Below are 127,075 nucleotides of genomic sequence, written 5' to 3'. Positions count from 1 at the left end.
ATAAAAGTATATATACCACACTGAGTATTGTTCTATGTAAAGCTGGTGGTGCTGTTCACATCAGAAATTGCAGCACTGAAGAAAAGAGTTCATGCAGATTTTTACAACATGCATCAGCTACAGTGAGTATTCTTGCATGCTTTTGGCCAATGCAAGCTCTCATGGCACACTGCACTGTAAGCTCCGGGTCAGTGTGCACTTCTGTTTTGTTCCAGCATTTCAAGCCATGCGAATTGACATGTTTTCTTCCCCATGGCGTTTGTTTGTTGATGGTACCAGCTGTCAAAAACCAAGCAAGTGGCAGTGCTAGAGGTGCCACAAAAGTGTGAAGGAAGTGTCAGGCTGGATGTCAAAATGAACACCTTGGAGAACTGGATGATAGAACAGACGGTAAAAATCAGCTAAACATCAGAGAAAATGGAGGAAGAGGTCAAAACTGTGAACAGAAACTAGAAGAAAGTGTAGCAGAAAAAGACTTGTCACAAACTTCGAGAGATTTGGAGAAAATGATGTCAAAACACATCTTCCTCAAGCCCATGCTGAGTATCTCTGATTTGGTTAATTTCTTGGTAAGTGTTCCAAGTACAGACAACAAAGCAGAAAAGCACTGATTACAGGGAAGAATTAAGGAATGCACAGAATTTCTGGGAGGGATAGGGAAACAGGTGGGTGGCTAACAGCCAGGAACAATGTACTTAAGAGTTCTGAGTTTCCGCAGCAGGTGCTTGCCCACACCTGTGACATTAGGAACCGGGCAGTGGAGCCTCCCTCAGAGCTGCCCCAATCAGATCTCCCAGCAAGCTCTACCCCATACGGCCCATGCCCACCTTCCCAGCTGCAGCTTCTGAGTTTCACACAGGTGCTCTGCTTGGCAGACCTGCAAGGAAGTCTGAAAAAGCAGTTTGTGGTTTTCCGTCTGTGCAGCTCAGGAAGGTACACCTGATGGGAGTTAGCTGGGCTTTGGCTAGCCAACCCGCAGGGTCTGGAACTGCTTCTGTTTGCGGGACGCATCCCCCTATTCCAGACAAGCTCTGGATTCCCCTAAGTGCCTACTACATGACAAAGGCAGGCTTTGTGAATGAATGAATACGTCAAACCCTCTCATGGTGCTGCTGCCTACCAGCCAGTGGGTCTGTTTCTGTGCTGCCAACTTTGTTGAGCAATATTTGTCTTACAGCTATTTTGAGTATCTTATTGCACCGCCTTTGTTCTTTTATTCCACCCCTCCTTCTCCTCTCTCTCTAAGTGAAAGAAGTGAAGTAATGATATTTGTGATAAGAAGTGTAGGTCTCATACATTTTATGAAACTGAAACAATTAAAATTACCAGTAGTATCCAAAGCAGCCTATCTATATCCTCAATGAGACCTCAGTGGGAAAAAAGATCTACTGCTTCTTCACCTGTAAATAACATGTGAAACTGCTAAGACTGTGTTATTGAAGAATGTGGCTAGGGGGCAAAGTGCCATTTGGAATTTTATAGTCGTCATTATCTTTCTGCGATTGGAACCTCCCTTATAACGTGAAAGGCTATTTTCAACTTTTGCACGTTTTTACTTGGATGCCTCTTCCAGTCTCTGTTAACGTTTGGAATTGGGTTTCACTCTACAGAGAAAGAGAAGCAGGAGGACAGGTGCAGAGGGGAGGAGAGGGAGGACTGTGGTAGCAGATCGGGCCGATTCCCCTGCACTCACCACTTTGTCTGTCACTGCCAGCCCGCTCCCCCCTTTTCAGATACCAACATCAGGCCAGGGGTGACAGCCCAGGAAGGTGGCATCGGCAGCCCTCAGCCCTCTGTCCTTGTCATTTACTCCTACCAGTCCTCAGCCCTCTTATCTGTCTGGGAGTGAGACGAAGGGCAGCTGGAAGCGGGAGGAAAGGTCCTCTCCTCTCCATCACAGTGACAACAGGTTTGGAGGAGCTTCCGGGTGAGGCTTAGGGGGTGTCCCTCCTGTGCAGAGCGGCATGGGCTACAAAAGAGTGGATGTTTGTCCTGTGTGTGGGTCCTTCCTGGGGGCTAAAATGAAATCTCCTTTCATTTTCTGATATCATGCCATCTCCGACTTACAAACCTACTTTCCTGTGCCATTTCTATCTAAGACAACAGTCACTTCTAACAGAGCCAGAGTCCTACATTACTGAGGAAACCACCACCATATCCCATGCATGAAAGGGCTGGCCTGTTGTGAATAACAAACTAGTGGCCTTAGAGCTACATTTAAAGACAGAAAGGGGTGGGGGGGGGAGAGAGAAAGAGAGAGAGAGAGAGAGGCCGGGCACGGTAGCTCACACCTGTAATCTCAACACTTTGGGAGGCTGAAGGGGGCAGATCACTTGAGGTCAGGAGTTCAAAACCAGCCTGGCCAACATGGCAAACCCCATCTCTACTAAAAATACCAAAAAAAAAAAAAAAAAAAAAAATTTGCCCAGGCATGGTGGCGCATGCCTGTAATCCCAGCTACTTGGGAGGCTGAGGCACGAGAATCGCTTGAACCCGGGAGGAGGAGGTTGCAGTGAGGCTGAGATCGCACCACTGCACTCCAGCCTGAGCAACAGAGTAAGACTCTGTCTCAAACAAACAAACAAGCAAAAAAAAAGAGAGAGAGAGAGAGAAATGGCTTGGAAGTTCTCCAAATAACAAAAGGTATTTTAATGGGGTGGGAGTGGGGGCTATGGAGTAATTATTGGAGCTAGGGGGCCACACTGTGGCTAAGTATCAAAAAATGAAGTCCAGAATTTTTTCCCCCAAACGCATCTGCAATTAATCTGGGCAGAAAGGAATACCAGGCCAAAATCTGTCAAATTTCTCCTCAGAATGGCCAGTTGGCCTAGAATCATTAAGCCAAAGTGTATGCCTGACCAGCGTCACCTAGAAACCTGTCAGAAATGTACATTTTTCTGGAGGTAACGCCCAGCCATCTGAGTTTTAACAAGCCCTGCAGATGATTCTGATATCAGGTAAAGTCTGAGAACCACGGGTTTACACCAGTTGGTAAAAGAGCATCTCTCTGGGCAGGGCTAGCATATAGCTGGTACTAACTGTAATTGATTATAATTATCATAAAATTCATTCATTCATTTAGCAACCATTGTATTCCATTCATACAAGAAATATTTAATTTTTTTTTTTTTTTTTTTGAGACAGAGTTTCACTCTTGTTGCCCAGGCTGGAGTGCAATGGTGCGATCTTGGCTCACTGCAACCTCTGCCTCCCGGGTTCAAGCAATTCTCCTGCCTCAGCCTCCTGAGTAACTGGGATTACAGGCACCAGCCACCAGGCCCAGCTAATTTTTGTATTTTTAATAGAGACAGGGTTTCACCACGTTGGCCAGGCTGGTCTCGAACTCCTGACCTCAGGTGATCCACCTGCCTCAGCCTCCCAAAATGCTGGGATTACAGGCATGAGCCACCAGACCCGGCCAAGAAATATTTCTTGTGTGTTTAAAGAGCAGAAAGAAGGCTTATGTGACGGGTAGAGTGGCTGAGGGGAGCATGCAGGAATAAGTCCTGAGAGGTAGGAAGGGCCAGAGGGCATGATGAGGACTTGTGTATCACAAGAGCCACTGGAAGATAGCGAGCAGGAAGAGATGTGATGAGACTGTCTTCCTATAAACAGTTGCTCCAGCTACTGGATACAGAACAGACAGTGATGGAAGCAGGAGATCAGCTAAGAGGCTAATAAAAAGAGAGTAGTGACTTGGATCGGGGTGTAGCAGTGGAAGTATTGAGATGGCTGGATTCTGGATAGATTTTGAAGGTAGAGCTAACAGGATTTACAGACGGATAGGATGTGAGATGAGGCCCAGAGGAACCTAGGATGACTCCAAGGTTTTGTGCCTGAGCAAAACTCTGTTTAGTGAGAAATAATTAACTGCCCACTAAGGATGCACTTAAGATGTATCTCATAGTTCAACTTCAGTAGTTTTTGTAACATAGTTAAAATGTGTCAATAGGAAAGGCCAATAAAATTAAGATTATGGGTCAATTTTGCTTCCACCCAATTTACCTGTTTCTATGTTTTAAATATGTCACCTTCTTTTATAAAAATGTGCTTGTATTTCAGCAAGTAGCTTTGAATTTCATAAACAATCCTTTTTTTTTTTTTTTTTTTTTGAGATGGAGTCTCACTCTGTCACCCAGGCTAGAGTGCAGTGGCATAATCTCGGCTCACTGCAATCTCTGCCTTCCAGATTCAAGCAATTCTCCTGCCTCAGCCTCCCAAGTAGCTGAGTTTACAGGCATGCACCACCATGCCTGGCTATTTTTTGTATTTTTAGTAGAGACGGGGTTTGCCATTGTTGGCCAGACTGCTCTCAAACGCCTAACCTCAGGTGATCCACTCACACTCCTCACCTCAGCCTCCCAAAGTGCTAGGATTACAGGCGTGAGCCACTGTGCCTGGCCTCAACAATACTTTTATATCCTGGTATACTACAGTGAAGGTAGGGGTTGTACTTAAGGTAATCAAGGGCTATTGTCTTTTAAATTGATATGTAATAGTTGTACATGTATGGGGGGTACATAGTCTTCATTATAGAAGTAGAAATAGATCTTCTTTATCAATTTGCTACTTTTATTCTTCCTGTGGTACAAATTAGCAGCAATTATGTGTGCCTGCAAAGACATATTTTCATGTATAATAGAGCCATACACCCCGCTTAATTCAGCAGCCAAGATCCCTGACAACCTCAACCATTTGGAACTCAGGTATGAATTCCCAAACTATACTCAGGAGCTTAAGGGATGTGTCTAAAATTAAGGTTAATGAGTTAACAAGCTTAATTATTTTGTTTCCTCTGGCAAACTTCCAGTCTTCCTGGGTTTAATCCAATAGAAGAAATGGTTATTGAGTGCCTACTTGCACAGGGCACCCTGTTAGGCTGTGAGGGGGTACAGGGAGAGCTGAGAACAGATCATAATTCCATGGGAAGGGAGGAAGCAGACATGCTGACCACAGCAAGATGGAAGGAAACAGAATGATCGCCAGCTAGAAAAGAATAAAAGCCTCTGAGCTCTCGAATTAGCACTAATAACACCAGAAAATTAAATAGCCCCCAAGGCTGGAGTACAGCCACGACAGTGCCTGAGGTTTCATAACAATGACTGAGTCGTAAAATTAAAAGAACAGAAAAAGTTAAGATGTTACTAACTCAATTTCCTATGGCACAGAATGATATCAGACATTTTAGAAAAAAGTCTAATCAAAACAATTAGCATTTAATTTCAAGGGGTCATTTTAAATTGCCTGAATAATTAATTACATCCAGACTATCTTTTTTTTTCTTTTTGAGACAAAGTCTCACTCTTGTCCCCCAGTCTGGAATGCAATGGCATGATCTCAGCTCACTGCAACCTCTGCCTCCCGGGTTCAAGTGATTCTCCTGCCTCAGCCTCCCAAGTAGCTGGGATTACAGGTGTGTACCACCACGCCCAGCAAATTTTTTGTATTTTAAGTAGAAATGAGGTTTTACCATGTTGGCCAGGCTGGTCTCGAACTCCTGACGTCAGGTGATCCGCCTGCCTCAGCCTGCCAAAGTGCTGGGATTACAGGCGTGAGCCACTGCGCCCAGCCCAGATAATCTCATCTTATAGGAATTAATAGGATAGGCCAGGTGCAGTGGTTCATGCCTGTAATCCCAGCACTTTGGGAGGCCAAGGCAGGCAGATCACAAGGTCAGGAGATCGAGACCATCTTGGCCAACATGGTGAAACCCCATTTCTACTTAAAATACAAAAAATTAGTTGGGTGTGGTGGCGCATGCCTGTAATCCCAGCTACTTGGGAGGCGAGCTGAGATCGCACCACTGCACTCCAGCCTGGTGACACAGCAAGACTCCGTCTCAAAAAAAAAAAAAAAAAGGAATTAATAGGGTTACTATAAAGGAAGAATTTGAAAATGGAATCTTGATGGGCCAAATAGACTGCTAGTCTTTGGATATTTTTACATTAATGGGCTACCTTAGAGATGAGGGTTTGGGAATAGAAGGAATAATCGCTAACTTTAATTTTATTTTCTTTGATTTGCTCCCTAGAATTTTTTTCTTCATTTTTTTAAAAACCTTTATTAAATTTAAAAATATAAAAGTAAGCAAATAGCATAAAGAACGTTTCATGCAGTATTCATCACCCACTAATGAATCCCACTTCATCTAAACCCATCCACATCCTCCTGCATTATTCTGAAGCAAATCCTAGATATCATATAATTTTATCCGTAAATATTTCACTGTGTATCTCTTAACAGTCAAGGGGTCTTTCTTTAAAATCCTCAAAATTCCATTATCCTAACCAAAAACATCAATGGTGATTATTTAATATAATCAAATATCTACTCCAAGTTCAAATTCCCAATTGCTTTATAAAATAATTTTTTTTTAAGAGACAAGGTCTGGCTATGTTGCCCAGGTTGGTCTCCATCTCTTGGGTTCAAGGGATACTCCTGTCTCAGCCTCCCAAGTAGCCTCCCAAGTAGCTCCCAAGTACAGATGCACACCACCACACTCAGCTAAAGGAACAACTTTTAAAGAGTTTATTTGAATTAGGATCTGCAACTGATTGATATGTCTCTTAGTATGTATGTTCCCCCAACCCCATTCAAAATGTTTTCATTGAAATTAATTTTTTGAGTCCAGCAGGACATTTGGCCTGGAGAGTTTCCCACAATCTGGTTTTGGTTGATTACAACTCTGTGGTGGCATCATCGAATGTGTTCCTCTGTCCTCTCCTTTGAGTTCCTACAAATTGGTTGTTGGAAAGAGAGGCTCATTTAGATTCAGGTTCCATGTTTTTGCAAGACTACTTCACGGGCAGTGATGTGCTCCAGCAGAAGGCTCCTCATGTCCGTTTGTCTCTTTTTGTTTTCTTTTTATGATGACAACAATTCATGCTTGATAGCTAGAGCCTTTACTACATTAAGGATAGTCAAACGATGAGAGACTAATTCCACAGTTCCTTATATAGCAAGTTTCCTATACTTAAAGAGAAAACACCCTTCATCTTCTATTTTGTTCCCCAGTGGTACAGTTCATACAGAAGAACACGATAAATGCTTGAATTTTTTATTTACGAGTATTCAAAATAATGAGTTGCTTTCCTAGCATCCTCCAACAGAAACAACACATTTCTTTTTAGCAATATTATTAACTCATAGCTTTAAATATATTTGATGTGTTTTAATCCCTTGCAGTTTTTATCCATGTTGATGTTGAAATCACCCCATCTTTGGCCAATCAAGTCAGCTCCCGAATCCTTTTAGCGTGACCTCAATTTTCATTGAAAGCTTCAGAGTGCTTTGGTATAACAAGTTCTTCCAGGTTCATCTCAGATGTTTCCTGCCCAAGACCTGGACCCAGTGATTTCTCCAAATAGTCCTGGTTCCTTTTAGTGGGAAATGGTCTTGTGAGACATAGTCTAGAGGCTAGGGGTGCTCATCACTGTAGGACTGGTCACTGTTTCTAGGTCTTTTCCATAGAGAAAGCCAGGAAATACATTCTGAATTCATACTGATGGTTCCTATTCAAAATCGGGACAATTTCAGTTTTGTTACAGGTGTAAAGAAAAAAGTTAATAATAATAATAAAATCAGGATAACAGCATTTTTACTTAACCCCTTCTGTCTTACATTTACATGCCCTTTCTCCCACACTGAGAATTCTGGTATTCATTGACTCTGAGAATGACAGAATTATAAAGTCACACATTGTACTGCTTTATCATACCACAATAAATACTCAACAATCACAGAGTAACAATTCTGCTGGCAAAAATATGATTGCTGTAAACAGCTTGATATATCATTATTTAATGTTTTAAAATATGTATGTGTGTTTCTTTCTTTTAAAAATATAGTTGCATATTCTATATACTTTTTTCTACCTTGTTTTTTGGGTTTTTTTTTTGAGACAAGATCTCACTCTGTTGCCCAGGCTGGAGTACAATGGCGTGATCACGGCTCACTGCAGCTTCAACCTCCTAAGCTCAAGGGATCCTCCCACCTTAGCCTCCCAAGTAGCTGGGACCACAGGTGCCTGCCACCATGCCTGGCTAATTTTTTGATTTTTTTAGAGATGGGGGTCTCACTTTGTTTCCAGGCTGGTCTCAAACTCCTGGGCTCAAGCAATCTTCGCCTCAGCCTCCTGAAGTGCTGGGATTACAGGGGTGAACAACTGCAACTGGCCCTACCTTGCTTTTTTCACTTCACACTGTATCTTGAAGATCACTCCTTGGTAGTATTTAGAGATATTTTTCATGCTTGATTTACCATGTGCCATGTACTGTGCTAAGTGGTTGTATTAGGCCATTCTTGCATTCCTATAAATACCCAAGAGACTGGGTAATTTATAAAGAAAAGAGGTTTAGGCTGGGTGCAGTGGCTCACACCCGTAATCCCAGCACTTTGGGAGTTCGAGGCAGGCGGATCACGAGGTCAGGAGATCGAGACCATCCTGGCCAACATGGCGAAACCCCATCTCTACAAAAATTAGCTGGGCATGGTGCTGTGTGTCTGTAATCCCAGTTACTTGGGAGGCTGAGGCAGGAGAATCGCTTGAACCAGGGCAGTGAGCCAAGATCATGACACAGCACTCCAGCCTGGCAACAGAGCAAGACTCCATCTCAAAAAAAAAAAAAAAAAAAAGAGGTTAAATTGGCTTACAGTGCTGCAGCCTGTATGGGAAGCAGGGCCCCAGTATCTGCTCTGGAGAGGCCTCAGGAAGGTTTTACTCATAGCGGAAGGTGAAGCTGGAACAGGCACTTCACATGACGAAAGCAGGAGCAAGGTGGGTGGAGTGGGGAGAGGTGCCACACACTTTTAAATGACCAGATCTTGCAAGGACTCACTATCATGAAGACAGCACCAAGCCATGAGGGATCCGCCCCCATGATCCAAACACCTCTCACCAGGCCCCACCTCCACCACTGGGGATTACATTTCAACATGAGATTTGAGTGAAGACAAATAACCAAGCTATATCAGTAGTTTATACAGATTATCCCATTTAATCCTCAGAATGATGCAGTGAGGTTGGCACTGTTATAATTGCCATTTTATAAATGAAATTTGAGTTTCACTTCAAACTCAACATGCAACTCAATTTCATTTGAAACATGAGAAATTGTAAGTTAAGTAATTTGTCCAAGGTCATCAAGCTGAGAAGCAGTGAATAGTGAATAATCTTTTTTTTTTTTTTTTTTTTTTTTTTTTTTGCGATGGAGTCTCACTCTGTTGCCCAGGCTAGAGTGCAGTGCTGCAATCTCGGCTCACTGCAACCTCTGCCTCCCAGGTTCAAGTGATTCTCCTACCTCAGCCTCCAGAGTAGCTGGGATTATAGGCACTCACCACCACACCCAGCTAATTTTTTGTATTTTTAGTAGAGACAGGGTTTCACCATGTTGGCCGGGCTGATCTCAAACTCCTGACTTTAAGTGATCTGCCCGCCTCAGCCACCCAAAGTGCTGGGATTACAGGCATGAGCCACCGTGCCCAGCCCAGTGAATAATCTTTTAAGATAGAGGGAGAAAACTGATAAATTTTATATATTCATTATTCATATATATCTATATCTCTAGTTAGCATAGAGGCAGAGAAATAATTTATACCAGTAAATGAGTAGACATCAGTATATCAGAATACTCACAGCCCTGTCTGGTTCATAAACAAGGGTTTGCGGAGAAGTTTCCAACAGAGGGCTTATCAAGTAGGCAAAAAACTTAAATACACACAAAGTAACTTGAAAATCTTTTTGTTTTTTTTTTGAGACAGAGTCTCTCTCTGTCACCCAGGCTGGAGTGCAGTGGTGCAATCTCTGCTCACTCTAACCTCCTGGGTTCAAGCAATTCTCCTGCTTCAGCCTCCCGAGTAGCTGGGATTACACGCACGTGCCACCACGCCCGGCTAATTTTTCTATTTTTAGTAGAGGTGGGGTTTCACCATGTTGGCCAGGCTGGTCTCGAACTCCTAACCTCAAATGATCCACCCGCCTCAGCCTCTCAAAATGCTGGGATTACAGGCAAGAGCCACAGTACCCGGCCTTGAAAACCATTTTTAAAAGCTGTTTAATATGTGGGGGGAGAAAACTGTGTAGATTAACAATATAAATGATAACTTGGAATAAATGAGAAATCAAAGCAGACATATCACAAAACTCATTTTGGGGTTGTAAATTCTTTGGGCACAGAACCATAATCCATCTTTGTCCATTTGTTGCTGTTCTTTCCTTTATGTGTATGGTGTTTTATAGCAGAATCTCTTTCTGCCTGCCATCTACTGCGGCTGGTCCCTACCCTGGGGTGCGTGGAACAGGTTCTAGAGAAAGGGAAATGACTGGGGGGCTGGGATGGCACCCCAGAAGGCATCTGCCCCAGGCCTTATAATTCTTTGGATTCTAGTTATTCACATGCTTCTTTTCTCCATTCTTGTAGGCTGCTAGCAAGTTTAGGCAGGCCCTAGCACACCCATCCCTGTGTGCTCTCCCAACCTCAGCCTAGCTAATGAACCAGATAAGCGTCTGACTCAAAGGAAGCCAATTAAACTCCTGTTGGAATTTGCCATTTAGACCCAGAGATGCTGGGTGGCCTCTGGCCGCTGACCTCCTGATTGCCATCCCTCCCCCATCACCACAACTCAATAATCAAACCAGCAACTGAGGAGTTACTCTACACTCTTCTTTACCTCCCAACCACCCCGTTCCAGCTGCTAGTTATCATGCTGATTCTACCTGTAAAATACAGCTCGATTTGTTTGGTTTTCTCCATCTCCACAACTGGCACCCTCTCTACGTCTCTGCCATCTGTCACCTAGACAACACAGCATCTTCCAAATGAGTGCCCCTATTTCCAGGGTGATCTTAAAACAGAAATCAGATTTTCACCCCTGCTGAATATCCTTCAGGGTCTCCTCTCTGCACCCAGCTGGAATCCAAACACTGGTCCAGGAAGCCCCGCCTGCCTCTCCTGCCTCATCCAGATGGCTCTACCCTTTGCCCACCTCGCTTCACCCACAGTGGCCTCATCTATGTGCCTCCACATTTGGTATCTATTCATTCTCTAGCCAGTGCACTTCAGAATGCCTGGAATTCAGCCAGGCACGGTGGCCCATTCCTGTAATTCCAGCACTTTGTGAGGCCAAGGTGGGTGGATCACTTGAGGTCAGGAGTTCGAGACCAGCCTGGCCAACATGGTGAACCCCCTTCTCTACCAAAAATAAAAAAATTAGCTGGGCATAGTGGTGCGTGCCTGTAATCCCAGCCACTCTGGAGGCCGAGGTAGGAGAATTGCTTGAACCTGGAGGCGGAGGTTGCAGTGAGCCAAGATTGTGCCACTGCACTCCAGCCTGGGTGACACAGCAAGATTCTGTCTCAAACAAACAAACAAACAAACAAATAAAAAGAATGCCTGGAATTCCTGTCCTTTCCCATCACTTGTCTCTTTCTCATCTTTCCAGCCTCAGCTTAAATGTCACCTCCTCAGGGGAGCCTTACCTGGTCAAATGATCTTTAATAGGTCATCCATGTTTTTCTTCCCTCAGCACCTCATTTGTTTCCTTCCTAGTACTTAACGTAATAGATCATTATTCTTTGTGTATTTAATTGTCTCCCCACGGTGGGTGCAGTGGCTCATGCCTGTATTTCCAGTACTTTGGGAGGCTGAGGCAGGAGGATCACTTGTGTCCAGGAGTTTGAGACCAGCCTGGGCAACATAGTGAGACCCCGTCTCTATAAAAAAATTAAAAATTAGCCAAGTGTGGTGGTGCAGACCTGCAGTCCCAGCTACTCGGGAGGCTAAGGTGGGAGGATCACTTGAGCCTGGGAGGTCGAGGCTAAAGTGAGCTGAGATGGTGCCACTGAACTCCAGCTTGGGTGTCAGAGTGAGACCCTAAAAAAGAAAAAGTTAAATTAAATAATTGTTTCCCCAACTATACTATAATCTCCATCTTGGGAACTACACCGTCTTATTGGCCATCATGTTGTATCCTCTTGGGGGAATAAGGACAAGCTTCAAAGAAAGAGACGGCACTTGGGAAGAAGGTGCTGAATTTTCTCCTTCTTCCATTTAGCACTGCTGCATCTTGAGTCTGTTCTGGGGAAACCACCCTTTGCCTATTTCAGTCATGGGGTTTGGCTTGAAATGACCCACCCTTGGCACCAAGAAAGTCTCTTATTAGTTTAGGCAGATTACAACTGAGGCCAAAAATAATCAAGATGTTTGCTGGGGCCAGGCACAGTGGCTCACGCCTGTAATCCCAGCATTTCGGGAGGCTGAGATGGGCAGATCACTTGAGGTCAGGAGTTCAAAACCAGCCTGGCCAACATGGTGAAAACCTGTCTCTACTAATAATAGAAAAAATCAGCTGGGCGTGGTGGTGTGCACCTGTAATCCCAGCTACTCAGGAGACTGAGGCAGGAAAATGGCTTGAACCCGGAGGGGGAGGTTGCAGAGAGCTGAGATCACACCACTGCACTCCAGCCTGGACGACAGAGCGAGGCTCCGTCTCAAAAAAATAAAATAAAATAAAAAAGAATTTAAAAGATGTTTGCTGGGCAAGAAGCGTACTCTCTCTCTTTCCTGTTAAAATAGCCAAAAGAGAACTTCTTTCTCCCGCCTTTCTCCCGCTGAGCAGTGTAGTGTGAAGATGTGTGATTAGGGACTGCTATATCAGTCAAGGTCCCAGCAGGAAGCAGATGGCACACTCAAACTGGACAATTTGAGGAGCAATTAGTAAGTGGACTGTTGGCGGTGCACACCTCTAATCCCAGCAACTTAGGAGGCTGAGGCGGGAGGATCTCTTGAACCCAGGAGTTCGAGGCCACAGTGAACTATGATCTCCAGCCTGGGTGACAGAGTGAGACCCTATCTCTATTAAAAAAAAAAAAAAAACATGGACAGTTTGCAAAAGTGTGAGCATGTGTAGGGAAAACTTAAGGAATAATGAAAAGTATCTTGGGGCCATTACCACTCTAGGCCTACAGAGGGTGGTTGCTGGAATGCAGAGATAGACATATGGAGACTGTCACCTCATAGATGAGGGATGAAGGCAGCCTGTGCTGTGCACCATGGAAGACAGAGATTTAATTAATAGCCCAGCCATCCGTGGAGCCCATGCTGGTGCTCCTCACTGGCCAAACCCAAGTGGAAGACAGAAGGCAAGGAAGCCCACAAATCTAAGCCAGGTCATCCTCCAAGGGCACTGAGCAGGGAGGAGAAGGATAGAGACGTGAAGAGGCAGAAGGAAGATACGGAGCACACCTACCTGCTAGGGGAGGACTGAAAGAGCCACTGGGGGTTCTGAACGCAAGCCGACACGGCAAAAGGCAAAAGACAAAAATGGAGTAAAACCAAGTCACCTGTGGTGCTGTCCAAGCTGCTGAACAGACGTCACCTGAAGCTAACTAGATACCTCGGTATTTCTCAGTATAGGAGCCAATATTATTGTCCGGGTGTTACTTGAAACATAAAGAGCCCTCACAGATGTAACGAGTTCTTCGAGTATTACTGAGGTTTCAATAAGCAGAAACGGAGAAATCACTTTCCAGAAACGGAACAGAACAAGCAAAGGCCAAGGTGAAAATGAGGGGCATGTTTGGTGATCCATGAGCAGGCAGTTGACTGGAGCCTATGGGCCAAGTAGAAAAGTATTAGGAGAAGATTCCAGAAAGGTAAGTGGGGTCTCATAGACTGCAAGTCCTAGAACTGGAAGTCAAGGAGTTGGGAGCTCATGCAACTGGCAATGGAGAACCACCTAAAGGTGAACTGTTGTGCTTGTAATTATTTTCTTCATGGTTTCTTTGGGGTCCTGGGAGTGTGTGGTGGCTGGTATGTGTAACTGTGATTAACTTTACATCGTGAAAAGTCAGTCACCAAAAGGCAAGAGAAGAGGCTACATGGGACTCGCCTGCAGAACTGGACAGAGGGCTCTGTGACTGCCACCCAATCTGCTCCAGGATCCTGCCGAGTCTCCTCCCACCCACGGTAAACCATTTCCACTTACTACGGACTCCACCTTGTGGTCATGCTTGAGAACTGCACCACTGCCTCCGCAGTCCTTACCCACAAGGGCAACAGGATCACCACCCTCTCTTTCCTTGTCCCTCTCATACTTTTAGGTCTTTTAAAAAAAATGAAAGCAGCAGTGTACAGAAAGAAGTATAAAGGAAAAATTATTTCAAAGTTAAAATTTAAAAAATAAAAGCATACCAAGATAAAGTCCATTTCATGAGATTTCATGCATCTTAAACAAATGGATCTCAAACCAAATATATATTCTTTAACCCTCTTGTACATCCTCTTCTATTAGTATTAGCTGTTTTCACTAATTTCTTCAAAGCCCCAATGGGCCAGGTGGTTAAAGACATTTTCACACTTATGGCCGGGCACTGTGGGAGGCCAAGAGGGGAGGATCGCTTGACAAGGCCAGGAGTTCAAGACCAGCATGGCCAACATGGTGAAACCCCGTCTCTACTAAAAATTCAGAAATCATCTGGGCGTGGTAGTGCGTTCCTGTAGTGCCAGCTACTTGAGAGGCTGAGGCAGGGGAATTGCTTGAATCTGGGAGGTGGAGGCTGCAGTGAGCCGAGATCATGCTACTGCACTCCAGCCTGGGCGACAGAGCGAGACTCTGTCTCAAAAAAAAAAAAAAAAATTCACATTTAATCCTTACAGTTGTTTGGTAGGCATAAACGCTACTATCCTCATTTCACAAATAAGGAAATCTAGGCATATGGGCTCAAAGAGTTTTAACAACCTGCCCAAGGCCACGCAGCTAATTAGTTGGGACAGCTGGAATTTGAACTTGGTCAGTTAGATCCAAAACACAGGCATTTCCCACGAAGCCACATTGCCTCTTAGCTGACAGGATTTTCATCTACTCGATTTTCAACTGGAAATTAGTAAGGGGATCTTGATTGTTGCCTCCCCTTCACTTCTTCACCCATATGCAGAGATGGGTTATCGATAGCACCTCCTGAATAATACGGGATTTTGTCCCTCTCTCTCTCCCCATGGCCATAATCTCAGCCTGGCCCTTCCTCGCATTTCATATGAAATATTGCAATTGCTTCCTACAAGGTTTCCAGTGTTTTCCCCATCCCACCCCACTGAAGAGAGGGTTCTAGTTTTAAAATCCAAATCTGAAAAGACTCAATCAGTTTAGGCCATACATGTGGCATTTAAGCCACATGTATCAAGATGCTTAAAAATGTCTATACTCTTTCAATCAGTAATTCTACTTCTGTGAATCTATCTTTTAAAAAAAATTCCTGTATATAAAAAAGTTATATATACAAAGATGGTCAGGCAGTATTATTGATGTAGTATAGCTATTCCTTACAAAATTTTTAAATTTCCATTATAAGGCTGGGAATGGTAGCTCTCATCTGTAATCCCAGGGCTGTGGGAGGCCAAGGAGGGAGGACTGCTTGAGGCCAGAAGTCTAAGATCCGCCTGGGCAACATAGTAAGACCCCATCTCTACAAAAAAAAAAAATTAAATTAAATTAAATTATAATAGCCAGGCATGGTGGCATACACCTGTAGTCCTAAGCTAAGGCAGAAGGATTGCTTGAGCCCAGGAGTTTGAAGCTGCAGTGAGTTATCATCATGCCACTGCACTCCAGCCTGGGATGGAGCAAGACCCCCTCTCTAAACAAAACAAATAATAAGGCCGGGCGTAGTGGCTCACGCTTGTAATCCCAGCACTTTGGGAGGCCGAGGCGGGTGGATCACAAGGTCAGGAATTTGAGACCAGCCTGACCAACATGGTGAAACCCCGTCTCTACTGAAAATACAAAAATTAGCCAGGTGTGGTGGCGCACACCTGTAATTTCAGCTACTCAGGAGGCTGATGCAGGAGAATTGCTTGAACCCAGGCGGCAGAGGCTGCAGTGAGCAGAGATCGCACCACTGCACTCCAGCCTGGGCAAGAGACTGAGACTCTGCCTCAAAAAAAAAAAAAAAAAGGAAAAAAGAAAAACAAATAATAATAATAATAAATTTAAACCAACTTAATTTCTACTCCAAACCCAACAGGATTTTCTACTTTAGGCCATCCTTCAAGGTCCTAGGAAGACCCTGCAGTTATAGATCATTACTGGTCACTGTCAAGGCCACCAGGGCCCAATTTATCTGGTTCCCTCAGTTCTAACAGCCCACTAGCTTTCACGCCACCCTTGGGACATATGGATATTTGGTGACGCTGGGAGCCCTGTAACTGTTCCTCTCTGAGATCTGGCCACTCCCCTGGGGTGTTGTCAGAGGGCAGGGCACAGGTCCCAGCTATTGCAGGACCCTGGACCCCTCCCCTGGCTTGGAGCAATCTTTTACCCTGGGGGAAATCCACCACTGCCTGCTACGGTTTCCATCAGAGCCGCTTCCTGTTTCCTCTCCCTCCAGTACACTGTACACTCAGACACTTCAAGGGACTTAGGCTTTTGAAAACAAAGCCAGGAAAAGAAGTGTTTTGCAGGCAATTTCTGCCTTCAGCCTGCCAGCTCCTGAGGAAAGTAAAACGAAGCCTGCCTGAGGAGGAAGGGCGAGGAAATACAAGAGGAAATTCCACATTTGTAGCTCAAAAAGTTATCCTACCTCAAGATGCTTAACAATGAGACAATGTCATAAGATGTGAATGTTGGACATGAAGTCTGTGGGTTGCACATAGATGTTGATGCAGCCTGAACCATACAGTTGGCAAATCTAATTCACTTCACCTACTCATTCCAGATGCAGATTTCCAAAGTTCTGGTGAAAATGGTTGAAGGAATAGTGTTACAGCAACTGCCCTTGGCTTTTCCAGCTTTACACTTCCATGCCTACGGAAATCTCTTCCCTGTCTGTAGCTTTAAGCATTACATCTATATGATTGACCAACCCATCTTCATCTCCATCCCTGACTTCCTAACTTGAGCTCCATGTCTCCAACAAGACAAAAGGCAGGGCTGGGCGCGGTGCTCATGCCTGTAATCCCAGCACTTTGGGAGGCCGAGGCTGGCGGATCACGAGGTCAGGAGATCGAGACCATCCTGGCTAACACAGTGAAACCCAGCCTCTACTAAAAATACAAAAAATTAGCTGGGTGTAGTGGTGCTCACCTGTAGTCTCAACTACTCAGGAGGCTGAGGCAGGAGAATCACTTGAACTCTGTAGGTGGAGATTGCAGTGAACTGAGATTGTGCCACTGCTCTTCAGCCTCAGTGACAGAGCAAGACTCCGTCTCAAAAAATAAAAATTAAAAAAAGACAAAAGGCAGCACCACCTGGGAATCTCACTTTCACTTTCATGCCCCAAATCAACTCATTGTCTTTACCCCAAGTCAGTTTCCTCTGCAGATGTCTCATTCCATCAATGAGGCAGGAGGGTAAGGTCCCAGCCAAGTTCTTTCCTCTACACTGCTGTTAGAAATGCTTGTTCCCCAGTGCCACGAAGAAACAGCACTCAAACATAAATTTAATTTTCTCAGCAAGGCAATTTTTACTTCTATAGAAGGGTGTAACTCGCGAATGGAGTAATGGTGACAGCACATCTGGACAGGGAAGGGGAAGGAGTTCTTATTCCTGAGGCAGGTAGCCCCTACTGCTGTGTTGTTCCCCTGTTGGCTAGGGTTGGACCACATAGTCTAAGCTAATTCCAATCAGCTATTTTAAAGAGAGCAGGGGTATGAGCCAGAGTGGCAGGGTGAGTAGTGTGGCAGGAAGGATGGTTAGGAACAGGTAACTAAAGGTGACTTAAGTCACAGCAGGTGACCAGGGGTGACTCAGGTCAAACCAGGTGACCAGGATGAGTCAGGATGGAGCAGGTGACCAAGGGAACAGATGTGAACTACTGATTAGGACTGGCGGGAAAGTTGTTTACTGAAACTAGAAGCAAAGGGGTGAAGAGAACCAGGAAGTTAAACTTTAAAATGGAGAATCAAAGAATAAGAGAGCTGAACATACTGACATACAGATTCTTTGAAGAGAAACTTGGGGTTTACTATATTTAACAATCCCCCTTCTTGAATTTTTATAGTTCTTTCTCTTCAAACTTCCTTAACATGTCTTGGCTTAGTTGTTCTGCTTGATTCTCTAAAAGAAAAAGCTTCTCTGAATAAGGTGGAGGAGAATTAAGGGAGGTTTTAGTAAGTGCTGCCTGTATGAGTTTGTACACCAGCCCACGGATGCATGGTATGACACAACACCCAACAAGAATGAGTACACCTACTACGGCTGCAAGAGAAGTAAGAATTGAGGCTATGATTCCTTTCCATTTACCAAACCATTTTTCTAGCCACCTTGTAAAGGGATCATTTACCCCTGGGTTTTTGGCTAACTCACTGGACAGAGCGGTTAGACCTTGCAATGCCTTTGTTATACTTCCATCGGGGCGGTGGTGTTTGGGATGAACGTACAACCTTGAGTTTTAATCATGATGTAAACTCCTCCTTTTTCTGCTAATATCATGTCTAAGGCTCTTCTATTTTCCCAAGCCATCTGACTAGTAGCCCCTAATTGCTCACCTATTCCTTTAACAGCATCTCTAATGTAGTTAATAAACCGCTGTTGGTTGTAATAAATGTAATTTATCTAATCTATGTTCTTATTAATTGTCACCCATCAAAATATTGACTTAAATTCTGCAGCTATTTGATCTCGGGCTTTAAATTCATCTGGTACTCCTCGTGGAAGTCTAATAGCATTTATATAAACATGGGAGTCAAAGGACCCATGTGAGGCACTTCTTTTTTTTACGCTTTTCTCTCTCTCTTTTTTTTTTCATGTTGACGGAATGCTAGGGTAAAAGGGATGGCCAGCTGGACTAGGGCACAAGTGCTGCTCTAATTACTTGGCAGAGCAGAGTTCCCAGCAATAGTTCCATGCAATACCACCACACATCTGCTTGAAGATGAACAAGGGCAGACTGATTGGTAAGCTCTTGAAAAGGCTTGGTTTCACTGCACCCTGTTGTCTTCAAGGAATGCTAACTCCCCCCACCACAGAGAAAGGCACGAGGTGAAGTTAACATCAGGGGCTGGGGGCAGCATGGCCCTCGGGGGCTGACCCACAGGGCCTTAACCTCAGGGAACCGCAGTCAAAGAGTCTTGCATGACTCATCGCCCCAGGCTGTGGGGTTCTGGAAGAGAGCTACCATACAGCTCATGCCCAGTCCATGAGAGGACCACTCAACTGGAAAGGGGACAATCTGGGTCTCTGGCCTGCCTGTCGCACAAGCGTTAACAGTCGCTTTTGTTTAGCATGCAAACAGAATATTTAATCCATTCCAGCCAAGCCTTTGCGTCCTGATACTCTGTTTCAATTGCTATAGTTTGTTTTAAATCTTTAACCTCTACAACAACTACTTTGGTTTCATCATTGGGTAGATAACAAGAGGTGTGGTTAGCGGAGAAGTTAGGAGAGGGAGAAGGGGCTGCAGGAGGTGACAAGGCAATTAAGTGCATTTCAAAGGATCCTGAGACTTCTGCTCCTATGCCATAGAAGAACTCTGGGGAGCAGGGATGGTCATCTGTACTCAATTAAATTGGTCTAGCTGACAATGGGGAGGGGTAACTCCTTTAGTAAAATGAATATATGGTTTTAGGAAACTGCGAGTACTAGTTGGGGCAGCCGATCTTTGCTCTTCAATATTTTATAGAGCATTGGACCAACTTTGGCAGAGAAGCTCTGCTCTAGGAGGACAAGATTTCCAGTTTATACTGGAATCTTCATCAAACTCTTCTCAAACTAATTTATCCCAGTTAACAGATTTTTAGTCTGAAGAGAGCTAGGAAGGATAAAGATACTTTCCTGAAGTGGAGAGTTGCCTCTGACTTGGCAAGTCTCCACAGGGTATAACAAGGCAAGCATCAAATGTAATAGTTTGAGGCGAAATTGACTTGGTTACATTAATAACTAGATGGTCAGCAATACAGCGAGGAAAGAAGAAGGCGTAATCAAATGGATGAAAGAGAGTTAAATTTTTCTTAGCTTTAGTTTGGTAGAGTTTTTCCCTGGGACCATGGCCCATGACTGTGGAGGGGGTGGCACTTTCCTGACTCCAGTGTGATGAGTCCATCCTTTTTCTGCTGTCCAGACTGCAGTTTCAGTAGTTAGGATCACTAGGTAAGGTCCTTCCCAGGCCAGTTGGAGCTTTTACTTCTCTCCAACTTGAGAGCTGTTTCTTTGCAGCACTGGGGAACAAGCATTTCTAACACTGCCCCCTTACAAAAGCCTCAAAATGCCTGTACAAGTCCATGACTTAGAGGTCTTCGGGGCTCCTTTGTGGAAGTTTCTCTGTTTGTTATCACCCTGCAGGCAAATAAACAGATTGGACGGAGCCTGGTCCCAAGGGCCTCCAAGCTATTGGCCAATCCAGACCTTCTGAAGTAGCCTAGAGTGAAAATCCAGACCAACAAGAACACCCTCTATTAAACAGTGACCAGCCAAACCATCGGATCATCTCTCTTGGGGCTTTAAAGAGACACAGACAGAGGGGGTTGTTATTGGCAGGAGGGTAAAAACAGAGACAGGAAGAGTCAGTAGCTGAGCTACCCTAATGAGTCTCCAGGCATGTAAACTAGGTCATCAGGAACTCTGCTGATCTGATTCTCTCCTAAGCAGGGGAGCTTTCTGGGCAGTTGGGAGTACAGGAGTAGAACAAAGTATAGCAGATGTTTCTCTTCTTTTCACTTTCTCCTCCCTCTTTTTTCCTTCTTTTTCTTTTCTTATCCAGCCCCCAACCTTTTTTTTTTTTTTTTTTTTCATCTACTCAGTGTCTGAATACCTCCCTATTTGAGAGACAGGGCCACAATTCTCACTATGGAAGCTGAGAGGGTCAGGTACTTTCTGGCCTCACACCTTGGAAGCTGGACCTTGGGCACATGATCCTGCTAGTGAACCAGAGACTCAGAATCATTTGAGAAATAATTTACTGCTGCAGCATCGAATGTTAGCATGACAGCATGTAGTATGCAGTGGCCATGGTGCCAACAGCAGTGTGTTCACCTGTCAGCACGTAAAACTGCAAATCTACAGACAAGTTGAAAGATTACAATGGATACACCCTTTACTTAGTGAATTAGTTATCTATTGCCACAAAACAAATTATCTAAAACATAGCTTCATGGGAAAAAACATTTATCATGCCGGTTTCTATGGGTCAGGAGTGCAGGCACTGCTTACCTGACTCTTCTGGCTTGGGGTCTGTCACAAGGCTACAAATCAAAGTGTCAGGTGGGCTGCAGTCTCACATGAAGGCTTCACTGGGGAAGGACCTGCTTCCAAGCTCATTCTTATGGTTGTCAGCAGGATTCAGTTCCTCACAGGCTATTGGACTGAGGGTCTTAGTTCTTCACTGGCTGTTTTCTGGAGGCCACCCTCAGTTCCTCACATGTGAGCCTCTTCCCCATGGGGCAGCTCACAACATGGCAGCCCATTTCCATCTGAGCAATTGAAGGAGAGAGAATTCAATTACGGAAGGAACCTCCCACATGCTATTTGCTGGAAGCCAGTCTCTAAACCCAGCCCTTACTCAAGGGAAAGGGATTACACAAGGTGTGAATTCCAGGAGGGAAGGTCAGAATTCACTGAGTGCCAACTTAGAGACTGCCAACCACAGATTCATCAATTACTAACATTTTATCACATTTGCACACGCTCCCCCTTAGATAGATAGCTACAAATACGGATATACAGTTTTGTTTGTTAAACAACCAAAATTAAGTTAAAGATTGATATGGTTTGGCTGTGTCCCCACCCAAATCTCATCTTGAATTCCCACATGTTGTGGGAAGAACCTGTGGGAGGTAATTGAATCATGGGGGCAGGTTTTTCCCATGCTGTTCTTGTGGTAGTGAATACGTCTCACAAGATCTGATGGTTTTAAAGAGGGGAGTTTCCCTGCACAAGTGCTCTCCTCTTGTCTGCTGCCATGTGAGACATGCCTTTTACCTTCCACCATGATTGTGAGGCCTCCCCAGCCACGTGGAACTGTAAGTCCATTAAACTTCTTTCTTTTGTAAATTACCCAGTCTCAGGTATGTCTTTATCAGCAGCGTGAAAACAGACTAATACAAAGATAGTATAACATTTCACCTCTAATTACTTCAGCAAGTATCTCCTAAGAATAAAAATATTTTTCTACATAACCACAATGCCATCACCTCCCCTCAAATTTAACAATTGTGCTATAATATCATCTAATATCAGCCCAAATTTAACTCTCTCCAGTTATCCCCCAAATACCTTTTATAGCTCTTTTTTTTCCTGCTCCAGTATCCACTCAAGTTTCCTGTATTGTTTTTGGTTATTATCTATTTAGTCTCTTTTAATCTAGAACCATTCCTTCCAATACCATTTATTACTGGGTATTTTTTTCCATACTGTTGACATTTTTGAAGAGTTCCGGCCAATTGTTTTGTATAACTGTTGCCCACACAACAGGTGGGCTAGGTCACTTGGTAAGTGACAACCCAATGGCCACAACCAAGGAGGATTTAACAAGAGAATTTTATTACTTACAACTAGTAAAAAGAACACTGGGTATAGATAGCTCCCAAAGCAATGCCTCCCTGAGCTCCAGGCTGTGTCAGGTTTTATAAGCATAGGGTAATGAGGCATGATCTGACTGGATCTTGCAATGAGGTAATGCCAGGAGGCATGATCTCACTGGATCCTGCTAATGAGTGATGCCAGAGCTCAATCTGATTGCATCGTAGATCCAGCCATGCAGTGTCAACTTCCTAATTCAGTCCCTGCTCCTCTGAGAACTTAGGTTCCCCCTGTGGCTACACACTTGGTTCATCTGGGCCTGCTCAGGTTACATGACCTGAGGCTCCATTAACAACTGAAAAACAACTCATAACTTTTGTTACATAAAAGTTGAACCAAACTGGTCTGGTGCAGCTACATAATATCCCATATTCTGGAGATGATTACTTCCTAATGGTGATCATCTTATACCAGTATCTACTGTATTTCCTGTAAGCAGGAAGTTAGGTTAAATATTTTTGGAAAGAATTCTACTTAGGAGGCACATGTCTGGTAGTCCCATTATTGGTGATGTTTGACCACTTGGTTATGGTGGTAACTGCTTGATCTTTCCATTATAAATGCATAATTTCCCTTTTGTAATTAGTAAATAATCAGTGGGGCAATACTTGGGAGACTGTGTGAATACCTTGTTCCCAGAAACTTTTTTCCAATAGTTTTAGTATTCATTAGTAATCCTTATCTTGGTTAATTGGTTAATTATTACATTTGAGTTTCCAAAAGGGTAATTGTCCAATCTAACATTCCTCTTACAGTTATCACTCTGTAAAGATGAGCTTTTCTTTTTCTCTCTTTGTTTTCTTATGTTTTGTTTGAGATTGACTATGGACCATGATTTTCAAAAAATTATTATATTATAATCAATTATAATTATAGATTACAAATATTTATTTTACATTAACATTTAATACATTTATTATATATTTATATATTATGTTAAACATATTTATTATATAGTACTATATATTAATATACTTGTTAATATATTTAATATATAAACATATTTTAAATATAATCATATATTAAGCATATATACTTAACTATATACCTAATTATATTGAAGTTAATTATACATTTAAGTATATAATTATCTCAAATATACTTAAATACAATTATACTTAAAATGTAATTAAATAGTAATTAACATTATTTTTTATTTGCAGATTGTCCCAAATCTGGCCAATGAAAAAGTCCTTCAAGGCTGGGTGTGGTAGCTCATGCCTGTAATCCCAGCATTTTGGGAGGCTGAGGCAGATGGATCACTGGAGGTCAAGAGTTTGAGAACAGCCTGGCCAACACGGTGAAACCCTGTCTCTACTGGAAAAAAAAAAAAATACAAAAATTAGCCAGGTGTGGTGGCAAGCACCTGTAACTCAGCAGGCTGAGGCAGGAGAATCACTTGAACCTGGGAGGCAGAGGTTGCAGTCAGCTGAGATCATGCCACTGCACTCCAGCCTGGGAGAAAGAGCAAGACTCTGTTTCAAAAAAAAAAAAAAAAAAGAAAAGAAAAGAAAAAAAAAAAGAAAAAGTCCTTCAAGTTGACTTCTATATCTTTAAAAAAAAAAACAACAGCTTTATTGAGATCTAATTTCCCTACCATACAGTTCACTCATTTACAGTACACAGTTCTATGGTTTTAGTTTATTCACAGAGTTGTGCAAGCATCATCACAGTCAATTTTAGAACAATCAAATTTAGTTCATTACCCCTAAAACAAACTGTTACCCATAAGTGGTCACTTCCTATTCCCCTCAACTCTTGCAGCCCTAGGTAACTGCTAATCCACTGTCTCCATAGATTTGCCTATTCTGGATGTGTCATACGAACGGAATCATCTATGTGGTCTTCTGTGACTGGCTTCTTTCACTTGGCATGTTTTCATGGTTCACCCACATTGTATAAAAATGTCCGTCTACATTCTGTAGCATTGATTTTACTGCCATTTTAACATTCCATATTATGGATATACTGTATTTTACTTACCCATTCATCAGTTGATGGGTATTTGGGTTGTTTACACTTTTTGGCTCTTGTGAATAATGCTGCAATAACCAATCATGTACAAGTTTTTGTATGAACATACGTTTTAATTTATCTTGCATATATATATACATATGAGTGGAATTGCTGGGTCATATGGTAACTTTATGCTTAATCTTTTGAGAAACTTCCAGACTGCTTTCCAAAGGGGCTGTATTATTTGACATGCTTTTTTTTTTTTCCTTTCTTTTGAGACAAGGTCTTGCCCTGTTGCTCAGGCTGGAGTACAGTGGTATGATCACAGCTCACTGCAACCTTGACCTGCTGGGCCCTAGCGATCCTACCATGTTAGCCTCCCAAAGAGTTGGAATTACAGGTGTGAGCCACTGTGCCCAGCCTCCATTTGACATTCTTACCAGCCATGTATGAGAGCTCCAATTTCTCCACATCTTCATCAACACGTTACCTTTTTTATTATAGCCATCCTAGTGGCTGTAATTGTGGTTTTGATTTGCATTTCACTGAGGCTAATGATACTGAGTCAGTTTTTCTCAAGGTACCTTTGGTCCCAAAAATTCATGTTTTATTTTACATCCAGAAAACTATCTTCAGTTATAGCTTTGTTTCATTGTTACGTTTCTTTTCTTTGGAGACTTCAATGATGCATATGTTAACTTCTGTCTATCTTCTATATCTCTCACTTTTTTTCTAATATTTTTCCTTCTTTTCCAAATTTGTTTTGGGTTCTCTTGGCTGTTTTAAATTTATTTTCAATGTTCCTTCTTGACTTTTAAGGCTAACCTATTTTCCCGTGGACACAATGTAATTTAGTTTCCATATCTCAAGATAATTTTGGCTTTTTCTTCTACTTCTTTCTTGAATTTTGTCAGTTCTCATTTTATAGTTTTCTGCTTTGTATCCATTTCTATTTTGAGTTTTTTAATGTCTGATTTTTGGTATTCTTTATAGCTGCAGCTGCTTACTAAATGATATTTAATTCATATGAAGAGTACTATGTTAGTTTTCCTCTGCTTTTTGGCTGTTGGATGGAATTGTGGTTGGTGGGAAGAATTTTCATTAGTTAAAATGGTTTTTTATCTTTTTCTTGTAGTTACTTTATATGGATGTTGGTTGCTGTTCTGTTTAGTTCAAAATACCTTGGATCTGACTAGGTGTGGTGGCTCACACCTGTAATCCCAGCAATTTGGGAGACCAAGGCAGGTGGATCAACTGAGGTCAGGAGTTCAAGACCAGCCTTACCAACATGATGAAACCGTCTCTTCTAAAAATACAAAAATTAGCCAGGCATGGTGGTGGGTGACTGTAATCCCAGCTACCTGGGAGGCTGAAGCAGGAGAATCCCTTGAACCTGGGAGGTGGAGGTTGCAGTGGGCCAAGATCGCGCTACTGCACTCCAGCCCCAGCTGGGTGACAGAGCGAGACACTGTCTCAAAACAAAAACAAAAACAAAACAACCTGTCAGTATCACTGGGGAAAGAGTCTGTCAAACTTCAAGGCAATTTTCAGTGAGAATGACACTAAGTTTCAGATTTCAGGGCAATAGGAATGATGTCAGACTTCAATTACATTCCCCATGAAGAACCAGACAGCTAGAGTGTCGCTATGTATTTTTAAAAGATGACTGAGGATGGAGACAAGTGAGTTGGCAGACAGTGGCAACCTCCGGAAGACGGAATCTTCTCTGCTGGTTCCCAGGCGGCTGCTCCGAAAGTCCCAAAACACGCACCTGGCCTCTCCTGCATTCCCACTGGATGCGCCTTGCTCCTGCCCAGAATGAAATCTGGCTCCCGGCCACTAAGCAAGAAGCCACCAGCTGGGCCAAAATTTTTAATTAAAAAAAAAAAAAATTAGTTCAAGTGCCCACTGGGAGACAAAACTCTGAACCAATGACCAATAGTTTCTTCCACAGCAGAATATCATTGCTGGTAACAATGGGTACGGCATTTCTCAAATCATACCTAATGATTCTTCTCAAAATTTATACCTTGCTTTTCCTCAAACCAGCTGGTTTAGATATTTTAGTACAATGCTTTCACCAGAACCTACAACAATGGTTCCTATTAACTGGGAACTGAAATTGATGTGGTCTCCTCATGCCACAGGTCACATGTTGTTTGGTGACTGATCTTGACTCTCAGGAGGAAGTGGGGTTGCTGTTATGCCACGGAGGCAAGAGGAGCAGTAATAGAACACAGGAGGTCTCCTGAGGCACCTCATCACTCTCATGCCAGGGCACAAGTTGATGGCAATGTACTGTACCACCTACAGACAAACTACAGACAACCTACCTACAGGCAACCTCCTCAAGAACAAAAGCTTGCTTAACCCAACCAGGCAAAGAATCCTGGCCAGCTGAGGGGTTGCGTGAAGGAAAGAGGGACCTGGAATGGGTAGCGGAGAAGGAAAATTGTAAATGACAATAAAGCTTCATTACCAGTTACAAAAATGAGGATTGTAACCTCTAACAGTATTTCTCTTCTTGCTGTATTATATATAAATGGAGTTTTTAGCTATTGTCCTTTTCTTTCCCTTTCTCTTCACAATTGTATCTAAAGTCTATCAGTGATGCTTAACTTTACAATTTAGTTACACATTATAACGATGGGATGGGATGATGACGAAACTGAAAGGAAGAATGGAATATCACCTACAAAAGTTGGACTTGGGCCAAATACAGTAAATGAGGAGATTTTGAGATGCCCTGCTTTGGGGAAGGGATAAGCAAATTTTGTTATAGGAGAGATGCTCGCATTTTGTTGGATGGCGGCATTTTCATTTACCTTTGAAAGCACTTCTGTGAATGTTGGGCAGCCTAAGAGACGGACTATAGTGAAGCAACTTTTGGCAACCCAGCGTCTCATTCTTCTTATTTGAGGGGAGGCCCCCACACACCGAGTCTTGGTATGAGGCTAGGCCTCCCAGACTAGAAGCCATAGTAGAAACCAGAACTCTCTTTGCCTATTGGCAATTAGAACACAGGCACATAACCTAGACTAGGCCAAGTAAATGGTCCTTCCCAAAACTTGAATCTTGAGTGAGAAGAGTTGAAAAATAATTCACGTCACCACCAAAGGAGCTGGTACGCACCCTAATCAGAGTACCGAAGCAGGATGGCTTAGCTGGTTCCTAACATTTCCAGGCCTGGTTCTCCAGCATTGCTGGTGCAAGGAGTATAACTACAGACAGCTCTAGGCCTACTTTTCCCACGCTCAGAAACACCAAAGGGAAGAGCCTCTTTCTCCCAGCCTCATTCTCTAAAATCCCCGACAAGGGCTCAGATCATCTCAGGTTTGGTCATGTGCGCATCCCTGGGGAAATCTGAAAACAAGAGGAGGGAGACTATAGTTGGCCAGGCCTGGGTTCCACACCTCCCCTTCTCCACACCCATCCTGCCTTGGGAGACCAGAGAAGTGTGGTGCTAAAGAACCATCTGACCCAGGGGACTGCAGACAATTCCCCAAAGGAAAGTTTTCCCATCAGGCAAAAACAAAAGCTGCTCACAACACAAAATTACAGAACATCAGAACCAAAAGGAACCTTGGGACTCCTTCATCCTATCCCCTCTCTTTATAGATGAGGAAACCATACAGGATATGTACGCCTGTTTGGACTTTGTACAGTTCTCTGTCCAGCAGGGGTGACTTGGCTGTAGGATTAGGTGACTCCACTGGAGGTCTTCTGTGTATAGAAAAGATCAAGGGTCACAAACACAAATGCCTTCAAGCAGGCAGCAAATGAGTGAAGGCTCGCTGTTACTTAATGGACCAGTAAGTAGTGTTGGTGGGATTCAAATTCTTATTAAAAAACAAAAGCAAACAAACAAAGATAACCTATGCGATGCCCAAATAAAACCATCTGTGGGCTAGCTGCTGCTGTTGTCAAAAGTTTGTGGCCCCTGGGTTAGACAAAACCTCTGAGCTGTCCTGACAGGTCTGGGAAAACCAAACAAGTCTTTGTCTCCTAAACTACCTGGGACTCAAGAGCTCTGTAGGAAAAAATTTGTACCCTGCACCCAGCTGGGGTTGACATTTACAGACGCCTGTTTTATGAACTGGGGAGATATTCAGTGGAAGCCAGATTGCTGAAAGTGCTGCTGAGAGAAAATCATCAGAAGGGAGGGCCCCTTCCCCACACCAGCCTGGTGGTAGTTCCTCTATGCCTCCGGATTCTGCTAAGCAGTAAAAGCTAAAGGGCAGTGTCATTAAGCTCCTAGGGGATGGGATGCAGTGGCTCAGGCCTGTAATTCCAGCACTTTGGGAGGCCGAGGCAGGAGGATCGTCTGAGTCCAGAAGTTCAAGCCCAGCCTGGGCAACACAGCAAGACCCCACCTTTGCAAAATAGATAGATAGATAGAGATGCATGAAAGTTACTAGGTCTCATGCTGGCAGGGGAGAGAGTGAGCACCCTGGCCTCCCACAAGCTGCCTCCCACTTCCCTCCGACTCCATCACCGATTTCCCATCAGAGCAGGCTGCTCAGAGTCGCTAAGCAGCTCCCAGTTCATTTTCCACACCCTTCCCATTCTCTACGAGCCAGAGCTCCACCTCCCCCCCAGAAGCTGTCTTCAACCACCCGGCCTGGGGAGCTCCCCTCAGCACTGCCTCCCCGCCCCGCCTCGCAGCACCTGTTCGGGCCTCGGTCGCGCCGCCGGGTCTTGCAGACGCGAATGTAAACAGAAACACAGTGAAAGGCGTACGGACAGCCTCGTGGCGGCGGCGCGGCGGCGCGCCGGGAACATCAGTGCGTCCAGAGCAAAATCAACGAATGTACGCATGACTCCTGGAGCGACCTTCACGCGGGAAAGCGCGCCCCCCGGCACTCACCCCTAAGCGCCCCAAAATGACCCGCCCTTACACAACCCAGCTCGCAGGCGAAGCTGAGGTCGAAGCTCCGAAAGTGAGGGAGGACAGCCGCTGAAGAAGTCCCGGCTTCCCATAGGCCAAGACGAAGTAGGGGGCGGGCTCATCTTGCAGGAGCGTCCACATATTGGTGAAGCCCCGGACTTACGACTGAGATTGGCTGCGCGAAACTGCCGAAAGCCCTCCCGCGGAGGGAGAAGGGGCGGGAAGAAGGGCGTGGTCAGCGCGGCCGAAGGGCGTGGTTGGCGCTCAGTCCTGCCCTGCGCGTTTTGGGCTGCGGTTGGAGGGCCGCAGCTGCAGTCAGGGTCCGCCAGCTCGGGGCCACCGCATGGGGCTTCTGAGACCGCTCCGGACGTGCGAAGCGTTCGCGGTGCGGTAGGTAGGCAGCGTCCCGCGTGCGGGTGCTGGTGTCGGGGGTGCCCGCGGCCCTGGGGGCGGTGGCCGGGGCTAGATCTGCGCGCGCGGCCCGGCCCCCTCCACCCCCTGTCTTCGGTGCCTGCGGGGCCCTTGCGGTGCGGGCCGTCTGGCCTCGCATCCCCGCCGGCAAGGGCACAAAGGCTCCCTGGGGGCGGGGGCGCCTCGTGCCTTCGCCTCCATCTTGCAGGCGGAACGGCGTGTGCTGTGGCGGCCGAGGGGTCGGGGCCGAGGCGGGCGGCTGGGCTTGGGAATGCCCGGGCGCGGCGAGGGAGCGCGCGAGTCCGCGCATCTGGCGGCCGAGCAGCTGCGCCGCTGGTCGGCCTGGGCCCCGGGGGAGGTCACTTTCTCTCAGGCCTCTCCCGAGCGTGGGCTGTTTACCCAGCTCCCCAGTCGGGGCTAATGCAGCTCGGGCCTTTCCCCCTGGAAAGATGGAGACCGGTGATTTCTTATCGCCGTGGATGCAGCAGCGCCCAGATGCGGAGAGAAAAAATCAAGATGTCTCATTTTTTTGCCTCGGGGGGCTACCCTTTCTAACTGTCATCACTAGAACAGTTCTCAGCAGCCTGGGGACGAATGTCCAAAACCTGTTCCAGGTCCTTGATGATTAGTAGGTTGGGTTTAGTGTATGTAACAAAAATGAGCGGAAACCTGCCAGGGCAGATTGGACCTCACTGGGAGTTCATCAGGACCACGAAGGGAGGTGGCGTTTGTAAATCTAACAGTTCTCAGATCTAGGGTATGAAAAGTGTGTGTTAAAGTGTGTGACAAAGGGTGTTGGGTCAGTTTGCCTTGGGTTTAGTTGAAAGATCTAGAAGTCACCACTTTTTACTTTGTTCCCTCCATTCCCCTTTCCCACCCTCTGTTGAGTCAATTCTGGCCCACTTAGAAAACAGAACAACAACAAAAAACCCAAGGAATTCAGTTTAACCTCTTTTGCAAAGCTTTTTAAAGCATTTCCCCACCCTGCGACTGATAACTCTTCCCTTTTTTGGGCTACCTTCTGCAGCCTCTATTTTTACTCATCACACTGTATTGTGGTTTCCCCAGCCCCTAGCACAATGCTTGGAACATAAAAGGCACTCAATGATGGAAGGAAGCCAAAAGGAAACAAAATCAGCGTGGTAGTCCAAAGGTGACACAACAGAAACATTTATTTAACTTCTTGAGCGAGTTATTCTTACAGGTTAGGAAGGCAGCTAAGCTCAGGCTCTCTAAGTCAAACAGACTTTAGCTCTGCCATGTTACTAACTGATTAATTTTTTTTTTAATGGTGATGGGGGTCTTGCCATGTTGTCCAGGCTGGTCTTGAACTCCTGGGCTCAAGCAGTCCTCCTGCCTGTGCCTCCCAGAGTGCTGGGATTACAGGCGTGTCATTAAGTTATTTAACTTCTCTGTGCCTTGGTTTCCTCATCCTTAAAATGGGAATAATAATAGTATCTATGTGGTGGGTTATTAGGATTAAATAAGATATTGATGTAAAGTGCCTACTGTAGTTCCTGGCACAAAGAAAATGATCAGTAGCTGTTAGCTGTTAGCAGTTGTTAGGAGGAAAATAAATGGATACTTGAATACACTCACCAATATGAAATATCTGTATAGTACTTGACCCTTCAGGATCTCTCTGCTTTTTGGTCCTTATCCGATCCCTTTTTTTGAGACAGGGTCTCACTGCATCACCCAGGCTGGAGTACAGTGGCATGATCTCAACTCACTGTGGCCTCAACCTCCTGGGGTCGAGTCCCTCTCACCTCAGCCTCCCAAATAGCTGGGATCACAGGTGCACATCACCAGGCCCAGCTAATTTTCTATTTTGTTGTAGAGATGACGTCTCTTTATATTGCCCAGGCTGGTCTTGAACTCTTGGGCTCAAGCGATTACAGGCATGAGCCACAGTGCCTGGCACCTTATCCGATGGCTGATTTTTTTCTTTTTCTTTTTCTTTTTTTTTTTTTGAGAGGGAGTTTCACTCTTGTTGGCCAGGCTGGAGTGCAATGGCACAATCTCAGCTCACTGCAACCTCTTCCTCCCGGGTTCAAGCAATTCTCCTACCTCAGCTTCCTGAGTAGCTAGGATTACAGGCACCCACCACCGTGTTCCGCTAATTTTTGTATTTTTGGTAGAGACAGGGTTTCGCCATGTTGTCCAGCCTGGTCTTGAACTCCTGACCTCAGGTGATCCGCCTCAGCCTCCCAAAGTGCTGGGATTACAGGCGTGAGCCACTGCGCCCAGCCTGATGTCTGATTTTTAAACATCCCTTTAGCCTTTCCTGATTCTCTTGCCACAGTGAAAGTATTCCATAGAAGATTATCTGTTTGTGTCTGGAGTCTCACCACCAACTAAAGATTGATTTGGTGCCAAAGAGCAATTTGGCCAAGAGTTACAGTAGTACTTGATACATTATTAATGGGGTCTGTTATCTGAAATGGTCATGTAAAATCAGAGGAGCTAAATAGATGGGGGCCTCATGTGGCTGACAAAAAATGTTTACCTGGTTGATCCATCCAAAAAGAAGCAGAGCTTATGGAGGTGGACTGTCCTTATAACTTAAATCTGTTCTCATGAAGAAACTGTCTACTGTCTTTAGTGTTGTTCACCAACATCGTGAAAAGCCCAAGAAATGTTCCTGTTGGCTTTAGACCTGTCTGCCAGCTAGAAGTGTCAGATAGAACTCCTGGGGGACACTGCGTCACTTCCAGGTTTTCCTGCACCGCTTTCTGGTTACAGGAAACAGGTTAAGTTGCACATTTCCTTGTAGCTGTAAGCTCCCTTGGCATACTGGTTTCTCTTAAATTATTTCCAGTTTCCAAAACAAATACCTTTCCCCTCCTCACTTGTAACTGATAAAGGAGAAATTCAGGTCTGTGATTCTGTTTTTAATATAGCCATCATGAATCTCAAATTCTTTCTAGGGAATACTATTATTTCTGGGGACTCCCTTTCAGCTGTGATATTCTATAATTAGCCATTAAAAACCTGCCACAAGGTGTAAGCCTTTTCTAATGTCCTGTTGCAAAGGCCTTGAAGACAAGGGCCATAAATTTTCTTCTTGTGTGTGGCTGGCATATAGGCACCCAAGGAATGGTTGTAAAGCTATTTTAGTTGTTCCTTCTCAGGGTGCTGAAACAGCCTTACTTACCAACCCAGTGCTTCTGAAACATTGTGCTTACCAAGTCATCTGGAGATATTGCTAAAATGCAGGTTCTCATTCCAAGGTTCTGGGGCAGGACCTGAGAATCTGCATTCCCAACAAGCTCTGAGGTGATGCAGATGCTGCTGGTGCTGGATCACACTTTGATAGTGAAGTGCTAACCCTAGTATCTACGTTTGCTTTTTAGAAGTATTGGGTAAATGGGTTTTATTTTCTTATGGTATTGGAATAAAATCTTGGGTTTAGGAGCTTTTTTCTATTTTTTGTTTTAACAATTTCTCTATCTTGTTAAAAAAAAACTATTTGAGGAATTGTTCCAACATACTTTGATGTAACAAGATTTTTAATAAAAGCAACTGAGGCACATGGAGTGAAAAAAAAAATAGGAGAAAGTCAAGGAAGAGATTAGCACAAAAAGGCAAGTACCTCTCTGTCCTATGCATTTTACTCAGGTGAGATTGTGTATTTGGCCCTGAGCTTTGTAGCAGCCAAAGCAAAGAGGGAAATTTTTTTTTTTATCAGTTTTGCCAGTACTTAATAAAGTGAAAATGTCTGCTGAGTGGAGACAGCTGTTTCTGTTATTGAGGCCAGAGAATTCTCCCATGGGTTCTCCAAAGAGAATGGTATGGTACAGTGAGTGGCATTCTTACTAGTATCTCTTGAGAGCGGTAAGATTCTTCTCAGTCTTCATATGTGTAGCCTGATGACCTCACAAAAAAGTGTCAGGGCCGGGCACAGTGGCCCATGCCTGTAATCCCAGCACTTTGGGAGGCCAAGGAGGGAGGATTGCTTGAGTTCAGGAGTTTGAGACCAGCCCAGGCAACATAGCGAGGCCTTGTCTCTTAAAAAAAGTAAATAAATGAATAAAAATAAAAACTGTCAGTATAGTAAAAGCAGTGGTCTGTGGAAATGCACCCATGTGGTCCAGGTACAGCCTCTTCTGACAGTGATTTTTGTTATAAGGAAGGTGTTTTTCTGCTTTGCTCTTTGGTGGGAAAAAAGGTGCAGTTGATTGACATATTCAGCCCTTAGCATCCTTGTACGTTGAGCTTTGTTACACATGGACACTCTGCTGACTGCTGAGGAGGCCAGAGAGCTTGGAGTTGAGGGGAGGAGTAGCTGGGACTCAGTCAAGCTCCTTGTAGATGTGACTTACATCTCTTTAAAGGCTATCTAGGTTGGGCGCAGTGGCTCACGCCTGTAATCCCAGCACTTTGGGAGGCCGAGGCAGGAGGATCACATGAGGTCAGGAGTTCCAGACCAGCCTGGCCAACATGGTGAAACCCTGTCTCTACTAAAAATATAAAAATTAGCCAGGCGTGGTGGTGGGTGCCTGTAATCTCAACTACTCAGGAGACTGAGGCAGGAGAATTGCTTGAACCTGGGAGGTGGAGGTTGCAGTGAGATAGCGCCACTGCACTCCAACCTGGGCAACAGAGCAAGACTCCATCTCAAATTTAAAAAAAAAAAAAAAAAAAAAAAGGCTACCTAAAGACCTTGCCCTATAAATGAGAAGACTGGCCTTGCTGGGAGGCTGTCTGGTGGCCCTGGTCAGCCAGCCAACAGGTAAGTGAGTGAGAAGGCGAGGGAACAGACAGCCAAGCAGCCTAGACCACAGCCCTCCCTACCGCAGTGATCTACAGGGACCCACTGGCTCCTCCTAGGGCCCTGGGAGATTCCTTCTGTTCTTTTGACTCTAAGCAAAACTTCCAGAAGCAGCCGTGGGGAGAAAAGAAGGGGCTCCCGGTGCCCAAGGATCCTGGGGATGGCCTCGGCCCATGGCCAAGCCACAGCAGACACAGTCTACCCTCCGTAGCTTTGAGTCTTTTCATTTTCAGTTTACTTTGATTTTACCTGCAGAGAAGGGGGACAAAGTGCTCAGAGTGACCTACCCCACAGTGAAAGACAGGGCTGGTGTGGGGGACTGCGGGGCTCCAGGGGGACTTGCCGGCAGGGCGGGAGCAGGTGGAGCAGCAGTTGCTCTTTGCTGCTGGCCTCCCAGTCTCAGGCCTCCAGCCACAGTCTTCCTGGCACCCACCCCACCCTGAAGCAGGCCTCAGTCACCTCTTATGACTGGCCCCTTTGTTGGCTTCCCCTACGTGTCTTTACCTCCTTTCATGTGGCCTCCTACGCCTGCTTGGCCTCTGCCTTTAAGCTCCTTTATTCCATAAATCTACTTCCCCCAGAGTTCTTCCAGCAACCTCTGCTGGGTCCTGCCTTCTGTTTCCTTGTGGACAGTTTCATGTCATTGGAGAAAGAGCAGCATGGAAAGCCTCTTTGTCTGGTTCTCTGGGCAGGTTCTGCCACTGTGTGTTCATGGCAATTATCACTTATTTCTGTGGCCTCCTGTGAAAACAAGTTTGGAGGTTTTGGCCCTGAACTCGTAGGGCTTGCTCAGTCTAGCAACACCTGGCCTCTGTGGCTGGCACAGGTGACTGTGCGCTCAGGTAAGAGACAAGCCCTTGCCAGAACAGAGCTCCCTGGGCAAAGCTGGTAGAAATGAGATTGTTTCAAAGGGAGCTCACGACTTAAAGAGTCCTGGCCAGGCGTGGTGACTCCCGCCTGTAAGCCCAACACTTTGGGAGGCCGAGGCAGGCAGGTCACTTGAGGCCAGGAGTTCGAGAGCAGCCTGGCCAACATGGTGAAACCCCGTATCTACTAAAAATAGAAAAATTAGCGGGGGATGGTGGCATGCGCCTGTAGTCCCAGCTGCTTGGGAGGCTAAGCTAGGAGAATTGCTTGAACCCAGGAGGCAGAGGTTGCAATGAGCCAGGATCTCACTGCTGTACTCCAACCTGGACGACAGAGTGAGACTCCATCTCAAAAAAAAAAAAGAGTCGGGGCATGGTGGCTCATATCTGTAAACCCAGCACTTTGGGAGGCCTAGGCAGGTGGATTGCCTGAGCTCAGGAGTTCGAGACCAGCCCTGGCAACATATCGAAACCCTGTCCCTACTAAAAATACAAAAAATGAGCCACGCATGGTGGTGCATGCCTGTAATCCCAGCCATTCGGGAGGCTGAGGCACAAGAATCCCTTGAACCCGGGAGGCAGAGGTTGTAGTGAGCCGAGATCGTGCCACTGCACTCCAGCCTGGGCGACAGAGCGAGACTCTGTCTCAAAAAAAGAGTCCTGCGGGAGGTCCTTTTTTGTTGAAAGGAGGATTGCTCTCTAGTTGGTCATTCATCTGTTTGAGGGGTTTAGTCAAGAGCAAGAGCAGAGCCTCACCCCTCCCAAAGTTCCCAGTCCTCCTCTCTCCATCCTGCACAGAAGTGAGTGGGAGGAAGCCCAGCAGCTGTGACAGGAGTGTCCTAGGGTGATGCAGCATATACGAAGAAGGGTCAGATGTCCAGGCTTAGAGTTTGTGTCACCACATGCATGATTTGTGGGCGTATTTTTACTGTAGGGCAAGAGTAAGCCAAGCCTACATCACTCCTAATTATATCTGGTGGATCATACAGCCTCTTCAGGTTCTGGAAACTAACAGAATTTTAATAGCAAAGTCCAGATGGTCCCTGGAATATCCTGAACCTTATGTGGCTTGTTTCTTGGTTTGACAAAGGACAAGGCAGTTCTGGTGTGTACAGACCTTTCTCAGAGGGTAAGGTTGACTTCACTGTCTGTGCTCTGATGTCTCCTGTCATTCAGCCCAACCTCCTGGCATTTCCTTCATTTGGGAGGAGACGGGGGCCTGTGCCCCATCGTGGAGCTGCTAGCCTCCAGGAACACCGTAAAATGTGTGATCCAAGAACGGGAGGCCCCACATTAGGAAATTGTTTAAGGCTGATGACCTGGGAGACAGTGTGGGTCCAAGACAACAAGTGCTGTTCACCAGTCTGAGAAGGATAAGCTGTCTCTTATTAGAAGGTGCAACCCAAATCTGTCGCCCCCACCCTTACCCCAGAGGGTTAGAAGGAATGATATGTAAAATCTCGGATCTATGGAAATGAAGACCAGACCTTCATGCAGTGTTACGGATGGCCACCTGACAGATGCAGACAGGGTTGAGTCCTAGGAATCCAAAACTTGTGCGTTTATCATAGCGTGGGCCAGTGTTTTCTTCGGCATGATTGCTGTTTTAAAAGAGGTTTGTCTTCAGTCATTACTTCAGGAAGTTTTCCCCGATTATTTTTATCCCAACTGATTTCTCCCTTTCATTGCATTTTGGTAACATTTCATAGATAGTTTTGAATGCATTATAGATTGGTTTTTATTTTCTTTCACATGTGTCTGTCTAGGTTCTCATAATACACTTGTATAGTACAGGGAGAAAAGCATGATTTGTCAGGCAGATTAATAAGATTATGAAGGGACTGTTTATCCAGTCTAAGAAAGTAACTACCTTCATTCCGTCTTTACAGACGTACAATTTCCTTGAAAATCATTGAATTTCAGACCTTCTTACCTGGTTGCTGAAGGGACTTTGGCCACACTACTAACCTAGTTTAGGTTTGTGTGTATCCTTGTAAATTACTTAGGGATGTCAACTGAATAGTTTGTAATAGCTCAGCACTCCCCATCTCTCCAGGATAAATAGATACCTTCTTTTTTGAATAATGAGGTCCAGACAAGATGAATAAAAAATACATGATCAAAACAAAGGGATAATTTGTTTGCACTCCTCCCTTGCCCCATCATCATCTTATTCCAGCACCCTGTCTCAAGATCGCACCCTTTAGTGAGGGGTGTGGGGGATCTCTAGCCATTGAGAGAGTTTTTAGAAATGGAGCAAGAGGCCGGGCGCAGTGGCTCATGCCTGTAATCCCAGCACTTTGGGAGGCCGAGGCGGGCAGATCACGAGGTCAGGAGATCGAGACCATCCTGGCTAACATGGTGAAACCCCGTCTCTACTAAAAATACAAAAAATTAGCTGGGTGCGGTGGTGGGCGCCTGTAGTCCCAGCTACTCGGGAGGCTGAGGCAGGAGAATGGCGTGAACCCGGGAGGCGGAGCTTGCAGTGAGCCGAGATAGCGCCACTGCAGTCCAGCCTGGGCGAGAGAGTGAGACTCCATCTCAAAAAAAAAAAAAAAAGAAAAGAAATGGAGCAAGAAGTAGCAATTGGGAATTATGGGCTATACCCAGCCTTCACCCTGGTTTTTCTAGCTCACGGGCGCAGCATGTTCCCCAAGTTGTGAAAACACAACTTGCCTGTAAACGTCTTCATGTGCAGTTTCTTAATGAGCCACAAGGTGAGGATGTGGCTCCAGAAGATCTCTGTCTCAGCAAGACTCGTCACTCTTCTCTTTGTCCCTCCACCAGTCTTCTCTCTCTTCTGCTTTGTGGCTTAACTGTTTGATCACTTATTCCCCAGTTGGCTCATAAACAGCTTGGGCTCTGGAGTTGGGCAGTCCTGGACTTGTCTCACTCAGAGCCTTCGTTTCCCCATCTGTGACATGAGGATTAAAGACCCTGGCTCCCATGGTAACTTGCCCTCACATGTGCTGGTGGAGTGTAGAGTGATACCACTCAGCAGAGGGCCACTTGGCAGTGTGTGCCAAAAGCACCCTTCGCCTCAGCAGCTCTACTTCTGCAATTTATGCTGAGGATGTGCCAGCACAAATGTGTGTGCATAGTGACTCATCATAGCATTGTTTGGACTAGCAAAAAAGACTAGAAATAACCCAAATGTCCACTAATAAGGGACTGGTGAAATAAACTAGTGCGTCCTTACACCAGAATACAGTACTGGTCAGTAATGAAAAAAAAAGAGGAAGCTGTCTTTGTACAGTAAGTCCTCACTTGATGTCGTGAGTAGGTTCTTGGAAACCGTGACTCTGCCACTTGAAAGGACATATAACAAAACCAATTTTACCATAGTCTAATAGATATAAATAAGAATTAAGCTCCTATGGCATATTTCTGGTCATGAACGCATCACCAAACTTCTAAATAAAGACTAAAACACTTCTAAATTAAATATTGAAATAAATGGGAGCTGTGCATACATTTATGAAAGATGAATAAAAACAAGTAAGATGAGTCAGGCGTGGTGGCTCATGCCTGTAATCCCAGCGCTTTGGGAGGCCAACTAGGGCGGATCATTTGAGGTCAGGAGTTCCAGATCAGCCTGGCCAACATGGTGAAACCCCGTCTCTACTAAAAATACAAAAATTAGTCAGGCATGGTGGTGAGTGTCTGTAGTCCCAGCTACTCAGAAGGCTGAGGCAGGAGAATTGCTTGAAGCCAGGGGCCAGAGGTTGCAGTGAGCCAAGATCACGCCACTGCACTCCAGCCTAGGTGACAAACTGAGACTTTATCTTAAAAAACAAAACAAAACAAAAAAACCCCACAAGATTATGATTTACCTGCTTACTCAAATGGGTTCAAGGTCGCAGGTAGCTGGAGCCTGTCCCAGCAGCTGAGGGTGTAAGGAGGGAACCAATCATGGGCAGGACGTCATTCCATGGCAGGGCACGCTCACTCATATACCCACACTCAGACCAGGACCATGTAGTCAGCCCCATTCACCTAAGTATATATTTTCAGGATGTGAGAGGAAACCTGAGTATCCAGATGAACTGGATATCATCCAGGCAGACATGGGGAGAATGTGCACACTCCATACAGACAGTGACCTCAGTCAGGAATCAGGTTTTCTTATCAATGATATAATGAAAATACATTGGACCGGCTGGGCGGTGTGGCTCACGCCTGTAATCCTAGCACTTTGGGAGGCTGAGGCAGGTGGATCACGAGGTCAGAAGTTCAAGACCATCCTGGCCAATCTCTACTAAAAATAGAAAAATTAGCCAGGTGTGGTGGCGGGCGCCTGTAATCTCAGCTACTCAGGAGGCTGAGGCAGAGAATTGCTTGAACCCAGGAGGCAGAGGTTGCAGTGAGCCGAGATCGCATCACTGCACACCAGCCTGGAAGACAGAGTAAGACTCTGTCTCAAAAAAAAAAAAAAAAAAAGTGTGTGTATATATATATATATATATATATATATATATATATATATATATATATACATACACACACACACAAAAAAAAATTAGCTGGGCATGGTGGCACATGCCTGTAATCCCAGCTGCTTGGGAGGCTGAGGCAGGAGAATTGCTTGAACTGGGGAGGCGGAGGTTGCAGTGAATTGAGATCGCACCAGTGCACTCCAGCCTGGGCAACAGAGTGAGACTCTGTCTCAAAAAAAAAGACATCGTACCAAGTGATGTTACTGAAGGACCTGCTGTATTGCTTAGGAATGAGCCCCTAGATATTTTTTGTAGAGAAAAGAAAAGCAAGGTTCTGAATAGTATGACCTATACAGTTTGCTACTTTTATGTTAAAAAAAAAAAAAGGGAGGGAAGGATAAGCCTGGTACAGTGGCTCACGCCTGTAATCCCAGCACTTTGGGAGGTGGGTGGATTGCCTGAGGTCGGGAGTGCGAGACCAGCCTGGCTAACATGGTGAAACTCCGTCTCTATTAAAAATACAAAAAAATTAGCCAGGCATGGTGGCACACACCTGTAGTCCCAGCTACCCGGGAGGCTGAGGTAGGAGAATTGCTTGAACCCAGGAGGTGGAGATTGCAGTGAGCTGAGATCACACCACTGAACTCTAGCTTGGGTGACAGAGCAAGACTCGGTTTCCGGGGGGAAAAAAGGAGGGGGAAGGATGAAAATAGATATTTGCATCAGGAAACAAGGGTCATACACAAAACTAGTAAGGCTGGTTCCCTGTTTTTGTGGGAGTATCTAGTAGTAAATATTTTGTTTGATTTATATTTAAAAATGGGCTGCTTTTTCTCCCGTTTGGCTCCTTTGTCCTTCCTTGTAAGGTGACCTGTTACACTGATTCTGTCGACGCCTCCCCATGACACTAATGACAACAGCCAACACTTAGTGTCCATACCATGCCAGGCACTGTCATAGATGCTCTGCCTGACCTGGCTCATTTTAGCAAAGGAATGGGGGACAAGGGCGGAGAGAGACTTATATCTGTTGTGCATTTTACATTTGAGCTGTATATTACCTGTCAAAAATAATTTTCTGATTAGTTCCTGGCCCACCTGGTGGTTGTGGGAATTAGACGAGAGTCCATGCAAAGGGCATGCTCTTCTCCAGGGTCACTTCTGAATCAGGCTGGAGCCTGGCATGCCCCATCAGGCAGGGTAGGGAAGGGCCCTCTTGGATTCCAGTGCAAGGCGGCCTCAGTGTGTGCGGTGCCCATCTAGGTGGTACTTCCCAGTGTGTGAGCTGAGTAGGATGAGCCCGCAGCCATTCCCCCTTTGCAGGCTCTCCACCAGCATCTCCTCTTACCATCTCTTTGCCTCCTGACTGAGGAAACAAGGCCATTTCTGCCCACGTTTAAGCTTTGAGGTTGGCCCAGTGCACTCCAGGTGGCTGCCGACATCCTGGGCATTCACGGTTCCGTTACCTCCCCTTCCGTGTCCTCCCAGCATTAGTCGTCCTCCTGTTGGTTTTTTGGCCCCCTGCCCCATTCCACCAGGGCTCCCAGCACAACTCTTGCTGGCATGCTTAGGCTGAGGGTGATGTCCCTCTGTTGTTCCTGAACCTCTTTGTGTTGGAATGGTCCTGTTTGCAGATTCAGCTCCCAAATCATCATCCTTCCCTGAGTGCTCGGCCTGTGCTCTCTCGCCTGCCTGCCTGCCACCTGGCTCTCACTCTCATGTGCACATATGCTGTGTTACACTTACCCTACCACTGTTACCCACCAGCTTTCCACAGCTTCCCTCCATCACCAGGTGCAGCATAACCCAGGCCAGCCTGAGGAGAGTTGCTGATCTCTTTCTCTTTGGTCACTGGCCATCCTTGGAACAAGTAGCCCTCACCTGTTCCACAGCCTGGATGTGGTTTCTGTGCTTTGAGAGGGTCCCAGCCTGGGCAACATGGTGAAACCCCGTCTGTACAAAAAATGCAAAAATTAGCCAGGCGTGGTGGCATGTGCCTGTAGTCCCAGCTACTCAGGAGGCTGAGGTGGGAGGATCACCTGAGCCTAGGGAGGTTGAGGCTGCAGTGAGCTGAGATCACGCCACTGCACTCCAGCCTGAGTGACAGAGTAAGACCCTGTCGCAGAAAAAAGAAAAAAAAGAAAAGAGAGGGTCCTGCCTCTGCCAGGCAGAGCCAAGCATCTTGGGGGGCATTCTTCCAGTGCCCAGCTGAGGCCTGGGCATGCCCTGACTTGCTGTTCTCTAGGATAGAACAGTCAGAGCCAGGCCTGAGTTGCTTGCTGAGGAGACCGTTACGACAACAGAATCACTATGGGCCTGTGCACAGGAAGGGTCCCACCAGGCCTCTTAACCCAGTGGGGTTGGGCTAAAAGGGCAAGAAGGTGACTTAGGCAGGACCCCAGCCTTGATTGGACTTTGGACCTGTGTTGACCCTCCTGGGTTTCTGCTGGTGGGGATGGCACCATCCACCATGAAAGCAGAGGGGAAATGGTGTGCTTCTGCGTCCCCTTTGGAAAGGTCTGGGGCCAGGGAAAAGCCAGAACTCGGTGCTCCTCTGAGGAAGTAGTCACCATTTGTTTCCTTTTTTCTTTGGCCAAAAATATGTTTGCCTTAATTGTTAAAGAGCAAGACTTCCTGAACACAGATGTAGAAGATTTATATTTTTCTCTCCCCTCCCCTGTTTTGTAGGAAGCTGAAGTCTTCAGCAGAACCCTGACCTAGGCAGGGAGTCTCAATGGCCCTGGGTGAAGAAAAGGCAGAAGCGGAAGCATCTGAAGACACAAAGGCCCAGTCCTATGGGAGAGGGAGCTGCGGGGAGCGGGAGCTGGACACCCCAGGGCCCATGAGTGGGGAGCAGCCCCCACGCCTGGAAGCTGAGGGAGGGCTCATCTCCCCTATATGGGGGGCAGAAGGGATACCTGCCCCTACTTGCTGGATCGGGACTGACCCTGGCGGCCCCTCTAGAGCCCACCAGCCACAGGCCAGTGACGCCAGCAGAGAGCCCGTAGCTGAGAGGTCTGAGCCTGCACTCAGTGGCCTGCCTCCTGCCACCATGGGGTCTGGAGACCTTCTGCTCTCCAGGGAAAGCCAGGTAGGTACTAAAGCAAGACTGTAGATGGACCCATTGCTGTCCTTTGGGAGTTTGTTCCAGGATTTCATCACCATCTTGCATCCTTTCCTGGCTACTGTGCAGGGTGAGGAATTGGAGGGGCCTGAGTATGATGATTTCTGTTTTGCGGGTTCAACTGGAGAGCTGGGCCTCAGGACCGGCCGGGGGGGACTCTCCACAGTATCTTCTGTTCCTCAAGAGTGAATGGTGACTTTTTAAGGACCAGGGATTATAGGCCAAGAGGCTGCTGCCCAGAGGTCTAGGCCAGGGGAATTCTGGCAAGGAGAACCCTGTCGTGTTTCTGACTTGGTGATCTAAAGGCTTTAGGGGTACCCTGAAGAGACTTGGGAAAGGAGTGTCCTGGGCTTTGGGCTCCTGGGGGCTCTGAAACTAAATCCTCTTCGGACCCAAGGGACATGTCAGAACCTTGGAGCCCTGTAGTAGGCAGCACTGTCCCTGGTTAAGGAGAATTCCTTGGGCTTCTCTGATCCTTGGGCTTCTCTGACTGCCAGGCAGCTTCTCCTAGTGGGAGTCACATGGGGCAGGGAATCCTACCAGGTTCTGTGACTGCAGGCAAATCACCAGATCTTTCAGGCCCTCAGTATCATTGGGAGGTGACCGGAATGATCTGTTCTGCCCAGCTCTTGCATTCTTTTCTGTTCTGCTTGCCCTTTCCTGGGAATGGCTTTGATCTTCTCGGTGTCATTGTAGCCTTGGCTGCTGCAGGGTCCCCTTGTGGAGCTGCATCCTGTGAGGAGGCTCTGAGCGGGACTGGGAGAGAACCGAGGCTGGGCCCCACCTGCCTGGGAGCAAGGGGCATTGGGAGGCTCTGGCACCTGTGAGTCAGAGATTCGGTGAGGCAGGAAGCAAATAATAAACAGACACAGAAATGGCCTTTCACGAGGATGAGTCTGGTGCTTATTATTAGAATTCCTGTTGTTCGTTAAGCTCTTACCATGTGCTTTGCACTCATGGGCGTATTTAATCCTTACTTTCTGAGGAGCTGGTGCTATGAGGGGAGGAAAGTGAGGCTCGAAGTCATACATCTGGAAGGTGGCAAAGTTAGGGGCTGGCCTCAGGTTTGTCTGGTGCCAAAACCCATGTCCTTGAATACTGTGCTGTCCTGCTTCCCTCGGGAGTGAGTTCTTCATCAAGCAGATAAAAAATTCAGTGAAGAAGCTGAGATGAACCAGTCATTCTGCTAGTGTTCAGTTACCACTGGCGTGTGAACTGAGCAGGATGGGGTCTGGGGCTACCTCCTGGGTTTGGACGTGTCCTGTTAGCGACAGTGATTGAGGGTGTCTGCCAGGAGATGCTTCTCAGGGACTGTATTCCCGCTTCAGCATGACAGAGCTGTCCGAGTTCTGCTTGCTCACACCCTGTATACCTGTGGAGGAAGGAAGAACCTTGGAGAGGACTGGAGATGGGAGTCACCTTGCTTCCCAGACAGGCAGGGTCTCAATGCTGCTGCTGGCAGTGCACACTGCCTGGTTCTTGCCTCAGGCAGCAGACTTCATTTTAAGGTCTTTCCTAAATACTGTCTAGACCCACAAGGAAACTCCTGGGTTGTCATCTAAGAAAGAAAGTGGGTTTGATTTTCACCCGAGTGCTTTTTGTCCCTTTGATCATTGCAGGTGGAGAAGACCAAGCTTTCTGCCTCCGAGGAGCTCCCTCAGACTCCGAGCCTTCCCAGAACAACAACTATTTGCTCAGGACATGATGCTGATACCGAAGATGATCCATCCCTAGCGGATTTGCCCCAGGCGCCCAGCTCAGGTCTCTCTTGCCTGTCACAGTGGAAGTCCATGCCGAGCCCAGGTTCCGCAGCTCCTCAGCCTTCCAGCTGCAGCATCTCTGCTTCCTCCACAGGCAGCAGTCTCCAGGGTCACCAAGAGAGGACGGAGCCTCGTGGTGGTTCTCTGGCCAAGGTCTCCTCCTCCCTGGAGCTGGTCGTCCCCCAGGAACCCTCCTCTGTGGTGGGGCTAGGACCTCGGCCCCAGTGGTCACCACAGCCTGTGTTCTCTGGGGGTGATGCTTCTGGACTAGGCAGGAGACGCCTCTCCTTCCAGGCTGAGTACTGGGCCTGTGTGCTGCCAGATTCCCTGCCTCCATCACCCGACCGCCACTCCCCTCTCTGGAACCCAAATAAAGAGTATGAAGATCTGCTTGACTATACTTACCCACTGAGGCCCGGGCCTCAGCTCCCAAAGCACCTTGATAGCCGTGTGCCGGCTGACCCTGTCCTTCAGGACTCTGGGGTAGACTTGGATAGCTTCTCTGTCTCTCCAGCAAGCACCCTCAAATCACCTACTAATGTCTTCCCCAACTGCCCACCAGCAGAGGCCACTGCCCTGCCATTTTCTGGGCCCAGAGAGCCAAGCCTTAAGCAGTGGCCCTCTGGAGTACCCCAGAAACAGGGTGGCATGGGCTTGGCATCTTGGAGCCAACTTACATCTACCCCCAGAGCCCCAGGCAGTAGGGATGCTCGTTGGGAGTGCAGAGAGCCAGCCCTGAGGGGCGCGAAGGACTGGCTGCCTATAGGCAAGCCCCTTGATATGGGCTCTCCCCAGCTAAGGACACGGGACAGAGGGTGGCCCTCGCCCAGGCCAGAGAGGGAGAAGAGGACCAGCCAGAGCGCCCGGCGCCCTACCTGCACAGAGTCTAGGTGGAAATCAGAAGAGGAAGTGGAAAGTGACGACGAATATCTTGCCCTGCCCGCTCGGCTGACGCAGGTTTCTAGCCTGGTTTCGTATATAGGATCCATTTCTACCTTGGTTACCCTGCCCACTGGGGATATCAAAGGGCAGAGCCCCCTGGAAGTGTCAGACACGGATGGGCCAGCTTCCCTCCCTTCAAGCTCCAGCCAAAGCCAGCTTCCCCCTGGAGCTGCCCTCCGAGGATCTGGGGATCCCGAGGGCCAGAACCCCTGTTTCCTGCGCTCCTTCGTCCGTGCCCAGGATTCCGCAGGGGAAGGCAGTCTGGGGAGCAGCCAGGCCCTCGGGGTCTCCTCTGGACTGCTGAAAACACGCCCCTCCTTGCCAGCTAGGTTGGACCGGTGGCCATTCTCAGACCCAGATGCTGAAGGGCAGCTTCCCAGGAAAGGAGGAGAACAGGGAAAAGAATCACTGGTGCAATGTGTGAAGGTAACGACACTCAACATTAGGAGGCTTTGTGTACAGGTGTCTTGTCTCTTCCCCCAATCCACTAACATCATAATAAAACATGTTCATGTTGACCAGGCACTTTTTATGTGCCAGGCATTGTGCTATACCTTATCTTATTCAGTCCTCACAGCTTTTACCAGGTAAGCACTGTTCTCATTTTACTTTTTGGAGAAAAGAGCAGAGACAGGTTAGGTAACGTGCCCACTTATAATTAGCAAGGGCTTGAGCCAGGAATCAGACCCAGGTAGACTATTTGCAGAGGCTGAGCTCTTAGCCGCTACCCTTGGCTGCTTCCTAACTCAGAGGTATTCTGAACAAAAAAGGTTTTGTGCACAGATGCCTTTAGGAAACACCGGGCTAGACAAAGGTAAGTGGCTTTCTTGACTGCAGGACTTCTCAGAGCTTCATTTGCCAAAGTGGTTTAAGTGCAAAGTTAGGGGCATTGGATGTACTGTTTCCTAGACTTTGTGGCCACCGGACCGTCTTGTGGACCAAATGTCTTAATATCTGGGGGTATAAAGAACACTGCGTGGGGTGGGGTTATCGGTGTCAGGCATCTGAATTTGAAACATGGCACTGCTGTCTTTGGAATGTTGGCTCAGCCTCTTGAGTTTGCTCGTTTGTAAAATGTGGAGCCCTGCCTTCTTGGGATGTTGTGTGCATCCAATAATTCATGTTGAGGGCTTCGGTGCATTCCCAGACACATGTTGAAGGTTCAGGAATGTGCCTGTCCAGGAACATGGCCTAGCGCTCGCGGAGGGGTTTCACCTTCCCGGGAGGTGACGTGGTTATTTTGTCTTGTGAGGTAGGTAGGACACGTTATCATCAACCCTTCTTTACTGATAAAAGATTGAGATGCCATGAGGTAAAGTTGTTCTTGGCTATAGCTTCAGGTTAGTCATGATTTTAGTCATTTATTTTACATTCACTTTTCCAGAGAAGCATGGACGTATCTGGCTCCAAGATGCCGATTCTAGTTAGTAATGGTGCTGATCCAAGAATTGGTTTCCATGTCAGGCATGCCTCTTCTGGGCTGCTCCATTCCCACCTGCAAGGCTGGGTTTTCTCAGCCTGTCATTTTTGATGTCACACCAGGCTGTGGTTTTCATTGCTCTGGCAGAGGGAGGTCTAGAGTCGTGGAGTGGGGACAGGTGAGCAAGGAGGAGAGAGGAGACTAAAGGTGCACAGTCTGTCTCCAAGTCCTCCTGATATTTTTAGCCTTTTGATAACATAAATAATTTTTCGATCAGTAACACCATGTGTCCTTTTATTTGTCTCTGCAGACATTTTGCTGTCAGCTGGAAGAGCTGATCTGCTGGCTGTATAATGTTGCAGATGTTACTGACCACGGGACTGCAGCCAGGTCCAATCTTACAAGTCTCAAGTCTTCTCTGCAGCTTTACCGGGTAATATGCGATCCTGGCTCTGGCTTGTTCCCTCACAAGAGTGGTAGCTAAATTACTCGATTACAAAGTAAAATCTCAAATAACCAATGTCTGGTATGTTATAGTTCAGTTGACTGTTATACCTGAAATCTAATTAGAGCTTCACATTCTTAAAGCGGAACGCTTTGTAAAATGCATGAATTATTTCCCAGGCCAAATAGAGCTTGAAGATACAATATATTTATCTCAAATCAAAAATACTTTAGGTTTTGGGCTGGCAGGTGCAGTGGGACAAGTCTTATCCCAGTTACTGTGGAAGCTGAGGCAGGAAGATTGCTTGAGCCCAGGAGTTCGAGTACAGCCTGAGCAACATAGCAAGACCCCCCTCTCAAATAAAAGTTTTTTCTTAATTAAAAATAAAAACAAAAATACTTTAGGGTGATTTGCAGTATAATTTTCCAAATGTCTCAGGGATTATAAAGAGAGACTTGCACTATTATGACGCTTCTAATTATGTATGGCTATTGAAGTAAAATTAAAGACTCAGATTTTTTTATTTGCACTGGCCACATTCTGCGTGTTCAACCATCACATTTGTCTAGTGGCTACCACGTTGAACAGTGCAGATGTAGAACACTTCCATCACCACATAAAGTCCTATTGGACTGCACCTCTATTTAAAGATCTGAGCTGAAATTGTACTGACTCCAGAATCTACAATAGGGCATTTTGATGGTATTTAAATAGAAATCTAGGCCAGGCACCTTGGCTCACACTATTAATCCCAGCACTTTGGGATGCTGAGGGTGGAGGATTGCTTGAGCCCAGGAGTTCCAGACCAGCCTGGGCAATATAGCGAGACCTCGTCTCTACAAAAAAAAAAAAAAAAAAAAAACATACAAAATTAGCTGAGTGTGGTGGCATGCATTAGCAGGAGGATCACTGGAACCCAGCAGGCAGAGGCTACAGTGAGCCAAAATCACACCACTGCACTCCAGCCTGGGCCACAGACTGAGACCGTCTCAAAAAACAAACAAAAACTGACGTCAGTTTGTGTGCGTGTGCATGTATTTGGGTTTGGTTTTAGTTTTCTTGTTTCTTTTTCATTAAGATTTTGTTATTTTGAAAATACTAATGTGGATTTTTGTTAACTTGGTCCTAGATTTAGGATGACTGTGTCCCAGTTTGTGCCTGTTGTTCTGGCATAATAATAGGTCCCCTTTCAGTCTCAGAAGTGTCCTGAATTGGAGGATAAATTATATAGTTGTCATCCCTAAGTCTAACATTAACCTTGGCTGAACTCCTGCCTTCTAGCATATCTGGTTGGCTGCACCTTTCTAATCTCTTCATGAAGAAGCAGAGGGATATCCATGGTCTGAGCCTGAGGCTAGTCTGGAAGGAGTTTTCTAAAACAATTCTGTGAATTCCTACAACCTTATAACCTGACCATATCTTCAGCAGCAGAGGACACAATTTACATGTGCTTGGGCCAGGGCTGAGCTGACTGAGTGCCTTCCTGGGACCATACTCCAGCTAGAGGGAGGGAGGGGCTTTGTTTTCCACCTTGGAGCCAACTAAAGTGTAGGGAGGAGCCTTGCTTGACCTGGACAGGCTGGGCCAGCTGCTCCACCAACCTCGGTGGAGAGAGATTGCTTTGAGTTCCTCACTTTGAGGAACTCCACAATGAGTTCCTCTCCACACTGCAGGAAACAGCATTCCCACTAGGGTGGAGTGAACTTGAGGAAGGAGAGAAAGGCTGACTCCAAGGGTCCTGTATGCAGACTCCACGTGCATGCACACAGCTGTGCAGGGCCCAGGACCAGTACCACTACAGGGAGAGGAAGCTGCCCTGGTTGACCTAGCTTAGTGGCCTTTCCTGGCTTGTCAGAGCAGGTGCAAACAGAATAATTCCATCCCTCCGTCTTATCCCTCCTGCCAGCCTTCTGTACCTCAACTTCCAGGCTAGACAGAAACAACCAGCTTGCTTTGTAGGTAGAGCTGAGATTTGAGCTGGGAGTCACTCGTGCAGGTCAGTGAGGCATAGGCCTCTTGTGTCACCCATACAGCTGTCACAAAGTGGGACTGTACTGCTAGCCCCTTCCCAGCACAGAATTGTGCATGGCTCATGCGTATGTATGTGCTATCTTGACTCCTGCTTGGATTAAGACCTAGTATAAGCGAGCGTGTGTGTATGTTCACATATCTTAACTGTGACTCATTTTCTTATATACTTGTATTTTGTCTTAACACAGGGGGGTTGCAGCAGCACATAAACCACACTACAGTACCAGAGAATAAAATAATAAGTATAGGTATCAGGGTAAAGGAAAACTGAAGACAGGAAAATAGTAAATCCAAGGGTAAAACTATCACTTCAAAATGGTAAAACACCAAGTTCTGGCTGGGCACGGTGACTCATACCTGTAATCCCAGTATTTTGGGAGGCTGAGGCAGGTGGATCGCTTGAGTTCAGGGGTTTGAGACCAGCCTGGGCAAAATAGTGAGACCCTGTCTCTATTTCTGTTAAAAATTAAAAAATTTATAAAACTCAGTCACCAAGTTCTACACCCTGTACTAAAGGTGGTCATGGATTTGACTTTACCTTTTTTTTTTTTTTTGAGACGGAGTCTCTCTCTTACTGCCCAGGCTGGAGTGCAATGGCGTGATCTCGGCTCACTGCAACCTCTGCCTCCCAGGTTCAAGCCATTCTCCTGCCTCAGCCTCCCGAGTAGCTGGGATTACAGGCATGCGCCACCACACCCGGCTAATTTTTTTGTATTTTTAGTAGAGGCGGGGTTTCTCCATGTTGGTCAGGCTGGTCTCAAACTCCTTACCTCAGGTGATCCACCCGCCTTGGCCTCCCAGAGTGCTGGGATTACAGGTGTGAGCCACCATGCCTGGCTGACTTTACACTTCTTAACTGCTAAAGGAACATCAAGAACACCAGCTCGGTAGCCAAGAGGGGAAAACAAATGAGTTGCTTGGGAAACTCACAGCTTCCCAGATGTTGAGGTAGTTACCCTTGTGGTCTGCACAGAGCAAAGACATGGAGGGAGGAGCAGAGGTAGAGACAGTGGCTCTCTGCGGTCAGTTTAATGGCAGATCTCCTGTGGTCCATTAGAATGGAATAAATTCTGAGACTCCCATAGCCCTGAATTAAAAGAGAACCCCATGAGGTGAGGGCGCTAGAAGGAGACCCTAACTCCAAGCTGTTTGTGAGCCAGCCTCTGTCAGGGAAGATGCTTCTGATGTCAAACTAAACAGGAAAAACTACTGACTCTATTTACCTTGGGTTCAAAGAAGCTGAAGTTAAACCGTTGCACTGTTTACTTGGGGAATTCTGCAGACCTGATGGGGTGAATCTTCCACATTAGAGGGGAATAAGGCTACCCTGCATGCTGTGCTTTTCAAATAACGTTTACAAAACAATAGTAATGAAGCTTCTTCCTTTTCTTTTTCTGATACACCTTAAGCAATTTAAGAAAGATATAGATGAACATCAGTCTCTGACGGAGAGTGTCTTACAGAAGGGGGAGATTCTTCTTCAGTGCCTGTTGGAGAACACCCCAGGTGAGATGCTTAAGGTTTTGGATTTAGCCAGAGCTTAATCCCTGTCAGCAGCAGGCCCAGGGACTGCACTATCCCTGGTAAGGAGCCGGTACCACAAGAGCCCCTGCCCACACCCACTGCCCAAGATGCCCCATGCCCGTCTGCCAGCTGCACGCGTCGCTGCCCATAACTGCCCCTACACACCTGCTTAGAGGCAGTCATGGTTATAAAACCAAGCCCATTAGAAATTAGGCATTGAGCCTGCAAGAATGACTCTGTCTTTTGCTTCTGCTTTTGTATTTTTCTGGTGGTAGTCTGGGTAGGAATCCTAGTTTTAATCCACCAGCCTTAGTTTGTGGCTAGGGTATTTAGTGGGTATCCCTTTGGTTCCCCACCTTACCTAGCCCAGGTTGAATTCCTCTCTGAAATCTGCCTTGTTGTCCTGCTTTGGGGAAATATTTGTTTCAGAAAAGGATTGTATTGCTCAAAAGTATCTGAGGACAGTCAGTCTGTCCTCAGGGAACAGACTGAATAAAGAACTGATGAGAGGTGACAGGGTGGCAGTAGTGTGCAAACCAAGCTCAAGCCCCTTTTTGTTTTGTTTGGCTTTTGAGATGGAGTTTCGCTCTTGTTGCCAAGGCTGGAGTGCAGTGGTGCCATCTTGGCTTATCGCAACCTCTGCCTCCCGGGTTCAAGTGATTCTTCTGCCTCAGCCTCCTGAGTAGCTGGGATTACAGGCATGCGCCACCATGCCCGGCTAGTTTTTTTGTATTTTTAGTAGCGATGGGGTTTCTCCATGTTGGTCAGGACTGTCTTGAACTCCCGATCTCAGGTGATTTGCCTGCCTCAGCCTCCCAAAGTGCTGGGATTACAGGCGTGAGCCACCGCACCTGGCCACTTGAGCCCATTTTGTAGGATGGGTTCCCCATTTAGGAAAGTGAAAATCACAGACCTCAGGCATGTATCTAAACATGCTGGGTGCCAAGGATTTACAGTTATCATTGTCTTTACAGGACGAGGGCATGGGGGATGAGGATATGATAGGGAGGATGAGCTAAGAGAATGGCAGGATAAAGCCTTGAACTGATGGCAGTCCCTAATTTCCTGCAAGACTGTAAATCAAGTGCTGACAGAGCCTGCCTATATTATGCCTCATTTTACATTTTTGAGTGAGATGGGATTTATACTGGAATCCAACCGCAGAAGCAAAGCTGGGCAGGTCCCACAGGCTTGAGAGGCAGTGAGGAGGCACTTTCCTGACCAGCATGGTGAGCAGGTGCATACCGTGAAGGGTGTACAGCAGGATTTCTCAGCCTTGGCGCTTTTGCCATATTGGCCGCATGATTTTGTGGGGAGTTGTCCTATGTATTGCAAGATGTTTAGCAGCACCCCTGGCCCCAGTAAATCCCTGCTTCCCCCACAGTTGTGACAACCCAAAATATTTCTACACATTGCTAAGTGTACCCTGGGAAGAAAAATCTCTAGGGTTGAGAGGCATCAGTGGACAGGGACCACTGAACGGTTTTCAGCAGGTAAGTGATTCTCTAGTGTGAATTATGTGAGCTCTTTGCAATCCCCTGCCCTTTTAAGCCCTTTGTTTTGGCTCTTCTGGCATTTTCACTAGGGTTCTTAGATTTTTTATTGGGGCAGAAATTCCATGTGCCAGGCTCCTTTGCTACATGTAATTTACACCAGCATTTTACTGAAGCCGTTGGCACATCAGTGTTCTCCATTTAATCACAGCCCTGTGAGATGGATAGTTGTGGATTTGCCACAGGCCACAGGAGAAGTGGCAGCCTGGCAGAGCCCCTGGGCACTGGCTTTCTGCAGCTTCCCAGTGTCTGGAGGTGCAGAGGCCTGAGCAGCTTCTCTCTTCACAGAGGCCACGTGTAAAAGTAGGCCTCTAGTCCGGACACGGTGGTTCACGCCTGTAATCCCAGCACTTTGGGAGGCCAAGGCGGGCAGATCACCTGAGATCAGGAGTTCGAGACCAGCCTGACCAACATGGCGAAACCCTGTCTCTACTAAAAATACAAAATTAGCCGGGTGTGGTGGGGAGCACCTGTAATCCCAGCCACTCTGGAGGCTGAGGCAGGTGAATCGCTTGAACCCAGGAGGTGGAGGCTGCAGTGAGCCAAGATTGCGCCATTGCACTCCAGCCTGGGCAACAAGAGCGAAATTCCTTCTCAAAAAAAAAAAAAAAAAGTAGGCCTCTTAAAAGCTTCAGGTTTTTTGACCTTCATTTTAAAATCAATTTAATAATACTTTTATTTGCTTAGTCCCACTTTGCTCTATCAAGAGGTTTTTTACTGGCTTCGGGGTTTTCTTTGGTTTTCAGATATGTATCCAGGCTCTTTCAGATTGACACACAGCCCTTCCCCATCCATCTGCTTGAAATAATCAGGAATGTGGCTGTTTCCCCCTTGAGACGTCAGTGTCTCTCGCCAGCGGGTGCAAAACTTAACTTTTCTTCCGCCAGGAGCACGCTGTCAAAGTCCATAGAGCCAGCCTACCAACATGTTTATTCCAGTCCTTCCCAACTTCTTTTATTTGGCCCCAACCAAACATTCTAACAGTCTAAATAAAAGTTCAAAAGCATCCGTGCGCGGTGGTTCACGCCTGTAATCTCAACACTTTGGGAGGCCAAGGCGGGCAGATCACCCGAGGGCAGGAGTTCAAGACCAGCCTGGCCAACATGGCGAAACCCCATCTCTACTAAAAGTACAAAAATTAGCTGGGCATGGTGGCAGGCGCCTGTAATCCCAGCTACTCAGGAGGCTGAGGCAGGAGAGTCGCTTGAACCAGGAGGTGGAGGTTGCAGTGAGCCGAGATCACGCCACTGTACTCCAGCCTGGGCAACAAGAGTAAGACTCCGTCTCTAAATAAATAAATAAATAAAAGTTCAAAAACATAAAGGTCCCTGAACCAATAAAGGTTTCTGTGACATAGCACAAGAAGACTGGGCAAAGGTCTAATGAAACTGGAGGGGTTAGCCAGCTGTGGTGGCTCATGCCTGTAATCCCAGCACTTTGGGAGGCCAAGGCGGGTGGATCACCTGAGGTCAGGAGTTCGAGACCAGCCTGGCCAACATGACGAAACCCTATCTCTACTAAAAATACAAAAATTAGCCAGGCGTGGTGGTGGGTGCCGGTAATTCCAACTACTGGGGAGGATGAGGCAGGAGAATCGCTTGAAACTGGGAGGCAGAGGTTGTAGTGAGCCGAGATTTGCGCCACTGCACTCCAGCCTGGGTGACAGAGTGAGACTACATCTCAAAAAAAAAAAAAAAAAAAAAGAAACTGGAGGGTAGAACCCAGCCCAGCCATCCTTACAGCCAAGCTTTACCGTGCGCTCTGACTGCAATCCTCTGCCACACTCTGCCAGCTCTTTGTGGACAGCACTTTGCCCTGATGACACCACACTGATGTGGCTTCCATAGGAGATCTCAATACAGCCAGCCTGTGTTCCTTCTCCTTCCACCCATCCAGTCAGCATTGTCTGCAGATAGGCAGCTTCCCCTTTCCCTTCCTCTACTGACAGATGTTACAGCTGTGGCAGGAAACTAGGGAGAGTATAAGCACAGCTGATAAAGGCGCAGGAAACTAAGACAGCCTTTGTGCTTAACAAAAATAAATTTTTGGAAAGAGAAAAAAGCCTGCTGTGTGATGCACTCTGACCCTAGCCCATCCCTTCCTCATATGAACAATTCTGACACTGTGAGAGTGAATCTTGCCTTAGCCTGCTTTCAGGTTATTTTTTTGTTTTGTTTTGTTTTTGAGACAGAGTTGCACTCTTGTTGCCCAGGCTGGAGTGCAATGGCACAATCTTGGCTCACCGCAACCTCTGCCTCCCAGGTTCAAGCGATTCTGCCTCAGCCTCCCGAGTAGCTGGGATTATAGGCATGTGCCACCACACCCGGCTAATTTTTTTATATTTTTAGTAGAGACGGGGTTTCTCCATGTTGTTCAGGCTGGTCTCCAACTCCTGACCTCAGACAATCCACCCGCCTTGGCCTCCCAAAGTGTTGGGATTACAGGCGTGAGCCACTGCGCCTGGCCAGGTCATTTTCTTTTTCAGTCTGTTCACTGAGGCCCACAAAAAAAAGGGTCTCAAGCACTCCCAAATCTATTACCAGACCACCCATGTGAAATAACATTCTTCCCAGCCAATAGAAACTGATAGACCTGGTAGCAGGGGTAAGCATCTGAACCTTGGCATGCCGTTTTATTTAAGCCTTGTGCCCAACAGGATCTGGATGTGCCCTTATAGAGATACCTGTCTTACCTGTAAAGTCAGGTAATACCAGCCATCAGAAAATCATGTCTCTGTGCCCTTCTGTGAATTATGTAATTTTGAAGTGGAGTCGGTGAATTCTTTTCTCAGCTTTTATCAGAAGTTAACAACATAGGTTCTCCAGTGCAACAGAAGTCCCTGGAGAATCACTGTTAAAAAAGGGCAGACATTCAGAAACTACTGCCAGGTCCTACTTTGTGCAAAATACTATACCCTTGTATGTTCTTTTGAAAATGCTTACTGGACAACACTTGCATGGGTTTTATTTCTGGTTTAATTTCTTTGAACCTCATTGTTAGTTTTAGAGGATGTCCTTGGGAGGATTGCGAAGCAGTCTGGTGAGCTGGAGAGCCACGCAGATCGCCTGTATGACTCTATCTTGGCCTCTCTGGACATGCTGGCTGGCTGCACCCTTATCCCTGACAAAAAGCCCATGGCGGCAATGGAGCGCCCACGTGAAGGGGTTTAACCTGGTAAGTAGAGGAACTCAAAAAGAAAATTTGCCCACCAACCCTGCTGTAACAGTTGGCCACTACTTAGAAGCTTGTTGAGCCAAGAACTATTATTGAAACAAATGAGATACTGGAAGAAGACAGCCAATGGTACTAAAAAAGGAGTTGCTGGTCTTCTTATGATGATGAAGGCTCACTGTGGTGCTTTCCATTACTGTTCACCCCTGCTGCCTGCTGAGGATGAGGGTGCCTCTGTGCTGCCATTTATATGGCACTTCCTTCACCACCATCCCTGCCATCCCAAGACAAGAGCAGCACAACTTATCTGTACACCTACTTTATTTCTGCACAGGTACACTTTTCCAGTATGGGGCCATGACCTGGCCGCCCCTGTTCTGCAGGATCTTCTCCCCAGCTCATTTGGTACTCCATCTCCAAGCATCTCTGACAGCACCAAGTGCTTAGAGAAACCCAGAGTTACTGATAACTTTGCATCACCACCCCTGCCCTGCACAAAGGGTCTCCACATTATCTCCCACACCACTCCCTTCCAAAAAGGCCAGGGGGATGGAGGGGTTAAAGACACCTTGGAGACTTAACAGGTAGTACAACTTTCTTTTGCTCCCTTGAGAAAGTCAAACAGAATGACAGAAAAGGAGCTAGGAGAGCAAGGGTGGGTGTGTCCCCCACAGAGCTGCTACTGCCAATGCTTTTCATAATTCCGCAATTGGACTGTCCTTTCTCTGAAACGTCCTCTCCTACAACAAAATGTTTGTAGTGCTTAACTCGTAGATTTTCTAGGTGAGCACTATAGGTATGTTAAGAGCAGGGAGTCCCTGTATTTTTATCAGAGCAACTGTGAGACGTCATCTTGGTTCTAAAATGAATGCAGGGGACTGCTGTTGTCGTTTCTTCCTCTACAACATTATGCCTGTAACAAATGCTGCCTTTTCTCTTTCAGGCATCTTCTCAGGCAGAGATGCAACCCGTCGGCCAAACACTGGCTGGTGAAAAAAAAAAACCTTCAAGAAGTCCTTGCAAGAGCCATTCAGCACTGAAGTCAAAGGGGAAACCTTCAATATACTAGCTTTAAAATGCCTTTCTCCTCCCTGAATGGAGGGCTGAGTTACTATTTTTATTTACAATGAATCTTTCCAAACTAAGGTTTTCCTTTTGGTGCTTCTCCACAAAGAGCGTGTAGCTTTGCAATTTTTGATAAAATAAGACGTGTTGCCTTCCCCTCTATCCCATTAAAAAAGAGCAGATAAAGCTCAAACGATTCCACCTGGTAGGGTCATTTACCAAGGGCTGGTAGGAGATTCCGAATACTCAATATTCTCAGGCATGCAAGAGGACCTAAGAGACTGAAAAAAGTAAATTGTTGGCCAGAAACCTTGGGTCTTTTCATAAAAGGAAATTTGGACTTGTCAATCCCTCTTTGAAGATATAGGTAGAAAGAAGAGATTTTTAACCCTTTGTCTGCAAAAGAAAAAGGGTTAAATGAAGCACCTCTACAGATGACTTTGGGAGATCATGACACCTTTTGCCATCTTCAGGGCTTACGTCTTTCTTGGCTAACAAGTTTCTTAGAAGAAAATGTGTCAGGGACTTGGGGATCTACAGTCATGCTTTAGCATGGCTGTGGAGCTAATTATCAAGCTTAAAGGGTAACTGGGAGGACTCCTTCGTTCACTCCTAGTCTCCCTTGGAAGAGCAGTCCAGACTCAGGGAAGGGAACGGATAGGATGACACAGTAAGTACAGAAACTGAAGCTGTCAATAGTGAAGGAAAAAGGGAATTCTTTGTTGCTTTGGCATTGACACATAAGTACTTTGATTAAAAAAAAAAAAAATGTGGATCAGCCATTCAAAGCATCAATTCTATAGCTTTTTGCAGCAAGATGATCAGTTATTGCTAGTAACTAACTGCAGATTCTACAGAAAAGCACTTTTAAAGTTCTGTTGGGCCATGAATGAACCTGGAAGGAGGAAAGCACAGTAACAATGGAAACTAAAGTCCTATTATTAATGTGACTTTTCTGCTTCAGAATTTCTGAGACTTTATAGTCACTGGAAAATAGCCATTAAATTCTTTAAAGATTAGCTCTTCAACAGTAGCTACACATAAAATGCAGTATTTCAAGTGCCTGATGCTGCTGTGGTATGCTTTATCATAATGCTTAAGGGCATGATCAAAATTAAAATGGCTTATGAGTTTGCCATATTAATCTTAGTTCCATACACACTGAGACTTTAAAAGAGAAAAACCATTCTAGCAAATAATTGTCAATTATAAACCTGTATGTAAAACATTCTTGAAAACCTAGAGTTGGTTAAAAAGGTAGAGATGTCTGACGGCCTCTTCTTAAATTGATATATTTTACCTTCTCTTAGATGTATAAGTAGGAACATGTCCTTCCACTTGAGTATGTTACTGAATAGCCCTTAGGAAATTAAACCCATTTATTTACTAATATTTGACAGGCATAGAAGTGTATTAATTAGCATAAAAGTTGGAGATGAAAACCCTATAGAAACAAATTGGCCAGTATTATACTAATTGAATGCAGCATGTGGCATTCTATTCCCATTCAACTAATAATCAGCTTCAACTGACAGGAATTTGAACAGAATGTTACACAATACCCTGTTTCCCAAGAAAGTACTACCTTACCTAGAGATGATCTAAGATATTTTTGTTCATCCTCTGAATAAGGTGTGACTAAAGGGTGCTAACTCCCTGGACCTGGCTGTGAATGCTACTGAAGAGTATCAACACAACTGTTAATTATACCGCCGTGCTTTAAGACTCCCCTTAAAACTGAAGCTGAAGGCCGGGCACAGTGGCTCACGCCTGTAATCCCAGCACTTTGGGAGGCCGAGGTGGGTGGATCACGAGGTCAGGAGATTGAGACCATCCTGGCTAACACGGTGAAACCCCATCTCTACTAAAAATACAAAAAGAAAGAAATTAGCCGGGTGTGGTGGTGGGCGCCTGTAGTCCCAGCTACTTGGGAGGCTGAGGCATGAGAATGGCATGAACCCGGGAGGCGGAGCTTGCAGTGAGCTGAGATGGCACCACTGCACTCCAGCCTGGGCAACAGAGTGAGACTCTTGTCTCAAAAAAAAAAATCAAGCTGAAATTGTTTCAGCCTAGTAAGATGCTGCCAGCAGCATTTCTGTGAGCAAACATGGCCAAATTAGAGTCAAGTAGCTGAGCTTGCTAACTGCACTGTGATGCCACACTGGAATAACTTAGTAGTCCCTTAAAATTAATGGAAGTTAAATCCACAGGGAAGTGATGATACGCAAAGCTGGATCAGCAGTTTCAAGATCTGGGTTCTTGGAGATCCATGGGTAAGCTCAGCAAATGGAAGACGATGTCAACACAGGGCTATTTTGAAGCTTAGGTGGGAATGGAACACAAAGAAGGTTTGAGGTAAGATATGCTGGAAAGGCAAGATACAGGCTAAGGGAAATTCAATCCAAGGTCAAAGAATAGGAAATTACTGCTTGGACCACAATGACTATCATTCTGAAAGGATTTCACAGAGTGTGCAGCTGTTTAGATTTAAGAACACTCTTCACTATGTAAACTAATTTATGGCAGCACCTTATATTTAGAACAAGTGGTAATTCCCTTTACTAAGTGAACAGATTATTAAAGCCCATAGTAGCCTTGAACTGTTTGTACTTGAAAATGGGGGTATGAAGGGGAATATATTTTTTCCAGAAACACATTTATTGGCATATACATAGAAGCAGATCTTGAGGCATGCTGAAATTTGTTGTAAATCCCAATCTTTACTGCCATGGGGAAAGGAACACTGGAATTTTCCAAACTTAAGTCTGTAAATATGCTCATCTTAAGTTCATGTAATGTTTCCGCTAACTCACTAAGAATAAGCTGACAATTTAAACAACTTTTACTGTGTAAAAATGAAGTGCACGGCATGGCATCACAGTATCTTGACATTTGTTTTTTGTCATTTAGCTACTTTAGAAAAGAGTTTCTGAACTCTTTCCCCCTTTATACTGTATTAAGGCAAAAACAAAACTTTTGAAGCATTAAAGATCTTCACCAAAATAACTATTGGTAACTTCAGGAATTTGTCAGTTGCCTTATGTGAGGATGAATAGATCCACCAAGCACGCCTATAATACAAAGTAAACTATGATTTTTATTGTGAAATTTTCATAGATGGAAAATTGAATATTCTGTCCATTTCATTTTACAATTATCTTACCACTTATTTTTGTACCATGTATTTCAATTGCCTGTTTAGTGAAAAATAAAAATTTAAAAACCTATTCATTTTTGGCTTGTGTTTAGCTTAAATTTTATCATTATATTAAGAAGCCCACAACAAAATGTGTTGCCAGCAGCCATATCCCAAGCCCCTGCGTGAAGAATGTTTTGGCTGCTATTTCAACCTAAGGAAACAACGTTTGACCTCAGTCACCTTAAAATGCCAGTGTGGGCAGATTTTTTATTCCTCACAATTAAAAAACAAACAAAACCCCCTAGGATCTTGAAGGTTCTATTTCAGAAAATCTTCACATATGCAAAATGTCACCAAAATAAATACATTTCCCTCAATTATCATTACCACCCAGTATTCATGTTTTAATTTTTAGGGCTATAATTTCTAAAATTAGAGCAATCAAATTTCCTGCTTCCTATCTTAATGCTTAAACCCTCCTCCAACACCAAGTTAAGCAACTGTGGAGGAAAAAATAGTTGAATCTGACTGAAAGCATGGAAGAAAAACATTAGCACACATTAGTCTGATCATTTGCCAATTAGGAAAGGTGCTGCTTTCTACCTCTACCACAGATGCATTTATGAAATGTTGATCAATGAAGCTATTTCAAATAGTTTTAGAGAAGGATCAGAGATAATGGGCTAGATAGCATACATTCTAAGCTTGTTTTACATATAGTTTGAGCTCCCTGAACCACTGAAGTTGATTAAATCCCTACACAGCACAGAAGCCTCTCTAGGTCATGTTATTGGGCATATTATCTAGAAAGCAAATACTGGATGCTGCTCTAAGATAGGTCTAGAATACCCTAGTTTGCACAAATGGCTGTGTTGAATATAATGCAAGGCTCTATTTCCCTTTAACCATAAGAATTAAAACAATACTTATCACCGTACAGTTTGATATTACTTCCAATAAGTACAATATTTATTAAACATATCTTCAGTTGTTTTGTTACATAGTGTGCAACAAATTACAATATTCTGCAGCCACAAATTATATGCAGAGTATGAAGAAACTATTAATCAGATAGTGTAATCTTTCCATTTATAACTCTACAAGGAAGAACTAGCAAATCAGATCTTACATATAACATCTCACTAAACTTTATGCATGGAAAGTGACAGACACTGCTTGTGCTGTTTGATACAAAATGGCTGAACTTCATCTTCAGAAGACTAAACCTGACATCTAAACATGCCAATATAAACATCAAAACAAAATATATTCTAACCAACCACGGGAAACAGTCTGGTATCAGGAAAGCAACAAGGATTACACACATTATTTTATAAACCAGCACACAAAGGTTTAAAACAGTTCTGAAAATGAAGTTAGCTGTCTTGAGTCAAGGGAATAAAAAAAAAGTCAGTATTGACCATTTACAATCTCTGACCTTTGTGGAGACGGTAAGAATCTGTTGTAGTGCAGCTACATACAGTACAATTCAGGCAATTTTGTTTTTTCACTTGGGTTCAGATTGCAAATTCATTGCTGTGAGAAAAGGATGGAGGCAAATTTTAGCAGCAACCTCCACCTGACTGCTTGACCGGAGTGCTCTGAATTTTAACATTGGACTTCTCAGCACCACCCGCTGTTGCTCCGGGACCCATTCGCTTTTTAATCTCAGCTGCCATCGTCATGAAAGACTGTTCTACATTTGTTGCATTCTTAGCACTGGTTTCCAAAAACGGAATTCCAAGGGAATCAGCAAATTCCTAAGAGAATAATGAGGCACAATTAACACTGAAAAATCTTTTTCACTAATTCTTAGTGCATTTCTACCATCCATAATGGAGCATGAGGAACTAAGTTCATTGGATCCAAACAGATGCTACACGAATTGTCACTGTCACAGTATTCTAGTGCACATATTTTTAAAAGGCTGTGGCCTTACTGTTACTGCAGAACCCATACAAAATTCAACACCTTCAAATTCAGTATGAAAATTAAACTTTAAACATACCTTTGCTGTTGTGTAGTCTACTACTTTCTTTGTGGTCAGATCACATTTGTTCCCTACCAACAATTTGTTGACATTTTCACTGGCATAACGATCTATTTCCTGCAGCCACTGTTTAACATTATTGAAGGACTCCTAAAAAGACATTTGAAAGTTTGATAATATAGTTCTGGAATAAACAGAAACATCCTTCCTAACAGACAAATAACAAAGAGCTAGTGAGACAATTCTAGCTACAAAATAACCACTGCTAAGGGGTGAAGAGTTTTTTTTTTTTTTTTTTTTTTTTTTTTTTTTTTTTTTTTTGAGACAGGGTCTTGCTCTGTCACCTAGGCCGGAGTGCAGTGGCACAATCACAGCTCACTGCACCCTCGACCTCCCAAGCTCAAGCCATCCTCCTGCCTCCACCTCCGGGATAGCTGGGACTACAGGCACATGCCACCACACCTGTCTTTTTTTTTTTTTTTTTTTTTTTGGATTTTTTGTATAGATGGAGTTTCACTATGTTGCCCAGGCTGGTCTCAAACTCCTGAGCTCAATCAGCCCACCTTGGCCTCAAAAAGTGCTGAGTTTACAGGTGTTAGCCACTGCAGCTGGCCGTAAACAGATATATTAAAATGACTATAAATATCTAAACGATGACAAACTAGAATTTACAGGCTTAACGATGAAAATACCTTATTTGAAAGGGAAATACAGCTTAATATTAAACTGCAACACAGGCAAACCCAACTGCTTTGGAATATGCAATTTAAATGTACTACAAAACCTGGCTTTGAAATTTGATTAATTTTTTTTTTTTTTTTTTTCCTGAGACACAGTCTTGTTCTGTCATCCAGGCTGGAGTGCAATGGCACGATCTCGGCTCACTGCAACTTCTGCCTGCTGGGTTCAAGTGATTCTCCTGTCTCAGCCTCCCAAGTGGCTAGGATTACAGGCACGGGCCCCCACACCTGGATAATTTTTGTATTTTTAGTAGAGATGGGGTTTTGCCATGTTGGTGAGGCTAGTCTCTAACTCCTGACCTCAGGTGATCTGCCCACCTCGGCCTCCCAAAGTGCTGGGATTACAGGCGTGAGCCACTGCACCCAGCCTGATATTTGGTAAAATTTTGGTTTATGAATAAGATGACCTACTGTTACTACTAGAGATGTCAAAAGATGTTATTAAATATACTCATTTTCTTTTCCACAGTCATAGAGGACGAAAGTTTTCATTTAAAAATATTTCACGGTAATACTAGAGATTTTTTAAACTAGCATCATTTTTTTCTCCTGCAGATATCACCCACCCAGCACTTCTAATGGCACTGAATCTAAATGCTTACATGTAAGTTATCTCCTAATTAGCTATGATTTCTCATTAGAGGTGAGATTTAACATTTGCCAAAAGAAAAATAAATTCCAATTTTGAACATTTATCTTTTGTCCTTTTCTTTGATAGAAAGGACACTGAAATCTAAGTTTCTGATTAAAAAAAAGTAGTAACAAAAAAAGTTATGGCCCCTGGATCACATGCTTCACACTGTCCCACATTGTTCCCTCCATCGTCCTGCCCTCTCTCACAGCTAATCTTCAGATACTCATTCTCATACTAAGATCCTCCTACAGCTTATCCTATTCAAATCCTTTCTTTCTGAACCACATCCTCCATAGGCAGAGACCCCCGAATCCCACTTTTGGCAATTCTGATGGACAAGTTCTAATTACCAGGCCATATTCCTGTTAACACTTAACACCAAGAACACAGTATAAGCCAAGCAACTCACGATTCCCTACAAACTCTTGCCTATATGTTAGAGTCTTGGCTATTTGATCAAAGTTATTTAGTTGACAATAAATACATCCAGAATCCCTTGAAAGCAAACGTAAAACTAATTACTCATGTTATATTTATTACAGGAAAACAAATGTGTTTTAAGTGATTCACATTTATATTTGAGAGTGGACAAAGTTTTCTGCCATAAAATTAATACTGATGGCTTATATGTGAAGTAGTAAATGAATCTGACATTAATCAAATAATGGCTTCCTACTTGGTCACTGTAACACAATCTCCTCTTGGAACTTACCTGATCTGTCACATCATACACAACTATGATGCCATGGGCTCCTCTGTAATAACTGGAGGTGATTGTTCGAAATCTTTCCTGGCCTGCTGTGTCCCACTATTACAAAACAATCAAGAAATCCAAACAATTCCATTAAAATAAAGTTGGGGAAAAGTGTAGGAGGGAGGGGAAATAGTTTAGTTTTCATAACTGTGGAGATTATCAGGATGTGATATAGAAACATTAATCCTCCACTCCATACCACTAAATTGCACGGTAATAAGTACCTGAAAGTCCAGAAAAGTAGTAGTACCTACAATTGAGCTTACGATAATAATACTAAAATTACAAGCTGTTGAGAGCAGGAACTATGTCATACTTTTCACATTCCCTGCCGCCTTTAACGCCGTGTTTAGGAATGCCACTGGCCGAAAGCCCTTGAACACAGAACTCTTCCATGTAAGACAAACTCACTTGCTAGCACATTCTACCATGATTAAAAGCACTGGAGGGACTTAATTCAAATAACTACCAGTCAAGGCAGAACTTTAATCATCCCAAGCAGGTGTCTTTTTTTCCCCCCTCAAGCAGGGTCTCATTCTGTCATCCAGGCTGAGTGCAGTGGCATGATCATGGCTCGCTGCAGCCTCAACCTCCCCACCTCAAGCAATCCTTCCACCTGAGCCTCCTGAGTAGCTGGGACTACAGGCACATGCCACCACACCCAGCTAATTTTTTCTTTTTTGTAGAGACGGAGTCTCGCTTTATTGCCCAGGCTGGTCTCAAATTCCTGGACTCAAGCAATTATCCTGACTCATTCTCCCAAAGTGCTGGCATTACTGGCATGAGCCACCATGGCTGGCTAGGTGTTGTCTTCATCCTAGAGAAAACAATGTAAGGAAGATGACTCCAAATACTTTCATAAAATGTGTTTTAAGAACAATTTACTGCACTTCAACCATTTCGGCTCAAACTCCAAAAACAAATGCTAACATTATTGAATTATAGTTCTGGGTTTTAAAAAAACTGTTGGGACTGGGCACGGTGGCTCACACTTGTAATCCCAGCACTTTGTGGGGCCGAGACGGGCGGATTACGAGCTCAGGAGTTTGAGACCAGCCTGACCAACATGGTGAAACCCCGTCTCTACTAAAAATCCAAAAATTAGCCAGGTATGCTGGCGTGCACCTGGGGTCCCAGCTACTCGAGAGGCTGAGGCAGGAGAATCGCTTGAGCCCAGGAGGCAGACGTTGCAGTGAGCTGAGATCACGCCACTGTACTCTGGGCAAGAGAGCCAGATCTTGTCTCAAAAAAAGAAAAAAAAAAAAGAGGCTCAAAGTCTTTCAGTGTATCCTTGGAGGAAGCATGAACTCTAGAATCAAGCCACCCTGACTTCAAAACATCAAATCCAGGTTCCTGGTTATTTAATATTAGGGAGAGTCACCTAACAGTTTCTTCATCTGTAAATGCTAGATAGCATTCACCTTGTACAACAGCTAAAGGGGTTTAAATGAACTAATGTTTGTAAAATGTGCCTGACTATAGAAGCTGCTCAATGAAATAAGTTTCCTTTTCTTCCTTGCTCACCAACCTCTTTCACAAAGATAGAAGCAAAAATTGTTTTTTGACTGAAAGTCAACAAGAAGTTATAGCTGACTAAAGTAAGCAATGGCATCCAAAAAGTAAAATTTCCTTTTTTTCCAAAATGGAGGTATTGCTATGTTGCCCAGGCAGATCTTGAACTCCTGGGCTCAAGTGTTCCTCCTGCCTCAGCCTCCAAGTAACTGGGACTACAGGCACTGATATGGTTTGGCTCTGTGTCCCCACCCAAATCTCATCTCAAGTTGTAATCACTCAGGGAAGTGATTGGATTATGGAGAAGTGATTGGATTGTGACGATGGTTTCCCCCATTCAAGTGACAGTGAATGAATTCTCACAAGATCTGATGGTCTCACTCATAAGGGGCTCTTCCCCCTTCGCTTCCTTCACACTCTCTCGCCTCCTGCCATGTAAGACTTGTCTGCTTCCCTTTCTGCCACGGAAAGTTTCCTGAGGCCTCCTCAGCCATGCAGAACTATGAGTCAATTAAACCTTTTTTTAAATAAATCACCCAGTTTTGGTCAGTTCCTTGTGGCAGTGTGAGAACAGAATAATACATGCAACATGCCTGGCAGAAAGAGTAAAATTTCTGATGTTTCCTTGCTACTCTGAAAACTTTCCTGACACTAAATCCTAACAGTACTAACAATACTTTCCTTCATATGTAATTCTCGTTACCCCTCATAATCAGAGTAACTTTTCCCCATGTTTGTCTCTCCCATTGTCTGCCTCCTAATGGGCTATGTTTTATTCATCTCTGTAACCTCCAAGTGCCTGGTGTAATGCAGACATTTTCATAAAGCTTCATGAATGAACAATCAAAGAAAGAGGCCTTCCATGGTGTACAACTGGACTCAGTACCTGCCCTACCTTGTTGAATGTTTTATAATCTAACAAAACTCAGATAAAGACCCAGATGTCACACCTGAACAGGAAAAGCTGAAAGGAAAAGATAATTAAAATATAAATCAACAGAATCAAGATTTTGAAAAGACCTAGAAAATTTGAAGGATTACTGAAGCCAAGCAAGAGGAAATGATAGGATTAAAAGTAAAATCTTGTGTTTAGATTTTTTTTTTTTTCCAGATGGAGTCTCGCTCTGTCGCCAGGCTGGAGTGCAATGGGGCGATCTTGGCTCACTGCAATCTCCGCCTCCCGGGCTCAAGCGATTCCCCTGCCTCAGCCTCCCGAGTAGCTGGGATTACAGGCACAAACTACCACGCCCAGCTAATTTTTTTGTATTTTTAGTAAAGACGGGCTTCACCATGCTGGCCAGCCTGGTCACGAACTCCTGACCTTGTGATCTGCGTGCCTCTGCCTCCCAAAGTGCTGGGATTACAGGCGTGAGCCACCGTGCCCGGCCTGTGTTTAGATTTTTAAAACACCAGTCATAGAAGTGTAAAGCAAGACCCTCTTCTTTTTTTTTTTTTTTTTTTTTTTTGAAACAGGGTCTTGCTCTGTTGCCCAGGCTAGAGTGCAAATGGCACGATCTTGGCTCATTGCAACCTCCATCTCCAGGCTCAAGCAATCCTCCCACCTCAGCCTCCTCAGTACCTTGAACTACAGGGACACACTACCATGCCTGGCTGAATTTTGTGTTTTTGGTAGAGACAGGGTTTCGCCATGTTGCCCATACTGGTCTTGAACTTCTGAACTCAAGTGATCTGCCTGCCTGAGCCTCCCAAAGTACTGGGATTACAGGGGTGAGCAACTGCACCTGGCCAAGGCCCCTATTTTAATTAAAAACAAGCAAATCAGCCGGGCGCAGTGGCTCACGCCTGTAATCTCAGCACTTTGGGAGGCCAAGGCAGGCGGATCACCTGAGGTCGGGAGTTGGAGACCAGCCTGACCAACATGGAGAAATCCCATCTCTACTAAAAATACAAAATTAGCCGGGCATGGTGGCACATGCCTGTAATCCCTGCTACTAGGGAGGCTGAGGCAGAAGAATCCCTTGAACCTGGGAGGCGGAGGTTGCAGTGAGCCGAGATCACGCCATTGCACTCCAGCCTGGGCAACAAAAAGCGAAACTCCGTCTCAAAAAAAAAAAAAAAAAAGAAAAAGGAAAAAACAAGGAAATCAAAAACCTTAAGTCCCAAACTAGAAATAATATGGCTACTGAAACAACAAATGGTTGTCTTTGATTAATAGTAAGAAAGGGCCATGAGCCCTTGAAGTTCAAGAGAGAAATTCATTTAGGCTCCAAATCAAGACAGGATTTACCTCATGTGTTATATCTCATACTTAATTTAAGAAATCAAATTTAATAACAGGCATTTATAAAATATAAGAATAACCCAAATTGCACAAGGTTCTGAAAATATCATTACAGGAAAGAATGAGCAACTTCGGAGGTAGAAGAAAGGTTGTGATAAGATCAATCTAAAGGGCAGGCTTGCCAATAAAAGAGGAATTAATCTGATTCAGGCAGCTCTACAAGGCGGAGGAATAAGAAGAGACAGAAGTAAAAGGAAACAGGCTTCAGCTCAATATAAAGAATTAACATGTCTCTAAAAGATCATGCAGTGAGCTGAGATAGTGCCATTGCACTCTAGCGTGGGAGACAAAGTGAGATTTTTGTCTCAGAAAAAAGAAAAAAAAAGGAATCACTAGGAATAAATTAAAAAAATAACTGGCAACTAGAGGTTTTTGTGGTTTTTTTGTTTTTTTTCTGTATATTTTGCAAAGATTAGGTTTCGCCATGTTGCTCAGGCTGGTCTTAGACCTCCTGAGCTCAGGCAATCTGCCCACCTTGGCCTCCCAGAGTGCTAGGACTATAAGCGTGAACCACAACACCCGGAGAGCCACTGAGCCCAGCCTTATTTTGTTTTTGAGACAGGGTCTCTCACTCTGTCCCCAAAGCTGGGGTGCAATGGTGCAATCTTGCCTCACTGCAGCCTTGAAGTCCTGGGCTCAAACATTCCTCCCACCTCAGTCTCCTGGGGAGCTAGGACTACAGGCATGGACCACCACACCTGGTTAATTTTTTTTTTTTTTTTTTTTTTTTGTTGTTGTTGTTGTTGTTGATAGAGATGGAGTCTCTATGTTGACCAGGCTGGTCACAGGAGCTATGCTGACTCCTGGCCTCAAGTGACTCTCTGACCTCGGCCTCCCAAAGTGCTGGGATTACAGGCATGAGGCAACATGCCTGGCCGAAGTTATGTATAAAATGGAACTAGCTATTTCGAAAAAATGGTAAGCTTCTTAAAAATGTTCAAAAACCCAGGCGTGGTGGCTCACGCCTGTAATCCCAGCACTTTGGGAGGCCAAGACGGGTGGATCACTTGAGGTAAGGAGTTTGAGACCAGCCTGGCCAACATGGTGAAATCCCATCTCTACGAAAAATACAAAAATTATTGGAAGGCTGGGCGCAGTGGCTCATGCCTATAATCACAGCACTTTGGGAAGCCAAGGCGGGCGGATCACAAGGTCAGGAGTTCGAGAACAGCCTAACCAACATGGTGAAACTCTGTCTCTACTAAAAATACAAAAAATTAGCAGGGTGTGGTGGCGCACACCTGTAATCCCAGCTACTCAGGAGGCTGAGGCAAGAGAATCGCTTGAACCTGGGAGGCGGAGGTTGCAGCGAGCCGAGATTGCACCACTGCACTCCAGCCTGGGCAACAAAGCAAGGCTCCATCTCAAAAAAAAAAATTGTCCGGGCATGGTGGTACACACATGTAGTCCCAGCTATTAGGGAGGCTGAGGCAGGAGAATCACTTGAACCCAGGAGGCAGAGGTTGCAGTGAGCTGAAATCGTGCCACTGCACTTCAGCCTGGGAGACAGAGCAATACTGTATCTCAAAAAATAAAAAAACAAACAAAATGTTCAAAATGAGGCCTTCAGGCATGGAAAAGAAATTCCTATTAAAGATGAAAGACAGACAAAGAGTGTCGTATAAGATCTCTTCCAGCCACAGGAAAGTAATAAAATATGAATGTTTCACACACAAATACACACCCAAATCTTACGAACACCAATGATCACACATAATACAATTATTTGATACCAATACTTTAAAGTACAGTTTTGGCTAGATCTTTATGTACTCTTTATTGGTGCCAAATAAAAGGTTGGCACTGTACTTATATCGTGGGAAAAATATGGAGGGTAATTTGTTCACTGATGGAAAGTATTTCAAGCTATTTCTGAAAACTAAATCCTTGCAAGTCGTAATTTGACACATCAAGTGTGTTTACTTATATCAATATCCACATCCACCTATCTTTTGTAACGTACCTTCTTTTCCTTATTAGAATCATGTAAGGAAAGGGAGCAACTTAACCTGTCAAACACTCATTTATCTGGGCATGTCATACCGTAAGTAGTATCTATATGCTGCCCAAAAGTTTACAAAGGGCTTTCACATGTATCGTCACATACACAAAGCTATTAGAGTTGGTTCTCACAACTACCTTATAAATTAGTAAATCAGGTGTCATCACACACATTTTAGAAAGGAAACTGGGTCTCAGGGTTACTTTGGCCTTTTCCCCATAGACACAAACCCATGATTCTCTAATAAGTAAATACTAGAACCAAGACAACAGATCTAAGTCTTCTGACTCCTAATGCAGGACTCCTTCCAATTCCATGTGTCATCAGTTCCATGAAAAGGGGCAGTCACTGGTTTCCTGTGTTTATAGCCTACTTCTTGCTAATAGCCTACTCTGAAAAATACTGAGAGATTTATTTTTTAAACGACCACAGATATGCCCACACTGACAGGACTCAGACCCATACTGAAGAGGCACAACTGAACTATTATAATTGCCTATATTTAATTGGGGGCTGGGGGTGTAAAGATGGATAAGGGGGATAGGATGGCACAGAGACACAAAATATTGAAGACAGAGCTTCAGTCACTTGGTTCTACCAGTAGGCAAGTCATTAAATCAACATTCATTTTTTTGAGCAGTGAAAGGAACATGTTACAAAAACTAAGTTCCTTTTTCCAACAAAATTCTGTGTTTCTACAGATTTGGTGCACACTATCTAATAAAAATACTTAAAACAGAATTATGTAAGTACTTCTCTTCAACTGAGCCACATATGAAGAATCTCTTCCTAGGGTTCCTTTAATGTTCCATGCACTTAGCACAGTAAAAGACAAACAAAAATGGTCTATAACATTTGCACTGTAGGACACGGTAAACTTGAACTTAGATTTCCACTGATAAAAGAAAAAGATGACGACCAAGTTTGACTTAAAACATGAGTTTCTTTGCTTCATAAACAGAAAATTCAATGAGGCTTAAGTAATCTTGAAAACATTATTTTTAATCTAAATAATTCTTATTCTACCATTCTATCTTAAGTACATGATTCTTAAGACATTTTACATTCAATTTTGTTAGCATATTAAATATATACAAAATAACGTTACAAATTTACCAAAATAAATTCCAAAAAAATTACTCCAAGTCACTTACTATTTGAAGCTTGATTGTTTTCCCGTCTAACTCTATAGTTCTTATTTTGAAATCCACACCAATTGTGCTGATGTAGCTTTCTGTATATGTATCATCCTGAAGGGAGAAATAATTAACAATTAAATGTATTGTTTAGTGGAGCAGATGCAAGTCTAAGTGAAAAAAAAAGAAACTGTTGTTCAAGAATAAATAAAAAAAATGTTTACTTTTATCTACAGTCCAAATTTATGAATGAAATGTATAAAGTATAACATGCTGACAACAGCCACTCCATCCTCTTTCAGTACTTACTTCATATTCTGATTACAAAGCACTACTTAACTGTAGTTTCTTCTTTCCTTAAGATCTCTACAATAGCCATTCTTTATTTTTTCCAAACATCATCTCTTGCCAAATTCTTTACATACATCATATAGAAAAATATTTTATATTTTCAATGATTATGAATAATTTTTCTAATCACTAATCAGCAAAACTCTTGCGACCCACCCACCCAATTTATTCACCACAAAACAACAATCATTTCACTCCGCTTTTTCTTAGAAGTCAATCTTGCTTCCTAATTATGATTTTTTTTTTTTAAGATATAATGCACATAACATAAAAGTCACCCCTTTGAAATGGACAATTCAGTGGTCCTTATACATTCACAAGGTTGCGAACTACAACCACGAATTCCAGGACATTTTCTTCACTCCAGAAAGAACCCGTCTTCACTCCCTGGCAACCACTAATCTACTTTCTCTTTAGATTTGCCAATTTTGGACATTTCATATAAATGGAATCATAAAATATGTGGCCCTCTGTGTCTGCCTTCCTTCATTTAGCAGAATGTTTTCAAGGTTCATCCATGTTGTACCATGTAACAGTACTTCATTACTTCATTCTTTTTTTTTTTTTTTTTTTTTTTGAGGCAGGTTGTTGCCCTGTTGCCCATGCTGGAGTGTAGTGTCATGATCTCGGCTCACTGCAACCTCTGTCTCCCGGGGTTCAGGCAATCCTCATGACTCAGCCACTTGAGTAGTTGGGACTACAGGCGTGCATCACCACACCTGCCTAATTTTTGTATGTTTAGTAGAGACGGGGTTTCGTGATGATGGTCAGGCTGGTCTCAAACTCCTGGCCTCTAGTGATCCCCCTGCCTAAGCCTCTCAAAGTGCTGGGATTACAGGTGTGAGCCACCATGCCTGGCCCATTTTATTGGCTGAATAATATTACATGTACAAATATACAACATTTTACCCATTCATAAATTGATTTGGGTTGTTTCCACTTTTTGACTATTATGAATAATGCTGCTATGAACATTTGTGCACAAGTTTTCCTATGAATATGTTTCCTGTCCATTTTTTAACCCAATGTTAAACTTTTAAAATTATAACTGCTTCTCGCAAGTACCTGCCATGAAATTTTATTCACAATGGAATAAAAATATTTCTTGTGAAAAGATATATGAATGAACAGACCAGGCTATCATCATATGAACCACAAAACACCACCTAAGAAGTACTCTATCAACAAAGTTAGACCTTAATCGAATCAGGTCGAATGAGAACGGCACTGCCAAACAGAATTTTCTGTGACAATGGAAAGGTTCTATAAGCTGTGCTAGCCAATATGGTAGCCATTAGCCCTATGCAGCTTGTGAAACAAGAAACTAAGTTTTTGATTTTTTCAATTATTTTTCCCCCTTAAAGGGACAGGGTCTTCATGTCTCCCAAGCTAGAGCACAATCGCAGCTCACTGAAGCCTTGAACTCCTGCACTCAAGCAATCCTCCCACCTTGGCCTCCCAAAGTGCTGGGATTACAGGTGTGAGCCACCAAACTTTTTCAATTTTAATTAATTTAAATTTAAATAGCTACATAGAGCTAGTAGCTACTCTAAGGATAGTGCAGTTCTAGGTCTTCTAATTACAGAAAGAGGGATAAACAAATAAGCACAAGGGCATCACAAGGAAGCAAAATGACAAATCTAGAATATTGGACAATCTACAGGACAAGTGCTCCAGTTTCTGCAAAAAGTCAATGACATAAAAAATATATAAATAAAAAAGGTAAGGTATAAAACTCTAGATTAAAAGACTAAGCAAGAAAACCACCAAATGGAAAATGTATTTTGTAGGTTGATAATGGCAATGTCATTTTATAAGAAAATGTTTTTAGAAATATGGGCCAGGCATGGTGGCTCAAGCCTGTAACACCAGCACTTTGGGAGGCCAAGGTGAGTGGATCACAAGGTCAGGAGTTCGAGATCAGCCTGGCCAAGATGGTGAAACCCCATCTCTATTAAAAATACAAAAAATTAGCTGGGCGTGGTGGCAGGCACCTGTAATCCCAGCTACTCGGGAGGCTGAGGAAGGAGAATCACTTGAACCCGGGAGGTGGAGGAGCCAAGATTGTGCCACTGCACTCCAGCCCGGGCGACAAGGCATGACTCTCTCTCAAAAAAAAAAAAAAAAAAAAAATTATGTTGTAATTGAGTGCCTAATAAGTATCAGGTACTATAGAAGTATGTAGAGGCCAGGCGCAGTGGCTCACATATATAATCCCAGCACCTTGGGAGGCCAAGGTGGGAGGATCACTTTAGATCAGGAGTTCAAGACCAGCCTGGCCAACATGGTGAAACCCTGTCTCTACTAAAAATACAAAAAATTAGTGAGTGTGATGGCACACGCCTGTAAACCTAGCTAGTCAGGAGACCAAGATGGAGAATCGCTTGAACCCAAGAGGTAGAGGCTGCAGTGAGCCGAGATTGCACCACTGCACTCCAGCCTGGGTGACAGAGCGAGACTCCATCTCAAATCAAAAAAAAAAAAAAAAAAAAAAAATGCAGAGAACAAAATGAATGCAATAAATATTCATGTAGCACATCTATCCCCCAGGTACTTGGATAGAAATACTGAATTCTTGGCCGGGTACAGTGGCTCACACCTGTAATCCCAGCACTTTGGGGGGCAGAGGTGCACAGATCACTTGAGCTCAGGAGTTAGAGACCAGCCTGACCAACATGGTGAAACACCATCTCTACTAAAAATACAAAAATCAGCCAGGCACAGTGGTACATGCCTGTAATCCCAGCTACTCAGGAGGCTGAGGCATGAGAATCACTTGAACCCGGGAGGTGGGAGTTACAGTGAGCTGAGATCATGCCACTGTACTCCAGCCTGGATGACAGAGCTAAACTCCATCTCAAAAAAAAAAGAAAAAGAAAAAGAAAGAAATGCTGAATTCTTGTAAATCTCTAAATGATCTTTACTCCCATGCCTGAGCCGTTACTATTCCTTCTGCCCAAAAGCCTCAGTTATCTCTCTCTGCATAACCCTACTTATTCCCCAGCCCCAAGGTCATGTGGCATTTATTCATCTTTCAGTTTTGAGCTCAGGCAATACTGAGTGTCCAAACAATTTCTTCAACTCCTCAGCCAATAGATTCTTCCCTCTGTGCCCCCAGAGCTTATTGTACATTTCTTTATTATAGTCCTCACCACAATTGTCTCTATTAATATTTTGAGGGTATGGGGATCAGCATTTTAAAAATACTTTCCAGGTATGATTGGAAAACCTTTGACTTCAAGCAATGGACATCCCAGAGAGGGTTTTCCTTGAGGCACAAACACCTGAGGCTACAGCTAGATTCTTCCCACCTACCGAGAGTTGCTTAAGAATTATGCTTAATTTTAATATTTGCCAATTTAATAAAAATTAAATGATACCTAAGTTTAACTTAAAGGCCTTTAATTACAAATAAAGTTGAGCTTTTTTTTTTCATATTTATTGGCAATTTGTATTACTTCTTTTTTTTTTTGAGACGGAGTTTCGCTCTTGTTGCCCAGGCTGGAGTGCAATGGTGCGATCTCGGCTCACCACAACCTCCGCCTCCTAGGTTCAAGCGATTCTCCTGCCTCAGCCTCCCGATTAGCTGGGATTACAGGCATGCGCCACCACATCCGGCTAATTTTGTATTTTTAGTAGAGACAGGGTTTCTCCATGTTGGTCAGGCTGGTCTCGAACCCCTGACCTCAGATGATCCGCCAGCCTCAGCCTCTAAATGCTGGGATTACAGGCGTGAGCCACCACACCCAGCCGGCAATTTGTATTACTTCTTTTTTCAATTGACTGCTCATGTATTTGCCACTATTTCCATTAGGAGAAATATTCTTTCCTTGTTGATGTGCAAATGTGCTTTATATATTGAGAATACCAATCCTTATATATATATATTTGCTAGTGCCATTAGTTTTCTAACATTTTTGTGCCTGTGATAAATTAATTTTAATACAGTCAAATTCAGCAGTGATTTCTCGCTTTTTTCTTATTTTAAAAAATACCTTCACACACCAAGATTAAAGAGCCACCTATGTTTTATTCTAGTACTTCATGATTTTATTTTTAACTGTTATATAAAAAGAATTATAAATTATTTAATATTTTTTAAATAACCTTCATTAATATCGGCACTCATCAGAAAAGTCATAAGTATTTAGGATACTGTCAAGTGGTAAATTTTAAGTTTTTTCAAATTCTAATTTTCCATTGTAAACTTAAATTTTATTTCAGCCAACAAATGCTTGCAGCTACTTCCCTTGAAATGACTATCACAGTTCATCTGAGAAAATCTGTCAAATAGCCAATTCTGTTCTAATCTAATTTGTCTGTTAGCTTTCTTTCAAGTTAAAAAAAAAAAAAAAAAAAAAAATCCGGGAGCGGTGGTTCACGCCTGTAATCCCAGCACTTTGGGAGGCTGAGACAGGTGGATCACGAAGTCAGGAGTTCAAGACCAGCCTGGCCAACATGGTGAAACCCCGTCTCTACTAAAAATACAAAAACTAGCTGGGCTTGGTGGCAGGTACCTATAATCCCAGCTACTTGGGAGGCTAAGGCAGAAGAATTGCTTGAACCTGAGAGGCGGAGGTTGCAGTGAGCCGAGATTGCGCCACTGCACTCCAGCCTGGGCAACAAAGCAATATTCCATCTCAAAAAAAAAAAAAAGAGATGGTGTTCCACAGAAAAAAATAAAGCAGTTAGCTCAGCTTACAACTCAAAAAACTACAAATGCTTTTCTTTTCTCCAAAATAACCAACACACTAGCCAGTATGCAGTAAGAAGTGCTTTCTCCAGCACTTTGGGAGGCTGAGGCACGTGCATCGCTTGAGCTCAGGAGTTTGAGACCAGCCTGTGCAACAAAGTGAGACCCTGTCGCTACAAAAAAATACAAAAATTAGCCAGGCAAGATGGTGCATCCACTTGGGAGGTCCCAGCCACTTGGGAGACTGAGGTGGGAGAAGGGCGGGAGGCTGAGTGAGGTGGGAGAATGGCTTGAGCCTGGGAGCCAGAGACCACACCACTGCACTCTGGCCTTGGCAACAGAGCCAGACTCTGTCTCAAAAAAAAAAAAAAAAAACATTGTTTTATGTGAACTTCCCATTTCTTCACAAATATTTTTAAAGGAATACTCATGGATCAACATTTTTCAAAAATTAATCATTTTAACTGTTTTGTCAAGGACATTCTTCAATAAAAATGGCAGGGCTTGTTTTTGTTCCTGTGAGTGCACAGAGGTAAAGAATGCCATCACAATGAGTACAATTTGGAGCTTAGCACTGCCTTGATGTGTACCAAGTCAGCAGCAATTCTACCCACATTGCTTTTGTACCAGAGCCAATGTCATCACTGAAAAACGCAAACATCTTTTATATTAGTATTATTACAGAGTAAATATTTCCTTACAAATACTAACGTCTTAGTATTATTAGGATATTTTGACCTCATGGGCTACCTGAGAGGGTCTTGGTAATCCCCAGGAGTCTTTGGTCCATGCTCTGAGAAACAATGATCTAGACAGTAAGAAGGGAAACATGCTAATGTTTTATTTTTTTTCTTTTTTTTTTTGAGACAGTCTTGCTCTGTCGCCCAGGCTGGAGTGCAGTGGCGCCATCTCAGCTCACTGCAACCTCTGCCTCCTGGGTTCAAGTGATTCTCCTGCCTCAGCCTCCTGAGTAGCTGGGACTATAGGCGTGTGGCACCACATCCAGCTAATTTTTTGTATTTTTAGTATAGACGGGGTTTCACCGTGTTAGCCAGGATGGTCTCGATCTCTTGAACTTGTGATTCACCCATCTCAGCCTCCCAAAGTGCTGGGATTACAGGCATGAGCCACCGCACCTGGCCAGGAAACATGCTAAATTTAAAGGTAGTTGATAAAGACTATGAAGGACAGTGTGGATTCTGTTAAGTCAAAAGTCCTTTATCTGTCAGCTTCAGCATTTAGAACTATACCATTGGCCAACGAAGTTTGTCCAAGACCCTACTTTTTCTTTTATTAACTTTTTTTTTTTTTTTTTCAGAGACAGAGTCGTGCTATGTTGCCCAGGTTGGTCTCAAACTCCTAGACTCAAGTGATCCTTCCACCCTCAGCATCCTGAGTAGCTGAGACTGCAGGCATGATCCACTGCATCACCTGGCTCTGCTTTTTCTTTTTATTCTACTGAAGTTTAACTTTAAGATTTATTTTCATCAAGTCACTTTCAACACAGGCCACCAACTACCCCTTCAACTTGCTGCCTATACTGGAACTGTTGTTTGACTCTGACCAAAAGTATTAGACATTCTGACTTTATAACCATACTTCACTGAATTTCTTTTAAGAGCAACAATATTTTTCTATTTAACAGTCCAAGATACAACTGGGGATGTATATTTGGAGTCTTTAAATATATAAATTCTGGAAGAATTAACTTATTCTGAATAAAACTGTTAAATTTTTTTAATCTACCTAGAAAACATACATAGCATTAATTGTACCATTAATTGTAAAGACATTTCAATTTCAACTTACTGCAAACCTAAGAAGAAGGCAAGACTTTCCAACCCCTGAGTCGCCAATCAGAAGTAACTTGAATAAATAATCACTGCAAAAAGAAAAAGAAAATGATGTTAATAAAAAGCACACTGCATTATTGTAAGCTATACAACAACAAAAACACAGCTACAAATAACAACTCACTGTGAAGACTGCATCTCCTATAAAGCCCATGCATGGCTTAAGCCAAAACTGCAAACAGCCACAGCCCTTCTGATAGATCACTAAACATGACAAAATTATGTAAAAAGTAGGCAATGCCACCTATGATCTCTAACATCAGTGAACTTCCACTTAAAAAGAAAGAAGGAAAAGAAAAATAAGTGATATGCACTCTTGGACTGCCCAAGATACTTAAAATATTCTAAATAAATCCCACTCCTCTACAGTATTAGAATACAGAAAGGTAACTTTTCATTGTTTTTGCCCATGAAATATTAGTCTCTCCTTCAAATTCTAAGATCAGGCCAGGCGCAGTGGCTCACACCTGTAATCCCAACACTTTGGGAGGCTGAAGCAGGCAGTTCACTTGAGGTCAGGAGTTCAAGACCAGCCTGACCAACATGGTGAAACCCTGTCTCCATTAAAAATACAAAAATTAGCTGGGCATAGTGGCACATGCCTGTAATCCCAGCTACTTGGGAGGCTGAGGCAGAAGAATTGCTTGAACCCAGGAGGCAGAGGTTGCAGTGAGCCGAGATCGTGCCACTGCACTCCAGCTCCAGCCTGGGCAATAAGAACGAAACTCTGTCTCAAAAAAAAAAAAAAAATTCCAAGATCAAATAATTTCATAGCACTCCTCCAATGAAGGTGTTTTCACGATCCTTCTCTAGCATCCAGCTTGAATTCTCCCCTCAAAACAATGTTCATTTAACTTCTGAAAGCCCATATTATAAACTAGAAATGTGGTAAATTCACAGGCTGTTTATCCAAGTGCAAAACTTAACTAACACTCTACACTTGTATTAAAGCATTTTTCAGAACCACTGAAAACTAAGCTTTTTTTTTTTTTTTTTTTTTGAGACGGAGTCTTGCACTGTCACCAGGCTGGAGTGCAGTGGCGCGATCTTGGTTCACTGCAACCTCCAACTCCCTGGTTCAAGTGATTCTCCTGCCTCAGCCTCTCGAGTAGCTGGGATTACAGACATGCGCCACCACGCCCAGCTAATTTTTGTATTTTTAGTAGACACGGGGTTTCACCGTGTTGGCCAGGACGGTCTCGATCTCCTGACCTCATGATCTGCCCGCCTCAGCCTCCCAAAGTGCTGGAGTTACAGGTGTGAGCCACCGCACTCAGTGATAAAACGAGGCTCTCTTTGTGTATCTCTAACATTGCCAGGCCTAACTCAAAAACTATCCTCAGAGATTCCTTCATGGAACTAAGACAACATTATTATTCACCCATGGTCTCCAAGGAAATCCCTCATAGATCCTTCCCAACTCAGACACCAGTTCTATGCATTCTTTTAAGCAATTTCAAAAGGACAAAAACTTTAGAATTTATATATCGTTTTTGTAGAAGATATATGTGATTTTGTATTTTGTTTTGATTTACTTTCAAAAAAATGCTAAAGTGAAAACCACGTCACAATTTAAAATTATTTACATGTAAACAAGACATAAAACGTATTTTTTTCGTTTTAATTCCACTGCCAAAGAAGAGAGGATATAAAACTTCTATAAGCGATTATCTTTGTGAATATTCAACTATTACGTAGGTTTACATAATGATATGCATTACTTAAAACATTGTTTGGGTTTTAGCAAATTACCATATTATACTTATTGTTATACTTATTGTCTTTAATTATATATGAGGAAAATAATTTTTTAAAAATCCCAAGTGCCAGTCAGCAGCAAAACAGAAGTCAGAGAAGGAAACAAAAATCTTTTAAACAAGTAAATCAGAAGAGGGGACTGAAGCACAGAATGAACTAGACATCCTTTCCAGTTTGAGATTTTAAAATTTTTAAAAAGATTGCTATTATAGAATATTATCCTTAATAAATGATTGATACCTAATACCAACAATTTGTATTTGGCAGTTCAGCTGGCTGACTTTACTACTATTGATAAGGTTCCTTCTTAATTAAACCAAATATTATTCTTTCTTTTTTGAGACAGAGTCTTGCTCTGTTGCTCAGGCTAATTTTTGTACTTGTAGTAGAGACAGGGTTTAGCCATGTTGGTCAGGCTGGTCTCCAACTCCTGATCTCAAGTGATCCACCCGCCTTGGCCTCCCAAAGTGCTGGGACTACAGGTGTGAGCCACCAAGGCTGGCCCCAAATATTCTTTTTTTGTTTGTTTTGAGACAAGAGTCTTGCTCTGTTGCCCAGGCTGGAGTGCAGTGAAGCAATCTCAGGTCACTGCAGCCTCCACCTCCCAGGTTCAAGCAATTCTCCTGCCTCAGCCTCTGAAGTAGCTGGGATTACAGACACGTGCCACAACGCCCAACTAATTTTTGTATTTCTAGTAAAAACGGGAGTTTCACCATGTTGGCCAGGCTGTTCCCAAGCTCCTGACCTCAGGTAATCTGCCCGCCTCAGCCTCCCAAAGTGCTGGGATTACAGGCGTGAGCCACCGTGCCCGGCCCCAAATACTCTTAAGAATACTGAACACTGAACATTAACAATGAGTATATGTTAAGATATTTACCTGTATGAAGAAAGCAAGACTATCACAGCATTGATACTACCACAGTAGGTTGGTTTCTTGGGGGGGTGTTGTTGTTGTTGTTGTTAGAGAGTCTCACTCTGTCGCCCAGGCTGGGGTGCAGTGGCTCGATCTCAACTCACTGCAGCCTCTGCCTCCAGGGTTCAAGTGATTCTCAGGCCTCAGCCTCCTGAGTAGCTGGGACTTAGTAGGGAGATTTTTAAACAGAAGTTTCAACACAACAACTGGACTCAATGTACCAATCTCCCTGAACTCCATGCCAGGCATCCAGTAAACACTCAAAAACATTCCCTGAATTCGCTGTACTGGACCTAGTTGAAGTAAAGGACTGTACTGGGCCTCAGATGTTGCCTGAAGTATCACCTTAAAGATCAACAACTCAGGCCAGGCGTAGTGGCTCACACCTGAGGTCAGAAGTTCCAGACCAGCCTGGCCAATATGGTGAAACCCCGTCTGTACTAAAAATATTAAAATTAGCCAGGCATGGTGGTGGGCAGCTTTAATCTCAGCTACTTGGGAGGCTGACCCATGAGAATTGCTTGAACTCAGGAGGTGGAGGTTGCAGTAAGCTCAGATCACACCACTGCACTCCAGCACGGGCAAAAGAGGAGTCTCAAAAAAAAAAAAAAAAAAATCAACAACTCTATTTCAGAGCAACCATAAAGCTTTAAAAAACATGAACGGGGCCAGGTGCAGTGGATCACCTGAGGTCAGGAATTTGAGACCAGCCAGGCCAACACGATGAAACCCCGCCTCTACTAAAAATACAAAAATTAGCTGGGTGTGGTGCCGGGCGCCTGTAATCCCAGCTACTCGGGAGGCTGAGGCAGGAGACTCGCTTGAACCCAGGAGGCAGAGGTTGCAGTGCACTGAGATCACACACTCCAGCCTAGGCAACAAGAACAAAACTCCATCTCAAAAAAAAAAAAAAGAAAGAAAGAAAGAAAGAAACATGAAGGCTTCCTAATTGCATTACAAGTTACATTATGGTTTCAAGAAATTAATAGTAAATTTTTTTTTTAATTACCTTTTTCAACCACTACATTTTTTTTAAGTTTTACAAATATAACACTCTTATTTTAACACATTATGGCTGGGCACAGTGGCTCAGTGAGCCTGTAATCCCAGCACTTTGGGAGGCTGAAGCAGGTGGATCACCTGAGGTTAGGAGTTCGAGACCAGCCTGGCCAACATGGTACAACCCCATCTTTATCAAAAATACAAAATTAGCCGGGCATGGTAGTGCATGCCTATAATCCCAGCTACTCGGGAGGCAGAGGCAGGAGAATCGCTTGAACCCAAGAGGTGGAGGTTGCGGTGAGCCAAGATCACATCATTGTACTCCAGCCTGGACAATAAGGGCAAAACTCCATCTCAAAAAAACAAATTAAAAAAATTATTTATGAGTTTCTAATAATTTAAGGCTTAAAGGCATTATAAATAATATGAAGAGTTGAGTGCTCTGTATAAGACAATCTTTGCAAAAGACTACTGGTTCTCTCGCAAACCATTTGTTTACTAACATGACAACAGTCACATGAGAAAGGCAAATAAAATCAAACCCACAAACTTCCCCACCTCCCCTTATCAAAGACACATACCTGAATAGCGTGATCAGTGACACGTTAACTTGCATTGGGACATTTTAAATTACCTATTACAGAAGTAGTTTATTTCTCAACTGTAAATATACTGAATATTCGTGAGAATTCATTGTTCTGAGTTTGCTTTAAAACATTTCTATAATTTACCACACAGTAAAAATGTTGATAGAAAATATACAAATATAAAATTAGAGAGCACAAGGACAGAATTTTGGTACAAAGAGCGAAGACTAATTTAGCAAATGGTAAGACTTTAAATGTATTTATTCTTCATTCCTCATGAATTTGGATCACTAAGTTTTTATCCTGCAATAATGTAATTTTGACTTAAGTGAAAAAAACTAAATTATGCTAGTTTAGAAACCTATAAAGATTTGGCTGGGCGCGGTGGCTCACATCTGTAATCCCAGCACTTTGGGAGGCCAAGGTGGGTGGATTACCTGAGGTCGGAGTTCAAGACCAGCCTGACCAACATGGTGAAACCCCGTCTCTACTAAAAAAAAAAAATACAAAAATTAGCTCAGCATAGTGGCAGATGCCTGTAATCCCAGCTACTTGGGTGGCTAAGGCAGGAGAATCACTTGGACCCAGGAGGCGGAGGTTGCAGTGAGCAGAGATTGTGCCATTGCACTCCAGCCTGGGCAACAGAGCAAGACTCCGTCTCAAAAAAAAAAAAAGAAAAAGGAAAAAAAGAAACCTATGAAGATTTACAATTGTCACCCTCGTAAATTATTCTAGTAAATCCTATCCACTGTTTCCAATTCAGAACTTCCTCTAGCTTTTTGTATTTCTAATCTACTGTAACTTCATATTTTCTACCCTCGAGAGGGTAGAGGGGTCTGTGTTTCTCCACCCTTACGTTTGACATAGCTATCTGTGGGTGTGGAAGGTAAGCTGACTTACTCATCTATGCATACAAGGATCTAGCATTGTGCCTTTTACAAAGCATGTGCTAAGAGATCAGAGAACATTTTAGTGTTACATTTTTAATCAGGCCTCTTTCATTGTCAGATACAGCTACAGAAAATTTGTGCCATCCTTGATTAACATTTTTGGCCAAAATATTAGGGGGAAAAAATGATGAGGGCACGGCATGTTAAAAGGATACAGGAGCCGGCCGGGCTTGGTGGCTCACGCCTGTAATCCCAGCACTTTTGGAGGCTGAGGCGGGCGGATCACGAGGTCAGGAGATCGAGACCATCCTGGCTAACATGGTGAAACCCCGTCTCTACTAAAAATAGAAAAAATTAGCCAGGCGTGGTGGCACACGCCTGTAGTCCCAGCTACTCGGGAGGCTGAGGCAGAAGAATCGCTTCAACCCAGGAGGTGGAGGTTGCAGTGAGAAGAGATGGCGCTACTGCATTCCAGCCTGGGCAGCAGAGCGAGACTGTCTCAAAAAAAAAAAAAAAAAATGGCCAAGCCAGAACAATTTGAGGCACAAAATAAATTAAGTACGTATTAGATTATAACTCACAAAATAAATACTCACAAATTCATAGCAGTATAAATGATTATAAACGAGAGAGAAGAAACAAGTCAATAATACATGCTGAAGAAATGAGAAAAACAGAAAATGACCAGTAGCACTACATTAATAATCACTGCAATGCTGGGTGTGATGGCTCACACCTGTAATTCCCACCTACTTGTAAGGCTGAGGTAGAAGGATCACATGAGGCCAGAAGTTCAAGACCAGCCTGAGCAACATAGCAAAACCCCCATCTCTAAAAATATTTTTTTTAATTAGCTGGGTGTGGTGGTCTATGCCTGTAGTCCCAGCTACTTGAGAGGCTGAGGCAGAAGGATCACTTGAGCCCAGGAGTTTGAGGCTGCAGTGAGCTATGAACTCACTACTGTGTTCCAAATTGGGCAACAGAGTGAAATCCCATCTCTTAAAAAAAAAAAAAAAAAAATTTAAGGAAAAAAGAAAAAGAAAAAATAATTGCTGCATGGAAGATTTACTGGATAAATGCTAAATTAATGGATAAAACTAAGGAGAAACAGGGTATCTGCATGACCTCACCAAAGTATATCCGTCAAAATATTGGCCGGGCATGGTGGCTCACGCCTGTAATCCTAGCACTTTGGGAGGCCAACGCGGGTGGATTGCCTGAGTTCAGGAGTACAAGACCAGCCTGGGCAACACGGTGAAACTGCTTCTCTACTAAAATACAAAAAATTAGCCAGGCGTGGTGGCACATGCCTGTAGTTTCAGTTACTTGGGAGACTGAGGCAGGAGAGTCACTTGAACCCGGGAGGTGGAGGTTGCACTGAGCCAAGATCATGCCATTGCACTCCAGCCTAGGCAACAGAGCGAGACGCCATCTCAAAAAAAAAAAAAAAAAAAAAATCAGACAAATACAAACTGACAGACAACTGACGGACATTCTATAAAATACCTATCAGCACTCTTCAAACTTGTCAAGATCACGAAAAAGAAGGAAAGACTGAGAAACTGTCACAGATTGAAGGTGGCTAACATGGCCTACAACTAAATACAATATTGTATACTGAATTAGATCCTAGAACAGAAAAAGAACATTAGTGAAAAAATTAGAGAAACCAGATTAAGTCTACAGTTTAGTTAACACTGTACCAATGTTTATTTCTTAATTTGGACAAATGTACCATGTATGTAAGATGTTACCAGAAGCGGAGAGAAGGGTATATAAGAACTCCACATTGATTTCACAATTTCAGTTCAAAATAAAAAGGGTTTTAGTTTAAAATAAAATCTAAATTTAGTTCAAAATAAAAAGGGTTTTAGAAAAGGTTTTAAAAGGTTTTTATAAAGGTTAAAATATTATGAGCAGGCCAGGCGAGGCTCAGGCCTATAATCCCAGCACTTTGGGAGGCCCAGGCAGGTGGATCACCTGAGGTCAGGAGTTTGAGACCAGCCTGGCCAACATGGTGAAACCCTGCCTCTACTAAAAATACAAAATTAGCCGGGAGTGGTGGCACACACTTGTAGTCTCAGCTACTCAGGAGGCTGAGGCAGGAGAATCGCTTGAACCTGGGAGGCGGAGGTTGCAGTAAGCTGATATCGCACCACTGCACTTTAGCCTGGGCAACAGAACGAGACTCCATCTCAAAAAACAAAACAAAACGAAAAATGACAAACAATCACTTCAAAAAGCTAGCTCATGGTTTTTTTGTTGTTGTTTTTTTTTTTTTTGAGACAGAGTCTTGCTCTGTTGCCTAGGCTGGAGTGCAATGGCGTTATCTCAGCTCACTACAGCCTCCGCCTCCCAGGTTCAAGCGATTCACCTGCCTCAGCTTCCCGAGTAGCTGGGATTACAGGTGTGTGCCACCATGCCCAGCTAATTTTTGTATTTTAGTAGAGACGGGGTTTCACCATGTTGGCCTGGCTGGTCTCAAACTCCTGACCTCAAGTGATCCACCTGCCTCAGCCTCCAAAGTGCTGGGATTATAGGCATGAGCCACCGCGCCCAGCCACTTATGATATTTTTAAACAATATGAGAGACATTTCATGTTTTCTCAAGTTAAATCTAATCACAAATTGGGCTGGGTTTGTAAAATAAAGCTGCTTTTGAGGTACAAGTATTTCTATTAGTGAAAATTCTGTTGAACTGCTTGAGTTTTATAATACTACGAGCAGATATTTTATTTTAATTTAAAAAGTTCACTCTATGAGAAAGCTAAAAAACAGTTAAGGTAAGAATGGCATAGAATAAGCCTGGACAGAAAGGAGTAGGCTGAGAGAAATTAATAGTAGGCTTTAACAACTGGATGGTGGGCATCAAACACAGCAACAAGAGAAAAATTATTTTTGCTATCAGTTTTTCCTATAAGTCAACTTTTGGTCTACTTTCGCAATATTGGAGGTTCCAACAATAAAACAAAAGCAATAAGGTACAGTAAGGACGAGTTTTATTCTACTCAGTTTGCATTAAGTTAAATGACTGATGACAGGGCCAGGCACGGTAGCTTGTGCCTATTAATTCCAGCACTTTGGGAGGCTGAGGCTGGAGGATCATTTGAGCCCAAGAGTTCGAGACCAGCCTGGGCAACATAGAGAGACGTCCCATCTCTTAAAAAAAATTAAGGAAAAAATGATCAATGACAGGATGTGTGGGTTTTTGCTAACATTAGAATTGTCTTTTGCTTAACAGATGGGGAAAAATTGAACTATACATTCAATTACAAATCAGTAATTGATTGTAATCAGTAATACCCCCAGAACCCTTGTTTCAAATTTCAGTTTAGAGTTCTATTTCCATTATTTGTTTGCGTGCAAAAATGGCATCGGTACATATATGTACATTTATGATCTGAACATAGTCTTGATGTCCGCTGATGTACGTACCTACGCCATTTTTGTATGCAAGCACTACCACTTTCTATACCTTTAAAAAAAGCCTGGTGCAGTGGTGCACACCTGTAGTCCCAGCTACTTAGAAGGCTGAGGCAGGAGGGTAACTTGAGCCCAGGAGTTCGAGGTTGCAGTGAGCTAGGATAGAACCACTGCACTCACTCTAGCCTAGGCAACAGAGTGAGACCCCCATCTCTAAATAAATAAAATAAAAAATATAAAAATTAAAAGTCACTACTGTGAAAGCATGGAACAATATTCTTTAAATAAAAAGTCAGAAAAACAGATTTTCAGTTCAAAATTCTATTTAGGTAAAATCCTTTTCTTGCCTCAAGTACAAAGTAGAGGATGAATCAGCTTGTTTCTGAATCTAAAATGCTACTGGAAATTCTAAAACCTCCAAAATAACACTGTTATGTGAAAGGAATATAGAATTTTTTTTAAGTATAACCTCATTTTTGTTTTTTAAAAAATCTTTTGAGGGGCTGGGCATGGCTAGCTCATCTCAGCCCTCTGAGAGGCTGGGGCAGGAAGTCTAAATTGTAGGATTATAATGGATTGATGGTTTTTTCTTTATACCTTTTGAACAACCTGCAGTAAGCTTGTATGACTTTTATAACCAGGAATAAAAAATGTTATTTGAAAGGAGGAGAAAAGTGTTTTATTCAATGACTTAACACCCTTACAAATATGTTCAGCATATGTCAGCACAGCACACCTATCATAACACAAATTACTTCTAAGTAGGTAGAGTAGGTCAGGTTGTAAACAGACAGCAATGGCATACTCCCAATACAGCCACAAGTATATGAAGTTAAATTTTGGGTTAAATGAGAATATATTGTTTTCTTCTTTCATGAAATAAAATTTAGATTCTCAGACAAGGTTCACATGTCAATGAACACTTTACAAAAGAAAGCTGATTGACATTACCCAACTTTCAACATTCCACCCTTTAGAAACATGCTAAGGAAGAAAAAAAGTCTAACAGCAGAGAACTATAGTGTATAATTGTATTTGTACAAACAGAAATACAAATACAAACTTATAAAAACAGAAATATAAATTTTATAATATCAGCTGTAAGTACCTTAGAAAAGGCCTATTTATAAAGTTCAGTAGAAACTAAATTCATTCTCTTTCATCTAGAATGGATTCATTTGCATGACAGGAATTCTTATGGTTTAAATGTATTCTCCAAAGTTCCTGTGTTAGATACTTAACCCCCAATACAACAGTTTAAGGATGCAGAGCCTAATGAGAGGTGATTAGGTCACAAGGGCTCTGCCTTCATGAATGGATTAATGCATTCTCTCAAAAGTGGGTTAGCTATCTCCGGAGTCACTCTATTACAAAAGTGAGTTCAAGCCCCTTCTTGCTCTCTGTCTTGACATACCCACTTGCCTTTCCACCTTCCACCATATGATAACACAGCACAAAGGGCAGAACCATGCTCTTGAAGTTCCCAGCCTCCAGAACCACAGGCCAAATAAACTTCTACTGTTTATAAATTACCCAGTAATTGTTATAGCAGCAGAAAACAGACTAAGACAGGAATGTTATTTTATCTTCTTCTAAATGTCTTATTTGAAAATAGCATAAAACTAAGCTCACATATCAAATTTAAAGCAAAATCCTGATACACTGGCCAAATAAAGCTTAAGGGAAAATTATCAAGACTACTAAACTACATACTATTTTAATAACCTTTAGGGTGTGAAACAATAAAAACTTCAGCTGCAATGATCATGACTGACATAAATTTTTCTTCTTCACTCACTTTAAGTACGCTCCACAGAACACAATTCAAAACCGACCTTCAGGTTGAAACACTTACTCCTTGCTGGAGACAAGAGGTAAGAACTTTTAGTTAGTTCATATGCTTCTGTACTGTGAATTTTACAGTGAGCACATATTACTTTTATAATTTAAAAAAAATTAAACAAACCTTCAGCTGTGGACAAAGCAGCCTGTCAGTCAATATAAATGATCAATATGACCAATTACCAGGAATCTGAGAGGGCAATGGTCTTTTCTCCAAATTTAAAGAAATAGTCAAGCAATTAAAAAAAAAAATGCTTCCATTCAGATGAACCATCTTTAAAAAAATTGTTCCCATAATCAACCACTAAAATTACATGTTTTTCTTTGGTATTTAGTGACAATAGATTAATTTTCCAGGTTCCAATATAGTTCTGTTTAGAACAGTATTCTAAAAATTCAAAGCTGGCCAGGGGCAGTGGTTCATGCCTGTAATCCCAGCATTTTGGGAGGCCGAGGTGGGTGGATCACTTGAGGCCAAGAGTTCAAAACCAGCCTGGCCAACAAGGTAAAACCCCATCTCTACTAAAAATACAAAAATTAGTTGGGCGTGATGGTGGGCGCCTCTAGTCCCAGCTACTAAGGAGGCTGAGGCAGGAAGAATTGCTTGAACCTGTGAGGCGGAGGTTGCAGTGAGCCAATATCACGCCACTGCACTCCAGCCTGGGCAACAGAGTGAGACTCCATCTCAAAAAAATAAATAAATAAAATAAAATAAAAATAAAAATTCAAAGCTGAAATGCTGAAAGAAATTTTGGTAGTGCCAAAGGAAGCAGCAAGTGACACAAGATGACAAAAGGGTAGACAGTCTTTAATCTGCATACAAGTATTTGCTGAAAAACACACCAAGAAGGGGGTATCAATGTTCTCTACCTCCTTACCTCTCAAAGCCTGCATGGGTTTGGACCTGGAAGACCTGTACTTGAATTCAAGCTCTACTGCATACCAGCCATAGGATCTTGGTGCAAGTTATTCACTTACCACCATGAGCCTCAATTTCCTCATCTATAAGGTTCAATTAGCACCCACTACCACCCAATTAGGCTTCCTGTCAGGATTATAAATCACGTTTCTGAAACATCTAGCACATACTGTCTGGCACATACAGAAGCACAGTAAGTGGCCATTGTTATTTCTCCTTCCTCCCAGCAAAACCATGAGGTAACAATACAAATTTCAGAGGTTCAGACAAAAACTTTGAAGCTATTTATCCAAGGCTTCTGTTCAGGTTACTAGTGACAAAGGAACACAGGAGTTTACATATATAATCTGAAGTTAAAGTTTAAAAATTGCCAACTAATAGTTGTAAGTACTATGATCATACAAGTCACACACAACTCCCAAAGCCTAGCAATGCATAAAACAGTAACATGCTCTGCAGCAAGTGTGCCCTCTACAGCAAGAGAAGGCAGCTCTCTGCTTCATTTGCTTTTCATAGAAAGACATCCATGACTTCTAAGGCTCTAAGTTTAAATATATAACAAGACAGAAACACTGAGAATGGATACAATTAATTTCAACCCAAGATGTGAAGGGTAAAGTTATAAGCCCATTTATAAATAATACATACCTCACAAACCCTTCTTAAATCCTTCCCCCACCCCCACCACCACCACCACAGAGACAGAGTCTTGCTATGTCACCCAGGCTGAAGTGCAGTGGTGCAATCACAGTTCACGGCAGCCTCCAACTTCTGGGCTCAAGCGACCCTCTTGCCTCAGCCTCTTGAGTAGCTGGGACCACAAGCACACCAACCACACCCGGCTATATTTCAGTTTTTTAGTTTTTTTGAGACAGGGTCTTCATATGCTGCCCAGGTCTCAAACTCCTGGCCTCAGGCCATCCTCCCACCTCAGCCTCCGGAGTGGTTGGGACTACAGATGCACACTACCATGCCCAGCTAATTTTTTAATTTTTTGTAGAGAGGGGATCTTACTAGGTTGCTCAGGCTGATTTGAACTCCTGGCCTTAAGCAATCCTCCTGCCTCAGCCTCCCAAAGTGCTGGGATTACAGGCATGAGCCACCACACCAGGCCTCCAATCATGAATTCTTAAAGTAACTGACCACAAAATGTTAGTGCCTAATTACTTGACTAAAATTTTAAATTCTTTTTTTTTTTTTTTTTTTTGTGAGATAGGCTCTCACTCTGTCACCTAGGCTAGAGTGCAGTGATGCAATATGGGCTCACTGCAACCTCCACCTCCCAGGCTCAAACAATCCTCCCACTTCAGCCTCCCGAGTAGCTGGGACCATAGGCGCGTGCCACCACGTCCAGCTAATTTTTTTTTTTTTTTGGTAGAGACGAGGTTTTACCATGTTGCCCAGGTTGGTCTCAAACTTCTGAGCTCAAGCGATTTACCCACCTCAGCCTCCGAAAAGTGCTGAGATTACAGGAGTGAGCCACCACAACCAGTCTAAAATGTTAAATTCTTAGAAGTAACCACATGTAGTAAAGCAGAAACAGCCTACTTGTACTGGGACATCCAAGCCTTTGAGTTAAAATTCCAATTCAGTTGCTTACTTTGAATGCCCTTGGGCAAGTCATTTAACTCTTCTCTGCCTCTGTTTCCTTGTTTGTAAAACTAGGGCATTTTCTTCACAGGATTATTGTGACAGTTAAGGGAAATAATGTACACACACAAACTTTCTGGCTGGTGGGAACTCAGTGCTGCTGACCCCACTCAGACAAGCATCAAGTGTTCTGGAGTCCTTCTGGGAGCTCTGTTCCTCTCCAGTTGAATCAACATAACTAAAACTTTCTGTTAACAGAAATTATAGGCCCCTTCCCCAAATCTTTTGCACTATTTTGCCATGCTATTCCGTAAACATATTACAATATTTAACTTGTATTAACTGTTACATTGATTATGCTTGTTTGAACATGAGTCATTTTCTTAATTTGTAAGCAGAGTCCATGTTTTGTAATTTAAAATAAACAACAAAAATTTTAAAAAACAAAAAAAACTCAACTCTTAATATACTCTGATGATAGAGAAGGGCTATTTTCCTTTTGTGTTTGGTTTTTTTTTTTTTTGAGACAGAGTTTTGCTCTGTCGCCCAGGCTGAAGTGCAGTAGCACAATCTCGGCTCACTGCAACCTCTGCCTCCTGGGTTCAAGCAATTCTCCTGCCTCAGCCTCCCAAGTAGCTGGGACTACAGGCACATGCTGCCACACCCAGCTGATTTTTTGTATTTTAGTAGAGACGTGGTTTCACTGTCTTGCCCAGGCTGGTCTCGAACTCCTGAGCTCAGGCAATCTGCCCACCTCAGCCTCCCAAAGTGCTAGGACTACAGGCGTCAGCCCCTGCGCCCGGCCGAAAGGGCTATTTTCTTTACCAAGCCTTCCTCCAAGGTAAAATTCTCCTGGTGTGTACCTATGTATGTATGTATATACAACCTCAAGGAAGATTTGGGTTTTTTAATAAAAAGTTTTTAATGTAGAAAAGGCCAGGTACAGTGGCTCATGCCTGTAATCCCAGCACATTGGGAGGTCAAAGAGGGAGGATCGCTTGAGCTCAGGAGTTCAAAACCAGCCTGATCAACACGTGAAACCCAGTGTCTACAAAAAAAAAAAGAAAAAAGAAAAAAAATACAAAAACTGCCAGGCATGGGTGTGTGTCTATATTCCTAATTACTCCAGAGGCTGAGATGGGAGGATCACCAGAGCCTGAGAAGTCCAGGCTGCATGCAGTAAGCCATGATCTCACCACTGTACTCCAGCCTGGGTGACAGAGTGAGACCCTGTCTCAAAAATAAAAAGTTCTTGAGGCCTGGTGTGGTGGCTCACACCTGTAATCCCAGCACTTTGGGAGGCCGAGGCAGGCAGATCACCTGAGGTCAGGACTTCGAGACCAGCGTGGTCAACATGGTGAAACCAGTCTCTACTAAAAATACACAAAATTAGCCGGGCATGGTGGTGGGCGCTTGTAATCCCAGCTACTCAGGAGGCTGAGGCAGCAGAATCGCTTGAACCTGGGAGGCAGAGGTTGCAATGACCCGAAATCAAGCCACCACACTCCAGCCTGGGTGGGAGGCAGAGGTTGCAATGACCCGAAATCGAGCCACCGCACTCCAGCCTGGGCGACAGAGCTAGACTCTGTCTCAAAAAAAAAAAAAAAAACTCTATCAGAATGAATCAAATCATATATAAACTAGCACCCAGAACCTGACCAATACAAAGAAAAGTGTGATTCACTGCTTAAATTAAATTAGAACACTTGTGTTAGTAGAGAATAAGCTCAGCCTGGCACAGTGGCTCACAGCTGTAATCCCAGCACTTTGGGAGGCTAAGGTAGGAGGACTGCTTGAGCCAAGGAGCCCAAGACAAGCCTGGGTAACATGGGGAGAGCCTGTCTCTACAAAAAAAAAAAAAAAAAAAAAAATTAATTAATTAATTAAAAAATAAAAATAAAAAAGAGAATAAGTTAGCTCATCTCAAAAAAGCCTGGTGAAGATGCCTAATTTGGAGTTCAGATTTCACTAGCTTTAGTAAGTAATGAATCCAACTGCTCTTCATCAGGCAGATGCTAACCACCAATCTACACATACATAATTATCCACGTTATATATTTCACAAAATTGTTTCAAATGGCCTTTTATAAATTTAGCTATTTGACTATTTTTATAAATTTCATCTAACCCACTTTAAGACTAACATCTTAAACTCCACATTTTAAAACTCAAATTAGGCCGGGAACAGTGGCTCACGCCTGTAATCCCAGCACTTTGGGAGGCCGAGGAGGGAGGATCACGAGGTCAGGAGTTTGAGACCAGCCTGGCCAACAAGGTAAAACTCCGTCTTTACTATAAATACAAAACTTAGCTGGGCATGGTGGCGCAGCCTGCAATCCCAGCTATTTCGGAGGCTGAGGCAGGAGAATCACTTGAACCTGGGAGGTGGAGGTTGCAGTGAGCCAAGATTGTGCCACTACACTCCAGCCTGGGGGACAAAGCGAGACCTTGTCTCAAAAAAAAAAAAAAAAAAAAAAAAACCTCAAATTAGTTTGGGATACCAGATTTAAAGCTAAGCTTTGTCACTCTCAGATTTTCACATTTTAATATTGATAATGATAGTTAACATTCTCTTTTCTGTTTTCAATCTCCTAAATCAAGTATTCTTAATCTGAGGTTCATGAACAGACTTGGTGTGAACCGCCTATAACTTTATGCAAAATGTTATGAGTACATAGACACAAAGGGAGCAGATGCATTAAATGTAACATGAGTATGGCTACACGACCATAAATGGGTTAAATGTAACGGTCCCAAATCAAGATACTAGAAAATATCTATAAGCAGAGTAGAAAGGACGAAGAGTAATTCCACTTAAGTACTATTGTTATACAAAGGAAATACGTTCAGAGAAATTAAATCCATCATTGTTCCTGGAAAACATCAATTACATAATTCACTGAGTTTCACTGTTGAAGATCACTAGTTTGAGGTGCAGACTGTACAAAATGCCCTATGTAAAGACCATAGATGGCCGAGTGAGGTGGGTCACACCTGTAATCCCAACACTTTGAGAGGCTCAGGTGGGAGGATCACTTAAGCCCAGGTGTTCGAGACCAGCATAGGAAACATAGCGACATCTCATCTCTTAAAAAAAAATTAGCCAGGCATGGTGCCAGCTACTCAGGAGGCTGAGACAGGAGGATCACTAGAGTACAGGAGGTTGAGACTGCAGTGAGCCATGACTGTGCTACCACCACTCCAGCCTAGGAGACAGAGCTAGACCATGTCTCCGAAAAAAAAAAACAAAAAACCATAGCCATGTGGCTGGCACCGAGAGTAAGTGCTAAATAGCACCTAGTATCATTAAAAAGTGATGTTTCCAAAAGAATAGTCCCTCTTGTGAATAAAGGCATGCATATTTAACACTACTCGTCCTAATTAGGAAATCTACAAGCATAGAACACAGTAAACTTAACTGGAACCTATCACAACCTTGGATTTAATAAAGCAGTGTACGGTGTTCCAGCCAACTGAGCCAACCTGTCACAGAAGTACCAAGGAAAACTTTATTTCCTACTTCTTCTGTACCCTATTTCTCATGTTTCAGTCAGCCAACAAACTAACACTTAGTTCTCTGGCTCCTCAGGACCATTTTTCCCCCGAACATCATTCCACCATTACCCTATTAATAATCTGCAACACTCCCAGGGTGGTTCCAAAGAAAGGCCAAGACCTACATTTTCTTCCCTAAATTACATTCCAGATATCAAAGCAGTAATCTCAGCCCCACCTTCTATAGGGAAACAAAGGAATAGTCTAATTGCTCCCCTCTCCCTCTAAAGGGGGGGCCAGGGGGGAGTCTGGGCATTTTGCCTGATTCTCAAAGGAAAATTCCAAAATGTAGTGGCGACAAAGTGGTAAAAAGCTGATAAGCAGCCAAACGTAGTGGCTCATGCCTGTAATCCTAGCACTTCGGGAGACCAAGGCAGGCGGATCACCTGAGGTCAGGAGTTGGAGACCACCCTGGCCAACATGGTGAAACCCCATCTCTACTAATATAAAAATTAGCTGGCCGTGGTGGTGGACGCCTGTAGTCCCGGTTACTCAGGAGGCTGAGGCAGAAGAAATGCTTGAACCCGGGAGACAGAGGTTGCAGTAAGCCAAGATCGTGCCACTGCACTCCAGCCTAGGTGACAGAGCGAGACTCTGTCTCCAAAAAAAAAAAAAAAAGCTGGTAAGCTACACATTTAAAATACCTCATGCACTGGCACACTACACCCATTTTCAGTTTTTCTTCATCTTAAGACACTCAGCCAAGCATAGGGCTCATGCCTATGCACTTTGGGAAGCTGAAGCAGGTAGATCTCTTGAGACCAGGAATTTGAGACTAGCCTGGGGCAACATATTGAAATCCCGTCCCTACAAAAATACAAAAAAAAAAAAAAAAAATTAGCCAAGTGTGGTGGCACGTGCTTGTATTCTCAGCTACTCAGGAGGCTGAGGTGGGAGGATCACTGAAACCCGGCTAGGAGTTGGAGGCTATAGTAAGCTATGATTGCATCACTGCACTGTAGCCTGAGTGACAGAGTAAGACCCTGTATCTCAAAAAACAGACACTCAAAGTTGATTAGCAAATTTTTTTTAATCTCAAAACCTTAAAAAGCATTTTATTTTACCCTAAACATGTTCATATATTAGGAAAGTATATAGCTTGCCACAAAAGAAAGCTATTCTGGCCGGACGTGGTGACTCACGCCTGTAATCTCAGCACTTTGAGAGGCCGAGGCAGGTGGATCACAAGGTCAAGAGATCATCCTGGCTAACATGGTGAAACCCCATCTTTACTAAAAAATACAAAAATTTAGCTGGGCCTGGCAGCGGGCACCTGTAGTCCCAGCTAATCGGGAGGCTGAGGCAGGAAAATGGTGTGAACCCGGGAGGCAGAGCTTGCAGTGAGCCCAGATCGCACCACTGCACTCCAGCCTGGGCGACACAACAAGACTCCGTCTCAGGAAAAAAAAAGAAAGCTCTTCTTTACTATCCAAAATAAAACTTAACTATTGAAACTACAAACAGTGAAACCATCACATAGGTATAGTCAAAACTACCCAGGAGAGAAAACACACACACATACACAACACACAGCCAACAGATTGCTATGGAAGGTGAATATAGCAGGATGTTAGCACATACGTAAATTTTTTTTTTTTTTGAGACGGAGCCTCGCTCTGTCGCCCAGGCTGGAGTGCAGTGGCGCAATCTCGGCCCACTGCAAGCTCCGTCTCCCGGGTTCAAGTGATTCTCCTGCCTCAGCCTCCCAAGTAGTTGGGACTACAGGTGCTCGCCACCACGCCCAGGTAATTTTTTGTATTTTTAGTAGAGATGGGGTTTCACCGTGTTAGCCAGGATGGTCTCAATCTCCTGACCTCGTGATTCGCCCACCTCGGCCTCCCAAAGTGCTGGGATTACAGGGCACATACATAAATTATTAAGATTGCTTCCAGAATTAAAAAGACCAAGATATCTGAGAAATAAAATTACTCAGAAAGCAAAATTCCCTTTAAAAGCCAAGTAGAAGCCAGGCACGTGGCTCACGCCAATAATCCCAGCACTCTGGCTGAGGTGGGCGGATCATGAGGTCAGGAGTTTGAGACCAGCCTGGCCAACATAGTGAAACCCTGTCTCTACTAAAACTACAAAAATTAGCCAGGTGTGGTGGCACACACCTGTACTCCCAGCTACTTGAGGCTGAGGCGGAAGAATCACTTAAACCTGGAAGGCAGAGGTTGCAGTGAGCCGAGATCGCGCCAACACACTCCAGTGACAAAGCGAGACTCTGTCTCAAAAAGAAAAAAAAAAGAAGCCAAGTAGAGAACTGGCAAGGGAAGATTTGATTTTGAAGCACTTCCATCTTTAAGACAACGTTAAAAAAAAAACAAAACTAAAATATTTGATGGTTAAAAACTGTCTGACATCTCTCATTTTAACTTAATTTGATTAAAGGGGGAAATTTTTATTTTTATTTTTTTTGAGACAGAATCTCACTCTGTCACCCAGGCTGGAGTACAGTGGCCAATCTTGGCTCACGGCAACCTCTTTTTCCCGGATTCAAGCGATTCTCTTGTCTCAGCCTCCTGAGTAGCTTGGGACTACAAGCGCACACCACCACACCTAACTAATTTGGTGTTTTTAGTAGAGGCAGGGTTTCGTCACATTGGCCAGGCTGGTCTAGAACTGACCTCAAGTGATCTGCCTGCCTCGGCCTCCCAAAGTGCTACTACAGGCGTGAGTCACCTCACCCAGCCAAAAGGGGGAAATTTTTTAATGCAAAATTTCAGGCTGGACATGATGGCCCACCCAGTGCTTTGGAAGGATCGCTTGAGGCCAGGAGTTTGAGACCAGCCTGCACAACATAGGAGGCACAGTCGCTACAAAAAAATTTTTAATGTGAAATTTCAGTTGTTATCTTCATTTTATTTTATTTTATTTTGAGACAGAGTCTCGCTCTGTCGCCCAGGCTGGAGTGCAGTGGCGCATCTCAGCTCACTGCAACGTCCGCCTCCAGGGTTCAAGAGATTCCCCTGCCTCAGCTTCCCAAGGAGCTGGGACTACACAGCAGGCACGACCACACCCAGTTAACTTTTCTATGCTTAGTAGAGACAGGGTTTTGCCATGTTGTCCAGGCTGGTCTCAAACTCCTGACCTCAGGTGATCCACCGCATGGGCCTCCCAAAGTGCTGTGATTATAGGCATGAGCCACTGTGCCAGGCCTCAGTTCTTATCTTTAAATGATCCTGCAAGATCATCTCATCATCTCATTCACATAAAATTCTCAATATATATTTTTTAAAGGTTTTATACAACTACTGAATACTTAAATTACCAGAAGAATTACAGATGGTGATATTCTATAGACATTTAAAAAAATCATATTCTGGACAATGAGAATACTAGTTATCTTTCTTCTTTAAACTTTTCTGAGTTTTTCAAACCACCACCAAAAGTCACAAAGACAACCTGCTTTCACTTTCAAACACTTAAGTTTTGTTAAAAATTATTTGAAACACAATGCAAGCAATAAAAAAAAAGGTCAAATGTTTCTTGAGTATAACATGAAAGAAGAGCAAAGTGTGAAAGACTGATAATATTTTCAGAGATTCTGGAGCCATGATATACTTAAGGGGATGGGGGCTAAAAATAAGGTAATTACTTTAAACTTCTTCTGCATTAAAAATTATAGTTGATCTAAGTAGACTACTATATTTCTTCCTACTATAGTTAGCTGGTATACTGAAGACAGGTACACATGCTTTATTCTTAACACATTCCTTAAAGATGAACCAATCGAAATTATTTTCTTGACACTAAAAAAATCCACTAGAAGCCAGTGGATTATGAAAAATGTTATGAGAATAATCATCAGAATAATGTTAAGTATCACTTTCTTTTTTTTTTTTTTTTTTTTGAGAAGACGTCTCACTGTCCCCCAGGCTGGAGTGCAGTGGCATGATCATCTCAACTCACTGCAGCCTCCGCCTCCCAGGTTCAAGTGATTCTCCTGCCTCAGGTTCCTGAGCAGCTGGAATTACAGGCGTGCACCACCACACCCGGCTAATTTTTGTATTTTTAGGAGAGGCAGTGTCTCACCAGGTTGGCCAGGCTGGTCATGACCTCAAATGATCCGCCCACCTCGGCCTCCCAAAGGGCTGAGATTACAGGTGTGAGCCACTGCACCTGGCCATGTTAAGCATTTCTTAATGTGCTGAAATAATCACTGCCTGCTTCAAAACGTAGCTCAAAAAAATCCATATTTTTCTTCAGATCCTCAAAAAAAGCTTTAACCCTTTCTATCTACTTTTTTTAACTGTTCAGATTACACTTTGAATTGCCTTTTTTTTTTTTTTTTTTTTTTTGAGACAAGTCTTGCTCTGTTGCCCAGGCTGGAGTGCAATGCTGTGATCTCGGCTCACTGCAACCTCCACCTCCGAGGTTCAAGAGATTGTCTTGCCTCAGCCTCCCAAGTAGCTGGGATTACAGGCGCCAGCCACCACACCCAGATAATTTTCTGTATTTTTAGTAGAGATAGGGTTTTGCCATGTTGGCCAGGCTGGTCTTGGAACTCCTGACCTCAGGTGATCCACCTGCTTCAGCCTGATCAACATTAGAGATGGCTGGGTACTCTATACAAAAATTAGCTGGTTATGGTGGCAAATGCCTGTAATCCCAGTTACTCGGGAGACCAAGGCAGGAGAATCGCTTGAACCCAGGAGGCAGAGATTGCAGCGAGCCAAGATCGTGCCACTGCACTCCAGCCTGGGTGACAGAGTGAGACTCCATCTCAAAAAAAAAGAAAAAGAAAAGAAAACAAAAACAAAAACAAAAAAAACACAAATGGCCGGGCGCAGTGGCTCACGCCTGTAATCCCAACACTTTGGGAGGCCAAGGCCTGGGCGACAGAGCAAGACTCCGTCTCAAAAAAAGAACAAAACAAACAAAAAAAAGTAATACAGCTACCAACTCTTATGTAAACCAATATAAATCTAAAAATTCTGTTGCTTCAGAATCTTTTTTGTCAAGATTCCATTTTCGCTACCAAATTTAGCAGAACCCATAACACAGATTATAAATTTCTAAAAGAAACAATATAACTTAGTAATGATAAACCAAAGTAACTTAAGGAACATCTGGAGTACATTTGTAAACATTAGCTAATATACCATTGTTAGTTATTAAGATAACATACTGGAAGCAGGAAAAGCATCCACCCATTAAAGTTTTAATTGAAGAGAAAGCAAAAGACTTTGGAGTCTGGAACAAGATGTTAAAAACGAATGAGCTTGTATTTGCGTGACAAAACACTAAAGAACTTTTCTTTCTTTCCTTTATTTTCCAAATTTTCTCTAATTACTTTTACAAAGATAACAAGCTTCATTAAAACAAAAAGAAACTGCTTAAGTCAGATTGCTAAAAATCTGTTGCTCACTGCCCTTGTGACCTCCCCTAATAAAATATCCCTCACTTCCTCTCACCCTAAGTAATTTTCACTAACACTTTTGCAAAGGTTTTCCCAAATTCCTGTATTATTTTACTAAACAGTCTAGAATACAAATATAGTAGGCCAGATACCCATGTATTTGATTCCAGAAAAAATATAAAAACTGTTTCTGGGTTTGATCCCTTTGAGGTTACTAGTCTTCAAAAGAAAGGATGATTTGACACCGTATTTACTTATTAATTACTGTCCTTGTCATTTATGAGCCATTCCTCCTTCTCCCCCTTGAAAATTCCTCCTCACTCCCTCTGTTCCTCCAAATCTAATTGCTGATATTTCCCTTTCAGGTCTCTCTTCTATAAAGTCTTCCAAAACCCAGATAGCCAATCACAATCCACCATCCCCCTGAAATCCTGTTGCTCTCATCCATGCCATACATCTGGAATTTGCTATATCTACTGGTATTTGACATGTATAAAATCTATTTCTGCCGGGCGCACTGGCTCACGCCTGTAATCCCAACACTTTGGGAAGCTGAGGCGGGCGGATCACCTCGGGAGTTTGAGATCAGCCTGACCAACATGGAGAAACCCCGTCTCTACTAAAAATACAAAATTAGCCGGGAGTGGTGGCACATGCCTGTAATCCCTGCTACTCGGGAATCTGAGGCAGAAGAATCACTTGAACCCAGGAGGCGGAGGTGGCGGTGAGACGAGATTTGCGCCATTGCACTCCAGCCTGGGCAACAAGATTGAAACTCCGTCTCAAAACAATGAATAATTTTTTTTTTTTTTTTTTTTTTTTTTTGAGACGGAGTCTTGCTCTGTCGCCCAGGCTGGAGTGCAGTGGCCCGATCTTGGTTCACTGCAAGCTCCACCTCCCGGGTTCACGCCATTCTCCTGCCTCAGCCTCTCGAGTAGCTGGGACTACAGGCGCCCACCACGACGCCCGGCTAATTTTTTTGCATTTTTAGTAGAGACGGGGTTTCACCGTGTTACCGAGGATGGTCTCCATCTCCTGACCTCGGGATCCACCCACCGCGGCCTCCCAAAGTGCTGGGATTACTGAGGTGAGCCACCGCGCCTGGCCTATATCTAAACTTCTTAAGCGCAAGGATTATATTCCTAAATCCTAGTACTAATAGAATGCCTTTCATGAAAATGATGCACACCACCTGAAGAATGCTCATACAGTTTTCCAAATTCTTTTATATACATTTAAATTTCACCACTACCCTGACAGGAATAATGACTCCAATTATCCTATTTACAAAAGGGGAAAAAAATTCAGAGGCTGAGTAACTTGTCAAAGTTCTCAACTAATCTTGAAGATTTATTTACGCTAATAAACATATATATAGCAAATTCAGAAAATTTCCTGAACAGTAGAGGTCTATAAACCTCGATAAAGCAGTAAATCCATGTTCTTTATTGTTACCAAGAAAACTACTAAATTAAGAACCTCAAGTTCACCTCCGTTCAACCGTGCAAAACCAACTTTGTCCTTGGAGCCTTTGAAAAAAAAAAATTTTTAAACTGTCAACACAGCAAATGTCACAAGAACACTATCCTCAACTTCTAAAGCATGAAATTCTAATAAAATACTATGGTTTCTGTTTAGTGCAAAAGATTTCAGCTTCAAGCCACACTATTACAAAACTTGAAGAAAGCATTTTGCAAGAGCCATGTGACACACATATGACAGTCAGCTAAACTAGTGGGTGGACCTTTTAGGGGAAAATGTTTAGCAGTAATTGACCAAACCAGCAAATAAACTCAACTTTTACAACGAATACTGATTTTCCCCCATCCCTCAAAGGTCTTTGACACTGAAAAGGAATACCAATTCGGTCTCTTCCAATTATTCATTACTTTACATACATGTAAACTGTAGAGGAAATTTTTAAAGGGCCACTGAGGAGAGCCCAACAAACTCTACCCAAGGGAAGTGAACACCAGTTCCCAGGAAAGGTGCCAGGTGTGTCACATCTGCTGCGGTGACTTCTTGAGTAAGCAAGAAAAAGAAATGTATTAACTTTTCATGACACGTCATGGAACCTCATTCCCTATCTGCAAGCATCCAAGCAAGTAATCCAAAACCTACATACAGATCTATCATAGGTCCCGTTCGTTTCTCTTTCAACTTGACAGCAAGCTTCCTTTAATCTGCGAGTATCAAAAAGACATTTCTTGGCTTTAGTGTTTTTTTTCCCTTGACCTACAGAAGACAAAATGACTTAGGTGTCCTCTTTAAAAAAAAAAAAAAAAAAAAAAAAAAAAATTCTCACAAATGCCCAGGTTTTTATAGGAGGGCAATGGACCCGGCGAGCTCTTAAAGAACTCCTCCAAGACACAACTCAAAAAGAGAACTAATAAATGTTCAGTTGCTTCTCACCATCTATTCATTCCCCTCAATCCCACGCAGTCCCGAAAAGCATCCATATTACCTGAAACCTGGCGGGGAGGATGGAAGGAGAGAGAGCCAAGAAGCTCAGGATTTACAAGTAAAGCTGGTTTCCACCCCGAGGATCCTGACAGCTCCGCAGAGTGCGGGCGCAGGGTCTGACAGTGCCCTCTAGAAGGGCTCTCCCACCCCATCCCCTCCCCTTAGAAACAAGTCCTCCTTCAAAAGTCACTGCCTCCGAGAGAAGCTACCCTTTCACACCGCCCCAGGCTCCTCGGCAGACTTCCTCAGCACCCGCCCCGCAGTCAGGCCCTCTAACCTGACCCGGTCCAGGCCCGGGCGGCTCACCCCTCCGGCCCGACCCCTCCCCCGCGCGGCCGCCCCTCCGCGTCAGACAATGGGGCCCGACTCCCGGCCGTCAGCCTCTCCTGACCCATCACCCTCGCCTCACCCCAGCCGATGCCCCGACTTCTGCCCCAACCCTCCTCGACCCCTTTAAGATCCCCCCAAGCTGGCCCACGGACCCAGCCGACCGGTGCTCTCCTGAACTCACTATTCGGGATTCATGCTGGACATGTCACTGCAGCTGCCGCCGCCGCCACCGCCGCCCTTGCTGCCGCAGCCGCCGCCTTGACTCTCCGCGCCACGGGTAATCGAAAGAAAGGAATGAGATAGGCTGTTCCGGGAGAGCAAACGTCTTCCCCTACTCCGTCCCCTACAACACAATCAGCAGCCGCCGCCACTCAGCTATCGCTTCCACCCAAAATGGCCGCCGGCGAACCAGGAAATAGGGAAGCCTTAGACCGAGGGGCCTTTACACAGCCCAGAGGGCGGCCGCACCGCCTAGCATGCCGGGAAAGGGAGTCGCGAGCGCGGCTACGCGAGATGAGGACAGACAATGCGACGCAAGGCCAGGACTCAGCTTCCCGCCAAGCGCCGCGCCTCTGGGGCATGCGTACTTGAAGGGTTGTCGCCCGCCCCATTCCCCACTCCCTCACCTCCCCACCCTCGGTCCCTCTTTGCTCCCCTCCCCTCTGACTCGCTGGCTAGGACTTCGCTCGGACTCCCCCTGGCGGATTGGCTAAGGCCGAGCGGCCCTGGTGATGTCATCAGTGAGACGTGGCAGCCGGGCGAGTCAGCGCCCCACGGGGGAGGGGGCGGAGAGAGGCGGAGGGCGGTGCCGGCGGCCGACGGAGGCTGGGGGTCAGGAGAGGCAAGGGACCGGAGGGAGTGGTCAAACCGGAGGGACTGCCGGGGTGCGGGGGCGGGGAGGGGCCGGGGGACTCGCGTGTCGGCTCCTGCCTTTCGTGCGGCTTTTGCTGACCTGACCAGCTTGAGGCTTGCGCCACCCTGGTGGCGCTGGTTGGGGCTGGTCGGAGGACGTCCGCTCTAAGAACAGAAGGGAAGTCAAGGGGCTCCCTGGACAGCACGGAGCGGTTCTTTCACTTCTCGTCACTCACCCATCCCCACCTGGGTTCGGTCATCGTCCATTGTTGGCCCCGCGCACTACCATTTTCTTCTTAGATTTCTTCCCATTCTTACTGTGCCCCGCTCTTAACTCGTCAGCCTGGCATTGCAGTAGTCTCCAAATGGACTCTACCTCTCTCTCTCTTCTCCGCCCCAGCCCATTTGCACACACAGTCGGATGTATCTTTCTGAGACAGCACCTGCATCGTGACCCGACAACCTTCAATGGCTCCACATCCCATGGATGGGAGGGACACAGCCCAGAGCCAGCGTAAAATCCAAGTCCTACGTTCGTCCCAGCCTTCAGGTTGAATTGTAATGTATTATCTTTTAGTTGCTACTAATCCTGAGCCATTCTGCAAGACTGGAAAATAATAAGCAATAAAAACATGTAATTCATCACTATATGGTGCCTACAATTTCTGGGAGTAATATTAACTCATTTTTAAAAAACCTATGGTCTTAACAGCTCTCTTTAATCAGCTCAGGAATTTAAATCTCCGCTAAACTTTAACACATTATCTTGAGTTATTTAATTACAAAGGGCATAGTGTAAATACATTGTCCAAAGTTTATCTTCCAACTTCTAAGAACTAAGAAAATTGTCTCCTGAGACTTACTGCAGAATCACTTTAAATTCCTACAACGCCAAAATATAGAAAGAAGGCACTTATTTCTACCCATACACTAATTACACCCCTTAGCCTTCCAGTTCTGCCATGGACCTTAGTTGATGAACTTACCAAAAGTTACCCGAGTTTCTTCACATGTTGGTTTCTGAAATGAACACGGTCACCACCCCAGGAATACCCTGAATGGTTCGGTAATAGGCACCAAAAAGTGTTCGTTACCCTGGACTCTAAAGCCCATTAAAAAAAAAAAAAAAAAAAGCTTATTTTGATTTCAAATAAAAACCCAGAAAACTGGCCAGGCCCGGTGGCTCATGCCTGTAATCTCAGGAATTTGGGAGGCCAAGACGAACAGATCACGAGGTCAGGAATTCAAGACCAGCCTGGCCAACATGGTGAAACACTGTCTCTACTAAAAATACAAAAATTAGCCAGGCATGGTGGTGCGTGCCTGTAATCCCAGCTACTCGGGAGGCTGAGGCAGGAAAATTGCTTGAACCCAGGAGGCGGAGGTTACAGTGGGCCGAGAGGCCACTGCACTCCAGCCTGGGCGACAGAGCAAGATTCTATCTTGGAGGGAGAAAAAAAATCTCAGAAAACTGTGACCTGAGTCACTGTAAAGGCACAAGCGCACACACACACACCCAAAAAACCCTCAGAAAACTGTCCAGAACTCGTCCTCAGCCAAAAATACAATCTGTCCTCCCCTGGGAAGTATACTCCCAAACTTCCTTTAATTAACTATTTTCTTTCCCAGCAAAGAATTACCTCCTGCCGGGCGCAGTGGCTCACGCCTGCAATCCCAGCACTTTGGGAGGCTAAGGCGGGCAGATTACGAGGTCAGGAGATCGAGACCATCCTGGCCGACATGGTGAAACCCCGTCTCTGCTAAAAATACAAAAATTAGCTGGGCGTGGTGGCGCGTAAGATTACAGAATCTCAGCTACTCGGGAGGCTGAGGCAGGAGAATGGCTTGAACCAGGGAGTCGGAGGTTGCAGTGAGCCGAGATCGTGCCACTGCACTCCAGCCTGGCAACAGAGCGAGATTCAGTCTCAACAACAACAACAACAACCAAAAAAAAAAAAAAAAATGACCTCCTAGTAACTTTTAACCTAAGTGACAGGATAGTTGTAAGCATTGAATAAACAGAATGTAAAGCATATAGTACAATGGCTTTGGGACCCTTGGTAAATGTTAATTACTTTTCTCTGGAGGAGAGCAAAAAAATGACTCCCCTCCACCCTGCTAGGTTCCTTGGCTGGTTTATGAACTAAATTGACCTAAGACAGATTAACAGGAGAAAATCATATTTGATTAAGTACATATGCATGGGAGTTCCTCAAAATAAGAGACTCCAAGAAGGGTCTGATGATTGAAGCATCCTGAGCTACAGAAAAGAATACGGCTTGGTGGCCGGGTGCAGTAGCTCACGCCTCTAATCCCAGCACTTTGGGAGGCCAAGGCGGGTGGATCACGAGGTCAGGAGATCAAGATCATCCTGGCTAACACAGTGAAACCCAGTCTCTACTAAAAATACAAAAACAAAATTACCTGGGCATGGTGGCGGGTGCCTGTAGCCCCAGCTACTCCGGAGGCTGAGGCAGAAGAATGGCGTGAACCCAGGAGGCGGAGCTTGCAGTGAGCTGAGATGTCACCACTGCACTCCAGCCTGGGCTACAGAGCGAGAGTCCATCTCAAAAAAAAAAAAAGAATAGGGCTTGATAGGGCTTGGTGCCAGGCACGGTGGCTTACGGCTTACGGCTGTGATCCCAGCTCTTTGAGAGGCCGAGGTGGGCGGATCACTAGAGGTCAAGAGTTTGAGACCAGCCTGGCCAACCTGGCGAAACCCTGTCTCTACTAAAAACACAAAAAATTGGGCGGGCACAGTGGCTCACGCCTGTAATCCCAGCACTTTGGGAGGCCAAGGCGGGTGGATCATTTGAGGAGTTCAAGACCAGCCTGACCAATATGGTGAAAACCCGTCTCTACTAAAAATACAAAAACCAGCTGGGCGTGATGGCACACATCTGTGATCCCAGCTGCTCGGGAGGCTGAGGCAGGAGAATTGCTTGAACCTGGGAGGCGGAGATTGCAGTGAGCCGAGATTGTGCCACTGCACTCCAGCCTGGGCAACAGAGCGAGACTCAATATCAAAAAAAAAAAAAATTGAAAAAGTTAGCCGGGCATGGTGGCGGGTACCTGTAATCCCAGCTACTCAGGTAGCTGAGGCGGGAGAATATCTTCAACCCGGGAGGCAGAGGTTGCAGTAAACAGACATCACACCACTGTACTCCAGCCTAGGTAATAGAGCAAGACTCCATCTCAAAAAAAAAAAACAAAAAAAAAACTGGGGCTTGGGGCCTTGGGAGAGGTAATGATAAGCTACAGGAGGGCAAGAGGGGAAATGCGTGGTAAAGAAAGATTGTCCTGCCATGCAGATAAAAAGTCTCTCAGGTAATAAAAGTTATCTTGAGGCAGCCCTCTCTCTCATACGTTACTAATGTAGATTTCCTTTATAGACATAAACTTACTTTACAAAAGGACAGCTTTTCAGAGCTACTCCTGTGTCTGCAGTTTCTCAGAATAACCAGCTCAAAATATGCCACCAAAGAAGAATATTTTAGGAGAGCATATTCTGATCCCCTAGAGTGATATTTGAGGTGGTATGTCCTGGGCCCCAACATCTACTTCTCTCAGCTTCTCTGAAAGTCTTAAGTGTACCTGCTGCGTACCAAGGACAGAAAGCCTCATAGCTTAGCTACCGTGTTGTAGAATATTATGCGAAGAGATCAGAGGCAGCTTAGCCTGGGAATGGTAGGTGGGTGTTTTCTACCCCCACTGAAATTTATGTGCAATTACATTAAGACTTCCTTTCCAAATTTAAAGTGGCTAAAAATTAAACTTTTTAAAAGTTTTGCTGACTCAAACTTTAATATATATATTTTTGTGTGTGTTTTTTGTTGTTGTTGTTTTGAGACGGAGTCTCACTCTGTCTCCCAGGCTGGAGTGCAGTGGCACAATCTCAGCTCACTGCAACCTCCCCTCTCCCGGGTTCAAGCTATTCCCCGGCTTCAACCTCCCAAGTGGCTAGGATTACAGGTGCGCACCACCACATCCAGCTAATTTATTGTATTTTTAGTAGAGACCAGACGGGCTTTCACCATGTTGGCCAGGCTGGTCTCGAACACCTGACCTCAGGTGGTCAGCCCGTCTCAGCCTCCCAAAGTGCTGGGATTACAGGCGTGAGCTCCTGCACCCAGCTCAAATTTTAATATATATTTTATGTTTAGGTTTTTAGAAGTAGTTACATTTCTAGCTCAAGTGAATAACTCAGAATCTAATTCATTAAACTAGTGTGAGCCTTGTTGGCTGCCCTATTGTTGAATCAGAATTATCCTAGGGCTGTTTGTCCGTTTGTTCATTAGCTTGCTTTTTTCTTTCTTTTTAAAAGTTGTTTCTTCCTTCCTTTTCCTTTTCCTCCCTCCTGCTTTTATCAAATGTTTATGACCTGACACATAGTAAATGTGTTTTGTACTTGTGTTTGGAACACAAGTGAGGAATACAAAGATAAATTATTACAGCTTTCTGTCTTCAACGAAATCAAGATCCAGCAGAAGAAAGATGAGAACACAGACAAGGCCTATAGGAAAAATGCAAAAATAGATTAAAATAATACAAACTGTATAGGAACAGAAATCAGACCAATGATTGCCAGAAACTAGGAATGGGAGGAGGAAATTTTCTACAAAGAGACACAAGGGAACATTTTTGTTTTTGTTTTTGTTTTCTGAGACAGGGTCTCGCTCTGTCACCCAGGCTGGAGTGCAGTGGCGTGGTCACAGATCGCTGCAGCCTCAACCTCCTGGGCTCCAGTGATCCACCTCAGCTTCTCAAGTAGCTGGGACTATAGGCATGTGCCATTATGCCCAGTTAATTTTAAAATTTTTTAAAGAGATGGGGTCTCACTATGTTTCCCAGGCTAGGAACTTTTTGATTTGGTGGAAATATCCTATATCTTCATTGTGGTGATGATTAGTAACTCAAATGCATATGCTTGTCAAAACTCTTAGAACTATGTGCTGAGGCCGGGCGTAGTGGCTCACTCCTGTAATCCCAGCACTTTGGGAGGCTGAGGCAGGTGGATCACCTGAGGCCAGGAGTTTAAGACCAACCTGATCATTATGGTGAAACCCTGTCTCTACTAAAAATGCAAAAATTTGCCGGGCATGGTGGCATGTGCCTGTAGTCCCAGCTACTGGGGAGGCTGAGACAGGAGAATTGCTTGAACCTGGGTGGTAGAGGTTGTAGTGAGCTGAGACAGTGCCACTGCACTCCAGCCTGGGTGACAGAGCAAGACTCCATCTCAAAAACAACAACAACAACAACAACTGTGTACCAAAAAGGGGTAACCTAACTGTACATAAATTATACCTCATTTGGCTGGGCGCAGTGGCTCACCCCTGTAATCCCAGCACTTTGGGAGGCTAAGGCCTGTGGATCACAAGGTCAGGAGTTCGAACCCCGTCTCTACTAAAAATACAAAAATTAGCCAGGCGCAGTGGCGGGCGCCTGTAATCCCAGCTACTCAGAAGGCTGAGGCCGAAGAATCGCTTGAACCCAGGAGGCAGAGGTTGCAGTGAGCCAAGATCGTGCCACTGCACTCCAGCCTGGGAGACAGAGCGAGAGTCCATCTCAAAAAAAAAAAGATACAAAGTGGGCTGGGCATGGTGGCTCATGCCTGTAATCCCAGCACTTTGGTAGGCTGAGGTGGGTGGATCACTTGAACTCGGGAGTTTGAGACCAGCCTAGGCAACATGGTGAAATCCCATGTCTACCAAAAATATAATACAAAAATTAGCCAGGCGTGGTGACACACATCTGTGTTCCCAGCTACCTGGGAGGCTGAGGCAGGAGGGTCACTTGAGCTCAGGAGGCAGAGGTTGCAGTGAGCTGAGATTGCATCACCGCACTCTAGCCTGGGCGACAGTGAGACTCCATCTAAAAAAAAAAAAAATGAAAAGTGGAAGTACAGAGGAAAGAAACAATTCCAACTCAAACAACTGGGAACAGTTTCCTGAAGGAGGTATTATTTGAGTTAGGTCTTAAAAAGGGATAAAATTTTGATCATTGGCAGAAATGGGAGTGAGGAGGACATTTATCTCAGAATGACAAGAGGATGTAAGCAGAATCACAAATGTGTGAAAATGCACATGTGTTTAAGGAATAGTGATCGCAGGTTCCATGGGAGATGAAGTGGGAGAAGTTTAGGCTAAGGTCAGATCATGGGGAGCCCTGATGCCTGCTAAGGGATTTAGACTCTATTCAGTAGGCAGTGGAGAGCCAAGAAGAGTAATGAGAAGAAAGGGATGTGAGCTCATCAGTTCAGTGTTTATTTTATTTTATTTTATTTTATTTTATTTTATTTTATTTTTTGAGACAGAGTCTCGCTCTGTCACCTAGGCTGGAGTCCAGTGGCACGATTTCAGCTCACTGCAACCTCTGCCTCCTGGGTTCAAGCAATTATCCTGCCTCAGCCTCCCTAGTAGCTGGGATTACAGATGCCTGCCACCACAACTGGCTAATTTTTGCATTTTTAGTAGAGAAAGCATTTCAGTATGTTGGCCAGACTGGTCTCGAACTCCTGACCTTGTGATCCGCCTCCCTCTGCCTCCCAGAGTGCTGGGATTACAGGCGTGAGCCACCATGCCCAGCCCAGTTCAGTGTTTTAGAAGGAACTCTTGGGAGCTCTGTGGAAACTGGAGGTAGGAAGATTAGTTAAAAGGTCATTAAAGCTGGGCATGGTGTCTCAGCCTTGTAATCCCAGCACTTTAGGAGGCAGAGATGGGAGGATTGCTTGAGGCCAGAAGTTCCATGAGACCAGTCTGGTCAACATAGGTAGACTCCCATCTCTATAAAAAATAAATAAATAAATAAGAAAAAAAAGGTCATTAGATTCATTCAGGCAAGAGATGTTGTATCCTGACCTAGGGCAGTTGCATCAAGAAGGGAAAGAAGGGGAGATGCCAGAGAGGAGGAGATAGACTCTAAAGGCATGAAGGGAGGAGCTAAAGATAACCCAGAGATATCCAGCTTACCTTCCCACAAGGGAACCAAGGCCCCAAGTGAGCAAACAGACAAGGAGGGGCTTAGAGTGGGATGGAGGAGGAAGGTAGGCAGTGCTGTGTGGCTTGAGGTCAGACTTAGAGCTGCCCTGGTGTGAAAGTGCTAGAAATACTGGACACTGTTCCCCTTCTGAATCAGCACAAAAAATAGAACTATCAAAGGTAAACAAAGCCAGGCACTAGTTAAAATAAAGATAGACTTTATTCAGAAATAACTATTGCAATAAGGAAGAGTGCCCAGTGTAAGCCGAACTCAACATCGTGGAAGCAAAAGGCAGGAGACTTTTTAAAGGCTGTGATGTGCTAAGGGAAAGGCATTGAGGGGTGTTAAGGGGGCTAGTCCATATGATTAGGCCACCTGGGATTGTTCACTGGCACTTATCTGGAGGAGAAATAAACTTTTTGCATCTTTATGACAGGAGGCAGTGGTGCAAGTTACAGCAAGGTGCCCACTGGGCTGGGAGTAAGGGCAAGAGTTACCTCCTTGAATGTTGGCCTTTCAAAGAGAGGCTTTCAGGTCCTCGAAGAACCATTTTGGCTGGTAGATTTACATCTCAAAGGGCAGAAAAGGGATTTATAATTGCAAACTTTCATATATGTGTATATTTAGTAGAGATGAGGTGGCTGGGCGCGGTGGCTCACGCCTGTAATCCCAACACTTTGGGAGGCTGAGGCGGGCACATCACCTGAGGTCAGGAGTTTGAGACCAGCCTGACCAAGGAGAAGCCCCGTCTCTACTAAAAATACAATACTAGCCGGGCATGGTGGCATATGCCTGTAATCCCAGCTACTCGGGAGGCTGAGGCAGGAGAATCGCTTGAACCTGGGAGGCAGAGGTTGCGGTGGGCCGAGATCGCACCACTACACTCCAGTCTGGGCAACAAGAGCCAAACTCCGTCTCAAAAAAAAAGAGAGAGAGAGAGATGAGGTGTCCCTGTGTTGCCCATGCTCGTTTTGAACTCCTGGGCTCTAGTGATCCTCCCACCTTTGCCTCCCAAGGTGCTGAGATTATAGGCATGAGCAACCACACTTGGCCATATAATTGCAAACTTCTAAAATAAGTGCTAAAAATAAGTTCTAAAATAAGAGGGGGTTCAGGGCTTATCTCCTTATCCTCAAGTTTTGACTGGAACAAACAATAAATTCTCAAGCGGTGTTGAGTTTTGTTTTTGTTTTTGTTTTCGTCGTCTTTTTTTTTTCTTTTGAGACAGGGTCTCACTCTGTCACCCAGGCTGGAGTGCAGTGGCCTGATCATGGCCCACTGCCATCTCCACATCCCAGGCTCAAGCGATCTTCCCTCCTCAGCCTCCCAAGCAGCTGGAACCATAGGTGCACACCACCATGCCCAGCTAATGTTTTTATTTTTTGTGGAGATGGGGTTTCACCATGTTGCCCATGGTGGTCTGGAACTTCTGGGCTCAAGAGATCTGCCTCCCTCAGCCTCCCAAAGTATTGCAGGTGTGAGCCACTGCACCCAGCCTCCAATTATCTTTTTAACACCATAGATGAAATGAAAGCCAGAAGAGGACTCAACTCTGTTCCATATTTACTCTCTGGTTTCCTCAACAGTTCTCTGAAAATTCCCAGAAGCTAATATTACTTTCTACTTATTCTCCTATCAGAATCCTACATGTCTTTAAGGTCCCAACTCTAGTCGGGACCCCTTCCTGGAAACCTTACCTGTCCACATCAACCTGAAATGGATGACCTTATTTTTTGTGATCTACCTTGGTTCTTCTTTTTAGTGCGCATGGAACGTCTCATACTAAGCTGTCCAATGAAGAAGCCATTAAAAAAAAAAAAAAAAAGGCCGGGCGCGGTGGCTTACGCCTGTAATCCCAGCACTTTAGGAGGCTGGGCGGATCACCTGAGGTCGGGAGTTCAAGACCAGCCTAACCTACATGGAGAAACCCCATCTCTACTAAAAATACAAAATTAGCTGGGCTTGGTGGCGCATGCCTATAATCCCAGCTACTTGGGAAGGCTGAGGCAGGAGAATCGCTTGAACCTGCAAGGTGGAGGTTGCGGTGAGCCGAGATCGCACCATTGCACTCCAGCCTGGGCAACTAGAGCAAAACTCTGTCTAAAAAAAAATAATAATAAAAGAAGCCATGAGACACATATGGCTATTTAATGTGTTTAAAATTAAGTTAAATTTCAATTATTCAGCTCCTCAGTTGTGCTATCCATATTTCAAGTGCTCAGCAGCTACATGTGGCTAGTGGCTACCATATTAGGGCAGATAGAGACTATTTCCATCACTGCAGAAAGTTCCATTGGATAGCAATTAGTATACAATTAGTTATAATTTTACATGTGTATGTTTTCTACATGTGTATGTTTTGTTTTTCCAGCTAGACTATAAGCTCCTTGAGTGCAGGAAGCTGTCTTTACCCTTCTGTACTCTTTCCCACCAGCATTTAGCACAGTGCTTTATACCTAATAGATGTTGGACGTATTCGTTGATGGGCTCCTCAGGAAAAACTGTCATTTTTTTTTTTCTTTTTGAGATGGAGTTTCACTCTTGTCGCCCAAGCTGGAGTGCAATGGTGTGATCTTGGCTCACTACAACCTCCACCTCCTGGGATCAAGCGATTCTCCTGCCTCAGCCTCCCGAGTAGCTGGGATTACAGGTGTGCGCCATCACGCCTGGCTAATTTTTGTACTATTAGTAGAGACAGGGTTTCACCATGTTGGCCAGGCTGGTCTTGAACTCCTGTCCTCAGGTGATCCACCTGCCTCGGCCTCCCAGAGTGCTGGGATTACAGGCATGAGCCACCGAGCCTGGCCAGAACTGTCATATTAATAAGCTTTAGGATGACATAAATCTTTTTACTTTTTCCTCAGCCAAAAATAAATCAGCCCATCTTCCAGGAAAAGGAGTAATACATTGATGCCTAACAGATCAGAAATTTCAGGCAGGGCATGGTGGCTCACGCCTATAATCCCAGAACTTTGGGAGGCTAAGGTGAGGGAATCACCTGAGGTCAGAAGTTTGAGACTAGCATGGCCAACGTGGTGAAACCCTGTCTCCACTAAAAATACAAAAAATTATTGGGGCATGGTGGCAGATGCCTATAATCCGAGCTACTTGGGAGGCTGAGGCAGGAGAATTGCTTGAACCTGGGAGGCAAAGGTTGCAGTGAGCTTAGATTGTGCCACTGCACTCCAGACCTTGGGAGACAGAGCGAGATTCCATCTCAAAAAAAAAAAAAAAAAAAAAAAAAAAAAATTCTGTCCATCCAGGCATGGTCAGTGGGAAGAAAGGGCAAAAGAAGGGATCTACTGTAGATACCAGAGTCCAGGCCTTTGATCCTCTGAAAGGAACATCTACCTGAACACCTAGTTCCCTGACTCCCAGCTCCCATGGTGAAATATTCCATATGAGGCCAGAGTACTGCCAAGGCCACTATCGTGTGGCCTTCGGCAATAGGTAGGGCAGGCCACAACTGTGTTGGATAAAGTCAAATTGAAATTCTCTAAATAGGGCTCGGAACCATTCCATATACCCTGGGCTCAGGGTGACACAAGGCTCAGTTAATCAACCTGGATGACCTGTTTCAGAGCATACCTCCAACCTTACCCACCGTTCACCCACCTACCTGATCTTAGTCAATCAGGATAGCTTTAGGACTTAGTTCCTGGAACCTAAGAAATCCACCAGCAAGCCGGGCGTGGTGGCTCACTCCTATAATTCTAGCACTTTGGGAGGCCAAGGCAGACAGATCACTTGGGGTCAGGAGTTTGAGACCGGCCTGGCCAACACGGGGAAACCCCATCTTTACTGAAAATACACAAATTAGCCAGGCATGGTGGCATGTGCCTGTACTCCTAGCTACTCAGGAGGCTGAGGCAGGAGAATCGCTTGAACCCAGGAGGCAGAGATTGCAGTGAGCCAAGATCATGCCACTGCATTCCAGACGGGGCGACAGAGTGAGACTCTGTCTCAAAAAAAAAAAAGAAATTCACCAGCAAAGAAGAGCTGAGCCACACCTGATTATATTCAGTTCAGTGTTTTCTAACTTAACATCTATTGTTGTCTCATTGTTATAAGTGTCATATTTGTACCCTTGAGGGCAGGGCCCTCATTTACCATCACTGTCCTACACATTCTTTGAGATGATTAAATGAAGCTGATGTTTGTGGAAGTGCCTTCCATAGAGGATGCCTCAAAAACGTAAACTCCCTCTGCTTTTGTCTCCTTTCCCAAAATCTAGACCTGAAGCATGCCTCCTTTCTCTATTTCTTCAAGTCTTGCTCATTCTAAAGATGCAGTTTAAAGTCCACTTTCTGGCCAGGCGTGGTGGCTCACCTCTGTAATCCCAGCACTTTGGGAGGCCAAGGCGGGCGGCGAGACTAGCCTGGCCAACATGGTGAAACCCCGTCTCTACTAAAAATACAAAAATTAGCCAAGTAAGGCGGCGAGCGCCTATAATCCAGCTACTCAGGAGGCTGAAGCAGGAAAATCGCTTGAACCCAGGAGGCGGAGGTTGCAGTGAGCCAAGATAGCGCCATTGCACTCCACCTGGGCAACAAGAGCGAAACTCCGTCTCAAAAATAAATAAATAAAAATACAAAAATACAAAAATTAGCGAGGCATGCAATGTGCCTGTAGTCCCAGTTACTTGGGAGGCTGAGACAGGAGAATCACTTGAACCCAAGAGGTGGAGGTTGCAGTGAGCCGAGATCGTGCCACTGCACTCCAGCCTGGGTGACAGAGCCAGACTGTCCATCTCACACACACAAAAAATCATTATATCACTGGGCACCGTAGTATGTGTCTCTGGTTCCAGCTACTTGAGAGGCTAAGGTAGGAAGATTGCTTGAGCCCAGGAGTTTGGGGGATGTCGTGTGCCACTGCATTCCAGCGTGTGTAACATAGCAAGATCCCATCTCTAAAAAATAAAAACATTATATATCTCAAAGCACCTTACACAGTGTCTAAGATGTTTTAAGCACTGAAGAAATGTTTAATATGTGAAGTTTCTAGATAAACTCAATAAAAAAGCAAGTCACAATCCTCTGGTCACTTGTATTCTAATATGTATGTAACAATGAGAGGCTTGTATCAACCAAACCATTGTTTGATAAATCTCAGTAATGGCTCTCTTATGACAGATTGCTGCTGCTGTGGCACCACCTATGGGTGTGGCACCATAGCCTTCCTCACTGGTTACTCAATGTGGGCTGACACTCTTCTGTCAGCCAAGCCATAACAACATGCTGTGTTCCCCAAAGGAACCCATCTTCGCTCCCTTGTCATTGACAACCCTGTGGACAACTTCTATTTTATCTAATGGTGATACCATATAACTAGGCTGGGCAAATCAGAATCCTGAACGAGCAGATAAGCAGCTACATGACAATATGAGTTCACATCAGCTCCATGTAAAATGTTATATATTGAGCAATATTCTCTGGAATTGGGTTAGAGTGGAAGGGTGACAAAGTGCAGTTATCGTTTCCTACTCACTTTGCCACAAGAGGGTCAGCCAGGAAGTCTTATCAGTAAGAGTTGCCTTTGCATACTCCATGAAATTCATTCTGTGTTGACCTTTCAACTATTCGTTAATCCACTCATTCATTCAATTATGTATTAATTACCTATTCTGTTGTGATATGGAGATATACTAGTGATCAAAACTCACCAAGTCTAGACCCTCATGGATAATGTAAATTCTCATGAGAGGCTGGGCGTGGTGGCTCATGCCTGTAATCCTAGCACTTTGGGAGGCTGAGGCAGGTGGATCACTTGAGGTCAGGAGTTCAAGACCAGCCTTGCCAATATGGTGAAATCTTATTTCTACTAAAATACAAAAATTACCTGGGCGTGGTGGCATGCACCTATAATCCCAGCTACTTGGGAGGCTGAGGCAGAAGAATCACTTGAACCCAGGAAGCAGAGGTTGCAGTGAGCCAAAATCGTGCCATTGCACTCCAGCCTGAGCAATAGACTGAGACTCTGTCTCAAAAAAAAAAAAATTTCATGAGAGAGATCTATTGATCAATTACTGTATTTCCTCAAATCTGAGGCACCATTGATTGCCACAGTGGGTTTCATAACAGCTTTTCAGGAAAGAAAAAAAAGTGCTACCACATTAAATATACACATTGATTAGATGTTAGTATCAAAAATGTCTTCCCCAAAATATCACCAAAGCAACATCACTAAGACAAAATTTAGTTTATTGCTTATTCTGGTAAGGCAGAGCACTTTCTAGACAGTCTGTTTGTAGCATCTCAGAGGAAAGTAAGGGCAAGATTGGGCTATTTATTGAGCTGTAAAAATTTGGTTTAAGGAGAATCTTTTAATGAAGGAAAAGGGAAGTCTTGGCTGGCCCTGGGTAAGAGTCATGATACAACAATTTAGGATTGGTAGTCACAGCAATTCGAGGCAAGGGGTTCAAAGAATTTTGGGATACAATTCGTCATTTGATGCCTTATTTTAAATAATTGACGGGTCTTTCTGGAAGTCCTGAAATCAACAATAAAATTATTTTCAACTTTTTTTTTGAGACAGAGTCTCGCTCTGTTGCCCAGGCTGGAGTGCAATGGCGCAATCCTGGCTCACTGCAACCTCCACCTCCTGTGTTCAAGTGATTCTCCTGCTTCAGCCTCCTGAGTAGCTGGGATTACAGGCGCCTGCCACCATGCCCAGCTAAATTTTTTGTATTTTTAATAGAGACAGGGTTTCACCAGTTTACCCAGGCTGTTCTCGAACCCCTGACCTCAGGTGATCCACCCGCCTTGGCCTCCCAAAGTGCTGGGATTACAGGCGTGAGCCACCATGCCCAGGCTATTTTCAACTTTTATCTTCATTGATAAGCATTTCCTGGAATGGTAAAATTATGTTGAGGATGGCAGTACAATAGTAAGCCATGTTAATGTTTAAGGTAAGCTATGTCATAAACATGTCAAAAATATGCACCTTAGGAGAAATAAAGTAATTACACAATTAAGGATATGTAGTTACAGTTATGAAACATGCTGTGGAGGAATATAGGGTGCAATAGGAACATATAACTGGGGCACCTTACCAATTCTGCAGAGGTCAGAAAAAGCATCTTTGAGAAACTCATCTTTGAGCTAATGCAAAATGTTGAGTTTGGCTTGAGGAAGTGGAGAGGTGGATGTGGCAGGCTGAGATAGCATGTGCAAAGGTCCTGCGGCAGGAAGGAACATGATGTATTTAAGGACTTGCAAAATCAGCGAGGCTGGAGCACAGGAAGTGAGAGGGTAGAGGCATACTATGAAGGCTGATGGAGGGGGTGGAGAACATTCTGTTGTAGAGGCCAAGGGAAACTTCCCCTTTGCCCTCTGAAGAGTTGCTGAAAAAATCAACTCACTGGCCAGGCACGGTGGCTCACACCTGTAATCCCAGCACTTTGGGAGGCTGAGGCAGGCGGATCTTGAGGTAAGGAGATTGAGATCATCCTGGTGGCTAACACGGTGAAACCCTATCTCTACTAAAAATACAAAAAATTAGCCAGGCATAGTGGCACGCATCTGTAGTCCCAGCTACTCGGGAGGCTGAGGCAGGAGAATCGCTTGAACCTGGGAGGCGGAGGTTGCAGTGAGCTGAGATCGCGCCATTGCACTCCAGCCTGGGAGACAGAGCAAGACTCCATCTCAAAAAAAAAAAAAAAAAAAAAAAAAAATCAACTCACCAAAGGCAGATGAATAGGGGAAAAGGCATACAAATTTTATGAACTTGTACATGGGAAGAACCACAGGGTGATTACCTATATACCTGAGGGAGTTCAGAAGCTTATATACCATCCTGGCAAAACAGGCTACAGGAGTTGTAAGAGGATTTCTGTTGAAGGGATTACTAGGGACAAAGAATGGATCAGAGTGACTGGACGCGGTGGCTCACGCCCAGCACTTTGGGAGGCCGAGGCAGGCGGATCACGAGGTCAGGAGATCGAGACCATCCTGGCTAACACGGTGAAGCCCTGTCTCTACTAAAAATACAAAAAATTAGCCGGGCGTGGTGGCGGGCGCCTGTAGTCCCAGCTACTCAGGAGGCTGAGGCAGGAGAATGGCGTGAATCAGGGAGATGCAGCTTGCAGTGAGCCAAGATTGCGCCACTGCACTCCAGCCTGGGAGACAGCAAAACTCCGTCTCAAAAAAAAAAAAAAATGGATCAGAAAAAAGAGATTAATTTGTACTTGTGAAAGGGTCTGTTCAGGTGTGGTTACATTCTTTTTTTTTTTTTTTTTTTTTTTTGAGATGGAGTCTCGCTCTGTCACCCAGGCTGGAGTCCAGTGGGGCGATCTCAGCTCATCGTAACCTCTGCCTCCCAGGTTCAAGCGATTCTCCTGCCGCAGCCTCCTGAGTAGCTGGGATTGCAGGCACGTGCCACCATGCCCGGCTAATTTTTATATTTTTAGTAGAGGCAGTGTTTTACCATGTTGGTCAGGCTGGTCTCGAACTCCTGACCTCGTGATTCGCCCACCTTGGCTTCCCAAAGTGTTGGGATTACAGGCGTGAGCCATCGCGCCCAGCCCAGGTATGGTTACATTCTTGGTCCTACAGGGAGGGGGAGGAAAAACCATTATTCCTTTTGGTGGTTCCAGATCTTAGGCTGATAAAGAACTTTATTGTGCTTTGGGAGAGATGGTGGGTGGGGGTCAGGGAGAAGATTAGAGAGGCCTGGAGGCTGCTGGTTCAGTTAAGCATGTCAAAGCACCATATTTGAGGGTATTGGCTTCTGAACCCCAGCACTGTCCACTGCTATGTTTCCCAATGACTATTTTTTGAGACAAAAACACTTTATGGTATCTGAAGATTGTATTCCCAGAATTATGATCAACATTCTCAAGCCCTTCAAAACGGTGGTGAATGAGCCTCCAAGCTGAGCTATCACAATAACATCAGATTCAAATTGTTGCCCAACCATACAGAACCAGTTTCAGAATATCTTCCTACATGAGCCCAGAATTGTGGTCAAACAGGTTGTCTGGATTCTGGTCTGGAGATCTGGCCATGCCCAAGAGAAAGCAAAAAGAAACCAGATAAATTCAAATTAAGGAAGAAGAGCTATTTCTAAGTGCTTGGTTTGAAAGCAAACAACTTTTTTATTTTTTCTTTGAGATGGATTTTTGCTTTGTCTCCCAGGCTGGAGTGCAATGGCGTGATCTCGGCTCACTGCAACCTCCACCTCCTGGGTTCAAGCAATTCTCCTGCCTCAGCCTCCTGAGTACCTGGGATTTTTTATTGACATGTGCCACCGTGCCCAGCTAATTTTGTATTTTTGGTAGAGACAGGGTTTCACCATGTTGGCCAGGTACGTCTTGAACTCCTGACCTCAGGTGATCCACCCTCCTTGGCCTCCCAAAGTGCTTGGATTACAGGCATGAGCCACCGTGCTCCGCCAACTGCAGTAAGCTGTGATTGTGCCATTATACTCCAGCCTGGGTGACAGAGGAAGACTGTCTCTTTAATAATAATAAATAAATAAAAAAAAAAAAAAAAAAAAGGGCCAGGAGCAGTGGCTGGTGCCTGTAATCCTAGCACTTTGGGAGGCCAAGGCGGGTGAATCATGAGGTCAGGAGTTCGAGAGGAGCCTGACCAACATGGAGAAATCCTGTCTCTACTAAAAATACAAAAATTAGCCAGGCATGGTGGCATGTGCCTGTAATACCAGCTACTCAGGAGACTGATGCAGGAGAATCGCTTGAACCCGGGAGGCGGAGGTTGCAGTGAGCCGAGATCGTGCCACTGCATTCCAGCATGGGCGACAGAACAAGACTCTGTCTCAAAAAAAAAAAAAAAGGTTTTGGGTTGAAGATATATCATTTATAGTGATTTTAGTTTTGTAGACATTTATTAATTTATAAAAATGCTTAAATAATGTCTACTAAGTACAAGCTGACATGCTAGATCATGAGTAAAACCTGCTTCCCGCCTTTAAGGATATAAGAATGGGTTTGCCGAACGCGGTGGCTCATGCCTGTAATCCCAGCACTTTGGGAGGCCGAGGTGGGCAGATCACGAGGTCAGGAGTTCGAGACCAGCCTGGCCAATATGGTGAAACCCCATCTCTACCATAAATACAAAAATTAGCCGGGCGTGGTGGCACGTGCCTGTAGTCTCAGCTACTCAGGAGGCTGAGGCAGGATAATCGCTTGAACCCAGGAGGCAGAGGTTGCAGTAAGCCGAGATCGCGCCACTGCACTCTAGCCAGGGCAACACAGTGAGATGCTGTCTCAAAAAAAAAAAAAAAAAAGAATAGGATATAAGGGTGGGTTTAAAACTACGTGCTCAAGTGAAATTCTTTATTCAGGGGCCTCTTTGTTCCGGTTATCTATGGCTGTGCAACAAGCTACTCCAAAACAATGTTGCTTAAAGTAACACTTTGTTATGTTTTTTTGGGTTGGCTGCGTTTAGTTTAGCAGTTCTTGCTCGGTGTCTTTCTTGCAGTTGCAGTCATATGCCAACTGGAACTGTAGTCATCTGAAGGCTCAACTAGATTAGACATCTAAGATGCCTCTTTGACCTGTCTGGTAGGTGATGCTGACTGTTGGTTAAGAGCACAGCTAAGGCTGCCACCCAGGGCACCCACCTACTTGTGGCTTCCCCATGTGGCCTGGGCTTCTCACAACATGAAGGTTGAATTCTCAGAGGAAGCAGCCCAGAAGCAAGAGTTCCAAGAGGCAGGAGCAAAAGCTGCCAGGCCAGTTAAGGACTATGCCTGAACTTCCCCAGTGTTACTTCTGCCACATTCTATTTGTCAGAGCAATCAGAAGGCCTTTCCAGATTCAAGGGGATAAAAAAATAGACTCCACCTCTTGGAAAGGGAGTGGCATGGTTGCATTGCACAAAAGTGTGTGGAGTGGGAAATATCCTTGCTGCCATCTTGGGAAAGCATAATCCACCTTATTGGCATAGTGATTATACTTGGACAGAAGCTTATAGGAAGTATGAGGGGAATGCAAAATAATAAAATATGTGACCCTGCTTTTGGGGTGGTTGTGGCCATGCCAAGCTTATGCCTGAGAAGGTGAGTTAAGGTACTTGCAGAACAATATACCAGTAAGTATGAACAAATACACAGGTTTCTCCCACTCAATAGCAGAGAAGCTCTTTTGAAAAGCAGAAGCTTTTCTGCTTGGTGTGAAAACTCACATGGGGAGGCTGTTTTGTATTATTATTTTTTTTTCTTTTTTTTGTTTTTTTTTTTTTGAGACAGAGTCTCGCTCTGTTGCCCAGGCTGGAGTGCAGTGGCATGATCTTGGCTCACTGCAACCTCCGCCTCCCAGGTTCAAGCAATTCTCCTGCCTCAGCCTCCCGAGTAGCTGGGACTACAGGCATGCGCCACCATGCCCGACTTTTTTTGGTATTTTTAGTAAAGACGGGGTTTCACCATGTTGGCCAGGCTGGTCTCAAATTCCTGACCTCAGGAGATCTGCCCGCCTCAGTATTTTGTAACATTTAAAGAGGAAAACGTGTAATCAGTTACACGTTAACCCAAAACTTTCTGTCATAAATAAAACACCGTAGAGTACCTATATATAAGTGACAACTAATTATATCAAGGTGTAAAATGCTTAAAATATTTCCTTCCAGATCACCAAATAATTAATGTGATTTTTTTTTTTTTTTTTTTTTTTTTTTGAGACAGAGTCTTGCTCTGTCACCCAGGCTGGAGTGCAGTGGCTCCATCACAGCTCACTGCAGCCTCACGTTCTCAGGCTCAAGCAATACTCCCACCTCAGCCTCCTGAGTACCTGGGACCATAAGTGTGCACCACCATGCTTGGCTAATAATTTTTGTATTTTTTTAATAGACACGGGGTCTCCCTATGTTGCCAAGGCTGGTCTCAAACTCCTGGGCTCAAGGGATCGTCTGCCTAGGCCTCCCAAAGTGTTGGAATTACAGGTATGAGTCCTGTGCCCAGTCCCCATGAATGTTAATAAATAGCTGCTTCGTGTCAATAACTGTGAAGGGCTTGAGATTTTATTCTACTTGCAAATAGCTAGTAGCTGCAAATAGCTGCAAATAGTCTGCCAATTTTGTGGATAGTGACCAAGGCAAATCTGTGTCAAAGGACAGTTTATTACTCACAGCGAGAGTCGTAGCCAAAGAATCGTCATTTTCTTGCATTAGTTCCTCAACTCCAATTCCTCCTATAGGTGATACAATGAGGTCCAGGTGATGCCTGCACACCTGGTGGGTTGCATTATAGGAAAGAAACTCCTAGTTTAGAAAACCCTAGTTTTGTATAGGGGGCTGCAAGCAAACACATTGCCCAACCTTCACCCAAGAGGAAAACACTCTTAATTATACTGGACTGCAAGCAGACCTATATTCTGCTTTGGTGGAAGGTGATATCTCTATCTTCCGAGGTGGTCTTATTGTTGAAAAGGTAGTACAAGGCCAGGTGCAGTGGCTCACGCCAGTAATCCCAGCACTTTGGGTGGCCGAGTTGGGCGGATCACCTGAGGTCAGGAGTTCAAGACCAGCCTGGTCAACATGGTGAAATCTTGTTTCTAAAAGAATACAAAAATTAGCTAGGTGTGGTGGCACACACCTGTAGTCCCAGCTACTCAGGAGGCTGAGGCAGGAGAATCGCTTGAACCTGGGAGGTGGAGGTTGCAGTGAGCCAAGATTGTGCCATTGCACTCCAGCCTGGGTGACAGAGCAAGACTCCACCTCAAAAAAAAAAAAAAAAGAGAGAGAGAAGGAAGGAAGGAGGGAAGGAAAGGAAGGAAGGAAAGAAGGAAGGAAGGAAGGAAAAAGACTGTCAGTGCCTCTGGTTAGGATACATGCAAAAACATGAGAGACCCATGGAGAATTGTTTCCCATGCTACTGTAAAGTAGTGTGTGTGGACGAAAAGAGTCAAACTCCATAAAATATTTGAAGAGATTTATTCTGAGCCAAATATGGGTGGCCATGGTCTGTGACACAGCCCCAGGAGATCCTGAGAACATGTGCCCGAGGTGATAGTGTTCCAGGAAAGGGGTTCCAATCCAGACCCCAAGAGAGGGTTCTTGGATCTTGCACAAGAAAGAATTCAGCATGAGTCCACAGTGCAAAGTAAAAGCAAGTTTATTTATTTATTTATTTTTGTATTTTTAGTAGAGACGGGGTTTCACCACGTTGGTCAGGCTGGTCTCGAACTCCTAACCTCGTGATCCGCCCGCCTTGGCCTCCCAAAGTGCTGGGATTACAAGCGTGAGCCACCGCACCCGGTCAAAGCAAGTTTATTAAGAAAGTAAAGGGGTGAAAGAACAGCTACTCCACCAAGAGAGTAGGACGTTCCCGAAAGTAAGAGGAGGGATGCGTCCACCCTGGGTACAATGCTTGTATATATGGGGAGATGTGCTCTGCTACAATGGTTTGTGATAAAGGATTAATTTTCTTAATTACTGTATTTTGCAAGAATTGATATTATTATCTTTAAAGCAAAATTAGGAATGCCTTTGTTCTCCAGATATCGGGATATCTGGACACTTCCAACTCTGGGTCTGTTTTAGTAAACATCATTAATTTGTTCCCTTAACCATAAACATCTAGCGGCTAGGAATACCTAACTTTCTGGGACTGCAGCCCAGCAAGTGTCAGCCTCATTTTCCTAGCCCTCACTCAAAATAGAGTCACTCTTGTTTGAACACCTCTGACAGTAGGGCTACAGCTTGGTTTTATACATTTTAGGGAGACATAAGACATTCATCAATACATGTAAGATGTACATTGCTTCAGTCTGGAGAGGTGGGACAACTCAAAGTAGTGGGCAGAGTGGCTTCCAGGTCATAGGTGGATTCAAAGATTTTTTTGATTGGCACTTGGTAGAAAGAGTTTATCTTAAAAGACCTGGAATCCATAAAAGTGGAGTAAGTATCCATAAAGTAGATAAGGTGTTGTGGAGGCCAAGGTTCTTATTATGCAGATGAAGCTTCCAGGTAGCAGGCTCAGAGAGAATAGAATTGTAAATCTTTCTTAGACTTAAAAAGATGTCAGACTCTTAGATAATTATTTCCTGGATCAGGAAACACCTAGAAAGGGAAGAGGATTCTCTACAGAATGGAGATTTTCCCCACAAGGGACAGTTTTGCAGGGCCATTTCAAAGTATGTCGAATAAATGTATTTTGGGGTAAAACACTTCCATTTCTTTTTGGGTCTCCTTTCTGTCATGTTGGTATCTTATTGCTACAAAGAGTGTTTTGTCAGTCTTAAGGTCTCCTTTTTTTTTTTTTTCTGAGATGGAGTCTTGCTCTGTCACCCAGACTGGAGTACAGTGGCACGATCTCAGTTCACTGCAACCTCCGCCTCCCGGGTTCAAGCAATTCTCCTGCCTTAGCCTCCCGAGGAGCTGAAATTACAGGCGACAGCCACCACACCTGGCTAATTTTTGTATTTTTAGTAGAGATGGGAATTCACCATGTTGGCAGGCTGGTCTCCTGACCTCAGGTGATCCTCCCGCCTTGGCCTCCCAAAGTGCTGGGATTACAGGTGTGAGCCACCGTGCCAGGCCAAGGTCTCTGTTTTAATGGAGTTTTTTGTTGTTCTTGTTGTTGTTTTTTCTTTTCTTTTCTTTTGGTGGTGATGGTGGTGGGGGGTGCTTTCCAGAAAAAAACAGGAAAGCCTGCTAGACAAATTCTAAAAGAGCTGTAACACTTTGTGGGTTGCCCAGGCTGGCCTCCAAGTCCTGACCTCAAGTAATCCTCTGCCTCAGTCTCCCAAAGTGCTGGGGTTACAGGCGTGAGCCACCACCACACCCTGGCCACTGTTTTAATGGGTTTTTGTTGTTGTTGTTGTTGTTTGAGACAGTCTTGCTCTGTTGCCCAGGCTGGAGTGCAGTGGCTCTATCTTGGCTCACTGCAACCTCCACCTCCTGGATTCAAGCAATTCTCCCGCCTCAGCCTCCTGAGTAGCTGGGATTACAGGTGTGCACCACCATGCCCAGCTAATTTTTATATTTTTAGTAGAGACGGGGTTTCACCATGTTGGCCAGGCTGGTCTCGAACTCCTGACCTCAAGTGGTCCACCTGCCTCGGCCTCCCAAAGTGCTAGGATTACAGGCATAAGCCACAATGCCCGGCTGTATTCTGGTATTCAAACACTTGTGTTTGGAATGTAACAGGAGACTTTCCCTGAATATCATTTTGTTATTCAGTCAGAAAGAGAAAGAAATAATATATTTCCAAGAGAAAGAATTGGAAATATAGTTACTAAAATTCATCAGTATGCTGGTAAAAACGGAAACCATGGAAGGTGCTATGGTTTGGATATTTGTCACCTTCAAAACTCATTGAAATTGAATCCCAATGTGGTAGTATTAACAGGTAGAGCCTTTAACAGGTGATTGGGTAATGAATTGGGGGGCTATCATGGGAGTGGGACTGGTGGCTTTATAAGAAGAGGAAGAGAGGCCTGAGCTAGCACACTCACACTCCTTGCCATGTGATGTCCTGTGCTGCGTTGGGGCTCTCAAGAGAGAAGATTCTCAACAGATGCACCCCCTCAGCCTTGGACTTCCCAGCCTCCAGAACTGTAAGATATAAATTTTGTTTCTTATAAGTTATCCTGTTTCAGGTATTCTTTTTTTTTTTTTTTTTTTGAGATGGAGTCTTGCTTTGTCACCCAGGCTGGAGTGCAGTGGCGCGATCTTGGCTCACTGCAGTCTCTGCCTCCTGGGTTCAAGCAATTCTCCTGTATCAGCCTCCTCAGTAGCTGGGATTACAGGCGCCCACCACTGTGCCTTGGCTAATTTTTTTTTGTATTTTTAGTAGAGATGGGGTTTCACCATGTTGACCAGGCTGGTCTCGAACTCCTGACCTCAAGTGATCCACCCGCCTCGGCCCCCCAAGGTGTGGGATTATAGGTGTGAGCCTCCACGCCCAGCCCAGTCTCAGGTATTCTCTTATAAACAACAGAAAATGGACTAATCTATGTTAAAAGAAAAACTTCACCCTCATTAAATGTAAAAGAGTTTAATTGAGCAATGAACGATTCGTGAATCAAGCAGCCTCCAGAGCCAGAGTAAGCTCTGAGACTCCAGCGCAGCCACGTGGTAGAAGAAGATTTATGGACAGAAAAAAAGGAAAGTGATGTACAGAAAATGGAAGTGAGGTATGGAAGCAGCCAGATTGGTTACAGCTTGGCATTTGCCTTGTTTGAACATGGTTCCAATAGTTGGCTACATTTGATTGGCCAAAACTTGGTGATTGGCACAAGTGTAAGCTATGGTCTATTTACACCTCCGTTTGTTGTAATTCACAATGTACAGAGAAACCTTTAGGCCAAACTTAAAACATGTAAGGAGGCAGCTTTCGTCTAAACTTGATTTAACAGACAGAGGAATGATGAGATCACCATCTGTTTATTCCTCCATTCATGTACTCACTCATTCAGTCATTCATTTATTCAACAAATATTTATTTAGGCTATGAGGATTATAGAAGTGAAAAGGACAGACATGATCCCTGCTGTCATGCAGCTTACAGTCTAGTGAAAAAGACAGAAATTAAATGACTAATTATACCATGCATTGTTTATTGGAATTGTGGTAAGTGTTCTGAAAGAGGGAAACCCCATTTTACCTGGGGAGTTAGGGAAGGGTTATTGGATTTAAGCAGTCTGAAGAATGAGTAGTAGTTAATTAGGCAAT

At 44.2% G+C, this 127,075-nt stretch overlaps 2 protein-coding genes, 1 long non-coding RNA gene and 1 other non-coding gene across 8 annotated transcripts; 1 reads left to right on the top strand and 3 right to left on the bottom strand.

Annotated features, from left to right (window-relative positions):
* Nucleotides 1-6,505: 6,505 nt before the first annotated feature.
* On the bottom strand, nucleotides 6,506-29,418 carry LOC134737794 (uncharacterized). Its single transcript, XR_010123093.1, has 3 exons — nucleotides 29,131-29,418; nucleotides 21,139-21,398; nucleotides 6,506-7,511 (listed from the first exon to the last, which is right to left on the bottom strand). It is a non-coding gene; the product is annotated as an uncharacterized LOC134737794 (long non-coding RNA).
* A 149-nt stretch (nucleotides 29,419-29,567) lies between these two features.
* On the top strand, nucleotides 29,568-57,068 carry CEP68 (centrosomal protein 68). 2 transcript variants are annotated; one of them, XM_054475955.2, is made up of 7 exons: nucleotides 29,568-29,740; nucleotides 42,525-42,927; nucleotides 44,580-46,088; nucleotides 47,393-47,515; nucleotides 50,968-51,064; nucleotides 55,636-55,809; nucleotides 56,750-57,068. In XM_054475955.2, exons 2-6 carry the CDS (start codon nucleotides 42,571-42,573, stop codon nucleotides 55,803-55,805), a joined length of 2,256 nt encoding a protein of 751 aa, XP_054331930.1. In that variant the 5' UTR covers nucleotides 29,568-29,740; nucleotides 42,525-42,570; the 3' UTR covers nucleotides 55,806-55,809; nucleotides 56,750-57,068. The 2 variants fall into 2 exon arrangements, with proteins under 2 accessions (XP_054331930.1, XP_054331931.1); XM_054475956.2 differs by having other exon boundaries at nucleotides 29,579-29,744.
* Nucleotides 57,069-59,948: 2,880 nt separating this feature from the next.
* Nucleotides 59,949-103,454, bottom strand: RAB1A (RAB1A, member RAS oncogene family). Of its 4 annotated transcripts, XM_054475958.2 has the most exons (7): nucleotides 102,764-103,007; nucleotides 82,675-82,727; nucleotides 77,934-78,006; nucleotides 71,099-71,194; nucleotides 64,087-64,182; nucleotides 62,019-62,150; nucleotides 59,949-61,770 (listed from the first exon to the last, which is right to left on the bottom strand). In XM_054475958.2, exons 2-7 carry the CDS (start codon nucleotides 82,707-82,709, stop codon nucleotides 61,573-61,575), a joined length of 630 nt encoding a protein of 209 aa, XP_054331933.1. In that variant the 5' UTR covers nucleotides 82,710-82,727; nucleotides 102,764-103,007; the 3' UTR covers nucleotides 59,949-61,572. The 4 variants fall into 4 exon arrangements, with proteins under 4 accessions (XP_054331933.1, XP_054331934.1, XP_054331936.1 ...); XM_054475959.2 differs by lacking the exon at nucleotides 82,675-82,727 and having other exon boundaries at nucleotides 102,793-103,454; XM_054475961.2 differs by lacking the exons at nucleotides 64,087-64,182; nucleotides 82,675-82,727 and having other exon boundaries at nucleotides 102,793-103,313.
* Nucleotides 103,455-125,021: 21,567 nt separating this feature from the next.
* Nucleotides 125,022-125,084, bottom strand: LOC129030950 (U7 small nuclear RNA). Its single transcript, XR_008500841.1, has one exon. It is a non-coding gene; the product is annotated as a U7 small nuclear RNA (small nuclear RNA).
* Nucleotides 125,085-127,075: the final 1,991 nt, after the last annotated feature.

Source organism: Pongo pygmaeus, chromosome 12 (genome assembly GCF_028885625.2).
Source record: "Pongo pygmaeus isolate AG05252 chromosome 12, NHGRI_mPonPyg2-v2.0_pri, whole genome shotgun sequence".
Lineage (NCBI taxonomy): Eukaryota > Metazoa > Chordata > Mammalia > Primates > Hominidae > Pongo > Pongo pygmaeus.
The sequence above is the reverse complement of the archived record's forward strand: the minus strand, read 5'-3'. Positions and strand labels throughout refer to the sequence as shown.

Bases quoted from the DNA above. Each gene is read 5' to 3' on its own strand.
- CEP68 (XM_054475955.2), top strand. From the start codon at position 42,571: ATGGCCCTGGGTGAAGAAAAGGCAGAAGCGGAAGCATCTGAAGACACA. The intron at 47,516-50,967 runs GTAATATGCGAT...ATACACCTTAAG, and splicing joins CTTCTCTGCAGCTTTACCGG to CAATTTAAGAAAGATATAGA. The intron at 51,065-55,635 runs GTGAGATGCTTA...CCTCATTGTTAG, and splicing joins CCTGTTGGAGAACACCCCAG to TTTTAGAGGATGTCCTTGGG.
- RAB1A (XM_054475958.2), bottom strand. From the start codon at position 82,709: ATGTTGGTCAGGCTGGTCTTGAACTCCGACCTCAG. The intron at 64,183-71,098 runs GTAAGTGACTTG...GTTTTGTAATAG, and splicing joins AAACAATCAAGCTTCAAATA to TGGGACACAGCAGGCCAGGA. The intron at 62,151-64,086 runs GTAAGTTCCAAG...ATGTCTTTTTAG, and splicing joins TGTATGATGTGACAGATCAG to GAGTCCTTCAATAATGTTAA.